The sequence below is a fragment of the Canis lupus genome, chromosome 12 (genome assembly GCF_048164855.1).
Source record: "Canis lupus baileyi chromosome 12, mCanLup2.hap1, whole genome shotgun sequence".
Classification (NCBI taxonomy): domain Eukaryota; kingdom Metazoa; phylum Chordata; class Mammalia; order Carnivora; family Canidae; genus Canis; species Canis lupus.
The window spans coordinates 11,332,135-11,435,093 of record NC_132849.1 but is presented as its reverse complement, the minus strand read 5'-3'; the positions used below and the strand labels follow the sequence as shown (position 1 = coordinate 11,435,093).

Below are 102,959 nucleotides of genomic sequence, written 5' to 3'. Positions count from 1 at the left end.
AGTAAAATAAGGGATATTGTAGTCCATGTGGTGAATTAGCACAGTGTCTCTGCACCTTCCTTAGGACCTTGGCCTTCAAACTTTCTTGATCATGACCCATAATAAGAAATGTTTATATATATATATATATATATATATATATATATATATATATATATATTCTCTTTCTCTCACCCTTATATATATAATGTTTAAAATATTTTATATATCTGTGTATATATGTTTATGTATATATTTTTATGTATTTTATTTTATTTATATTGCATGTATTTTATGTATATATTTTATAATATATATATAAAAGAATATGTGTTGTTTTGGGATGCCTGGCTTAGTCGGTAGAGCATACAACTCTTGATCTCAGGGTTGGAAGTTCAAGTTCCACATTGGATGGAAAAGATACTTAAAAAAAAGAATAAATATTGTTTCATAGAAGTTCCATATATGTAGTATATAGTTTTATATATATTTTTTTGGGGGGGGGGTACCAAATTACTTTATTTGAAGGAATGATACAAATGAAAGAAATAGATGTTTTGGTACAACTTATAGAAAAGTATACATAAAACTTTAATGAAACAATATTCTTGCTAGGCACACTGATAACCTATATTCTGTTTTGTTTTTTTTTTTTAAGATTTTTTATTTATTCATGAAAGACACAGAGAGAAAGGCAGAGACATAGGCAGAGAGAAGCAGGCTGTCCGCGGAGAACCTGATGTAGGACTCAATCCTAGGACCCTGGGATCATGCCCTGAGCTGAAGGCAGATGCTCAACCACCACTGAGCCACCCAGGTGTCCCCTATTTCATTTTCTTAAATACCATTTGTGATTTCATAACCCACTAATAGGTTGCCACCTATAGTGTGAAATCCACTGTTTACTACTGTGTACTGCAGAGGCTTTAAAGCTAAAATGTACATTTCCCAAAGTCCCTTGCAACTAGGCTTCCATCCTGAGCCAAAGGCAGATGTTCAACCACTGAGCCATCCAGGCGTCCCAAGAACAAGATTTTTAACATAGAACCTGGCAAAATAATTCCAGTGTTTATATGGAAAGGTAAAGATACAAAAATATTTAGGACAATCGTAAAAAATAAGAGCAAGCAGAGGGATGTGACTCTCCAGATAATGAAACTTATAAATAATCTATAGTATTGGTGCAGCAATAGACAAGTAGAACAACTGAACATAAGAGAGATCCCAGAACAAGACCAAGCATATAAACAATTTGGCATTTTAAAAAGATGGTATCACAAATCAGTGGGAAAAGAGCAACCTATTCAATTATGAATGTGAGAACTACTGCGTTTCCATATCAAAGAAGATAAAATTAGGTCCTTTCTTTTTCACCATAACAAAAATAAATTCCGGGTGAATTAAAGACCTAAACAGAAAAAAGCAAAACTTTAAAACTATTAGAAAGGGATATAGGAGAGGGGTGCCTGGGTGGCTCAGTTCAGTTGAGCATCTGACTCTTGGTTTTAGCTGGGGTTGTGATCTCCAGGTCAGGAAATCGAATTCCACTTTGGGCTGTGTTCTTAGCACAGAGTCTGTCTGAGATTCTTTCCCCCTTCCTCTCCCGCCCCCTGGCACCTCCCATCACTCTTGTGTGCACATGTGCTCTCTCTCTCTCCTCCCTCCCTCTCTTTCTCTCTCTCTCAAATAAATATATAAATAAATAAAATCCCTTTTAAAAAAAGTTATATAGAAAAATATTCTTATGACCTTGTGAGATAGATGGATTTCCAAGACAAAAAGTGAAAATCACAAATCATTAAAAAAATTGATAGTTTGATTATATCTAAACTTAAATTTTCCTTCTATATGACTAAATATACCACAAAGTTCAAAGAAAAGCAATAATTTGGGAAAAAATATTTGCAACACTATTAAGAGATAAGAATTAATATTCAGAATGTATCAAGAGTAAGTACAGCAAATTACCAACATCAAGAATAAAACAATAGACATCACTAAGATCCTATAGGTGGTAAAACATTATAAACAATTTTATTCCATAAATTAAATAATTTAGATGAAATGGAGAAATATTTTGAAAGACGCAAACTGCTGAAGCTCACCCACGAAAAAAATATGTAACCTGAATACCCTTTGTCTTTGAAAGAAATTGAAGTCATGGTTACAAACCTTTCCACAAAGAAAGTTTGAGGCCCAGGTGGCTTTACTTGTGAATTCTACCAACTATTTAAAGGAGTAATGTTACCAATTCTACATAGTCTTTCAGAAAATAGAGGAGAGGGAACATCCACCTCATAGAAAGATCTAAAAAACTTACAAAAAAGCTACTACAACTGAAAAGTTGTGCAAGCTGGGGCTCCTGGGTGGCTCAGTTGGTTAAGCGTCCAACTCTTGCTTTTGGCTCAGGTCATGATCTCAGGGTTGTGAGATGGAGTGTCTTATCAGTCTCAGCACTCAGCAGAGAGTCTGCTAAAAATTCTCTCCTTCTCTGCCCCAGCCCCCATTCCGTAGCTCGCTCGCGTGCTCTCTCTCTCTCTCTCTCAAAAATCTAAAAGTTGTACAAGGAGGTGTAGATAGTTTAGCAAGGTGACAGGATGTGGTCCATATGTAAAAATCAGGTATTTCTATGTCCTAACAACAAACAATTGGAAATTAAAATGAAAATGTATGTAATTTCAGCAGATTACAAGCAAAGCCATAAGAATTTTATAATTAAATTGCCTGGGTGTAGTTCAGAACCTTGTCATTTACTAGATGTGTAATCTTAAGTAACATTTAAGATTTTTCTTTAAAAAAATGCATATCAGAAAAGTAATAGGAAGTTTACAAAAATGTTGTTAGGCAGTTCACAGATGAAAAGATGCTCCACTTTACTGGAGGGTCAGAGAAATGTAAATTGAAATGACATTAAGATATTGTTTAAAATCCATTAGATTGAGGGGGAAGGGATCCCTGGGTGGCGCAGCGGTTTGGCGCCTGCCTTTGGCCCAGGGCGTGATCCTGGAGACCCGGGATCAAATCCCACGTTGGGCTCCCTGCGTGGAGCCTGCTTCTCCCTCTGCCTGTGTCTCTGCCTCTCTCTCTCTCTCTCTCTCTCTCTCTCTCTCTGTGTGACTATCATGAATAAATAAATAAAATCTTAAAAAAAAGATTGAGGGGGAAGTTTAGGAAATTAAACTTCAAAAATATGAAGAAAAAAGAATTCGCTTATATCTAATAGAAGCATAAATTTATTCATCAACTGGATTGTTAATAGTGAGCAGGTTGGGCAGCCCCGGTGGTGCAGCCGGTTTAGCACTGCCTGCAGCCCAGGGCGTGATCCTGGAGACCCTGGATCAAGTCCCACATCGGGCTCCCTGCATGGAGCCCGCTTCTCCCTCTGCCTGTGTCTCTGCCTCTCTCTCTGTGTCTCTATGAATAAATAAATAAAATCTTTAAAAAAATAAATAAAATCTTTAAAAAAGAAAAAAAATAAAATATTTTAAAAAAAATAGGCAGGTTGAAAATGTGCATATTCTATGATACAGAAATTGTGCTTCTGTGTATTTATCATAGAATGGTTTTCAGATATTTTTGACTAACTCATTATAAGAAAAGTGTTTTACACTATGACACACATAGTACACACATCTGTGTACATAGCCATATACATAAAAAAATAAAGTTTTGTAAGATAATCCTTACCCTTTGTAGATGCATTGCTTTGTATTTTATAACATTTCACTTTAAAATGAAAAGAATGTTGATAAAGACACAGAAGAGTGATTTCATAATTCATAAGCAGGTCAAAACAGCTGGTAAAAGTAAAAAAAAAAAAAAACTTGGTAAGCTTAGTATTTGCCTTACTACTTGCCTGATGCATGTGTGCAAGGAGATGTGTATAAAAATTTCCATTTAGTTATAAGAAAACAATACAATTAAATACCTTCAGTAGGGGGATGTAAAATACCTGCAATTTTATGCTCAGGGAATGGAATGAATCAGGAGTTTTATATATTGAAGTCTCCACACTCTTGAACAAAATAATGTTGGTGAGTTTTTTCTAGACCAGAGTCATGTCATGATTAAATTCTTTAGTAAGCAACTGGAGTACTTGCTAATTGTAGAGATTCAAATATTTTTAAGCCATAGTTTCAGTCAAGATTGATACTCTGTGACAAGAAAATAGAGAAATCTCATTGTTATTCCCATTTATCCCTCTCTATAGGGTAAAAATTCTCTTGAAAAAGAGCTTTGCATCTTTGGAAACATTTAGACAACTTCTCAGCTGAGACCCTAGAGCTCTGTCATACAGAGCTTAGAAGAGATTACTTATTTATTGAAAAACGTCAAGGACAGATGTAGCCAAATTAGTATTAAAATAACTTCAGTCCAGACCCCACAGAACAATTGACTTTGAAGAGAATAGATTCTGATGGAATTGCTTTGCCTCAAAATATAATTTCAAGAAATGGAATGAAATAATTGTATAAAATGGGCAAAAAGTACTCAGCTCAGAGGAGAGTTTAATAAATGAATGATTTACCAAGATGTGGGCAGAGCTTCCAGAAACCACAGAAGAGGAGTCAGTATGCAGAAGAAAGGCCATTGATAACAGTGGACACAGGACAGCCTTCTGGGGCTCAGCGCAGGTGAGGAGTGGATCCAGAGAAGCAGACAGGAGTTACTCAACACTGGGAGGCACTTGAAAGTTGGCGAATATCTGTCACATCAGATCATTAGGGTTTTAAAATCATGGAGGAAGGATCCCTGGGTGGCGCAGCGCTTTGGCGCCTGCCTTTGGCCCAGGGCGCGATCCTGGAGACCTGGGATCGAATCCCACGTCAGGGCTCCCGGTGCATGGAGCCTGCTTCTCCCTCTGCCTGTGTCTCTGCCTCTCTCTCTCTCTCTGTGACTATCATAAATAAATAAAAATTAAAAAAAAAAATAAATAAATAAAAAATAAAATCATGGAGGTTAAGCTGTTCTTGCAGGTGGTGATACAACAGACTCATTTGCTTCCTAGAACCACTTTAATGATTATAGATGCATTTCATATTACCCGATGTTTCCTCTCCTGTTTGCTATTGCCGACGGCAAGCATCCATCTAATTTTGCAGCACGATCAAGTTATACGTTTATGGATATAAACGTTTATGGATACGTTTATGTAGAAAAAGAGGGACCGGAACATGTGTTACACTGCCTACAACTGGAGTGGGCTCTGCCACTCTTATATCCCCGACCCCCCCACCCCACCCCCCCGCCCACTAATTTCCTCAGTGAGCACTAAAGAAATACTGGTAATCTCAAGGGTGGCATCTCACCACATTGCTGATCCTTTTGGGGGCAATAAAGATTGTCATCAGCAAATAATTTAAAGCCTCATGTCTCCCCCAACCCCCGCACTAATCCTGATAACAAATAGAAAAACAGTGATCTGAAATGAACTGTTATGTCTATAACATGCCTGCCTCTAATGCAGCATAGATTGAAAAGCGTAATTCACAAGTTTATAAGGAAGAAAATTGGCAGAGAGCAGTAGTTCACTTTCAAGTAATCTTCCCAAATTACTTACTGTAATTAATTTTTCCATTATAGTTTCCTCTGAATAGACACTATAATGAAGGGAGAGGAGGAGAATGAAGAGTATTTTGCTTTTATGGGAAGAATGGCAACAGGAAAGACCAGTGGAAAGGAAATGCCAGTTCTACTAACCTTTCCATAAAGACTCCCAAGGTCCTTTTTGTTGCCATAAGTAATAGGGTGTCATGTTAGTTTCCTGTTGCTCTAACAAGTTACCGCAAACTTAGTGGCTTTAGATAACACAAGTATATTCTATGATAGTTCTGGAGGTCAGACTACAAAATAAGTCTTCAGGAACTAAAATGAAGATGTCAGCAGAGCTTGTTTCTTCTGAATTTTCCAGGGAGAACTCCATGCTTTGTCTCTTGCAGCTTGCAGAGGCCACAACAAACCTTGGGCCTGGCCTCATCACTGCAATCTCTGCTTCTGTGGCCATGGAGCCTACTACTTCTGATCTGCTTCTGCCTTAAAAGGGCCCACCTAGATAATTCAGGCTAATCTCCCCATATCAAGATCCTTACCTTAGTCACATCTGTAGAGTCTCTTTTGCCATAAAGGGTAACATTCACAGGTTCTGGGGATTAGAATGTGGATGTCTGGGGGCAACTATGTAGCTTATCACAGGTTTTAAGTGTGCGTTGTCAAGGGATCCCAAGTAGACAGGACTTGCTGGCTCAGTGTATGACTGTAAGTTTTCTAGAATAACCTCATCATTGCTGGAGAAACTAGACTCAGACCATGGCTAACACCTTCAAATGTACATTTATTGTTGACCTCACTGACCCCGTTGGCTAAGCCTGAAGTTTTTTACTTATTGTTTGAAAGAATGAACTGCTTACAAAAGTATTTAAATCTACTAAAACTTTCTTTATTTTATTTTTTTTCTACTAAAACTTTTTGAGTTTTATTTGTTGCTGTGTCTTATCAGTTTCCAGGAGTCTCTTATCAAAATCAATTCTATTGTTAGTTCTTTGTCATGTTTTATGTTTGTTATGTGCTCCTACTTTTGTTATGTGCTCTTAGGCATCCTATATTTTTTCCATTATAGTGCTTATTGTATAATTTAATAAATGGTGATGTCTTCTCTAGGCTGCTCATAGGCCATAAGCTCTATAAAAACAAGGCACATGACTTTCTTTTATTTTAACTAAACGCTCATTGTGCCAGCCCCTACATGTCCTAGGCATTCAAACATTTTTGAAGGTATACATGAATATCTCAACACTCCTCCACATCAACTCTATTGCTACACTGTATTCAAAAGCAAAAAAACTGTATCTTATTCGCTTAATAACTAAGAACTGACACAGTATTTGTGACGCAGTAGGAATTTAACATTTTAAACCAATGTCCAGACAGAAGACGGTCAAGATTAGCTTAACTGGTCTATCAAGTAATGTACTCCAAAGAGATCTTATTCCTCAAAATTAACTTGAGAAGGGGTTTAAGGATTACTTATCTGAGAAAGCTACTTGGAGGTAACCTGAAAGATCTTCATTCCACTTTAACCATCTTGCTACCTAACCTCACCATTTTGTACAAAATTAGAATTAGGACAAGAATACATTCAAGAGAGAAATAATCCCTTTTAACCAGGTCTGAGATGTCTATTGAAAATGGAAGTAAGCAAAGAAGGATTGATTATTAAATGATCTTTTTCACAAAATAAGAAATAAAAAGCATTGTTGAGGCTGTGGAGAAAAAGGAACTCCTGTGCATTGTTGGAAAAGCAAACTGGTATAGCCACTCTGGAAAACTGTATAGAGATTCTTCAAAAAATTAAAAACAGAAATGTTATATGATCCAGTAATTCCACTATTGAGAATTTTCCTAAAGAAAATGAAAATACTAACTGAAAAAGGTATATGCACCTCCATTTTTATTGGAGCATTATTTTTTAAAGATTTACTTATTTTAGAGAAAGAGAGACAGCAGGGGGAGGGGCAGAAGGAGAGAGAAAATTCTGAAACAGACTCCCCACTGAGGGCAGAGCCAGACGCAGGACACTGAGATAATGACCTGAGCCAAAATCATGAGTGGGCTGCTTAACCAACTGAGCCACCCAGGCACCCCTGAAGCATTTACAATAGCCAAGATATGGGAACAACCTAACTAGCCATCCATAGATGAATGGATAAAGAAGATGTGGTATATATATGGAATGGAACATTATTCAGTCATAAAAAAAGAATGAAATCTTGTCATTTGCAACAACTGGGATGTATGTAGAAGGTATTTTGATAAGTGAAGTAAGTCAGAGAAAAACAAATATAGGATTTTACTTATATATGGAATCTAGGAAACAAAAAACAAAAACAACCCCATAAATACATAGAACAAACTGATGATTGACAGAGGGGAAGGGGTAGCAGGGTGGGTAAAAGGGGAAAAGAGTGGGAAGGACAGGCTTTCAGTTATGGCAGGAATAAGGCATGGGGTTGTAAAGTGCAGCATAGAGAATATAGCCAATGGTATTGTAAAAAAAATAATAATAATCTTGTCCATGTACTTACAGACTTTTACCAAAATACCATTCATCCTACTGAGTTACAGAATAAATGGGTTTGGTGATTTCTTTTTAACTGAGACATTTCCCTGCCCCCAGAGAGAGGCAATGTATTATCTAAATTCCTAAATTAAGGAATTTTTGGCACAACCATCAATGTTGTAACATTCAGGTCTCCTAAAATAATTCATCTAATGGGAACATGTAAAAAGTTCAGAAATGGTGTCAGTTTGACTCCAGGCATTTGAGGGATCAGCATATTCAGAAAAAAATATTAGGAATTGGATCAATGTCTAGATTTTTGTTTCCTGGGTAACTGAGAAGCTGGCTCTTGTATGTTGACTAATATATAAGTCACCTTTGATTTATCAGGGGAATGCTTTGTCAGAGGAATGAATACATACCTGAAAACAACTGGAAGTAAACCCTAAGGGAGATGTTGAACAATAAATAATTGCCTTTATTTCTCCAGTCTGCCACATCCCAGAAGACGCTATTCATTAATTTATAAGTAGCTGCCCAAACATCTTCAAGCAGAGACAAATTTCTCACAGTGAAAGAATTTATTATCTTCCCAGTCCAGTCCACCTGGAGAAGGATGAGGCTTGATAAGGAGGTGGCTGATAAGGAGAAGGGGGAACAGATCTAGGGAGGCAGCTGAGAATTTGGGGAAAACGTTTTTCAAGGAGAGAAGTTTGTGTTGGTTTTGTCTTGTAGAACAAAGTGTTTGAGTTAAGCACAACAGTAGAATCAAGTTTAGGCGACAAGGTGTCATAAAATGGCATCTAGTGAGGAACGGACTGGCTACCTGGGCTTTGTGTGTCTCAGTTTCCTTTCAAGCATTTCAAACCATCTCAGATAGCTCCAAGTTTATCCTAGGATGCTGTGCACAGAACATCAAAAGATTTCCTTAACTAGTTTCTAGTATTTCAAAGATTATTTCAGGAGGAAAAAAAATCACATTTATTTATTCATGAAATATTTTGAGTATTTACTATGTGCTGCATTCTATTCTGGGTTTCCAAGTTAAAAGAGATAACACGTATTGAGCATCATTTTAAAAATTTATATTCCTTGGCACATCTAATCCTCAGAAAGAAAACTATGGAATATATGCTGTTGATTCCATTTTATGAATGAGAAAACAAGCTTAATTGGAATTAAGTAACTTTCCCATCATGCAACTCATCATTAGCAAAGCCTGGATCATCAGACTTCACTTCTTAAGTGACTGCTATACTGTGAATTCTTGCAGGTTCTTGATTTTAGCCAGGCTGTTCAATGATAATGTTATTGGCAGTGGGGATGGTAACTGCCACGCATCAAGTGCCCTGTGCCATGTCACCATGTTAAATGTACTTCTCAGAACGACTCCATTAGGGAGGCTTATAATCCCTCCTCTGTTGGTGAAAATAATAAATTTAGAGTCATTCAGTAACTTTCTCAAGGACACAGCTAGGTAGTGATGCTAGGTCTAGATCCCCTTTGTCTCTTGCCAAGGTCCATGCACTTAATTACCCCTTCTGGCCTGCCTCCTGTGAAAGAGGTAATTGAAGGAAAGGGGGACACATCTCCTTCAAAGACTGTTTCCAGACAAGTTTCCGGGCAAGAACAGTAATATGAGAAGAACAGACACTGGTGGAATCCTTATGAAATCAAGACGCAGACTTTGTATGTATGGGTATGTGTGTGTAGTTGATATACAATGTTACGTTAGTTTCAGGTATAAAACTTAGTGATTTGACAAGTTTACTCATTATATGCTGTGCTTACCACAAGTATAGCTACCATATGTCCCATTATATTGCTATTACAATATCACTGACTGAATTCCTTATGTTCTGCTTTTAATTCCTGTGATGTTCATTCCATAACTGGAGGTCTGCATCTCTTTCTCCCCTTTACCCATTTTGCCCAACCCTCTGTCAATCACCAGTTTGTTCTTTGTAGTTCTAATTGTTTTTTTGTTTATTCATTATTTTTAAATTTATTTTATTTACTTTTTATTTTTGAGAGAGAGAGAGAGAGCACGAGCAGGGAAGAGCAGAGAAGGGAGAGAGAGAGAATCCCAAGCAGGCTTCATGCTCAATGCAGAACTGGATGCAGGGCTCAATCTCCCAACCCTGAGATCATGACCTGAGTCAAAATCAAGAGTTGGATGCTTAACCAACTGAGCCACCCAGGAACCCTATTCATTATTTTTCTAGATCACATTTATGAGTGACATTATGGTATTTGTAGTGTGACTTATTTCACTTAACATAATACCCTCTAGGCTCATCCATGTCTCAAACGACAGGACCTCATCCTTCTTTATGGCTGTGTAATATTATACTGTATATATACAACACATTTTCTTTATTCATTTATCTACTGATGGACACTTAGTTTGATACCATATCTTGGCTATTGGAAATAATGCTGCAGTGAACATAGGGGTGCATATATCACTTTGAATTAGTAAATACCCAATAGTGAAATTATTGGATCATATAGTATTTCTCTGCTTAGTTTTGTGAGAACCTCCTTATTGTCTTCCATGGTGGCCGCACCAATGTACATTCTCACCAACAGTGCACAAGTGCTCCCTGTTCTCTATATCCTCACCAACACCTGTTGTTTCTTGTCTTCTTGATTCTAGACCAAGGCTCAGACATTTTGATTGGGCTCCTGCTGGCAGGCCATTTTAAGAGAGATTCTAATTAGTATATTTTAGAACCATTGAGATTTTTTTTTCTTCAGAATTAAATGAGTTGAGGAATTCATTTGTCAATAATATGAATTGGAAAGCTTGTCAAAATTCAGACTCCTTATTAATGGATCAAATCCAGTTATGATCTTGTAGAGGAGATGGAAAAGTTCTCCATGTCTCTAGGGTGCCCTTTGGGATTACTTTCATTATTCACTCTAGGGCTACTATTAACCTGCCATTCCACCAAGTACTTTCAAGAAAGATTGTGGCTTACTGTGTGCCAGTCACTATAATAGACTTGTCATTGTCAACAATCAATGAGGGTTGCTGAAGCAGTTAGCCTTCCCAGAGTCTTTGACCTACATGGGGTGTGGGAGGGGTTGCTTTACAGCAAAGGTGCTTTACAGCCTGCGGAGACATTATAGTCTCTGGGATCCAAGTTTGGGAAAGCTAGAAATAGAAATGGATTTCTTTTTTCAAAGAAGAGTTTCTTGAGAAGTAAGATCTATGGCTGAGACTTCTACTGGTGATTTCAAGGGAAGTCTAAGTCATATAGCTTCTAAGCTACCCCTCAATGTATGCCAATAATTAAAATTAATTAACAGACTAAACCCTGTCATCTGGGGAAGAGAAGCTTGCTGCTAATAGCAAAGGGAAACAAACATTTTCTCTTATAAATACATTTCCCCTTATCAGATTAGCCAGGATACAAAGCCCAGAGCAAACCAACCAGGCCTTCCCAACTGCCACCACTTTTTTCTCCCACATTTTTCATTAAACATTTTTATTTGATATTTAATAAATTTTAGCTTTGTAGTAGTTCAAAATATTCCCAAAAGATATTTCAAGTACTTTTTATAGTCTTCACAATATCACATGAATGTGGTTTTAGAATCAGGGGGACTTACTCTCATTTTCTTCTTTAACATGAAATGCTGATAATGCCATTTTTTATTATAAGTCTGTTATGCTGATTACTACACAATATGCATGTAAAATTCCAACTGCCAAGTAGGAGGGCTTCAATAAATGGTACCACTGAGGAACTGCCAAGGATTTTAAAACAAGGACTTAATACACACATTTTTAAAAAACAACAAAAAAAGGTGAACTCTCATAGTGCCATATTTTTTCCAAAAATGTCATTGATAAAAAATGTTTCAAGAAAACATATCTTCATCTGATCCACTTTATTTGCCAACTAATCATGTAGCTGAGGAGATAAAATTTTTGTAAAGCTATTTCCCTCTTCTTTATTGTACTTGAAGATCTGCATTTCCCATAGAAGAATGCCTGGAAGCTGCCTCCCTTTTCTCCCCCACCCATTTTTCTGGGGGAGGAGGTTGGGAGGAGGAAATAGCCTCCAGGTGGGGTGGGAGGGGTGGAAGGATTTTTTAAAAATCACTTCCTCTAGCCCTGCTCAACAGATCTTCGTTCTTCCCCTTTTGGACCCAGCTTGGAGGGGTAAGTGTGAGAGAGGTCATTGGGAAGGGTGTGTGTGTGTGTGTGTGTTGTTTCATCTAAACCTCTACCAGGGACCTGGGGAGATGAAGCCAGGATCCCTGGTTGCACCAAGATCTGGGCCACAGGGGAGAGAGAATGATCCTTGAGGATTCTTTGGATGTGCTCAGTGTTGTGCCCAAGATTGCGAATCCGAGAAACCACCAAGGAGCCGACACCGATGCAAACACAAGAGGGTTTATTTACAAGCTCGAGCTTGGGTCCAAGTATACCCGACACAGCGGAGCAGGGACTTGGACCCTGAAGTGGGTTTCAGCTTAGTTTTAAGGGCTGGTCTAGGGGACCTCCAGAAGGGGTGGAGGAATTTCTCAAGTTCTGTTTACCTTCTGATATGGGGCTTTCAAGAGCTTTGAGCTCTGCTCTCATTCTATTAGGGGCTTCCTGCCCCTGGCTTGGGCTCTGTTCTTATTCTAATATGGGGCTTTTCAGGGCGTTAAGCTGTAAGCTGTTTTCTTCCTGTAACTGAATAACGTAAACTTCAGCTCTTATTCACAGGGGCCTGGGATGGTTGTACTTGTGCTAACAATGAACTTAAAGTGGAATGGCCTTAATTTTCTTGGCCTCCACATTTCCCCCTCTCAGAGGAACCTAAGGAAGGACCCAATCCTGGGTCCAGGTTGCTCTCAGAGTGAGCCAGGGGGAATGATTAAACCAGGATTCCAACCAACCTTGTTGCTGTTCTCGCTCCCATTTTCATTTCAGTGGAGAAGCAACATCCTGCGCTTAAGGCAGCACATACCCCACCCCCACCCTTTGTTGTAAGAAGACTAAATCTAATCCCCTTCTATTTTGAAGGACAACCTCAGACTAGGGAGTCTTGGAGGTGGGAAATAAGTGAGAACGGTGCAGTCTTAGCTTTAGGGGATTGTCCTTGTCCAGTTGACTTTTCCATTCTGGAACAAAGTCCTTGAGAACGGCGTGTGGGTCAGCTGGCTGGACGGACGTAGGTGTAGTGGACCCAGGGAGTAATCCCGTCGACCTTGAGAGTGGTGGGAGTGGTCAGGATCACGATGTAAGGTCCCTTCTGGCGAGGTTGAAATGTCTGGTGTTTGTATCTCCACACGTACACCCAGTCACCTGGCCGATATCGATGGGGGCCCGGGGGTGGCCCAGTCTCGTAGAGGGCCTTCAGCTTAGGCCACACCTGCTCATGGGTTCGTTGTAACATTTGGAGGGAGAAAAGAAGTTGGTGATCATCAAATTCAGCAAGCACCTCAGGTTTTAAATTGGGGATAATAGGTGGAGGAAGACCAAACATGATCTCGTAGGGAGTCAGTCCCATCTTATATGGGGAATTCCTCACCCTATATAGGGCGAAGGGGAGGAGAGTCACCCAGTCCCCGCCAGTCTCCAGGGCTAATTTAGTTAAGATCTCCTTTAATGTTCTGTTCGTCCTCTCTACCTGTCCTGAGCTCTGGGGCCTATACACACAATGTAATTTCCAATCTGCCCCAAGTATTTGTGCCACTCCCTGAGACGAATCCTGGGCCGTTGTCTGATCCAATTTTAACAGGAAGACCATACCTCGGTAAGATGTCTTCCAGCAGTTTCTTGGTCACAGTCTGTGCCGTTTCATGTTTGGTGGGAAATGCCTCTGTCCATCCTGAAAAAGTATCTACAAACACTAGTAAATACCTGTATCCGTATTTTCCAGGTTTTACCTCAGTGAAGTCCACTTCCCAGTAGGCTCCTGGGCGGTCCCCTCGGAGCCGGGTGCCCAGGTAAGATCCATGGGCGGTGGCATTAGTTAACTGGCATGCGTGGCAGCTCACCACAATCTGCTCGATCTTTGCTCGAGAGTCTTTAATAGTGATCTTTGCATGTTGTATGAGGTCTTCCATCTTCCGTGTCCCCATGTGAGTGCTCCGATGCATTTGGGATAGGGCTCGCCGTCCTAGTTCCTCTGGCAGGATGGTGCTGGAGTCTGTGGCCCTCTCCCAGCCATGCAAGCACTGGGTCATAGGCAAGCATTTGATCCACTGTAAGTCCGCATCAGTATAGTTGGGGGTGTCAGGCAGGGTCGCAGGGTTGGTGCCCCTGATCAGGTCTCCATTTCCATGGTTACAGCTGCCCCCACATATCTGATTCCTTCTTGGATGAAACTGCTGCCGTCCATGTACCAGGTGGTGTCCGCGTTCGGCAGTGGCTGGTCCTGGAGATCAGCTCTGATTCCGTGCACCTGTGCCAAAATTTCTTGACAGTCATGCAGACGGGGGTCCCAGTCTGGGTTAGGGAGATGAGAGGCATGGGGTATTGGCAGCCCCTGACAGGGTCTGCCCCCGTCTTTAGTTCTATGTATGTGGCCAGTCGGTGCCGGGCCAGCCCAGTTCCCCCAGCTTCTGCCCATGCTTGGGGAAATTCCTGCAGCCAACGGTCAGTGTCAGTCATTGGGGCTGAGGGTGGAGAGAGATTTGTCTTCTAAACTCAGGACAAGCACCTGAATAGGGTGCCCGCCCTAGTTTAGGACTTTTGCCCCTTCGGGGTGGAAGCAAATTTGTGCCCCCATCTTGGTGAGCAAATCCCAACCTAACAACGGGTAGGGACACTCAGGGATGACCATGAAGGAGTGGGATACCCGGCCCGTGCCGAGAGCCACAGTTCTTCGGGTAGTCCATGAATACTGTTTGGTGCCCGTGGCCCCTTGCACCCATGAAGTCTTGTTTGCCAATTTCCCTTGGGGCTATAATAAAACCGAATGTTGTGCCCCAGGGTCCACTAGGAATTCAACAGGTTGCCCCTCCACTTTAAGAGTTACCCTGGGCTCGGGGAGGGGTACCGAACCCCGAATCCCCTAATCGTCCCAAGTTCTCCATTTGCAAGATCTTGGCAGGGGCCTTAGATCTTTTGTTAGGGCAGTTTTTCACCCAGTGGCCCTCTTCTTTGCAATAAGCACATTGGTTTTTGTTCAGCTTAGGGCACTCCCGACGGGGACCAGGGCCATCCTCCTTACCTGTCCCTGAAGCCAGCTTCTTGAGGTGCCTCTGTCTTTCCTGTGGGTCGTCTATGGTTGTGGCCAGCAGGATCTTGGCCAGGTTTCGGGTCTCCCAGTCACTTAGTTTGGTTTGTTGCTCTTCCGGACTCTTTCTATTATTACAGACTCTTTTGCTACTATTACTAAGTCCTGCAAGCTCTTCTCTCCTAGTCTCTCTACTCTTTGCAATTTCTTTTTAATGTCCGGAGCGGCCTGGTTTACAAAAGCCATGATAATTGCGGCCTTTGTTTCCGGGGCTTCTGGGTTCACAGCGATGTACTCTTTATGACTCTCTCTAAGAAGGCTGCTGGACTCTCATCCTTGCCCTGTCTCACATCATACACCTTGGCTAGATTGGTAGGCTCGCACGCGGCAGCCTGGAGACCTGCCCCTAGAGTCTGGCCGTGGACCCGAGTCTCTCCTTACCTTCAGCCGAGTTGTGCGCTTTGGGGGGTAAAAAGGGTTTTAGCCAAGGAGGGGAATTCTGGATCATGTCCTGCCAGGCCAGGATGTTGGGCACCAGGTCAGGGTGGCCGTCCGGTTTGTCCCTGAGGATCATGGCCTTAACCTGTAGGATAATAGGTAGGTGGGAAGTTCCTTCTTGGGGCCTTTCCACATCAAAGGTTGGCCATTCTGATATGCAAAAAATTTGAAATCTCCCTCTTCTTATGTAAACAGTTATGACAGTTAACAAAGACACAGTAACACAGACAAATGCACACAGTTAACAAGGACATAGTAACACAGACAAACGTTCCAGTGCGGCCGTGGAGACAAAACAGACACAGTAACCCGAAGGGCTGGCAGCCGGCCCTCCTTACAGATGAGGACCTCCTTCCTCCTTACAGACGAGGACCCCGTCCTCCAGGCGGGGGCAAGGGACGTCTCCTCAAGACCCCCGGTCGATGGCCCGCCAGCGCATCCGCCTAAGCCAATGCCGACCCAATACAGATTGGAATTCCTACAGGTAAAAGTACAGTTTAGAGCTCTCAGAAAATATGCGCGCAAAAGGTGGGAAAAGTTGAGTGCACTCACCACGCGTGAAACCCTCCGGATGGGGTCCTGGGGGTTTCTTGGATCCCGGACAAGCCCCCAAATGTTGTGCCCAAGATTGTGAATCCAAGAAACCACCGAGGAGCTGACACCGATGCAAACACAAGAGGGTTTATTTACAAGCTCGAGCTTGGGTCCAAGTATACCCGACACAGCGGAGCAGAGACTTGGACCCTGAAGTGGGTTTCAGCTTAGTTTTAAGGGCTGGTCTAGGGGACCTCCAGAAGGGGTGGAGGAATTTCTCAAGTTCTGTTTACCTTCTGATATGGGGCTTTCAAGAGCTTTGAGCTCTGCTCTCATTCTATTAGGGGCTTCCTGCCCCTGGCTTGGGCTCTGTTCTTATTCTAATATGGGGCTTTCCAGGGCATTAAGCTGTAAGCTGTTTTCTTCCTGTAACTGCATAACGTAAACTTCAGCTCTTATTCACAGGGGCCTGGGATGGTTGTACTTGTGCTAATGCTGAACTTAAAGTGGAATGGCCTTAATTTTCTCTGCCTCCACACTCAGGAAGAGTGTGCTCTGAGTAAGATCTGAATTTAAATCATAAAAACCAATTCACTTTTTGCTCCTTTTTAGGTTGTTTTTTTATCCATCCTGGTTGGTAGAATTCTTTGCTTATCATTTAAATTATAAAGCTTTGCTTGGGTGTGGGATGCCTGGGCGGCTCAGTGGCTTAAACGGCTACCTTTGGTGCAGGTTGTGATCCGGGGTTCTGGGATCCAGTCCCACATCAGGCTCCCTGTGGGGAGGGGAGCCTACTTCTCTCTCTGCCTGTGTTTCTGCCTCTCTCTTTGTGTCTCTCATGAATGAATAAATAAAATCTTAAAAAAAAAAAAAAAGGGTTGCTTGGGCATGTCTAAATAATCTTGGCTCTTCACTTACATTGTAGGGAACACACGAGTCTTTTATTCCCTCCCTGGATTCAGGTATTGTTTCACTGGATGAAGGCTTCCATTTTTTATTTAATTATTGATTCTGTTGTACTCTGATCTCTTCTGAAGGTACACCAGTTTTCTGCATTGGGTTTCCATCTTCTTTCCTTCATATCCATCACTTTCTCATCATTTTAATATTTTTGTCTTTCTTCTTTGCTATTATAGTAGAGATTTTTCAAACTTGTTCACATGATTAATTTGACTTTCAGGAACACAGATTCTTCTCTTTCTATTTTTAATTCTGTTTTAAATTCACTTCTGGTAATTGTTATATTTCTTATACTCCTTTAACTCAGTTTAGACAGATCCCTCTTTGTTGCTTTTGAAGATCATCATTCATTAATCAATTCTACATTTTCTTGAATTTTGTACACACCATGAAAACAGAAACTTTCTAAATCTTATTTCTTTTTTTATTTTATTTTTTTTAAATTTTTAAAAAATTTTTATTTATTTATGATAGTCACAGAGAGAGAGAGAGAGAGAGGCAGAGACATAGGCAGAGGGAGAAGCAGGCTCCATGCACCAGGAGCCCGATGTGGGATTCGATCCCGGGTTTCCAGGATCGCGCCCTGGGCCAAAGGCAGGCGCCAAACCGCTGCGCCACCCAGGGATCCCTTATTTATTTTTTTAAAAAAAGATTTTATTTATTCAGGAGAGACACACACAGAGAGAGAGGCAGACACAGGCAGAGGGAGAAGCATGCTCCATGCAGGGAGCCTGATGTGGGACTCGATCCCAGGACTCCAGAATCATGCCTTGGGCCAAAGGCAGGTGCTAAACTGCTGAGCCACCCAGGGATCTCCTAAATCTTCATAAAGAAGATTTATGTAAAAGATTTATAGTAAATCCTCCCATAAGTATTCTCATTCTCCATGTCTTGAATGATGCTTTTCCTTCATGTTTTTATATTGTATAATATTTGCACAATTCTTTGTTCATTTTTAGCTCACCAATGAACCAAAGGGTCAAATCTAGTCATGATGCTTTCCAGCAAATTCGTTGGATCCTTATTGGATCCCCTCACCTGGATAGTATTAGAATTTTGCTCCCTGGATTTTAACTTTGGGAGATGGCTAATCAAAGTTTACCTACTAATTCACTGTACCATGACTTTTGGGAGGGGTAACAAATGGAGCTGCATGGTATTCCAGCAAGGGAACTTTGTCTCCTCCAGGCCGGGTGAAGGCTCTGAACCAGGGTCTGGTTTGATGAATTTCATTTTCTGCTTATCTTGACTGCCATCACAGTTGGTCATGTGGCTATATTTAGATTCCTTGTAGGATATTCTCTTGGCTTTAAAAGGATCAGTGTCTGGTTTGGCTTCCTCTCATCTAGGGGCTTCCAAAGCAATAGCTGGGAACTGGGAACCAGAGAGGTGAAGCCTCTCTCCTTTGCTCAGTATCCTACTTTCTCCTTCCAAATTAGGGAATATTAAAAGGTTTTGGAAGAACCTATACTTACCTACTATACTATAACATATCGAGCCTTACCCTATCAATGCAGGGAATTGGTTCTTGGTGTCTTCCCATTGGTGTCTATCTGTAGTTTTTGACATATCAATAGTATCACTCCTTAGTTTCAATGTGAATCTGAAAACAAACATATTTTCTTTTCTCATTGGCCATTTCAGTTGATTTGGGGGTGAACGTAGAGGAGTGATTTTGATGCCTGGGCTTATTTTGCCATTTGATTGGAAGTGGGCTGTCCTTCAGGGTCCTTAAAACTTAATTATCTCTGTTCTGCTATCACCTTTCTTACTACCATCAGGGGGATTTATTTATAGATACAGATGTTATTTTACTCACAAACTTAAAAACTCTCCATTGTTCCCCATTATCTATAGGACAAAATTCATTTGCGTCTTCACGTTAGGCTCAGCCATTACCTGAACACTACTGACTTCTAGGGTCTCAAATCTTCTCACTTTCCTCCTTTCTCCAGCAACAACAAACTGCTTCCAGTCTCTTAAGTACCTTATATTGCAAATATATGCACATAAATTTTCTTAAAATATTGACTTAAGCCAACTTTCTGCTAGGCATTATGCTGGACCCTGGGAAAACAGTCTTTCTGAGAAATTCTACCTTCAAGGATCTTATAAGATTGATTGAGGAGGAAGACAAATGTATCATTAATTACAATCCAGTTTTGATAACTAGTGTCCTGTAGGTTAGTAGGAAGCATACAGAGAATGCTTTAGGAAAATTGTTATGTTTCCAGATTTTATTTTTTGATTGAGATACAATTCACATGCCATAAATTCCACTCTTTAAAAATGTAGGATTCAGAAGGGGTTTTTTAAAGCATATTCACGAAGTATGTAATCATCACCACTAATTCCAGAATATTTTCATCACCCTTAAAAGAAACATTGTACCCATTATCAATCACTCCCCATTCCTGCCTGCCCCATCCACTGCCAATTACTAATTTACTTTCTGTCTGTATGGATTTGCTTAATTATAGATACTCCATGACTCCTTTTGTATCTGGCTTCTTTCCCCTAGTGGGTTTTCAAGGTTCTTTCATATTGGAGCATGTATGTGACAGCATTTAATTCATTTTCATTGCCAAATAATATTCCACTTTGCCATTGCCAATTTTTATCCATTAAAAATAATATACCACATTTTATTTATTCATTTATCAGTCAGTGAATAATTGGGTTGTTTGTCCTTGTTGGCTATTATGAATAATGCAGCTATGAGCATTCATGGACAAATTTTTATGTGAACATTAAGTTTTCACTTATCTTGGATATATATATAGGAATGGAATTGTGGGATATATGACAACTTTAAATTTTTAAAAGATTTTATTTATTTATTTGATGGAGCACAAGCAAGGGGAGCAACAGGCAGAGGGAAAGGGAGAAACAGGCTCCCCCCAGAGTAGGGAGCCAATGTGGGGATTGATCCCAGGACCCTAATATTGTGACCTAAGCTGAAGGCAGATACTAATCGACAGAGCCATCCAGGCACCCCTCTAACTCTACATTTTTGAAGTACTGCCTGGGTGGTTTTGTCAGAAGAGCATGTGACTTGTCCTCAGGGTTTTGAGTTTGAGTCCCATGTTGGGGGTAGACATTACTAAAATTTAAAAATAAATAAATACATTTTTTAGGTATTGCAAAATTGTTTCCAAGTGTGGTTGCACCATGTCACACTCCCACCAGCAGTGTATGAGAGTTCTATCTTCACATCCTACTTGTTATTGTCTGTCTTTTTCATTAAAGCCATCCTAGTAGATATGAAAAAGCATCTCATTGTGGTCTTGATTTGCATATTCCTATTGATTAATAATGTTGAGCATCTTTTCATGTGCTTATTGACTTATTTGTATGTCTTTGTTGAAATGTATATTCAGATCCTTTGCCTATTTATTTTTTATTTATTTTATTTTTTTAAAGATTCTATTTATTTATTCATGAGAGACAGAGAGAGAGAGAGAGAGAGAGAGAGAGAGGCAGAGACACAGGCAGAGGAAGAAGCAGGCTCCATGCAGGGAGCCCGACATGGGACTTGACCTTGGGTCTCCAGGATCAGGCCTGGGCTGAAGGCAGCGCTAAACCACTGAGCCACCTGGGCTGCCCTGCCTATTTCTTAGATGTCCTTTTTCCAGTAGTCTTTCCTGCCTTGTCGAATATTAGTTGACCATAGAGTTGAAGGCCCATTTCTGGATCCTCTATTCTGTTCCATTGATCTGTGTGTCTGTTTTTGTGCCAGGACCACACTGTCTTGATGATCACAGCTCTGTAGTACAACTTGAAATCCGGCATTGTGATGCCCCCAGCTCTGGTTTTCTTTTTCAATATTCCCCTGGCTATTCGGGGTCTTTTCTGATTCCACACAAATCTTAAGATGATTTGTTCCAACTCTCTGAAAAATCCCACTTCGTCATGGTGAATAATCTTCTTAATGTACTATTGGATCCTATTGGCTAGTATCTTGTTGAGAATTTTTGCATCTGTGTTCATCAGGGATATTGGTCTATAATTCTCCTTTTTGGTGGGGTCTTTGTCTGGTTTTGGAATTAAGGTGATGCTGGCCTCATAGAACGAATTTGGAAGTACTCCATCCCTTTCTATCTTTCGAAACAGCTTTAGTAGAATAGGTATGGTTTCTTCTTTAAACGTTTGATAGAATTACCCTGGGAAGCCATCTGGCCCTGGACTTTTGTGTTGTGGAAGGTTTTTGATGACTGCTTCAATTTCCTCCCTGGTTATCAGCCTGTTCAGGTTTTCTATATCTTCCTGTTCCAGTTTTGGCAGTTTGCAGTTTTCCAGAAATGCGTCCATTTCTTCTAGATTTCCTACTTTATTGGCATATAGCTGCTCATAATATGTTTTTAAAATCGTTTGTATTTTCTTGGTATTGGTTGTGATCTCTCCTTTTTCAGTCGTGATTTTATTAATTTGAGTCTTTTCTCTTTTGCTTTTAATAAGGCTGGCTAATGGTTTATCTATCTTATTAATTTTTTCAAAGAACAAACTCCTGGTTTTGTTGATCTGTTCCACAGTTCTTCTGGTCTCTATTTCATTGAGTTCTGCTTGAATCTTTATTAGCTCTTCTTCTGCTTGGTATAGGCTTTATTTGCTGTTCTTTCTCCAGTACCTTTAGGTGCAAGGTTAGCTTGTGTATTTGAGTTTTTTCCAATTTTTTGAAGGATGCTTGTATTGTGATGTATTTCCCTCTTAGGACTGCTTTTACTTTATCCCAAAGATTTTGAACAGTTGTATCTTCATTCTCATTAGTTTCCATGAATCTTTTTAATTCTTCTCTAATTTCCTGGTTGACCCTTTCATCTTTTAGCAGGAAGCTCTTTAACCTCCACGTATTTGAGTTTCTTCCAAATTTCTTCTTGTGATTGAGTTCAAATTTCAAAGCATTATGGTCTGAAAATATGCAGGGGACAATCCCAGTCTTTTGGTATTGGTTGAGACCTGATTTGTGACCCAGTATGTGGTCTATTCTGAAGAAAATTCCATGTGCACTTGAGAAGAATGTGTATTCACTTGCGTTTGGATGTAAAGTTCTGTAAATATCTGTGAAATTCATCAGCTCCAGTGTATCATTTAAAGCTCATGTTTCTTTGGAGATGTTGTGCTTAGAAGATCTGTCATTTGCAGAAGTGCTGTGTTGAGGTCTCCCAGTATTAGTGTATTATTATCTAAGTATGTTTTTACTTTGGTTATTAATTAATTGATATACTTGGCAGCTCTCACATTAGGGGCATAAATATTCATGATTGTTAGATCCTCTTGTTGGATAGATCCTTTAAGTATTATATAGTGTCCCTCTTTATCTCTTACTACAGTCTTTGGGATAAGCTTTAATTTATCTGATATGAGGATTGCTACCCGCCCCCCCTCCAGCTTTCTTTTGATGATCATTTGAATGGTAAATGGTTCTCCAGCCTTTCATTTTCAGGCTGTAGGTGTCCTTAGGTCTAAAATGAGTCTCTTGTAGACAGCAAATTGATGGATCTTGCTTTTGTATCCAGTATGAAACCCTGTGTCTTTTGATGGGATCATTAAGCCCATTCACATTCAGAGTTACTATTGAAAGATATGAAATTTAGTGTCATCATAATACCTATCCAGTCCCTTTTTTGTGGATTGTTTACTTGGACTTCCTCTTTCTTTTCCAGAATCCTTATTAATATTCTTGCAGAGCTTTGGTAGTCACATATTCTTTCAGTGTCTGCCTATCTTGGAAGCTCTTTATCTCTCCTTCTATTCTGAATGAGAACCTTGCTGGATATAGTATTCTTGGCTTCAGGTTCTTCTCATTTAGTGCCCTGAATATATCCTGCTAGCCCTTTCTGGCCTGCCAGGTCTCTGTGGAGAGGTCTGCTGTTAATCTGATATTTCTCCCAGATAAGTTAGGGATCTCTTGTCTTTCGCTAGCTTAAGGATTTTCTCTTTATCTTTGGAATTTGCAAGTTTCACTATTAAATGTCGAGGTGTTGAATGGTTTTTATTGATTTTAGGGGGGACCTCTCTATCTCCTGGATCTGAATACCTGTTTCCCTCCCCATATTAGGGAAGTTCTCAGCTATGATTTGTTCAAATATGCTTTCTGGTCCTCTGTCCCTCTCGGCATCCTCTGGAACCCCAATTAAACATAGATTTTTCCTTCTGAGGCTGTCATTTATTTCCCTTAACCTTTCCTCATGGTCTTTTAATTGTTTTTCTCTTTTTTCCCTCTGCTTCCTTCCTTTCTATCTACTTGTCTTCTATGTCACTCACTCTTTCTTCTACCTCATTGACCCTCGTCATTAGGACCTCCAGTTTGGATTGCATCTCATTTAATTGATTTTTTATTTCAGCCTGATTAGATCTAAATTCTGCAGTCATGAAGTCTCTTGAATCCTTTATGCTTTTTTCCAGAGCCACCAGTAGCTTTATAATTGTGCTTCTGAATTGGATTTCTGACATTGAATTGTAATCCAAATTCTGTAACTCTGTGGCAGAGAGTACTGTTTCTGATTCTTTATTTTGTGGTGAGTTCTTCTTTCTAGTCATTTTGATCAGTGCAGAGTGGCTAAAAAGGAGTTGTACTTGTTAGAAGCACAAACTCTTCTCTCTGTAGCATTCCAGCTGTTCTCTCTTTAAATCTCAGGTCGAATTCACAGGTTTTTCAGGATGATTTGAAAGTTATCTAGGTAAGTTGGTGGGGACAGTTGACTTGGGGACCCTACTCCTCCACCATCTTGCCCCACCCCTGTGTTTTCCTTTTCCTTTTAGCACATCATATATGTCATTCCACTACTTCCTGGCCTCCATGGTTTCTGATGAGAAATCAGTAGTTAATTTTATTGAGAATCTTTTGTATATGATTCATCACACTCTTCTCTTGAGTTTTTCAAGATTCTTTGTCTTTCAACAGTTTATGATGTGTGTAGGTGTGAACCTCTGAGTTTTTGCTACTTGGAATTTATTAGGCTTCTTGGATATGTAGAATAATATTTCATCACATTTAGGAATTCCTCAAATATTCTTCCTGCCCTCTCTTCTCTCCTCTTCTTCTGGGATTCCTATAATGAGTTTGTTGGTATACTTAATTATTTCCCACAAGTCCCTGAGGTTCTGTTGATTTTTATTCTTTTTTTACTTCCATTCATCAGGCTGGAAAATTGCAACTGACCTATCTTAAAGTTTGCTGATTCTTTCTTCTTTCTGTTCAAATCTGATATTGATCTCATTTAGTGAATTTTTTCATTTGTTATTATACATTTAAACTCCCGAATTTCCACTTGGTTCCTTTTTTTTTATTTTTTAAGATTTTATTTTATTTATTCATAGAAAGAGAGAGAGAGAGAGGCAGAGACACAGGCAGAGGGAGAAGCAGGCACCACACAGAGAGCCTGACGTGGGACTTGATCCTGGGTCTCCAGGATCACGCCCTGGGCTGCAGGAGGCGCTAAACCACTGCGCCACTGGGGCTGCCCTCCACTTGGTTCCTTTACATAAATTCTCTTTATTGATATTCTCTATTTGATGAGAAATTGTTTGTATACTTTCCTTTAGTTCTTTAGAAGTGGTTCCCTTAGTTCTCTCAACATATTTAAGATCGTGGTCTTAAAGTATTTGTCCAGTAAATCCAATGTCTAGGCTCCCTCATGGACAGTTTCTATTAATTGCTTTTTGGTGTGTGTGTATGCTGCATCATTTCTTTTTTCTTTGAATGTTTCATAATTTTTTGTTGAAAACTAGACATCTTAAATATATAACATGACAAATGTGTAAATCAGCTTCCTCCCTTCCCTGGTTGTTGTTGTTTCTACTTATTATGGTTATTTTGTTTATTTACTGATTTTTCTGGCCTAATTCTTTAGTCTGTGTTCTATGTTATATGTGGCCCTTGAAGTCTCTGCTCATTTAGCTCAGTGGTTAGCCAGTGATTAGACAGAGATTTCCTTAACCACCTGGAACCAATATGATTCCCAGTCTTTGTTAGGGGACTCTGTTGTGTGTTGGAGGTATGCCTTCAACAAACAGCCCAGCAGCCTATAACTTTGCCTTAGCTTTAACATCCTGCGGTGGAAAGCCTCAAGTCACCCAGAGTTGAGAGCATAGAGCCTTTGCAAGTCTGTTCTGAGCATTTTCACAGTCCATGGGAATGTGCACAATCCTGTGTGTAGGCATAGCCTTTCAGATTTCCAGAAATACATAGAAGCTTTCCAAAGCCTTTATGAACGAACATCTCATTCCCCAGCTCTTCTTTTTAAGTTCTTGGTTGGTCCATTGTTTGCCGCAAATATTATTCATCTCTTCAGGTAGCCACAAAGTTAAACAATTGATTATAATTGTTTTGACAAATGTACTTAGGAACAAGTCTGTTTGTACTGGAAAAATCCAGAGTCAGGTCAAATATAGACAGCAAATGAGGTCAGGTATAGACAGCAAGGACAGGAACTAGTAGCCTGATGAAATAATAATTCTCTGGGAATGAGGCTTTGGAGGAACTCCACCCGTGTTCTGTTTCCTCTGGTGGCTACCAGCCTGCTAGTCTTCACCATGAGTCTGGGCTATTGATTTTCAAGGCTACTATTGAGTTGGTGGGTGAAATAGAGGAAAAGTTAAAACAGCACAGAATTCTTTCTTCTTACCAAATTCAGCAGTTTTTCTACCATAAATCCTGCCCAGATTGCTGCAAGGCTTTGATTAATTTACTGTTTTCCGAGAAAGTTGATTCTGTCCACGGATGCCAATTTTCTCATTATTTTTATGGAGGAGAGAATTTTATTTTTATTTTTATTTATTTATGATAGTCACACACACACAGAGAGAGAGAGAGAGAGGCAGAGACACAGGCAGAGGGAGAAGCAGGCCCCATGCACCGGGAGCCCGACATGGGATTCGATCCCGGGTCTCCAGGATCGTGCCCTGGGCCAAAGGCAGGCGCTAAACCGCTGCGCCACCCAGGGATCCTGGAGGAGAGAATTTTTGAAGGTCTTTACTCTGCCGTTTTCACTGACATCACTTGCTTCCATGCTTTTGAAGCTGCATTTTCTTTTCATAAGTATTTTTCTCTTCCTAAACCTTCATGAATCATTTTCACCTTTAAGGGTCAGTCTAAATGTTCCTTCTTCAATGAAGTTTTTCCCTAACCTGCTGGGCAACATTGCTTTTATTTACTTTAGCAACATTAATGGTCTTGTATCCATTTATCACTGTTGTACTCATTATCATCCTGTGTTACAATTCAGTGTTTGTGTTTCTCTCATCATTAAAATAAGTCCTTTTCATTTCTCTTCCATGAGTTTGCTACTTTTCATTGTGGTGCCATGTTTAACATAAAGAAGAATGTTGTCAGTGTTCTACAGCTTAACCTAAATGAACGCAGCTATTGTAAAGACTTTACTTAAGACTCTGAGGTAGGAAATGCAGAATTTACTTATCAAGAGATTAAAATGAAGTTATTGATAGATCCTCAAATCACAAATTTGTCACTTAATGTATTTTTCTGTCTACTTTACTTATCAGTCTTTCAAGAAGTAGTTGGATTTTATGCAATTCAGAGTTATAAACTATGAAGAATAATTGCTTTGTCCCCAGCTTGTGAAGAAAAATGTTATAATTTCCCAGTAATTACAGCCATAATTTGCTATATCTTTAACTCATCTCAATTAACCTGAAATATTTATAATAGATATTTTCGTTTAGGAAACTTCCAGAGATTGTTAATCAAAAGAAGTTATGGTGAACTATACTAGGCACTCAAGCTGGGGTACAAAAATTGCAGATGTGGTTGATCTATATGCTGTTTCCTTTATGTCCTTGTTGATAGGGCTTTTGTATGATTTATTTGTTGTCTGATGTCATTCAACATTTCCCTTTATCTTAGATCACTGTAGTCTCATTTAATGATTGAGGTATAGTTAGATTGAGCTGGAAAGCTGAGGATTTATATAATCTTTCTGTTAATTGGATATTGAAGAGGAAACCAGAATCTAAGCAGCTCATGGTACCGAGAGTCCAAGAGTCCTTGGATGTCTCCAGTGCTGATGACTGGCCACTTGATATTGTAATAAGGCAAGAATTTACAGAGAAACAAGATGACTATTTGAAATAAAACCACATGAGCTGGGGATAAAGGCTTAGTCTTTACTTGCTGGTTGTTCTGGTTGTTTGTGACTGATGGGGGTTGTCATGGTAATGGGAGAGAAGGAATTGGGAGGCTTCTACTAAGTGCAAACGATGGTGGGACAGGATTGAGTGTGAAAGAGCACATACCCATCTCAATGTAATTCTGAGAATTTGCCATGTTAGTTGAGGCCTCAAGGAAAAGGGTTAGCTAGGCAATGAATCAAGGGGAACTGGATCCAGCAGAGGGTATTATCTGAGCTACAAGTAACACATCATTTTAAAAAAGTCATAATGTGAATATTTTTTCTGATTATATAAATGATGTGTGCTTATAGAAAATATATTTTATATGGGAAAGTATTAAAAAATTACCTGAAATCTCACTTCCTTGAGATAACTACTATGATAATATATGTTGTTTTATCTGGTAAACTGCAGCTGAAAGCTTCTTTCTTTTTTTGTTTCTTCCCAACCTGTCTCTGCCTTCTCCCCCTCTTTCCCCCACTTGTGAGCCATTTTATCCCATCTCTTAACTAATAACTGTATCTGCGTGTTTCCATACTTTTTCAGGTTATTATACATATCATAATACATTATATATTATATAGTAACCTGGAAAAATATGTATGTGTGTGTGTGTGTGTATATAAGGTACATACATACATATATATGAGGGTAGTGTGTATACACACACACACACACACATATATATCAGCATCTGAGGTTAATGTATATATATACATTGGTTTGGGGTAGGTTCCAAGCATCTATGTTTTTCAGAAGCTCCACAGATGATTTAGCTAATGTCGAGAACCACTAAATCCTAATCATTTTCAAATAGTTGCACATTGTCATATGATGTGGATGGTCATATTTTATTCAACTACCATCGATAGGCAGTCCTTTTGTCTCCATCATAAATAATGCTATAATATACATTCTTGGACTTATATTCTAGGTCACTTGTAGAATGGAAATAATGATAGCACTTACCTTTGCTGGGTTGTCATGTAGATAAAGTGGCTTAATATTTGTAAAATATTTAAAATAGTACCTGACATGAAATGTGTTTAATATATGTCAACTATTAATATTGATGGCATCATCATTGTTACTTGTATCTGGTATTTTTTTATATATGATTATTTTGGGGGGTTGAATTCTGAAGAGTGAGATTTCTGGGACATATTTTAAAAATTTTGATATATATTGTCAGAAAACTTTCCAAAATATAATAATGATTCATACTTATACTGACAGTGTTTCAAAAACATTTTTTAAAGATTTTATTTATTTATTCATGAGAGACAAAGAGAGAGAGTCAGACATAAGCAGAGGGAGAAGTAGGTTCGCTTCAGGGAGCCTGATGTGGGACTTGATCCCAGGACCCCGGGATCACGACCTGAGCCAAAGGCAGACCCTCAACCACTGAGCCACCCAGGTGTCCCACTGACAATGTCAGAAGCATTGTTCCCCCAAATCCTTGTCAGCAACAGAATTTTCTACTCTTTTTAGCATTTGCTGGTCAGATAGGTAAAAAGTGATATTTCTTCTTTAATTCCTTACTTTATTTTACATTTCCTGCACTATAAGATGAGCTTAGCATCTTTCCTATTTTATTGGACATTTTGATTTGGTGGTGGTGGTGATGATGGGGTGTGTGTGTGTGTGTGTGTGTGTATGAGAGAGAGAGAGCGCGAGAGAGATTCTCCTCTTATTTTTTCCCCTATGTTTTCTATTGGAATATTTGTCTGTTTCTATTCATTTGTAAGAGCTCTTTGTTGACACATATAGTGACTTTTTTTCTTCATTTACTTTGTGAATATTTTATCCCAAACTATTATCTACCTTTTTAGTTTTTGTGGTGCCTTTGTTCACATAATCCGTTTTAATGTTTGTATCATCAAATATATCTGTATTTCCTTTTTCTTTTTTTAAAAAAGATTTTCTTTATTTATCCATGAGACACACACACACACACACACACACACACACACAGAGAGAGGTAGACATAGGCAGAGGGAGAAGCAGGCTTCATGCAGGGAGCCCGATGTGGTACTCGATCCCAGGACCCCAGAATCATGTGCTGAGCCAAAGGAGGACACTTAACTGCTGAGCCACCCAGGTGTCCCTGTATTTTCTTATATAGCTTCTGGGTTTCTTGATTGAAACCTAATTTCCTAGATTTTACATGTATTATCTTAAAATTCATTTCAAGATTTAAGAAATTTGAGTTTATTTTACCTTAAAAATATGGTGTGAGGTAGGATGAAGAAAACTTAATTTTATTCAGGGTAGAGAACCAGTTTTTATACCAGCATTTATTAAACAAGGCATCCTTTCTAGCTTAGTGCTTTTAGAGAAATAAGATAATTGGGGCTAAAAGTCTTTGGGAGAGGATTACTGAGAAATGAGAGTTGAGAAGTAGTCAGGAATCAGGACACAAGATGGTAGGCATAAAAAAGGACTTTGGAACTTACCACAAAAATGCAATTCCAGGGGTGCCTGGGTGGCTCAGTTAGTTGAGCATCTGACTGTTGATTTCAGCTTAGATCATGATCTCGGGGTCATGGGATTGAGCCCCCTGCCAGGCTCTGCATTTGGCACAGAGTCTGCTTGTCCCTTTCCCTCTTCTTCCCCCTCCACTCAACTGTGCTCTCTGCCTCTCTCTCTCTCTCTCTGTCTCTCAAATAAATAAATACAATCTTTAAAAAATATATTGAAAAAATGTAATTCCATTTAAGAGTTTGAGCAGGAGAGTGATATGAACTAATGGGTATTTTAAGATTACTTTTTAAGATTTTTAAGATTACTTTTTAAGATTACCAGGAGTCTCACATCTCTTTGGGGCTTATATATATAAAATAAAAATTGGTTTCCACCACTTCTGTATAAAAAACAAAACAAAAACAAAAACAAGACTGCTCACCCCAGTGTGGAAATGGTGGTGAGGTACAAGCAAGGAAGTAGAAGGATGATTTATACTGAATAGTCCAGGGAAGATGTAATGATGATATAGAGAAGCAGTGGCACTGGTGGTAGACCCAGGAGCTTTCTTGGAAGCAAGCAGAGTTGAAGGGAAGATTGAATGTGGAAGATGAAGTATGGGAAAGAGTCAAAGATGACTTCAACTTGGGGATGATGGTGGTTCTTTTTTTCTGATATCCATAAAACTGGACGAAGAAAAGATTTGAGAGGAATATCAAGAATTTAGTATGAAAGAGATGAAAACAATCATAAAGTAACATTATGTAAAGTCTGTGGCAGTAAATTTGAAAATTTAGAGGAAATGGATGATTTTTGAGTCACATGTAAACTTCCAACACTGACTCTAGGAAGGGTAGAAAAATTAAACATAGTATCTTTGAGAAATGTTTAAAAATGGAGATTTTTCACTTTTAAAAGGGCCAGACCAGGCCAGAATGCTTTGGCAGCTAAGTTGTATCTGAGCTTTGAAGGAAAGACATTTATTATATTATTTAAGCTGTTCTAGACTACTGAAAAAGATAGGTGAATTGCAGCATTGTTTCCAGGCAGAAACCTCAAACCTTCCAGGCAAAGAATGCCCATCAGAAGTGGAGTAAATCGTGGCGCATTTATACAATGGACTACTATATAGCTATTTAAAGAGTCCATTCTATCTATAGCAGCAAACATAGTAGGGCAAGAGTGAGGAGTGATTTATACACTACATTGTTAGGGGCAAGATGTAGAGGAGTATATATAATATTATCCTATTTTTGTAAAAAGAAACAGCAAAACAAAACCTAAGTGATATATGTATACAAATATAGAGGCAAGGTAGAGTTCTTATTTTTTCTTTTATATTTCAAATGGTTTCACTATTATTTTCATGATAGAAGATGAAAACTAATGAGTTAGGTTTTAGATATGTTGATTTTGAGAAATCCTCAAGATATCTAGAAGAAAATGCCAAATGGTCAAGATACTGTAAGGCCTGGTGTTTGGAAGAGAGGCATGAACTGGAGGTTATCAGTGGGAGTCATGGAAGTGGGATATTTGAAGTCATGGGAATGGGTAGGACTGCTAAATAGGTATGTAAAGTAAGTGAAAAATAAAACACAAGACCACTAGAAGGAATTCTGGCAAAGAGATGTACAGTGAAAGAGGAAGCACCAATGAAAGAGACCAAGATGGAGCAACCAGAAATGACACAAGGCAAACAAGTGTTTCTGGGATAGAAGATGTTGAGTGGTGTGGGGTTCAGATGGACCTCACTCTGGTAGAAGTGGTCTTCATGGATATCACAGAAACCCATAAAAGAAATAATCTCTCTCCCCACCCCCACCATTTTCTTTTCACCACCACAATATTATTGACAACCAATTGTTGAACATCCTTTGAAGCTTCTTTCTAGGATAGCATAAGGATAGGATTTATAAGTACTATTGACTCAAAAAAACAAACTTCCTTGAGTAAGTTCTCGTGCTTGAACACCATCAAATGGGATTGGAGGAAACTGAGGCCAATCTATGGAGAAGCCAATGCCTCAGACAAGGCTTTGAAAACAGAGGTGTCATTGAGGAGCTGAATCAAGCAAATTTGTAAGAAAGGCCTATGTTTGTGGTAGACAATACCCAAGACCTCTTAGAGCAGCCATTCAGCCAAAGTGCTAGAGAGTTTAAGTATCACTCAGATCTCTCCTCTTCTTCCTAACCCTACTGCTCTTACCCTGGTTCACTGCCTAGTGGGATCACTTCTGAACTAGTACCCCGTGTGTGGCTTCTCAGGGTCTGCACCTAATTTTAGGTTGTGTACTGCATAAAGATACCTGAGTGAGGGATGAGTGGGGCTGAAATCTAATGTGCTCTACTTGCCAACCCATAAAACTTTGCGTGGACTGCTTCTCTGTGGAATGTCTTGCTCACACAGGGATGGTCAGCTCATCAAACATTAGCCTTATAGGATTGAGAAAGGGGCCACCCTTCTCTGATTTGCACACTGGATGTTGAAATGTCTAGTATCAGTTCTGAGTCCCATGACAGCAGTGAACCAGATACAATCTCTGCCTCTAAGGTTGACAGGCTAGTTGAGATGGAAAATCCCATAGACAACTAGCTGCAAAGTAAGTTACTTTAAAGAACAATCTCTATCATATCAGCATATTGTTCAAAATCCTTCAAAGACTCTCTACTGCCTATAAGGAAACATCAAAATATCTTAGCTTTCAATCCAGTGTCCTGGATAATGTCTCCAAACTAGTCAGGCATCCTCCAGGTGGACTGTTCTGTCCCTGACAGTGTCTCTGTGCCTGTGTCCTGGCTTAAGATACTCTCTCCCACCTACCTCCCATAGCATTTACTTCCTTAGTATGCACTCAGTGTGCTCTCAGCTTTCCTCTCCATGATTCCCTACAGCAATTTATCTGTGCCAGCTGGGGCATGACCTATCAGTACAGGACTGATGATACCATTCTTTATACGTTGGTTTTGACTCTCTAACTTTACCTAATGAAGGAATCTATGGAATCAGTAGGATCTTTGCATTGTTGGCACCCAGCACAGAACTCATACTAAGCAGGAGGGCAATGAGTTTGGTTATGCATTCTGAAGATTCTTTTGAAATTCCCCCAAATACTTGCAAATATTTCTGTCAAATACTTGCCCCTGAAATTGTATAGCTACCTTGAAAAGATAGACATGTACTGCAAAATGATTTATGAATGTTCTCTTACTGCCTCTGACCTACATATATTTTTGTTTTCTTCTGTTTATATCTTTCCTGCCTCAGCATGATACATCTTAATAAAGAAAACCAGCACAGATATATATGCTTTACAGTTGTGCTAATAATATTTTCCTACTTTCAAACATTTGTAAAATTCAATCTGTTTGCTAATTATGCAGAATAATATTGGCAAAACTAGAAAGCAAATATAAGGGAAGCATCAAGAAATGAAGTTTTTACTTTGTTTTATTTTAAATAGAATTCATAGCATATGCACCTTTTGCTGATTATAAATAGCATATGCTCATTATAGAAAATGTATAAAAATGCATACATAAAAGCACATAATTATTCCATTATTCCAAAATAAAAACTGTTACCTTCATTTTGTATTTTTCTTCCCCTTCCTCCTTCTTCTTACATACTCTTAAAAATCTCTAGTATATCTAGCTATTAAAAAGTATCATTCAGAAAGATTACTGTGCAAGGCAATAATAGGACATTTACATATCCAGAATGACCTTCTTGACCTTTCTCTCATAATATTGGACTTAATTATTTCAATCTGACTTGTTAGCTGTCTGATTTTGATGTTTCAAACCATGACTAAAAAATAAATAAATAAATAAATAAAAATAAAACCATGACTAGCATTTTAATAATTAGCAGTATATGAGCTCTAATAACAAGAGTTCAAAACAGACAATACTGCATATCTGATCTCTGATTCCACATGTAAGGAACTTGGAAGTCACCACTTCATCCTAACAAGTAAAATATTGAACAGACCAACAAAATCAACAACTCTTCTTGGATTAGTAAGAGGGAGATGCCACAGGGCAGGCCACTGCCCTCTGAACTGAGGAGACAGACAGGTGAATATACAGAGTCCCAGCTTACCAAAGCAGAAATGTGGGGAAAGAAACCTTCCTGGGAATGAGCAGCAGAGCAGGGAAACCTGAACTATGGTTGGCACATTGCTGGAGGCTCAGTGTAGACAACTTTGAGATAAAAACTCCAGGGACTCAGTCATGAGGGCCTCCACGATTTTGTGAGATTTACCTCTAGGTTCTTGACCAGATCCTTACAGTAATCACTAGAAAAAAATGTCCTCATGCTTCCTGCAGGGTAGAGGGAGGAGCCATTTTTAAATATACCAGAGCAATCTGTTCTTTTTAATAAGGCTGTCTTTAGCAAAAACACATTAACCAAAGCCTAACCTGCTGGGGTATTATCAAGAACTGACCTGGAAGCAAAGAAATACCCAACTCAATTAAGCTTTAGCTCTCCGTGGGAAAGAAATAAGATACCCAACTCTAGCCTATTTTAGCCATACTGTCCCACTTCAAGAGGGAAGGAAAAACTGAGAAACACTAATGAAGTCCACAGTCCAGAGGCACAGGCTCACTAAAAGTCTGCAACCTAATCATAGGACTAGAGAAAGCTTCCCTTCCCCCTGGACCTCAGTACCACCTTACTAGAGGCCTTTTTACAGCAGTTCCTTTTACCCAGAACGTCCAGCTGTCAAGAAAAAATTTACAAGGCATATGAAAAGACAAAAATCACAGTCAGAATCAGACATTATAGGGATATTGGAAGTATCAGATAGGAAAATTCAAACAACTATGGTTAATATGTGAAGGGCTCTCATGGATAAAGCACACCACATACAAGAACAGATAAGCATTGTAGGCAGAAAGATGGAAATCCTAAGAAGGAACCAAAAAGAAGTGCTGGAGATAAAGACCACTGAAAGGGAAATGCCTTTGGTGTGCTCATGAAAGACTGGACACCCTGAAGAAAGAATCTGAGCTGCAGGCTAACTCAATAGAAATCTCCAAACTGAAAAGCAAAGAGAACAAAGATTGTAAACAAACAAACAGAACGAAACATCTAAGGACTGTGGGACAACCACAAAGAGTGTAACATACATGTGATGAGAATGCCAGAAGAACCACAGAAATAAGCAGAAGAGTTATTTGAAACAGTAATGACCAAGACTTCCCAAATGAAATGGCAGATACCACACTACAGATTCAAGAAGCTCAGAGAACACCAAGTCAGCTCAGTGCCAAATGCCAAACAAAACAAAACAACAAAAACAAAACAAAAACTAAATCTAGATATATCGTATTTAAATTACAGAAAATCAAAGACAATGAAAAAAATCCTGAAAGAAGGGAAAAAACACCTTTAGAGAACAAAGGTAAAAATAATCTCCAACTTTTCCTAAATGATGCAAATAGAAAGAGGGTGGAGTAAAATATTGAAAACATTGACAGAATAAAAATTACCAATATAGTATTATGTACCCTGTGAAATTATCCTTCACAGGTGAAGGAGAAAGGAAGACTTGATAAAGACCAACAAAAATTGAGAGTCTACTTGTTGCTAAGTAGAAAGAAATGTTAAAAGAAGTTCTTTAGAGAATGAAAATAACATAGGTCAGAAGGTTGGATCTATATAAAGAAGAGCATTGAAAGAGGTAATTTTTTTTTCCTTTTTTTTTCTAAATTTTTATTTAAAGTCCAGTTAGCTAACATACATTGTAGTTTTTAGTGTACAATTTAGCGATTCAGCACTTCTACACATCACCCAGTACTCATTATGACAAGTGCACTACTTAGTCCCCATTACCTATTACATTCATCCCCCCACCCACCTCCCCTCTGGTGACCATCAGTGTCTTCTCTATAATTAAGAGTCTGTTTCTTGGTTTGTCTTTTTCTCCCCCATGATTAGTTGCTTTGCTTCTTCGTATGAGTGAAATTCTACATTTGAGTGAAATCATATGGCATTTGTCTTTCTCAGACTGACTTACTTCACTTAACATAATATTCTCTAGCTCCATATGTGTTAGTTGCAAATATCAAGATTTTATTCTTTTTAATGGCTGAATAATATTCCATTGTGTGTGTGTGTATATATATATCTGTATATATGAATCTGTAGAGTATTATATATATGTATATATATAATACATCATCTTTATCTATATATTAATCAATGGATATTTGGGCTGTTTCCATGATTTGGCTATTGTTAATAATGCTGCTATAAACATGGGGGGTGTATGTGTCCCTTTGAATTCATAGTTTTGTATTCTTCAGGTGAATAACTAGTAGTGTATTTGTTGGGTTGTAGGATAGTTCTATATTTAACCTTTTGAGGCTCCTCCATACTATTTTTCACAGTGGCTGCACCAGTTTGCATTCCTACCAAGAAGGTTCCCCTTCCTCCACATCCTCACCAACACCTATTTTTTCTTGTGTTGTTGATTTTAGCTATTCTGACAGGTGTGAAGTAATAATATATCATTGTGGTTTTGATTTGCATTTCCTTTATGGTAAGTGATAACGAACATCTTCTTATGTGCCTGTTGGCCATCTGTACATCTTCTTTGGAGACATATATGTTTATGTCTTCTCCCCATATTTTAATTGGATTATTTGTTTTGGGGTGTTCAGTTTTATAAGTTCTCGTATATTTTGGATATTAATCCTTTCCAGGTATGTCATTTGCAGATATCTTCTCCCATTCCAAAGGTTGCCTATTAGTTTTGTTGACCATTTCCTTTGTTGTGCAGAAGCTTTTTATTTTGATGTAGTCCCAATAGTTTAACTTTTGTTTCCCTTGCCTCAGGACACCTACATAGAAAAAAGTTGCTAAAATTGATGTCAGAGAAATTACTGCCTTACTTTCTTCAAGGACTTTTACGGTTTCAGGTCTCACATTTAGGTCTTTAGTTCATTTTGAGTTTATTTTTATATATGGTGAAAGGGAATGGTCCAGTTTCATTCTTTTGCATGATGCGGTCCAGTTTTGCCAACACCATTTGCTGAGGAGACTGTCTTTTAACCATTAGATGTTCTTTCCTGCTTTGTCGAAGATTAATTGACCATATAATTGTGGGTTCATGTCTGGGTTTCCTATTCTGTTCTGTTGATCTATGTGTCTTTTTTGTGCCATCAACCATACTGTTTTGATCACTACAGCTTTGTAATGTGACTTGAAGTGTGGAATTGTGATGTCTCCAGCTTTGCTTTCTTTTTAAGATTGCTTTGATAATTCAGGGTCTTTTGTGATTCCCCACACATTCTTAAATTGTTTTTTTCTAGTTCTGTGAAAGATGCTGTTGGTATTTCAATACGGATTGCATTAAACATGTAGATTTGCTTTGGGTAGTATAGACATTTTAACAACATTTGTAAAAACTTTTATTTTTTTATTCTTAATTGAGCTAACAGAAAGTGATTTGTTCAAAGTGATAGCAATGATGTATTCAATTATGTATGCTTATGTGTATTCTATGTGTATGTACTACTTATATATTCTTATATGCAAGTAAAATGAATGATAGCAATGAGACCAGGGATAGATGGGATGGGAGGAAGGAGTTAGGATTATTTTGTAATTATAAGTTATTCATACCACCCATAAAGTGGTATAGTGTTATTTGAAAGTAGACTTGGATTAGTTTTAAGTATATATTGCAAACCCTAGGTCGACAACTAAAAAAATTTAAAAATTATCTATGGTAGCACTTTTTTGTGAAAAGATCTATGAATTTTAACACATAGATTTATGAGAACCCCACCAAAATTGGGATACAGAACAGTTCCACCAACCCAAAAGCTCCCTCAGTTATCTGCTTGTAGTCACATCTTCACTTCACCCCCAAACACCCAGACAACCACTGAGCTATTCTCCACCATTATAGCTTAGTCTTTTTTGATAATTTTTTAAGATGCCAAGTAAATGGAATCATACAATATGTAACCTTTTGACATTGGGTTCTTTCACTCAGCATTGTGTATTTAAGATTCACCCACATTGTGTTTATCAGTAGTTTGTTGCTTTTTATTGTTGCATAGTAGTCTTGCATGCTAGTTCCACAGTTTATTTATCCATTCATCTGTTGAAGAGCTTTGGGGTGGTATCCAGCTTTTGACTATTACAAATAAAGCTGCTGCAAATGTTTGTGACAAGTTTTTTATATAAACCAAGTTTTCATTTCTCTAGGCTATAAACCTCACAGTGGGATTATTTGGGGGTCAGACTTATATTTAACTTTATGATGAATCACCATGTCATTTTCCAGAGTTGCTGTACCATTTCACATTCCCAGTAGAAATGTATTGTGTTTTAGTTGCCCCATATACTTGTCAGCACTTGGTATTGTCAGTGTTTTAGCCATTCAAGTAAGTATGTAAGCAATGGTATCTTACCGTGTTTTTAATTTGCATTCTTCTGATGGTTAGTGATTTTGCCCATCTTTTCATGTGCTTATTTCCCATCCTCGTATCCTCTTTGGTGAATTGTCTATTTCAGTTCTTTCCCCAATTTTTAATTGTGTTATTTGTTTCTTGCTGTTAAGTTTGAGAGTTCTTTGTATATTCTGGATACAGGTCCATTATGGAGTAGATAATTTTCAGATATATTCTCCTAGTCCTTAGCTTGTCTCTTCATTCTCATAACAGTATCTTTGGAAGAATGAACATTTTTAATTTGATGAAGTCCAGTTTATCAGTTGGGGGTTTTTTATGGATCATCAGTTTGGTGTTATTTCTAAGACCTTAAAGAGGTGACCCAGTCACTAGGATTTATCCTGTGTTTCCTTCTTAAACTTTTATTGTTTTATGTTTTTCATTTAGACCTGTGATCTATTTTGAGTTAATCTTTATGTAAGGTATGAACTTTATATTAAGGTTTCTTTCTCCTTATGGATGACTTATTGTTCCAATATCCATTTGTTGAAAAGAATATCTCCTCCACTGAACTGTGTTTACACTTTGTCAAAGATCAAATGGCTGTACTGGTGTAAGTCTATTTCTGGAATTTCTATTTTGTTCCATTGATCTCTGTGTCTGCATCTTCTATCTGGATATCTTTTAACTAAAAAATAAAAACCAAAAACAAAACCAGAAATATTTGTAATGTAATGAGCAATAGAGGGTGGGTGGGGGAGAAAGCAGTCCACTGTGTGACCAAGAACTAGCAGCAATTGATCCCTCCTATCCCCTATGTCCTGCTACCTCCTAACTCAGGCATGACAGAAACTGAGATACACACCTGATAAAGTTACCAGTTAACTTCATGGTGTAACCAGTTAATAAAACCAAATGTCTTCTTCCTTCAACACTTCCCTTACTCTCAGTGTGTTCTCTGTTGTGTCAACTGAAAAACATGCCAGCCTCACGTGACTCAGCCCAGAGAGAAGGAAGCTGTACACTGACTTAAGGAAAAATTTCTGATGAAAATACAGAGCTCCACTTACCAGGCAGGGAGATATGAAAATGGAAACATCCTTTACTATTTAATTTGAAAATAGATCATCATCTAAGCCATAACAGGAGTTTTATTACATCAACAACTGGTCTCTGTTGAAAATAAGTTTCTGGGTTGCCTTTCAGCATGGGCCCTTTGAATGAGGAAAATCCAGAATGACATTCCAGTGTACAGAAATATAGATGGGTGGACACATGGAGAGAGGAAAACATTTCTAGATAGTCTCCTTTCCTTTCCTCGAGCCCAAACTGGAATCATTTAGTGTATACTATTTTGTAACTAAAATAGGTTGTCTTTGCTGTATAAAAACCTGGAGTTGACAGCACTAATTATTCCTCACTATTTCCTTTGATCATGGGTGATACAAGTGATAGAGTCATTGATGTTAAGTAAACATATGTTTTCTCCCTTCAGGCTGATATTGGAAGACTTCTCCTCTTTCTGGATGTATTATGATAATAATTGCAGCTAAGAAGTAATGTACTTTTTATTGACATGGCCAGATGGAGCCGTTACTTTTACAAAGACACATGGGTGTTTGGATTCCAAGATCCACATGGCATCTTCTAATTATTGGGCAGTTTTTCAGCAGTCCTGAGACTTTTAGGCTATAAATAGTAGCTTCTTTCAGTTGCAAACATCTTATCCTGTTGCTCGGCTCTTTCTGAGTTGAAGTCAGCTTTTTTTTTTTTTTTAAGAGTTTATTTATTTATTCATGAGAGACACAGAGAGAGAGGCAGAGACATAGGCAGAGGTAGAGGCAGGCTCCCTTTGGGGAGCCCGATGCGGGACTCGATCCCAGGACCTCAGCCAAAGGCAAGACGCTCAACCACTGAGACACGCAGGCGTCCCTGAAATCAGCTTTTATTTTTTTTTTTTTTTTTTTTTTTTTTTTAAAGATTTTATTTATTTATTCATGATAGTCACAGAGAGAGAGAGAGGCTCAGAGACACAGGCAGAGGGAGAAGCAGGCTCCGTGCACCGGGAGCCCGACGTGGGATTCGATCCCGGGTCTCTAGGATCGCGCCCTGGGCCAAAGGCAGGCGCCAAACCGCTGCGCCACCCAGGGATCCCTGAAATCAGCTTTTAAAAGGAACATTATCTGATCCCCTGTTTTTGTTAATGGTGCTCCCAAGTGAACCAATGAACATTTATTCATTATTTACCTTCCACTTTTCTCACTTTATCTTAGGCCTATAGGTAGGATGAGATTAGACTGAAGAATGAGAAAAGGGGCCACCCTCATTTATTCAGGTGTTTGCTCATTCATTCATTCTGCAGATATTTATTGAGCACCCACTCTATGTAGGTGTAAGTACTTTCCCTTTGAGGAGCATACAATACAACATGTGATAGATACAAGTAAACCAGCAAGTGGTCTAGGAGCATTACATAGAGTCCCCTACTCAGCCTTAAGAATTAGAGAAGGTCTGTATATGAGTTGGCCTAGTGAAGAGGGAAGGTGGTAGAAGGGAGTACCCAAGCAGAGAGGATTGCCTATGTAAGGTCCAGAGAAGATGTCAATGACCTTTCAGAGGACTTCAATAATATTAGTATTACAGGAATATAGAGTACAAGGGTGGGTTTTGTATTGTCCAGTATTTGATAGTACAGTGTTGTTTAATACACACACACTCCCTAGAGTATCCTCCCTAGATAGGGAATATATTCTTGAGTCCACCATAGACCCCACCCCTTTCCATTGTTCTGCTCTATACTGATTTATTTTACTACCTGCCCAACCTATGCAGGTGTTTGAATTGGGGCTCTTCTACCTCTGGACCTACACAAAGATCAAATTCAGATGATCTCAGTTGCCATTTCTGGTATAACAGGAAAGGAGACTAGCTTTCTGATGGGACTCCAAGGACCAACCCAATGAAAGATCCTACCCATGAGATAAGACCAGGACAGTTAGTCAGATACATTAAAAGAAGGGTTCCCCCCGCCCCCTAGGGAAGAAAATGAAGTGTGAAAACAAATATTTATTGAAATCCTATCATGTGACAGGTACTATGCTAAGTTCTTTTATTTCAGGCCTTTTTATAAAAGATGATGGTAATTTAAAAGGTCATACGTTCATATATGAAATTAAACTTACACTTTATAAAGTGATCTTTTAAAAAATATTTTATTTATTTATTTGCCAGAAAGATAGAGCCAGAAAGCACAAGAAGGGGGAATGGCAGAGGGAGAGAGAGAGAAGGAGCCCCAATTCAGAGCTCTATTCCAGGACTCTGGAATCATGACCTGAGCCGAAAGCAGGGACTTAACAGGCTGAACTACCCAGGTGCCCTATAAAGTGATCTTGTGTATCTCCAAATATCTTATATTTGAGAATATCATTTCATCTATAATGCAATCAAATTTTCACCACTATTGAACGTCAATTATGTGTTAGGTACTGGACCATAGTGGGGATACAGAACAGATAGAGTCACCGCCTTCTTCACTGCTGGGGGCTTCCTCAGAGCATGGACAATTGTCTCTATCTGGTCCTCGGAGCTGTCAGCTTTGAGTCACCGTAGGATTAAAGGAAGTTTTTGAAAAATACATCAGAGTTTGTAATCTTGGTGAACTGTAACAAATTTGTGTATTTAAGATTGATTTGGATCAAGCCAACCCTTCTTGGAATGAAAATTGCAGCCATTAGGTAAATCAATAGCAAACACTTCTGTTGGTAAATCAGGAGTGACATTGTCTTCCTAGGACTTTCCTATTGTTGGTTTAGGGTTTTGAATACCTTGCTAAACTGACTTTAAAAAATAACTCCTTGGTCCTCACAATAGAAATTGAGCCAAAGCTGGTTTGCATGTTCATACTTGCATTTGGCATGAGTCATGAGAAATGAGGATATTTATTTCCCAAGAAAGGAGGAGAATCTGAGTTAACTTTGAATCTTTCTCTGTGGCCCAGCATAGTGCCTTAGGCAGACTGTTGCTCAATAAATATTTGCTAATCCAAAAGCCACTTAGCCAGAGATCTCTATCTACAAAGAAGGGTCCTCTTTGCCAATCTGTCAGAGTGTCTGCACTGTTGAACTGCCCTATATATTGGAAGCTTTGCCATGGAAAACTCTATCAGAGAGTAAGGAACAGGTTGTGCTTATATAACCCCTTGTTTGCCAGGTATGACGTCCAGGTAAAATGAGGCTGGAACACAGACTTCTTCCTTCTCCCAGGCTCTACAGTTGGCCTACTGGTTGTTCTCCTGGTTCACATCTGGGAAGCATCACTGAGCCCTAGTGAGAGAAATGCAGTTTCAACATTCTGATTTGTGGCCACGCTGGAGCAAGTAGGGCAGCCACAGGTAGAGAACGATGCAAATATGTGCATCTGGTTGATAGGCATCTGGGGAAAAATTAGAACCGTAAGAGAGGCCCACCAGAGGACAGGGGATCCCAAGTTAATGATTGTAATGAAGCAGAAGTAAAGACAAAAACAAGAGCTCATGGGAGAAACCAGGAGGACTTTGATGAAGCCGAAAAGAAGGTGGAGAGGAAATCCTGAGTTGTCGGAAATTCAGAGAGGCAGCCTCATGTTCTGTTTGTGAAAAACTGACGAGTGGTTAGGTCAAGAGAAGATTCTGAAATGTTTGGGAGCATCTGATATCAAATGAAGGAAACTCTGAATTACAAAGAGAAGAAAATGGAAAATCAAGGCAGTTTTGTGGAAGGGTAGCTTTACAATATTTACATAGAATATTTCAATATACGACAATATTGCACAAAAGGGACCTATAGAAGCTGGCGTGAACGCTGGGATTAATGAGGTGGGTGGAGCAGGGAGCTCTGGTGTGGCTCAGATGAGGCTTTTAGTCCGGGCAGAGCGGGGAGATATGCAAATACTGTGGTTACAGAGAGCTGAGTGGCCCGGGGAACCAACACCGTTGCTGAGCTCTCAGAGGTGGGTTTGGAAAGGCATTTACTCAGAGCATTGCCCAGAAGTGAGCTGGGCTCCCAGAAGCGCTGTAATTTCTTTAGATCATCTGATAGCAGTCTCTGATGTTTACCAGCGTCAGGGAGATCAGGCCATTGTGAATTTTTTTTTTTTTTTTTTTTTTTTTCTGTAATAAAACTAGCCCCAGCCAGCCAGACTGGGAATTTACTGCCTGAGCTGTTTTCCAACATGGTTTTGCTGGCAAAACCAGACAAGAGTGTTTCCTTGACTCTCAAGGGGCCTGTTTACACTGACTTTATTTTTACTGCCAGCTTTCAAGCAGGAAGAGGTAAATTATGTTTAAAGTTCAGCAGGTGAGGAGAAGGGTCCCTGGTCCTGCCCTTTCTGGATATGCCTGTGTGTGTGTGCATGTGTGTGTGTGTGTGTGTGTGCGCGCTTTTCCACATGCAAATTATTGTGCCCTGATTTGGTTGATGAGACCTGGACCTGCTTGTTTTCAGGCAGAATGACGGGTGCCTGACTGGTTGTTTGGCAGTTCCCTATTTGTTTATGGTAAAGAAGGTAAATCAATCTGCGGGATTTTCTGGATTGGAGGGCAAGGAATATTTACTGTCAACAGGATAAGAACAAGGAGATATAAGATACTGGGCTCCAGGATGCATCTAGCATTAAGACAAGAGCTTAAAAAGGTGGAGAAGAAGCCAACTACAGAGCGTTTCTATCTCAAATGGAGCTTTTAAATATTTGAATGGGAAATACAACTTGGAATATTGCCCTTCGGTCAAAGCACCCGACAATAGAGCTTAATCGAGTCCTATTAGGTTGGACTCCAATTCAGTTTCAATTCCATCAACTCTCCTTTTTAAATTCCTTTTTTAAAAAAAAATTTCCTGAAAGATGACAGTTGGATGCTCCCGATTTGGAAATGAGAGCTGGAGGGAAGAATTGGAAAGACCAGTCTCTGGTCCATGTATACATCCTCAAAGAAATTTAGCGCCGAGACTAACGTTCTTGGGAAACCAACCTGCAAGTACTGTCCTCCACTGACGGACAAACCAAGACGTTGCTGCTCCACTGGGGACTGACCAAGAAGTCATGAAATCCCCAACTGCAGGAGACTTGGAAGAATGCCTCCTGAATAAGGTAAGGACAAGTACTGCTCTCCCACGTTCCCACCTGGCTCCCTCCCACTCCACCAGCCTGGATTCAGAAGGGATGTCAGGCTGCTTCCAAAGATACATGAAATGCTCCTCAGGAACCCAAGACCATCACTCATAAGAGTGTTTAGGGACTTATCTTATTTTCGTCTTCTCTCTAAGGTTCTAAGTGCCAGAGGCACGTTGTGTATAGAAAGTTAAACGGGAACAGAAAGTTAGAATGTGGGTTGGAACTCTGGCTCTGCCCCTGATACTGGGTATTGTCACGAACAAGGCACTTAACCTGCCAGAGCTTCAGCTTTCTTCTCTGTAAAATGGGTGATAATAGGGCCTTAGAAAAAGAGTAAATGGGATTAAGAATGCCTTTCAGAAACTCTAAAACTGCTCGATTTAAAGATAGATATCATATTTATCACATCAATTAACAGTTAACTGAATTTCTTCTGTAGAGAGGCAGAGACTCTTGGAACATTACAACTTGAAGGCCCCTTAAATATGATCTCACTTAATTAAGGCTTTCCATTTACTGATGAAGCTATTAAGGCCCAGAGCCACCTGTAAAACTAAAAACTAAGGTTAGGGATTTGTCTAAGTTTTAGGGACACGCCTTCCCAAGTAAACAAAGTAGAGTTCATTATCACAGTGATAAATAAAGTTGATTTCTTAAGCAAACCACTTAGATAAATAGGGGACACTTACAATAATAAAAATTATAGCCAACAAAGTGACGTCCCGTATTTTCCCTTTTGGGGGCTATTCTAAAGGAATAAAGGGAGGCTGCCAGGCATTTTCCCCATGGACTTGTGTTTTCTGAAAGAAAAAAGTCCACGTTTTTCAGTCTGGCATCCAAGTAATACTTTATCTTTCCATGATGTTTCCCTGCATCTCCAATAGCAGAGATTCTTAACAGTGCTCTACACATTGAACCAGCCTGTGCACAGGTTTTCTTTGGCCTGCAGAATATTTTTAAATTGCTTCAAATTTGTTACAAGCATTTCAAAATAGTGGGATCTTGCACAGAAATCCAGAGTTTCATCTTCTCTGGAAAAAGGGAGGGATCCCTGGGTGGCTCAGCGGTTTGGCGCCTGCCTTTGGCCCAGGGCGTGATCCTGGAGACCCGGGATCGAGTCCCACATCGGGCTCCCGGTGCATGGAGCCTGCTTCTCCCTCTGCCTGTGTCTCTGCCTCTCTCTCTCTCACTGTGTGCCTATCATAAATAAATAAATTAAAAAAAAATTTAAAAAAAAAAAAAAAAAAGGGAAACATCAGAATACCTGACAGCCACAGGTCCCAGTTTCTTGCCTGGCAACTGTGGGCTGGGGCTGTTTGTTCAACAGAGAGTGTGCTCATGGGTTCTCTGGGAGCCACAGCACTCCTGGGTCTGACATCCACCCCCTTCCACCCTCCCTCTCATGTGTGTCCCCGCTCTGTCCCTGTATGTGGTAAGGCTGCCAATCCTGACTCACAAGTTCTAGGCCCTGAGGAGGTCTAAGTCCCAAGCTCCCCTTCTCTCCTCTACCAGGGGAGACAGCCTCTCTCCTCTCCATTTCCCTGGTTCATATTCATCCTTCAAACTCAGCTCAGAGCTTACTTTATCAAGAAAGATTTTCCTGACACCCTAGCACAGAATGTTTTGGCTTCCCTATGAACTCCCATCATAACTATTACTAACAATATTTATTTGGCAATCACTCGTATATTGACTCTTGACACCTTTCCTATTATTATCTCAAGTGACAATTTAAATATTGTTTTATTCTTTCTAAGTTTTTGGAGGGGATAATAATGTCTTGGATGTCATCATTGCCCTTGATATTCACACAGTATCTTTGTACATGTATGGTCAGAATATCTTTAGGATTCATTGAAGATAATACAAGAATAGTGAAAAAGGTGCTGGCAGGTTGAGGCCCGGGCAATATCTCATTTAATCTGTCAGCAACCATGCACCACGTGCACAGTCTCTCCATTTTTACAGAGGAGGAAATGGGCTCTTGTAGATTAAATAACTTGTCCAGAGTCACACAGCTGGATAGTGAAAGTGCTGAGGTGTCAGTAAGAAAATTCTGTTTTACTCCAAAGCCATATTTGCTCTACTAAACCCTCTGTATCTCCACAAACACACTGAGCACATGCTTTGTGCAAAACACTGTGCCCAACACACAAATCTGGGATGTGGCCTGCTAACTGAGAGGAAAAATGTAGTTTAGGGTATCTTTAAGGATGGCCCTATCCCGCCTGCAGATTTTGCACATAACTGAGGGCAAAAGGAGGATGTTCCTTGTGCAGACAGGAGAATGCTTACTATAACACATGGCCAACCACAAGGGCTACAACAGAGATTCCCACATGGTGCTAGGGGAGAGCAGAGGAGTGTTAGCTCTCATGCAGGAGGCGTTGCACAGCTAGAGGAGTGGAGACCAAGCTCCAGAGGGCACAGGGGGTTTGAACAGGTGGATGAGTATGGAAGAGGCTTTCCAGGCTGAGGGAACCCCATTCAAGCAGTCAGTGTGGGTTCATGCCCTGCAGCCTTGTCCCTGGGGAGGCAGAGCCGTGCAGTGGTTATGAACATGGGCTGCCAGGCATGGGCAGTGCCCAACACAGATCCCCATTGCGGGACTTACTGACTCTGGAGAGACCCAGAGCGAAGTACTTACACATTGTGAACTTGTGTTTCCTCCTGTGAAAAATGGGGATAATCATAGCACCCACCCTTCAGGATTGTTGGACAGCTTAAGGGAGCTAGCTCTCAGGAAGTGTCCCTCCTGTCTCAGCTCCATAGTGCAACTGTCGCTGTGGTTTCTGCGGAGTCATGCACAGTCTGCAGGGCCCTAGCATCTGGCTCAGGAAAGAATGGGTCTGAGAAGATGGAGATTGAAGGCTTCCTATCTCACCTGTATGTAGCACCTACATCTCCATCCTTTTAAGATCATTAACCCTGGAAGACAGAGATGGTGCTGGTCCTGTTTTTTTTTTTTTTTTTTTAAACTTGATTGAATTTCATGCAATTCCAGAATTAAATATCTGACTTCCTGATGTCTGGCAGGAAGTTCTCTGCTTTCCATCCCCAGGGACACTCATGGTGGGTGACAGTCTCACAGGGCACATGCTTATGATGTGGCCAGACCTGTGTGACATTCCTGACATGTTCCTTAGCACCGCCCCTCTACCTGTCTGGAGAAAGCAGGTCGGAATGCAAGTGAATCAGAATGGTGTTATTATAGGCAATAACCTTGAATTCTCACTCATTTACATTTGAAACAGTAAATTGTTCTGAACTTGAGCTATTAATAGTAGCAAAGAGGGTGGGGCAACAGCTGCTGGCTGCTGTGGCTGGGGAGGAGGAAAGTGGCCTGGGGCGGGGCTGTGTACGTGTGTATGGGCAGGTGCACTTGCCCCAGAGAGAAGGAGGCCCGCAGAAAATGCATGGCACCCTTCGTGGGGGCCTCTGATGACTCTGTTTGCAGAAACCCTGCTGCATTAGAGTACCTGAATCTGCACGCCAGGAAGTGTAGCATGACTTTCCGGGGTCAGTGCGACCCAAGGGAGAATGAGAGGACGGAACTACACATCCAGCATCATGTGTCCGACTAACTTCATCTGATGCATTTCTGCTCATGCTTTGTCCCATCCACAAATGCAGCCTTTTTTTTTTTTTTAAGATTTTATTTATTTATTCATGAGAGATACACAGAGAGAGGCAGAGACACAGGCAGAGGGAGAAGCAAGTTCCCTGCGGGGAGCCCGATGAGGGACTCGATCCCAAGATCATGACCTGAGCCAAAGGCAGACTCAACCATTGAGCCATCCAGATGTCCCCACAAATGAAGCCTTTTTTTTTTTTTTTTAATGAAGCCTTTTAAAAAGAAATGCACTCTTATGTTCACTGACCTAATCTGCAGCAGAGGGGGCATGTGAAACTCAGGCGGGCACTGAGGTCATGTTTGGACTGAATGTGCCTTGATTCCTTCTTCTTAAAGGACCCTGTTTCCCCCTTACATGTGTTTCAAAGCTACACTACAAAATGGGTCTGGTGTTGGGGTTGCCTCAAGGCTGCCGCTGGGTTCTTCCTGAGGTTGGATTGGCATGAAAGTTCTTCTGGGCTCCTGCCTGCCACGAGTCTCTGCGTGTGGTGGCACCTCCTTCTTTCCCCAACACCACTCCCCATAAAGCTGCCTCAGGCCCCATTCCCTGCTTTTCCACACCCTGAAATGGAATCTTTTTGCCCTACCTCTGCTAGGCTGTGGTCAGGAGGAGTGGAGGGAAGCCACCTGGGGTTTCTGGGTTGTGATTGACACCAAGGGCGTGACAAGTGGTCTGTGGGTCAGAGCCTGGGAAACCTTGAGCCTGAGTCCCTTCTGGGGCTGCTGAAGAGCACATACTCCACAAAGTGTGTAGAGGTAAGAACTGACTCCAGGTGGCGCCTGGGGGGGCTCAGGTCATGATCCCTGGGTCCTGGGATGAAGCCCTGCATCAGGCTCCCTGCTCTGTGGGGGCCTGCTTCTCCCTCTCCCTCTGCCTGCAGCTCCCCCTGCTTGTGCACGCTCTCTCTCTCTCTGCCCCCCTCTCTGTCAAACAAATAAAATCTCAAAACAAGAAAGAAAAGAAAAGAATTGGCTGCAGGAAGTATAGCCAGAGATATGTGAGGAAGGAGCAGCCCATCACCTGCAGGGAAGAGACTCCCAGTCGACTCCTTCCCAAGTGCTGGCATGGGCAGGGGGGTGGCCAAAGCAGGGCTCTTCCCCACAGCTCTGATTGAGCCCCACAGCCCATCCCCTACTATGTTGGCCTGAACAGAACAGTCAGTGATGCCCAAATAAATGAGACTTTGGATCTGTTATTTCATGAGCCTGGACTTCAATTCAAATAGAGGGCATGGGTAGGTTCAGGAAGAGGATAAAAGTAGGTATTGCTTCTGGAGCATCTACTTAAGGGTCCCGCTCAGTGGGACAGAAAGAGCAGTGAGGGAACCTGGACTTTAGGACTAGTTCTACTGCTGACTACCAGTGTCACATTAGGACAACCACCCATCGCTCTGGCCTCTGGTAAGGTGACACCAGACAAGATGGTTTCTGAGGTCTCTTCAAGCTCTAAGCCCCCGAGTCACAATTGCAGTGGTAGTAATGGATAAAGGAGATCTAAACCAGAATTTATGGCTCTCAGCCCAGAAAAGTATTCCCTTATTCTGATTTTTCACTTTCAGAAATCAAAACAGGTCATAAAGATGCATGGTGAGTGAGGGATTACAGGTGCCTTCTAGGGAGTGTGTGAACTGCCTCGTTCTGCCCAGTAAGAAAATGTCACCATCAAGTGAGGGCCATTTGTAGAAAAGATTCACAGTGGAGACTTTTTTCGATCAGCTACTCATCGTGTGTGTGTCCATGCACGTGCGCACACATTTTCTCTTGAGCTTTTATCAGTTAAAATTTATTTGACAGTGTCAGGGTCCCTGGGTGGTTTGGGCAGTTAAGCATCAACTCTTGGTTTTGGCTCAGGTCCTGAGACCAAGCCCCTTGTCCAACTCCTTGCTGGGTGTAGATCCTGTTTCAGATTCTCTCTCCCTCTCTCTCTTCCCCTTTGCTGAGTCGATTAGCTTATCGACTCAGCAAAATATATATGCATGTGGAGTTACCACCGTGTTACTGATATTCGAGTTCTATGAACTCAAATCAGTGGAGGAATCGTGGCTGAGCCTTAGCCCTCAACACAGGCTAAGAAATTAGCTATTTGAGAATATTATTTTCTGACTGCAGAGGTCTCTCCAGTTAGCCTTACATTACTTTCTCCCACTGTTCCTGGTTAGACCTCTGGCCCTGGAACTTGTCCTGTGTTCCCTAATCTACTAAGTGACTTTATCCATTCTCTTCCCCCAGCTGGGAACCATGGCCCGCCCCATGGAAACCTTCCCCGATTCCTTTATCCTCCTCCAGGTCTTGTGCAGCAAGGCCTAACCTTGGCACCTCCGTTGTTCCCCTTGGACGTTGAGGTATGGAGGACACCTTACAACTGAGCCCATCAATATGCTCCAGCTCCGTGGACCCCCCCACAGCTGAGTCTTGGGACTGTCTGGCAGTCATCCCACACATGCCTGAACAGCCTCTCTTCCTTAGAGATGTGATTTCCAAAGTCTGTCGCCCCGGAGTCCCCCATGTTTTTCTCTCCTCCTCACTCATAGTACAATGTCTTGTCTCCTACTCTGCAAAGAAAACAGTCCTCAGACAAGAAATCTCTCTGATTCCTGCACTCTGACTCTTTTATCTGTGTTTGCTCCTGTCCTTTTTTCCTTCTGATGCACCAAGGTGAATTGCTCAACAGGTTCCTGGATTTGCACGACTCCCTGGTGAGGAAACCCTTACTCAGTGGTTTTGCTCTCTGCTGCCTCTTCCTTCCCCACTGGTTCTTTTCTCTCAGCATTTAAACATGTTCAAACCTGTGTGTCATTTTGAAAAAAACCTGTTGGTGTTCCTGTTTTGTTTCTCCCCTTCTCTGGCCAGACTTCCTGGAGGAGTTGCTTACTCTTGCTCACCTCCCACTTACTCTTAACCCACTGCAATCTGGCTTTATGCCTGTCCCTTCCCTGAACACATTGATCCTGTTCTATTTGCCAAACGCTGTGGACATTTTGGGGGCCCTATCTCACTCAGCCACTTACTGTTGATTCTGTTCTTGAAATTTTTCTTCCATCGTTTTTAAGACCTCTTCCTGCTTCTCCCATTCTGCCGTTCTCCTACAAGGCAATCCCTTCCCCAGTAATAAAGGAAACCATTACAATCCTCCCTCTTGTGCTCCTCATACTAGATATCAGCCATTTGCTCTTTCTAGAATGACCTTCACATCCTTCCCTTTCTAGCTAACTCCTACTAATCTTTCAAGCTATAACTCCCCTACACTATGCTTCTAGGAAGGGCCCCCCTGCCTCCAGACTAGATGAAATTTCCCTTTTCTGTGTACCCATAGCATCCTGTACATACCTATACCCAGAACTAGATTGCCGTGACTTTAATTTCCAGTTTATTTGTCTTGCTCTGTCCTGTCAGCTGTAAACCTCTTGACAACATGTACACACAGAACCTGGCATAAATTGTTCAACAAAATTGATCGAATGGAGTTGAACCAGAACACAAAGAAGTCCTACCCTGCAGGAGACCCTTCATCATGGGCTGCTAAATGTATTCTCCTTTATTTCTGACAGAGCAAATAGTTTTCTCCGTCTGTGACCACCTTTTCTCTTCCATTTGGACACTTTGAAAGATGCAGAATCTTGCTAGTTTACAAATGCTCAAGAATGATGTCCTGGATCCCTTCTCCCATGATGAATATAGTGGGTGGACGTATGGAGAGTAGTGGGTGGCTGCTGGAGGCAAGAAGATGGTGTTAAAAGCCTATATAGACATGATCATCATATCTAAGGTCACATAAGATGCATGGATTTTGAAAGACTATTTCATGTATATCATGTATTTCCCATGAGATTGTAATCCCTTAAGATCAGGGCCCTTGTCTTGTGTTTCTTGTTACTCCTAGGCATCTGGAAGGTATTTGTTTTTCAAAAATGGGGATAGGTACCTTTAAAATATGTCTCAGGCTTATTAGGCCAGACTAGGCCACCTGCCCTGTTGTATACCCAGAGGCACCCTGCACTTCCCTATTATGGCCCTCATGCTTATATTCAGTACTTACACTTGTCTTCCCTACTCCAGTAAGCCGTGGCTATGTCTGTGTTATTCATTGCTGTGTCCCAGCATGTCACAGAGTACCTGGCACACAGAGGTGCTACATAAATGTGTATTAATGAATTCACTTGATATATGACACACCTTACTCCTGTGACAAACAGCATGTGTGCATATGCACATTTGTGTCCTACGTCCATCTATGGTTGTTGGTGGACAACCTTTCCAACCATGGTAGAAGGTATGAAGTCTCAGGTGACTAGAATAGCTGATGAGTTAGTTTAGAAAAACAGCTGGAATTCTCTTTGACTTGGAATTTTTTTCTTGACTTACGTATGGGTGCCTTAAACCACTTGAGAATACATAGAAACAGCCATTATACAAAACTCAGGAGGATATAAAGGTTCACAGTGGCCACTGCATTTAGATATATCAGATATTGCTTCCCATCAGTTCCTGGCCAGACTTAGCAGCCTTTCCAAGGGGGGAGCACTTGTCTTGGCAGGAGTCTGCAGGTGCCACCTCAGCAACAGAACGGAGGCCCTCCATTTCAGAAAACACTTACAGACTCTTCCCATTTCTTCTTCACTTGTATCTTTCTAACTCTCCTGAGCTTACTAAAGTTCCTACGTGTCCCCCACGAACACCTCTTTTCCCTAAACCTTGAGTAGCTGTAAAGGTATATAATGTTGGTGCTCAACTTTCTGGCAGTAATTCTGTTTCTCGGGAACTTGCAATGTGGAACCTGAAGGAACATAAGTGCGCGCCTTTCCTTGTGGGTCTAGTAGCAAAGAAAGGGTGAAGAGAGCCATCCTTTATGGACAAAAAAGCACAAAAATCACCTGTGACATGATTCCACATGTCAAACTGCTTAATCGTCATGGGATTTATCATATCTGATGTTAGGTTATACAAACACATACGCGTGTGTGCATGCATACGTATATGTGTTTATGCACGTACGTGTACACACACACACACACACACACACACACGTTTCCTGTCTATATGAGGACAAGTCTATCTTGTTTTGCTTTTTTCATGTTCACCATGTGCTCCAGCACTCACCATATTTCGGTACTAGATAAATGCTAGATGAATGTTTCTATATCCGAGGAGGACACCAAGCCACCAGCAAGTGCCATCACACCTTGGTGCATGTCCCCTGGGCTTCTTGGGAGGGCAGGCTCATCTGAACGGACTCCTGTGGTTGTCCACCACCGGGCCTGTCTGGTGATGTCCTTGTGCCAGATCCTGGGCCCTGCACCTGGGAGTGACCACCTATGCTGATCCCCTCACACCCAGGTGGGCTTGAGGCGCCAGCGGATCTCCCAGATTGTGGAGGAAGTGCAGAGGGTTGTCCACCATCTGACCACAGAAATCAGCCACCAAGACATTCGATTCCAGGCCGTGCCTTATTCTGACACATACAATGGGAACATTAAGGTAAGCAGGTCTCACTTGTTCTGTAAGCGCCACCCAGGGAGCCAGGGAGTGTGGGAGGGCAGGTCTCGGTGTGCCACAGGCAACACACCACCCAGAGTACCAATAATCCTTCATGTCCCGTAGGTCCTCTGAGTATTTACCACCTACACACTTGCTCTCTAGGTGCTGTGTCATGTGAGCCTCCACGTTCCTACTTTACGGATGATAGAATGGAGGCTTCGAGAAGTCAGATAACCCGAGCATGTCCCATTTGGCACTACAGCCAGAACTCAGCCCAGGGCTTCTGATTCTAAGCGTGTTGTGCCATATTAACCAAAGTTTAGTCAAGCACACATTCATTTAGGCAGCACCTGCTTAGTAGACTGGGGGCTGGGGAGAGGGAACTGGAGGCATTAGTGAGAAGATTGCTGAAAGCGAGAGTCTATGGGTTGCAGGTGGGGGAAGGAAGAAGTGGAAGAGGCCCTTAGAAACTGCAGGGGCAGCTTCGCAACCCCTGTCGTTGCTGCAGACAGGACTCTAAGCCACCAGGCCAAGCATGACAGCCAGCTTTCCTGCAGCCCTGCTGTGTGGGCCATGCTGTTCTTGCAGAAATGGCCTCCCTCACGCCTGCAAACAACCTTGTGGAGCAGACTTGACTCGTTGCCTCTCAGAGCTGAGGGAAGTAGGACTCTGGGTCATTCTAAGTTCCCATGCTCCTCTATCTCACTTTTTCTTCTGGCACACGAGAACCCCTTTCACTTGTATTAAATATATATTCATGCCCTATCTCTCACACATGATTACAAGCCCCTTGACTGCAAATATCATGCTTATTGAGCGCTCCATTGCTAGCACCCAGTGCATGGTGTGTGGCCCATGTAGACATTCAACTTCAGTGAATGAATGAATGAATGAATGAGTAAAAGAAATAGTCCCTGAACTGAAGACCCTTGCTGGTCTAGAACATTCCAAGGTCGTTGGGCATAAGGACCACCCACAAGATTCTGGGACCTGTGGATTTGGGGACAGAGCACAGATTTTGGGAAATTCACCCAGGGTGAAAATTCTAAAACTTAGATTGAATCCTGACATATGACAATATCGTTTGCCCACTTCTATCATTCTTCCAAACTGCATTAGACCAATAGAGACCAGTGACTAGGAGCAGAAACATAACATCACTTTTTTTAAAAAAGGATTTTTATTTATTTGAAAGATTGAGCAGAGTGAGAGAGAAAGAGCATGAGCAGGGATAAGGACAGAGGCAGAGGGAGAAGCAGACTCCCCACTGAGCAGGGAGCCGGAGGACATAGGGCTCCATCCCAGGACTCTGGGATCATGACTTGATCATGACCCGAAGGCAGATGCTTAAACGACTGAGCCACCCAGTGGCCCCACAACACCACTTTTCCTAGAATTATATCTGAGGAAATTTCCTTCTGTGGCCTCACTTAGAATTCATAGGTTAAAATATATCTCACATTTATATACATCACGTCCTGCATATTAAATTTTGAAAATAATTGGAGTGGGGCATATAAAAATTGTTTTTATCTTGGACCAAATTCACCAAGTATCAATTAAGCATCATTTATGTGACTATTAACATAACAGTCATACACTCAAATTTACAATTAAGTGAGTTCAAATAATGTATTGATTTTGAGTGCTAATGTTTAAATTTGTTCCCTTTTTTTAATCCCACCACCTTTCTGTTGGCACCAGAAGTCATGTGGATCCATTATCTAAAGCATCACACTGCTGTTCTCTGACAGTGAGGCAGAGTTTGGTGTTGACCCGTGAACTGGCCCTGAGCAAAAGTTAACCAAATACCATGGTCAGAACTTTCCATGAAAAGGAGGTGGCTCTTCCAGGGTATAGCTCACTGATGGGAAAAAGTGCAGTATGGTGTGGGCTGCCGTGTGATGTGGCCAAAGGTCAAGCCCCCCTGGGGCTGGCACATTGCTGTCCAATTTGTTCTATCCTTTGGACTGTTGGCCTGACCACTTTCAGCCTGGCCTCTACTTAACCTGTAGAAATGGAGTAGGGAGATGCTGATTGTGTGCTTTATTCCATTAAATTCAGAATCGTCTCAAAGGTTTATGTGGTCTCAGCAACTGCTTTTCGTTTCACCTGTGATTTTATAAGGACTGATCATCAATACTGGCCATGAGTCATCAGATCAGGCAAAAGAAAGGGAGATATTTTGCAGAATCCTTTCATCTCCCCCCATCCCTTCCCTTACCCAATCCAGATCACTCCTCCTTGACTAAGAGCCAGCCCAGCATCGGAAACAGCCACTGAAGAAGCCATCAGAGGGCTTAAGCCCACATTCGTGCTCTACCACTTACTGGCTGTGTGTCCCCAGGAGATCTCAGAGCCCCTCTGAGCCTTAGGTTCCTCATCTGGGAAATGTTAACAAAGCCCGCCTCACCATGTAGCTGGGAAGACCACCTAGTCTAATGCATGAGAATTGCAGTGCTTTGTATGTGTTGAGCTCCCTGTATACTATTTCCTTTCCCTGCTTTCTCTTCTCCCCCTAGACGTTAGGTGCCCTCTAGAGTCTCAGGTCAGGTTCACTCTTTCCCTTGCAGATTCCTTACACAAAGGACTCAGTGAATTTACTCATCTGCCTGAAGCATGACAGTGGTTAGTGGCAGAACAAAGATGGAATCCTCCTGCAACAGGCAGGCAGGTGCAGCTCTCTGTCCATCTCGGCGCATTGCTGAGGGTTGAGTAGTTCACTGAGCTCCCTGGTTCAACTGGTTGGCTCCCTGAGGATTTCTGTTACCTCCCGAGTCCATGAACTCACACTCCTCTCTACTTTCTTGATGCCAGGTGTTGGCCCCCAGCCAGTTCCTCGTCACTGTCCCAGTGAAGGGCCTGGCTGGGTACAGGGAGGCCAGGGAGCAGCGCTGGCGGTACTACACCCTGCAGGGCACCAGGCTTTCCTGCCCCTTGCAGGACCCGGAGGGCCTGCAGCAGTGGCTGGAGGTGGAGCAGTTTATGAAGAGCCTGTGGCAGTGGCACAAGGCAGATGTGAACATAGAGGGGGATATCGTGCCTGCCAAGGTCCTCCAGGTGTTCCGGAAGCTGGTAGAAAATGCAATTGGAACCTGTCATCTCTCAGGTGAGCTGATCAAGAAAAGTACAAGGACAATTTCTGGCATTCCCCTTTTGCTTTAAAAAACCTCTGCATAGGTGTCACCCCGAAGCTCATGCCCCTAAATTAAGATAATCCCCATGTGCTCCTTACATCTGTTCACTCCTCACAATATGAGTTAGCTCTTTTTTCTGCTTTGACACTGAAGAATAGGATCCATATAACATCCACTTGGATTTCCGTGGATTATTGCCCCAGCAGAGAAATGATGGGCTTTCGGTTATGCACCAGTTCCCAGATGTTAATTTAAAAACTTGGCTACATGTTTTAAAAAGCAAATTATTCACAAACTACAGATCTTTGGTATTAGCACATTCCTACAACACCCTCCAACTGACTGCAGTACCCTGGTGTATTGAGATGCCGCATTTGGAAACCACTGATTTGTGCCAAAACACAAAATTGAGAAGCCATAAAGAACCGATAAGTTTGATAATCCCAAAATCTTAAACCGTATACCAACATGTGGCATATGTGCACAGGCGGGCACACACACATTTTGTTCACACAGAATAAAAATGTGTATTTCATGCTGGGTAAAAAGTTGCAAATTTTCTTAATTATAAAAGAGTAGTTGTAAACCAGTAAGAGTAGGAGCCAGCCAATAGAAATAATGACCAGAAAAATGACTCACAGAAAAAGAATATAAACACGTAGTAGTAAAAAAGTGGGGAAAAAAATTCCATCTAACATATATTTCAAGCAATGTGCATTAAAACAACTAATAGATTGACAGAGATGAAAAAATGTGATCATGCTCAGTGTAGGGGTGAGTGTGGTACAAAAGGCCTTTTCAAGCATTGTTTTTGGAAGTATAAATTGGTGCCTACTTTTTAAAGGGCAGTCAGTCTGTTTTTATTTTTATAAAGTGCTTCAGTTGACAATTCACCAATTCCAGGTCTAGAAATATATTCCTACAGATTAGAAAGAAATATGCATAATGGTGTCCACTGCCATAGGGGCTGTGTGAAAGAAAGTAAGTAGACATAATATCAAAAACAAAGGGAAGTTGACAAAATAAATTGTACTACCTCTACCTCTACACAGAGTTGTAAAAAAATCCCTGCGCTGGATAATGAAGGGAAAAACCAGAGCACCGACCAAGAGGCAATCCCACGTGTGTAGAAAGAAAAGGATTTGAAAATGTACTTTTACTTGTCTGGACTGAGCTGTTCTGAAAGGTCCCATAATGGAATTAGCCCATGTTTAATGCGTTTTTTACCACATTAAGGATGCTTTCGTGGAAAATGTCATGCGCATAGCAACCCTGGAGAGTCAGAGTTATTTTTCTACCTGTTTTACGGATGAGAACACTGAGGTTGAGAGAGAGGAGCTATCATGCATGACCGAGGTTGAGGTCATGCATCGAGTGAGCTGAGCCAGGGCAGAAGCAGGGTGTGGGGGGCAGGCTGGTTCCAGCATGTGCTGACCTCTTCACTTCGAAACACTGGTAATAGTGAAAGTGCAAATGAGGGCTTGCAAACGGGCCAGGTTGATGAGATGCTTTCAGTAAACAATGCCAGGGTGCCAGACGTCGTCATGTTCCTGTCTGGGCAGCTCTGATGAGCTGCAGACAGTAAGCTCTTCATCGCACCCCAGCCAAGGAGAGGAATGTTTTCCTTTTGAATAGCTTAACGTGATTAATGAGCAAGCTTCCATTTTCTTCTCTGAGCAAACAAGAGAAAAAGAACAGATCCTGATTCAAGACAGCTCATCCTTTTTATCTGTAATGAAGGCAAACAAACAAAACTACTGCGTATCTTTTGAAAGAAGGGGGAACAGATTAGCAACGAATTCTAGTACAGGAACTGGAAGATGCTCCCAGATGCATTTATCTTCTCTCCCTCTCTTTGCCAGGTTGGAAGAGGCAGCGGGGCTTCTTTCCACTCATTCGAGCCTTTCAGCCAGTGGCTATGACACACTTTGAAGAATTCTATAATTGCAAGGGCTTGGGATGACAAATACACCTGAGGCTAGGCTAGCTTAATGGATAGTGGAAACAATGCCATCAGAGAGCCTGGGCGGCAGGGGAGGGACGGGTTAAGCCGAGCTCCACTAGAGGCCGGTGAATGAAGTCAGGGGACGGAGGCTGACAAGGTCAGGACATCTGAGCAGAATGGAGGGGGCACAGAAGAATGGCTGGATTTCATTTTTACTAGCAAATACTCCATCTTTTCTTTGTCTTCTCTGCCTCTTCCATTGAGCCTTCTGAAAAGAATCTATTACTTTAAAAGAAAAGGTGCCATAAAAGCATCGGGGGTGGGGGAGAAAGGGAAAAGCAACCGGCACCAACAATGAGGTTTTCTAGCAACATTTCTACCAATATTTACTCAGCTAATTGTCTAGTTTTGCCATAAACCCCCCACCTTTGGGGTGTTTCCGGCCTGTGAAAGTTGCCCCATCACCTGCAAGGAGCTGCTCACACCTGTGGCTCCCGGATTCCTCCTTAGGACCGTCCTTAGGACGTGGGCGCTGAGCCAGGCTTCCTCTTCTCATCACCTCTTTGTCGCTTCCCACCAGGTAAGGTCAGCATGCTCCCACACCACGCTGCAGCTGCAGTTTGGGTTGCCGTGGAAACGCCCACGTGTCAGGTGGAACTAGAGCTGGTCCCCGCAGTGGAGATCCCCACGGCCTGGTCTGAGAAAGCTCGGTGGCCTCCCTGTCTGAAGCGCTGGCCTTCCCGACAGAGAGTGGAGTGCATCAAGGTATCAGTGGGCCAGGGCCCAGCTCACAGCGTCACTGTCAACCAGCTTTGGAAGGAAAAATGAGGTTTCACCAGATCAGTGGTTCTCCAGGTGTGGTCCTCAGAATCTGCAGTGACCCCTGAGAGCCTGTCAGAGATGCAGAGTCCCAGGCCCTGCTCTGGATCCCCCGAGGGAGAGCTGGTGGGCAGGGCCCAGCAATCTGTTTTAACAAGCTCTCCAGGCTCAACTTGGAGAACCAGTGCCCGAGAGAAAGTGGGCACAGTCTTTCCAGTTCACTGTGTGCCAGGAAAGGGGTTTGCCCCGAGCCTCCTTCCACATCCCCACGCGGGAGGTACTGCCTGCCTGGTAGCAGGCTCCCCTCCTGCCGCAGAGCAGCGCATGGCTTCTGAGACGGCTCTACTCTGGCAAGCGTCATCCTTCTCAATGTTCCCCATGTTCTTCTCTTCCCCCAGTCGTTTGGGTTTGCCCTGTTGGCCTGTTCCAATTATCACTGGCAGCTGAGCTTCCTGCAGGCCGAGCAGGTGCTGCTGGAGCAGCTGGACGAGGACGGGGGTTGCCGCAGGAAGTGTCTTCAGGCCCTGAGGCAGGTGAAGGAGGATGTCTGGTGTCCGGGAAAGAGGCCTGTCATCACGTCCCACCATCTGCAGGTGAGCGGATGCGCCCTGGGTATGGGTAAGTGGTCTCTGCGTGCTCTGCAGGGCCTGGTCAGAGCCACTCACAAACGGGTGTGTGTGTGTGTGTGTGTCCATGCGACAGATTCTAGAGGGGGCCCTAGTGTCCATATTGGCTCTCCCATGAGTCCCCACTAACTGCTGAGATCTAGAACCCCAGGCCATAGGTGTGCCCACGACAGCCCTGCCCAGGCTGAATGGCGTCCTCCTCTTCCCTGTCCTGCTCCCCCTCTTTCCCTTTTGTCGTTTCCTCTTTTTCTTCTCTCTCCGTCCCTCCCCTCCTCTTCTTTCCCTCAACAAACCAACACGAATGCCCGAATGCCCGCTGTGTGCCAGAAACCCTGCTGAGGTTCAGCCCTGGTTATAACGCTGAGAAGCCTGGGGCCTGGGGAAATCTTGCAAATGGCTTGAGCCTCAGGTGAATTCATGTTCCCCCCGGTGTTAGGGCTCCCTGGGTCCCCACTCTAGCTGGGTGCGGCCACTGCTGCTCAGTGGGGGGGCAGGGAGGCCTACCCAGAAGTGGTGATCGTCCCATGAGCACAGCTGCAGACCTGAACTTCCGGGTCCCAAATCCTCAGGCAAAGATTTCCCCTCCCTTGGCAGCACCTGCTCCTCTTGCCCGAAACCCAAGAGTGTACATTCATGCCTGCCTTTACCACTCAGCTGGGGCCTGACACTGGCCCCAGCTCGCGCTGTATGTCCTGCCCCTGGAGGTACAGGTAGGCGAACGCAGGAGCGGTTCCTGATCCCTTGGAGCTTATGGTTTCACAGAGGAGACGGACAGTCAGATGGTCCCCCTGGTGCATATGGAATCACACGGTGTGGGGAGCCCCATGGAGGACAGGAGCGTCGTTCTGTGAGGACCCAGAGCAGCAGAATGTGACCTGGGCTGGGACATCTGGGGAGTCCCCCTGGGGAGGTGGCCTTCCATCACACCCTCAACTCCTCTTCTGCACATAGTGACCTGGACATTCCTGAAACATGCCGTGTGACACACACATGGAGGTTGCGAGGTGGCAGACATAGAGACAGCACAGGCCAAGCCTAGCTAGTGTCTGCCCGAGAGCTTCGCTCCTTCTCCCTGACCTTCTACACAGGTGAGCACAGGGCACCTGTCTGTGCGGTGCCTCCTTTGCAGGCTCCTGCTTGTACCCCTCTCATTCAGGGGACCATCATCTGCTGGCCCCGTATTACTCTTCCAGTTCCAATGTAAGCTATTTAGGGGCAACCACTACTGAACCCTTAGTATCTCTCCCAGTGCCGTGTATATAGTAGTTACTCAATAAATATTTGTTGAGCGAACGCTTTCCCGTCATATTCAACTTTGTTCCCCCCGGAGGCAGGAGGCTTTGCTTTGCTTTCTTCTCTTTCCTCGTAGCCTGCCCTCCTTGACCTGCCCGAGAATCTGTGAATGTCAATCTGCCTGTACTGGGGCCTTTCTCTAGAGTTTCAATATTCCCGACATGTGCTCACGCACGTTCCCCTAAAAACACCCACCTGTTCTGGACTGAGGGCATGTACTTCCTGAGACTCTAATTCATTCTGAGGGTTTGGCTTTTTGCTTGCGTGACTTTCTACAGGCTACACTAGGAAAAGTCAGAGTTGAGAAGCAAGTTCCATTCTACCTTGTATTGAACTTAATGATCGTAACCATTGACTTCATTGTCTTGCAATTAAGATGGATGGAAACATATTAAGTGATGTGAATATTTTAGACAAGATTGAATAGGGCCACCACAGGCCTCCCAGCCCTTGACTGCTGTCAAAACTGCGTTACACCCAAGGGTTTACTTTTATTCCGGTAACTTCTCAATCACTGGAGGGCTTTAGGGCAACTCCTTAAATGTACTCTGTTTCTGTTCTCCCTAACTCACCAACAAGGCATAGAATTGTGCATTCTCAAGAGTGGGTATTGTAAAAGGGGGGTTATGTGTTAGGACAGGACAGAGAGAAGTGGTACTAGCTGCCTGTTTTAGCCTTCCATCCTTGGTCCAAGGGCAGGATGCCCTCACATTTAGACACTGGGACGGACATGGCTGGTGACAATGTGGCATTAGATACCCTCCCGGATGATGTCTGGAGTGTAAGGGATCCTTGCCAAGCCTTCAGTCAGGGGAAAGTGGAAGAGATTGGGTTGCAAAACGGCATCAGGAAGGAGGTACCAGTCATCATCAGTCTGACACAGTCTGATGAGGTTCTCACGTCCTCCCCAAGTGCTCTCCCCCAAAGCAACTTCATGCGAACAAGAGTTCATCCTTCATTGGTTTATTTATTCTTAAAACTCACTCAAAGGCACAGGGGCTTGATTGTAAGAGGCTTAACCGCTTTGGTATGCTTAGGGAGATAAAACAGGAGAAATTAAAACACTTTTTTGTGTCTAGGTTCTCCTGATAGCGTGATATTATCTCCAACTCATTTACTTGGCACGATGTGATCTAAAAACATACTCCAGATCTTGCTGTGAACCTAAAACTGTTATTTTCTTCTTCTTCTTCTTCTTCTTTTTTTTTTTTTTAAGATTTTATTTATTTATTCATGAGAGACACACAAAGAGAGAGAGAGAGAGGCAGAGACACAGGCAGAGACACAGGCAGAGACACAGGCAGAGGGAGAAGCAGGCTCCATGCAGGGAGCCCGATGTGGGACTCAATCCCGGGTCTCCAGGATCAGGCCCTGGGCTGAAGGCGGTGCTAAACCACTGAGCCACCCGGGCTGCCCTGTTATTTTCTTCTTCTATAAGAAGACTATATTCTAAAAATGCTCAACATCTAAATCATAACATTAATTCTTTTACTTAGTCAATAAACATTTTTGACTACCTCTTGTGGACCAGCTCCTCAGCTGGGTGCTTAGTGACATGATAGTTATTAAAATAGGTATCGGCCTCTTCTTTCATGGAGTTTACAGCCCAGCGGGGGATTGCACAAATAAATACAGAGGTGACAACTCCTGTGATCACTGGTGTTCTGAGAAGTATATTGTGAAGAAAGTGTGTAATGGTATCATAGGGAAATTTGATCTGATGGATGAGTGTGTCCTGGACAAATTGGGGAAGGAAGTATGTTCCATGCACCAGAAGTCACCCTGTGGTAGAAGAGAGCATGATCCGGGGCCAGCGGGGCTGGAAGGAGAGAGCCAGGGAGGAATGAGGACAAGTCAAGGCTGGAGAGGAACGCAGGGACCAAACCTTATAAACCACACTGTGCAAAGGATTGTGGGTTTTGGTTAACCAGCCAGAAGAAGGCTTTAAGGTATTACAGACAAGAAGAAAGATTTATATTTCAAAAAGATCACATTGGCTGAGGCGTAGGTGGTGACAAGATGGTGACAAGAATGGGGGCGGAAGTCCAGGTGAGGTGGAAGAAGATAGTGGAGATGAACATATGTGTGTCAATTTGAGAACCACTTTGGGGGACTGGCGGGGCTTGATGACGCTGGTGAGGGAGGGGTGACTCCCAGCTCGTGACTTGCATGACTGACTGACCAAGCAGCTGGAGACACTACAGGTTTGTGGGGTGAGGGGCAGGCCGTGAGTTCAGTTGGGACACGTTGGTGGAGATAACTTTCAGATTTCCAAGAGATAGCAGGTGAGGAGGTCAGAGGAGAAGTCTGTCTTGGAGAAAGAAAATTGCGAGGGACTTCTGTGTGTGTGGTGGGGATTCATGCCACTGAGGAAGGAAATAAGTGAGCACAAAAGAAAAAGAGCAAGTGGAGCTGAGCCTCCAAAACCCTAGGATTGAGGCAGGTCAAGGGGATACCATACCAAGGAGTGGCTGCAGTGCCTGGAGAAATCCAGAGAGCACAGTGGCTTGGAAGCCAGTGAAGAAGCGCTCAAGAGGGAGGCTGTGAGTGGGAGAATTCGATGCTGCTGGAAAGTCAGGTGAGCCCAGGGCCAGGTGAGGCCTGTTGGATTTAACCATGTGGAGATTGTTGGACCTTACAGACAGCGGCTTCTGAGGCCTGAAGGCAAAAGAATCCACGTTGCAGTGGACTGAGGTCAGAATCAGGGGAGAGGAAATGACGACAGATAATTTGAGAAGCCTGCACTTGCAGAGAAGTTAGGAGGGAGATGGGTCCTGCGTCAGGGGGTAGGGCAGGAGAGCTTAGAACAAGTTCAAGAGCCTGCAAGAAAGAAGGGAGTCAGTCACAGACAGCTCTTGGAAGGAGGGACCCCCACCCCACCCCCGCCGCATGGGCTTCCCCCAGCCAGGTGATGTGGTCAAGCAGAGAAGAGAAGATGCCCGTGTAGGCAAAACTGTCTAGAACTGTCTGGTTTGCTGTCATGAGGGTTTCAATTTTCCCTGTAAAGGAGGAGCCGAGGGATCTGCCCAGGGTGGGGGGGGTCACAGATTCAAGGAGAGTGGTGGTCCCCAGACATGTCAGTGGCCAGAGAGACAATGAGCAAAGGAGCGCAGGAGACCAGTGGGACAAGGCCGAGAATCACGGCGGAACCTCCCTGCCCTGGGTGACTCCCTCCCTCCTTCCAAGGCCCTGTGAGCTCGGTGATGTGTCTGAAGATCCTCTCCTGTGGTGCCCGGTGCAATGTCTGATGCCACCTCTTCCTTCCACAGACGGTGCTTTTTTGGACTTGCGAGAAATATCCCCACTTGAAGGACTGGCAGGTCTTCGGCAAAGCCTTCCTGCGCCTGGTGAGGAAGCTGCACAAGTGCGTGAGCCAGCACTTCCTGAAGCACTACTTCGTGCGAAAGAGCAATCTTTTCCGGTCTGCCAACTGGGGCGAGCTGGATGCCGTGGCCCAGCAGCTGGCCCTCTTCCTGAAGAACCCCCAGATCAGCCTGCCCTGCGGCCTGGGAGGCTCTTGGACCCTTGCTCCCGGCTCGACCTCATCCTTCCCTGTAGGATCCTGCCCGGGAGAGAAGCAGCATATGGCCCAGGGCACCCTGAGCAGCAGCACTTAAGAGAGGAACACTGTCCCTCAAGATTTCTGGGCCAGGCCTCTCTGGAGCCAAGCAGGTATCTCAGCCCTCACGAGCTACCTCCCTCGGGGACAGCTGTCATCAGGCTTCCCCAAGCCACCAATTTTGAGTTGATGACAGCACTGAACGTATTACCTCCCACCCCCACCCCAGCTCAGGCCCTGATCGTCTGCCGCAGAGGGTGGAGACGGCCCGGAGGCCCAGAGCAGCGGTTCTCCAGCCCTCTGGCCACAGGCTTACCAGTGTTCCGTTTGTAAAATGCAACCGTGAGCATGCCTTTCCCGGAGCAGGGCTGGGAGCCTGTTATTCTTGGTTGGTAGCTGGTGTTTGCCTCCTGGAGCGGCCAACACCACATAATTAATTAAATGATGGCATCTGATGGGTTGCGTCGGTATGCCTGGGTTGACCCTGCGGCCCTCCAGCCCTCCCGGACTGTGGCTCGGGGCTTCTGCTTCTGTCTGCTTCCCTGGTGTTCTCGAAGTAGGGAGAGGGTGGTTTCGATGACCAGTGTGGGTCAAAGATGAAAGGGCATCTCCGTTTGCCAGTGACTCCCCTTTCCTTGTGCTCCGGGGCCAGGTATTCTTGGAATGGACTCCGAACAATGACCTACATGGAATGATCTGGTGTCACTCACCTCTCAATACCTGCCTTTGCTCACTTCACCCCCTCACTCACTCCCTCATAAATATGTGCTAGTTGGGCACCAGGGAATAGAGCCCAGAGCCAAATGGACAAAGGATGCACCCTTTGGGGGGTGGCGCCTAAAGGCGGAGACAGGCAGTGGACAACAGATAAACAGACACGGTTCTTACAGATGGTAGCAAGCGCCCTGAAGGAAAATAAACGGAATATTGCAAGAGAGCCCGAGAGAGTCCCTGGAAGGATGAAATTGCAAACAGCAGAGGGGGAAGGGAAGCGGGGTAAAGGCAGGCTTGGAGGGGCTGCCTGTAAGTCAGATCCTGTAGCCTTGAAAAGCTGGCAAGGAATTTATTTTATTCTAAAGTCAAAGGTGTGACATATGGCCTCTTCCAGAGCAGTAGGGTATTGTAATCTGATTTGCATTTTGTTTGTTTATTTATTTATGACTTGCATTTTAAATGCCCATTCTAGGGGCAGCATAAAGGGGGCCCCAAGCACCCATGCAAGAATCAAGGCACCGAAAGTCAGTAAGGCCCCATTTTGCATTTCACCAAAGTCCACAGGGCCACACATCCCGTGCAGCACAGTGACCAGTAACTCAGTGCTTAGGGTGGTCATCCATTTCTGCTGGCATTTATTTATGTCTCTCAACTTAAAGGAATCCTTTATTCCTTAGAACATTTTCCCCAAATATGTAACATTGAAATTTCTAAAAGCATGAACACTGACTTTTTAAAAGAACACATTTGAAAATGAAATATTTTTACAAAAATACTGTAACCAAATGGTGGGGGGCCCTGCCTGGGCTATCACATAGAAAATCATGGTTTTAAAATGTCAAAAAAAAAAAAAATCCGTTCAAACATAACGATAAGTTTATAATTTTTGAAAACATGAAATGAGCAAACCAATATTAAGTCATCAAAAGTTGCCTTCAAATATTCATATTCTCGGGCCTTTGGAAACATTTTTGAGAAGGTGGCAGATAATCTTTTTTTAATGACGAAAATAGCTGAAGCAAGTACAAATGCCAAGAAGTGAGAATTGACTGGACCATTGATTGGAAATGTGCGCGTGTGAATGGAGAGCAGCAGGACTGACATCTTCCCCAGATTCCAGCAGGTCTTTCCCTGTCTGTGTCTGGGTGTCCCTCTGCTGCACAGCAGAGGGCAGTGGGGGACCGCATGTAGAAAGAGCCTCTTTCCCACCCATACCCCTCAGAGCCCGGTAGGTGTCACCCTCCTCAGCCCATAATTTAAAACTGGCTTCTGGGGGAAGGGAACCTGATTCCAGCTGATGCTCAATCTCTGACCTTTCCTGCCATTTTAGGCGACTATTAAAGTCTTCTTGTGCTTGGACTTCAAAAGGGAGCCCATGAGAGAGTAGTGGATTCACTCTGTTTGCAGGGACAGAATGCCTGGCTCTGAAAAGTCTGATTCTGGTCAGTTATTATTTTGGTTTTGGTTTTTTTGTGTTTTAATTTTAATTCTCCAAAAGACTTTTGCTTTCATGTCCACTCTGGGCACAGGACTGTTGTACAGTGGAATGGTTGGTAGTCAGCCACTGTCACTGACCTGCTTGCCTTGGCGTCTCAGCTCCAACACAACTGATGCCCTGGCAAGGTGTTCACTCCTCTCGAGGTCTCCACGGTTAGGGGAGGAATCATATTCCCCGCTCCCCACCACTCCACATCCCCACACCCGCCCCCTCCCCAGGCCAAAATTCTCATGTGGAAGCCCTTATTGCCAGCACCTGACAATGTGACTGTATTTGGAAATGGGCCCTTTGAAGAGGTGACTAGGTTAAAATGAGGCCGTTAGGGTGGGCCCCGATCCACCCAGGACTGATGTTCCTACGGAGAAGGGGTGGAGGCATCTGGAGCAGGGGCGCAGGGAGGAAGGACCCTCTGTGAGCCAAGGAGTGAGGCCTCAGGAGAAGCCAGTACTGCCAGCACCTTGGTCTCAGGTTCTCATTCTCCAGAACCATGAGGAAACAATGTTCTGTTGCGTAAGCCACATGGTTTTGTGGTATTTTGTGATGGCGACCCTCGGAAACTAATTGAAAGGAATCCAGGCCTGATGAGAGAAGGACCACCTCACCACTCTGAGGAGGGGAATAAGCAGAATGATGGATGTCAAAAACTCCTCGTTTACTAATCTGGCACGTAGTAACCGTTGAATAAATGCTTAGTATTTAGACACCTACAGGTCATGGCCATTCCCCCACTTATGCCAATCCTGGTAACCACCCCCACCCCACATATAAATTCCTCATAAGTAGATTAGAAACCATCACCAGGAAAACATGCACAGAATTCCACCACCAATTCCACAGACCCATCTTGACCTTTGTTCCCCTTGCTGACTAGAGGCAGTTATCTCCAGGCTTCTCCTCGTGTGCCACCCAGCATCTCAGGAATGGCTTTCCATGCCCGTCTTATGCCCCACTTCCTCTTGTAAATGTCGCCCCCTCTTTTCCCCTTTCATGGTCCAGCTTCCTGAGCTAGTCTACATGTGGCCCCACTTCCTTGCCCTTCCCCTCTTCATTTTTTTTTTTTTTTTTTTTGGTGAAAGATATCATGTGTGAGAGTTGAAAGTACTTAAAGAATAATAAAACAGACACCAATATATTCACTATCCAGGTGAAAAATAGCATTTGGCCAGTACTTTAGAATTCTGGGTGCCGTTTTGTTCTCCAGCCCCCCCTCCCAAATTTTATGCTGCTTTTCTTTTCTTTTCTTTTTTTTTTTTTTTTTTTAAAGATTTTGTTTATTTATTCATGAGAGACACAGAAGGAGAGAGGCGCAGAAACAGGCAGAGGGAGAAAGTAGGCTGCATGCAGGGAGCCTGACATGGGAGTTGATCCTGGGTCTCCAGGATCACACCCTGGGCTGCAGGCGGCGCTGTACCACTGAGCCACCCAGGCTGCCCTTATGCTGCCTTTCTTTAGAGTTCGACTACTTATCATATTTCATTGAACCTTAGCCCCCAACAACTAGGAGACAAATCCTTATTTCATGTCTAAGAAAGAAAAAGTGCTGCTAAGTGTAATTGCACCACCGCTTATAAGATGCATTCCCCTATGTTCTGAAAGAGTAGACTGTGAGAAGTGTATTTTAGAATCAACAAAATGTGACCTGCATGCATCTGAATATCTTTTTAGTCTTGCTCGTTTTTGAGCTGTCTATACATGGAATCATACTCTACAAAGTCTTCTGATTAGCTTTTGTCCACGGTGTGCTTCTGAGACTCTCCCATGTGGGTGCAGGTGGCGGTGGTGTGTTCCATTACACTGCTGTGGAACATTCCACAGTGAGCTTATGCCACCACGCATATTTGCATTACTGCAACTGGGCATTTCGGTTGTTTCTAGTTTTAGTGATTTGAACTGTTTTTATGCACATTCTTAAATGTATCTTCTGATGCACTCGGGTCTTTTAAGGGTATATATATCAGTGAAATCTCAAGTTCAAAGAAATGTCAAGCTCAAAGTTCAAAGAAATATATGTTCAAAGGACACATATATGTATACAAACATATATACATATATATGTTTGCATTTGTGAGGCAGTGTCAACATATTTCTGAAGTGGTAGCACCAATTGAAATTCTCCCTTTTACCTTCAGTGGATTTTCAGTGACCTTCCCCATTATACTGGAGCTAATTTTCCCATTTTTTAAGGTCATGGAAGTGTGCGCCTATGTTTTCCTCTAAAATTGTATTGCTCTGCCTTTCACCAGAGTTAGGAAATACTGTTTTTCTATTCAATTCTAATAAAATTAGAATACTCTCTTTGCTTGGAAGTTTGGCAAGACTCGCCTAAAAAGTTGAGTGGGCCTCGTGTTTTCTTTGTTGCAAGATTTTAAGCTATTAATTTATTTACTTTTAGGGATAAACGGTATTCAGATTTTCTACTTCTTGAGCTTCTTGTTAATTTGTATTTTACTCAGAATTCATCTGTTTCATCTAAGTGTTCAAATTTACTGGGAAAAAATGCTCATAATACTTGATTTAAATTCAGACATGTTTGTACCCCTCTTTTTTTAAAAAAATGATTTATTTATTCATGAGAGACACAGAGAGAGACACAGGGAAAAGAAGGGATCCCAGGACCTTGGGATCACGCCCTGAGCCAAAGGCAGATGCTCCTCCTATTTCTTGATGAGACTTATCAAGTAATCATTGTTTGCTTAGTTCATCTTCATATGTTTTTCATTAATTTATGCTCATATCTTTCTTTCCCTCTACTTCTTTAGGTTTATTCTGATTTTTTTTTATAACTTCTTAAATGCTTAGCTCAGTATTCCTCAGTGCTTCTTCTTTTCTACGTATATGAATCCCCTTTTAATACCATTTTAGTGGAATCCCACAGGTTTTGTAAATTGCATTTTCATCTCATTTAGTTCTGTTTATTTTCTGATTTCTACCATGATTTCCTTGTTGACCCATGAGGTACTTAGAAGTTTTTAAAAAGTATTACTTTCAAACAAGTTGGGTTTCCTAGTTATGTTTTCATTACTAATTTCTAAATAGATTGCATTATAGTCAAAGACAGTGGTCTTGGGGTGCCTGGTTGGCTTAGTTGGGTAAGCATCAGCCTCTTGATTTAGGCTCAGGTCATGATCTCAGGGTCATAAGATAAAGCCCAGTGGGAATCAGGCTCCACACTCAGCTAGGAGTCTGCTTGCCCCTCTCCAGCCACTCCTTCCCCCAATTCTTTTTTTTTTTTTTAATTTTTATTTATTTATGATAGTCACACAGAGAGAGAGAGAGAGAGAGAGAGAGAGAGAGAGAGGCAGAGACATAGGCAGAAGGAGAAGCAGGCTCCATGCACCGGGAGCCCGACGTGGGATTCGATCCCGGGTCTCCAGGATCGCGCCCTGGGCCAAAGGCAGGCGCTAAACCGCTGCGCCACCCAGGGATCCCTCCTTCCCCCAATTCTTGCATGCTCTCCTATATATGCACATGCATATACTCTCTCTCTCTCTCAAATAATAAAACAATAAAATCTTTATTTTTTAAAAGATTTTATTTATTTATTCATGAGAGACATAAAGAGAGGCAGAGACATAGTCAGAGGAAGGAGCAGGCTCCATGCAGGGAGCCCAATGTGAGACTTGATCCCAGGACCCCGGGATCATGACCTGAGCCAAAGGCAGATGGTCAACCACTGAGCAACCCAGGCATCCCTCAAAAAAATCTTTTTGAAAGTCTTAAAAAAAAAAAAAAAAGAGACAGTGGTCTGAAGGTCCCAATCCTTTGATGCTGGTGGAGGTTAGCTTTTCACCTAGCGCTTCTGCATTGGTCAATGCACAGGATGCAGTGTGTGAGTTTAGATACAAGGTGCAAGGAATGTCAGTCAGATCATGCATTGCTCAAAGTTTGTATATATTTCAGGTTTCTTCTTGGCTGCATTTTCCAACATTTGTTAAGAGAGTCGTTTTAAAATTTCCCGTTATGAGTGTGGATTTTTTTATTTCTCCTTATAATGCTGACAACTTGTGCTTAATATACTTTTCAGATTATATTGTTAGGGGCATACAGGGCTAGAATGTTTATATCTTCCCAGTAAACTGAAGACTTTATCCTTATAAGGTGACTCTTTAACTATTGTAAACATTGATTTTTGTCTGATGTTAATATCAGGACACCACCACTTGATTTGCCCAACTTTATAATTTTCCATCAGTTAGCTTTCAACCTATTTGTATCTTTACATTGCTGATCACTTTGTCTATTATAAATGGCTGATTTCTTTAAAAAAAAATCCCATCTGACAATTGAAGTCTTTTGACTTCTAATGTTTAATCCATTTATATCTATTCTGATGACTAACACATTTGGATTTATTGCTTCTCCTGTACTTTCTCTGTGACCCATTTTCTAAACCTTCTTTTTCTCGCCCCACCATCTTGTCCTTTTAAGTACAAAATTGAGGTGTTTTTTTTCCCCTTTTTCAGTTTCTTTCCCCCCCTTACTAGTTCGTAAGGTCCATACGCTTTCTGTCCTTTTAATGGTTACCAAGGCTGTTTGTACATATAGACTAATTCTATAGGCTAAAGTCAAAAGTTAACCAATACCTTTTTTTCTCACAACAAGGACCGCAGGGGTTTGGCTTCTATCACTCCCTGTCCCTTGTTATCTGCTACTGTGACCCTGGATTTGGATTCTAGCCTGCTTGCCACTACCCACCACACACACACACACACACACACACACATGCATGCACACACACACACAGAATGTCTTTTGTCCCATGGTATCCCCAGTATGTGGCACACAGCAGATGACCAGTAACCCTGCAGGGCACAGACAAATGGAGCTTCCAGCAGCAATGGAGCTGGCTTCTCATGATGATTTTGGTTTGAGCATTTGGTGGAACAAATACGCCTGATTGCTTTAGAGCTCCAAGTATCCTGATGTGGTGTCTGATATCCTAGGGAGTCCCTGGTCTCTGTCCACCACTCATAATCTGGGTCCTCTCCATTTTTCAAATCATGTAACTCCTCTGATCCCAATCCTCCAGTCACTTCCCATCCCACTCATCCTGAACCTTTCTCCTCCTCCTCTCCTTTCTCACACCCACTTCCAGTCACATCTTGCTCTTCTAGAATATTCCAGGCATGACTCCACCTTAGGACGTTTTGCTTGTTGTTCCATCTGAAGACCTTCCCTAACCTCCTACTATGAACTAGTATCACTGGTCCATACTCCCTCCTTACCCCATTTTTGATATGTTCAACCTCCTGCTCATCTTTATTTCTCTGCATGGCATTCAGCACCACCTAGACATTCTTTCCTTTCTTCCTTTCTTCTTCCTGTCTGTCTGTCTGTCTATCTATCTATCTATCTATCTATCTATCTATCTATCTATCTACCATTTCCCACTAGAGTGAAATCTCTGACAAAGGGACTTCATTTATATTTTCAGGGTTATATTTTTACAACCCTGGACACATATTAAAATGACCAATAAATAATATATTGAATAAAAAATGTTTGCAGAACTCCTTCAGAAACTATCCATTCAGGTCTCAAGCTTCTTAGACATCTTTGTGACTTTTTTTTTCTCTCCTTCAAAATGATAGATCAGAATTCTCTCACTTGAAGACATGGTAGAGGTCTTCACATTTAGAGTGCAGCTACCTGGGGGTTCAGACAGGTTGAACTGTTTGGGCTCAGATCATAAACTTTGAGCTGGCTTATAACTGAAAGTCTAAAATGCTTTTTCCCCCCTTTTTTCCTTTCCTCCTCTTCTTTTTTATCTCCAGAAGGCCCTGAAACTTCTAAACTGCAAACCTAAGCAACATAGGGATTGAAATCCAAATCAGACTCTAGTGAGTCAAACATTTTTTGTAATTCTTCCTCATCTGTGTCCTGTGCTTTGACTTGTCACCCCTGCTCCCTCGCCTTTCCACCCTGGTCCACTGGCATGGTTGTCAGGGCATCAGCATGGACAGGACCCTTCTTGGACATGGGGACCTGTTTTTGTGGGATCTCTCTCTCCCTTTCCTGAAAAGAGAATTACAAGAGTACTGTTGCTTCTTTTCTCTGAATTCAGAATATGTTAGTGGGTTTAAAAGGCATGGGAAGTGCAAGACTTAGGGAAAGTAGTCATCACCACAGAGGTGATCCTGGTGACCAACTGGTGACCTATACAGACCTTCCTTGTATAAGTGAGAAGGGAGAGACCAGAAGAGAGGCAAGAAAATGATTTGCTCAAATTTACAAAGTTCCCAACTGAACTCTCAACTTCTCTTCTCCGGCCTGCCCCCACTCAATAAGTAGAGCATTGTCCAACCATTTGCTTCAACCATAACCCACGCGTTATCCTGGAGCCTCTGTTTCCATCACCCCACATCTTCGGTCCACCAGTGAATCCTCTTGGCTGTCCTTTCCAAATATAGTCTGAGTATACATCCCCATGCCCTCCACACTGCTCCCACTGAAGGCCAAGGCACCCCCTCCCCTTTCTAGAGTGCTACAGGGTCTTCCTTACAGGGACTTCCTCACTGGGTTCCTTGCTCCCACTTCTGCCCCCTACCCCACCCAACCCAAGTCTTTCCCACAAGACCCGGTCGTCTCTTTGACATACAAATCAAATTGTGTTTCCCTGTTCCAACCCTTTGGTAGCTTCTGATCCCTCTTGGAAAAAAAAAAAAATCGAAACTCCCCATTGCAGCCCACACAGCCCATATGATCTGCCTCCTGCCCTTCTCTCTGCCCTTGCTTGCCACCTCTCACCTTCACTCCATTTGGGCCACAGGATGCTACCTTCCTTGCCTTGTTTCAAACACAAGCTCGTTCCTGCCCCAGGCCTTTGCACCTGCTTGCCCCTCTGTTCAGAAATCCCTTGGTCCACATGCTGACATCGCCAGCTCTTCCCTGACCAGTCTAACAGGTAGCACCCCTTTGCTCTGTGCCCTCACCCTGCTTGACTCTCCCCATAGTGGGTTGCCTGTTCCTGATTAGAATGTAAGCTTCTCATGGACAGAGTCGTCTTGTTCACTGCTGTATCTCTCGCACCTGGAACTGTGCCTGGTGCATAGCTTGTGAATATTTGTTATATAAATGGCTAGATGAAGGGATGAATGAATGATTTTGCTGCATCATTTGCTTCACTTCATGGCAGGGCCTGGACCTGAACTGAGGCCTTCTGATGCTCGGGCCACGTTCTTCTCCCTATGAAGTCACATTCTGGAAGGTTAAGGAATCACATCCTTGGCTTTAGAGAAAGAAAAGTTGCCTTTGGGTTCTGGATGCCTTTCTTCTGGGAAGGGCCTGGCCCTCACAGTATAGAGCACAGTGTGATGCAGAGTGCAAGGCACGCTCATGCTGCAGGGAAGCCAGCTCCATATGTCTGCCTCCCTGGCCGCTCCCAAGGGGAACACTGATGCATACTTGTTATAGCCAGCGTTTGCTGGACATAGCCAGCTCAGCCAGGTTCCAGCACAGGCATTTTGTGGACTGTGTGAGCAACACACACACACACACACACACACACACATGCACGCGCTCTTTGCATTTAAACAAAACACATCAGAAAGGGGTTCAAGCCTTCACCCTCCCTTCCTGCCAAGCATGGGGACAGACAGTAGTGCTCTTGGCCGAAAGTCTCTGTCCCATTCTCTTTTAGTCCAGACCACTCATTTCCTTTCATTCAACCAGCATTATATTTTGGCCGTATGACTTTCTTTTGTGAGCTTTCATCATCTGTTCTCAGGCTCTGTAACCTATGAATCTTCTGGCAAGACCTAACCTTTGAAGGCCAAATACAGAAGACCCAGTGAGCAGTGCCCCTCTAAGAATGGCATTGTAAATGAACAAAACACATTCACAGCGCAGGCCAGAACTCGCGAATATCATGTAGAATGTCACCTCCCTCTTCAGGGCACAGAGGGTTAGTAGGTGGAGCACTCAACCCAAGCAACAGTGTAGTTTCAGACCCGAGAGAGCAGGTGAGCAAGCCACCTGCCCCGGCCTAAGAAATCCACGGTTTGGGCCATTTGGTGGCCAGGGGTCAATGAGATCTGGGTCCTGGGCTCCTGTGCCGCTGGGACCACGACAGGCCTCAGGCCCCGCGCTGTCATATTGCCTTCCCCTCCCCTCTCCTGTTCCCATCCCAGAGGTTCTTTGCCCACAACGCAGAGCTAGATCGAAGGGCATCAGGACAGTCGTCTGCCCTTGACTCTCTCTGTCCAGGGGCTACCACTGGGGACTCGCGGCCTCGGTGGCCCGGACACAGTCTCTAGAAGGAGTGAGGAGGCTCCCCATGGGAGCGGCATGGGGTCCACCCCTCACCCTGCAGAGGACGGGAAGGCCTGGCGCTTCTTGGGAGGCAGAGGCCCACAGCCTCGCTCGGCGCCGTGGGACTAGACATCGCCAGGGGGCGCCCGCGGCTGCTCCTGCACACCCCGGGGACCCGCGAGGCCACCTGCACGGCCCCGCAGCGCCCGCCCGCCAGCCTCTCCCACCCCCCACCCCCCCACCCCCCGGGGAGCTCCGGGGGCTCGCGGGCACCTGGAGAGGCCCTCCTGACCCACCGGGCTGACCGCGGGCTCCCGGGGGCCCCCTTTTCTCTCCGCACCCGAGGGGGCCAGGCCACCCCACAGCCCGTGGCGCAGCCGCAGCGCATCGGCAGCCGCATCCGCGCACGGCCCGGCTCCCGCGCCTCCCCCGCAGGAGTGGGGGCTGCGGGGGGGGAAGGCAGCCGCGGGGGGAGGAGGGGGGTGGGGAGGAGCAGGGTTAAGAGGGAGGGGGCTCCAGGGAAGGGAGGGCAAGGACGCCGGGTGTGCTGCTGCCGTGCGCTGCCTGCCCCCCACCAACCCTTTGGGAGGTGGGCATCGTAAACCCGTTTTGTTGATGAGCATCTGGAGGCTCAGAGAGAAAAGGGAGTCAGTTCCCTCAAGTTCACCCCGCTGGGTGCGGCCAGGGCCGCGTTCTGTGCCTTTGTCCTCTTGAACGCCTCCCGGTGCAGGCGACAGGAGAGCCGCACGGAGGCAGAGCACGCCAGGCCTTCCTGCCCCGGGAGCCCGGGAGCCCTCGGGGGCCAAGGGAGAGCCGGCTGGCAAGGAGCACCCACCCCTCCGCCCTCGCCGGGGTTCACTCCTCACGTGGACCTGGGTCGCCGTCCCCGTCCCCGAGGGAAAGGGAATGGGTGGAGCGCCGGGCTGGGGGAAGGAGCTGTCTTAGAATTTGCCCCAAGCTAACATTTTCCAGTTGCACCTTTGAACGCTGTAAAAAAAAAATCCTCAAAACTCACTTTCACAGGAGTTAATCATTCATTCTCACCCCAGGCCAGATGACCTTTGGCATGTAGTTGGGGTTTTGTTTGCTCTTCTTAAAAGCCCTAGAGTTTGCACCTGGACCAATGTCATGTAGGTGAGGGAGAAAGGAATTTGGGGTGCAGTACAAGCCTTCCTTTTCTTTCCTCCACCTCCTGGGGGCTTGGAAATTTGAGAAGTTCTGGATTCAGACATCTGTGGCTGCGGCCCTCATAAGATGCGGCATGCAGGAGACCCAAGGACACAAAAGCGTACCAAAAACAAAAAAAATAGAATCCAAGCCACCCCCATCATCCTGTACCTGATTCCTTTAGGACTGTGCTCTCATCTGGGTGGCAGCTAAGTTCACCAACAGAGATCATTCTCTTTATTTCATTACCATAGTAGCCTAATCAGATTTCCACATAGAGAGAGGCAAGTTAGGAACTTTTCAATCGGAATATTCCAATCGCCTAAAAGTTAACTGACTTCCTCTAAGAATTAGGGAAGGCCAGTTGGCTGTGTGACCTTGGGCAAGTCACCCAACCTCTCTGGGCTTCCGAGGAGGAATGAGTTCCAAGGTCCCTTCCAAGGCCAATGCTCTGCAGCCTGTAGTCCCACAGCCCAGCTCCACTGGCTTTTTTTTTTTTTTTTTTTTTAAGATTTTATTTATTTATTTGAGAGAGAGAGAGAGAGAGGGAGAGCATGAGCAGGATGGAGAGGCAGAGGGAGAGGGAGAAGCAGGCTCCTTGCTCAGGGGGGAACCTGATGACATGGGACTCGATCCCAGGACTCTGGGAGGATGACCTGAGCCGAAGGCAGACTCTCAATGGACTGAGCCACCCAGGTACCCCTCCACTGGCTACTTTTCACCCGAGGTTTGTCAGGCCACACCCATCTCTCTGACATTCCAACAGCTGGCTGGAGATTCTTACCAGGTATCCCATTGGCACCCAAGTGTAAGATGCCCCAAGCAAACAACTGTCCCCTCCTCTGAGCCTAACTCCTCTTCCTGGTACCCAGGTGCCCCCTCAATATCGTCTTTGATTCCCTCTGTCCTTCAATCTCCACACTCATCGGGTTTCTGAGAGCGGAACCTTCTGATTGTGAAATGCCCTCTTTCCTTAGTCCCCCAACTTCTGCCCAGTTCTGATCCTTGTCACCTCTCACTGGACTCTTGCTGCCGCCTCGAATATTCCCAACAGCCTCCCCCGTGTCACTCCCGCTCCGACCTTTACCAGGTCTGCCACGCTAATCCACAGCTCTGGCCAGCCTCTCCCCGCTACGGACACTCGAATGGTCTCCTGTGGCCAGCCGAACAAACAGCTGCCATCCGGACTCTGCGTGAGGCCCAACCTCACTTCCCTCCCACACGGACCTTACATACCTTCCTTTTCAGCTGAACTCAGCGTCCCTGGCACTGCCCCAGCTGTTCTTGTCCCACACTCTTCACGTTCTGTCTGGAATACGCCTTACCTCCTAAAATGCCTACCTCTTCATCAAGGCCTGGTGCAAATGCTAGTTTCTCCTTGAAACCTTCTGGGAGACCCCCATTAAGGATCAATTTCTCACTTATGCGTTTGGTCAACAGGTATTGGGCACCAACCATGTGCCAGGTGCTCTTCTGGGTACTGGGAATTCAGTGGTGAGTAGAGATGGATGTGTTCTTACTCACAGGGAGCTTGCCGTTGATGGCGACAGGATGTCTGCAAACACACGAGGATAGTATAGATTCTGATGGGTACAACAGAGGAACTCTTGGATCCCATTGGCTTTGTTACCATCTACTATGACATGCCTATCTGTGATTAAATACAACCTCGTAAAGCTCCTAGAGGAAAATTCCGACTCATTTATCTTAGTAACTTCCACGATGCCTAACACCATGACTTGTGTGTGGCAGTGACCCGGTATGTGTTTGTGAGAGGAGGGGAACGAAGACCTGGGTTTGGAAAACATTAAACACTCCTGGGCAGCAGTGGAACACCTACTAATGTCTTTACTTGTGAAATTCAGAATGGAAGTAAAAGGAAGTTCTCATCTCGAGTGTGTCCCTCTTGCAATGCCTAGAGATGGGGTTCAGTTTGAGAACCTTGCTCCAGATACAAGAGGCGACAGAGGACACAGAAGGGCACTGCGCAGACAGACCAGGGAGTTAGTCCCTGCTCTGCCAAATAATTATTGAGAGAATTGGAGCATGTTCTTTAATCTCTCCGAGCCTTAATTTCCTCATCTGTAGAATGGGAATCATAAAACCTGCCTTATGGAATTCAAAAACCAGGTGAGATACCATGTGCGAAATTGCTTCTTAAACTGAAACAAAGCACCCTGTAACCATAAAATGGACTTGGGATTACCCCCCAGGTCCTTTTCCTGGCTTTGTTTGGGGAACCCTAAGACAGGCTATCTGCTCCCCAAAGAAGAAAGCTGCTGGACAGAGGGATATTTTAAAATATTATTTAAAAATCTACCATTCTGGATCTTTAAGGACGAAAACCAGGGTAACCTTAGGCTGCCTGAAAAGCAACTGAGTCTTTCTTACTCTTCCTTAAATATGTTCTCTGGGATTGCCCCTCTTCCAACCAATAAGGTTTGTTGCGGCAAGCACAGGAGACACACAATTGCCTTCCCTAAAAACCATGCACTGATGCCTCATGCTCCCAGACAAAATAAAATGAAGTCATTTCTTGCCCTTTGCCATGATTTGCTAGTGCCAGCACGTGACATGTGGCTTGCCTACAGTCTCTATTCACCAAACATAGATTGCAAAGGCCCTGCAGACTTCTCCCTTGGCCCACTGCTCCTTTCCAGCATAGACTCAGACTCGGTTTTACATCTTCTGTGCCTTCCAAATTTCACTCATCCCTGCAGCCCCCATGCCAGACTTACTCCAGTGGGGTTGGAATGGTAGGGAATGACTCAGCCTCAGGATGCTGTAGCCAGAATCAAGCTTTTGAGGCAGAATAGCACTCCAACAAGATGTAAATTCAGCCGGGTAAGGTCTGCACTGATGACCACTGGGAGATAGACTTTCCCCTTACTCGTCCAAATTTTCCTGGTAGGTTCCAGAGTTTTGGCAAAAGTTCCTGCAGCATCTTGAACTGTTCCTCCATTTAAAAATTAAGCCCCTTGGGGGATGCCTGGGTGGCTCAGTGGTTGAGCACCTGCCTTTGGCCCAGGGCCTGATCCTGGAGACCCGGGATCGAGTCCCACGTCGGGCTCCCTGCATGGAGCCTGCTTCTCCCTCTACCTGTGTCTCTGCCTCTCTCTGTGTGTGTGTCTCTCATGAATAAATAAAATCTTTAAAAATAAATAAATAAAAATTAAGCCCCCTAAAAAGGGCTCTTGACCATCAAGATCTACTCTGATGAAGAGGGGATATAAGCAATTACGTGGACACACACACTCCTTCAGACACTTGGTAAATATTAACTGAATTGAAAGGAGGGGAGAGATAGACAAGTAGATAACAACCTGTCATTTGCGCATTTCTCATGAGTGTGTTCCTGGCACAGCCCTCGCTCTTCTTGACCACTCCAATGGGTTAGGGCCCCAGGGGGCATCTCCCCCAGTTCCTGCTCTTTCCTCCTCTCTTAACACATATGTGCTTCTTGGGGTTGAACGGGGATGGGGAGTAGAGGGGTATCTCAGATATCTGTCTTACACTTGGAGGAAATTGGAGAAAATGGAATGGAACATTCTAGCAGTCTTCATTCTTGCTCCTCCACTGCACCTGTTCTTGGCAGAATGCCTTGCCCTTCGGGGATTACAGAAGAAAAGATCATCACAAAAGGAAAAAGAAACCATCTGGAGAGCCAGAGGAGAGCTCCCTGGAACCCTGCTGACACGGACTTTCCACCTGTGGCTTGGCTTGCTCCTTAGTATGTGTGAAGACATTCTCCCCTCTGAGACTCAGTTTCCCCATCTGTCCGATGACACCAATAACGCACATCTCATGTGATTGTTGGTGAGAACTTTGTGTGAAATGTATCTGAAAGCACTTTGGCCAAGGTATACTACAAATGCTAGTGACCATCACCAGAGAGCTAACACACACGCAAAACACACCCATTTTTAAGCTTTATTTTAGAAATTGACATACGGTAAAATTGCCTGGTGTGTGTGTGTGTCTGTGTGTGTACAGTTCTGTACATTGTAACACATGTACAGATTTGTGTAGCCGTCACTGCAGTGAGAATATGGAAGAGCATCATTGCCTCATCCATTCATTGAAGGACGTTTAGTCATGAAGTATTACTGTTTTCATATATTGTTGGATTCAATTTACTAATATTTTGTTGAGGATTTTTGTATCTATGTTCATGAGGGGTATGGATCTGACATTTTCTGTTGTCACTGTGTGGCTTTGGTCTTAGGATAATGATGGCTGCTAAAACAAGCTGGGGAGTGCTCCTCCTTATAATTTGTTCTTACTTCTTGAAATGTTTGTGAGCCTTCACTAGTGCGACCATGTGGGCCTGAAGATTTATCTTTTAAAAGGTTTTTTAGCTATGAATTCAATGTCTTTAATCATTATAAGACTATTCAGATAACCTTTGGCATCATGACTGAATTGGTAATTGGTGGTTCCTGAGAAATTAGTCCATTTCATCTATGTTGTCAGATTTGTGTGTGTAGACTTGTTCACAGTAATTCTCTTAACACCTCATTAATGTCTATGGCACCTGTGGTGATGGCTCTCATTCCTAGTATCAGTGATTTACGGTTTTTCTCCTCTTTTTATTAGATGTTTATCAAATTTGTTGCTCTTTTCAAAGAACCATCTTTTGGCTTCATTGATTTCCTCTATTGTTCTGTTTATCATTTCATTGATATCTTGTACTTTTCCCTTGTTTTTTTTTTTCAGTTTGGTTTTCTTTTTCTGTTTTTTTTTTTTTTTTTTTTTTTTGGCTTGCTTTGTCTTGATTTTGCTCTTCTTGTTCAAGTTTCTTAAGGCATAAGTTTAAACAAATAATCTGACACCTTTCTTTTCTAATATAAGTGTTAACGTTTTCTTCTAAGCCCTGCTTTAGGTACATCCCATAAATTTTGATATTTTATGCCTTTATTTTCATTGAGTTGAAAATATTTTCTAATTTTCCTTGAGACTTTCTGACTAATGGATTATTTTTAAATGTTTTGTTTAATCTCCAAGTGTTTAGAGATTTCCCCACATATGCTTTTATAACCATTAGACCTGGGGAAGCTGCAGAAATCTAAAGAAGCCATTGTTTTAGAAAAATGAAATAATTTATTGAGCACCTCATGTGTGCAAAGCACTAGGCTGGGTGTTGTCTGGAGTATACGATGAGATTTCGATCCAGCCTCCTTCGAAGAACTGATGGTTCAGGAGAAAAGCCAAGACATTCTTGCAAAACAAATGAGATGCATGGTGGTCAGTGATAAAGCTTCTACACGGTGCAGAGAAGGGCTGCCATGGGGGTCAGTCTCTTCTGGCCTAGGTGATCAAGGTCAAGGGTGTCAACTGGGCTTTGAGAATAGGTAGGCTTTCCATAGTGAAGATCTTAGGGTAGCACCATGTTGGTAAGAGGGAATGTTCCCTGGCTGTGGCAGTAGATTTTCCCACAATACCCCACTGAGCCTGCTATGACTTGGCGCACTGGGCCTGCTTATTTCACATATGTTTGGGGAGTGAACTAATCTGACTGGACTGAACTCTTCCAGAAATTGAGAGAAATTTCTCCTACAGCCTGTAGAGAAACAAGTAGTGTTTTCTGGGCCAACAAGAGGGAAGACGGGGTGACAAAAATAAAGCTAACATCGAAAGAGTATTTTGCTTCCTTCATATCCTGCCACCTCACAGATGTGGCCTGTCCTTCTGCCTTGTCAGAGCTTGAGCTGAACTTGGAAGTTAAGGCAGACTCTGACAGGCCCTGGAGCATGCTGCTGTGTCCAGAATCAGCTCTGGAATTTGGGCCTCTTAGGCCTATGGAGGCCAGGAGAATGTTAGCGTTATTGAAGCCAAAGGAGAGTGGAATGGCAGGTGGTAGGAGAGAAATATTTGCCCCTGTCCTGAGTGTTTGGGCTCACTGTGTCAAGGAACAGAGGGGGACGTGTGAGGTAAAAACAGCTCCCATCCTCTTGAGCCACAGGACAGCTCAACCACAGAGAAAGAATTCCAGGGGATCCATAACCATGTCTTCTTCATTCTTCCTTCTTTCTCATTTTTCTTCACAACCTGATTTCCAGGGTCTGCTTTCAGCACACAAGAAAACAGACAAAAAGCAATGCTTCTTGAGATTTTGGAATTTGCATTTTTCCTGTCAATTTACTTTGCACTTGCATATTTTGGTTTTTACTGAAGACTGATTGTGCATATGTTGGTGATTTAACAAGAAGGAAATATGTTTTAAGTCTCCTAGCAAAGATGAAAATAACTAGATTTAATTTTATAGACAAAGATTTTTTAAGAAAATGGTTGATTTCTCATTGAATTTTGGGGGGCAAGTTACACAAACTCTCTAGGGGGGGCCCACAATATGGGGAAGATAAGACAGCAGTTTTAGCACCTAGCACAGCTGGGCAGATGTAGACACCATGGTATGGAGATGGACTGCATGAAGAAATGAAAGACATTACAAAATCCCACTGCAGAATTTCCAAACGCTGCTATGAAATTGGAACTAATTTTGGTACCTTTCCAGTTGGCCCCAAAATGAAACAATGAAACGTCTATATGACCTCTTTTCTCATTCAAATAACTAGTTTGTTCTAAAGAGGAATAATTTTAAGACAGAAGAATAATCTTTAGGAAGAACCAGATTCTGATTTATGCAAAAACAAAGCATCCTAAGGGATTTTATATTTTTCATGGCTCTTTGCAGCTCATAAAAGACTTTAACATGCCACATCTCTTTCAGATTACCAGAATCACCCCCAGAAAAAAGGCTGGGCAGGGATCAATCACTCTGGCCTTATAACTGGGGCAGTAAAGATTCCAAGAGAGTGAAGAAATTCATGGCTTATAGGGACTAGAAGCAGTTTCAACCTTCTGTGTCCATTTCTAAATAAGGTCTCTTTGGCCTAGGATACTATGGTCAAAGCAATTCAAAAGGAAGTTTGAACCCTTTTGTACTAATCGGTGCATTTTCCTAAAGTACCTACAGGTATTTGAGTAATGGTTTTAAACTGCTATTTGATTCATTTTCATGATGAGAGAGTGTGAGGTTTTACCTAAGTTATTTCAATAGCAACGTATGCATAAACTCCAGATGTATAATGGGGATGAAGTGAGGGAGAAAAGGGGGGAGTCAAGTGGGCAGCTCTACAGGCTGCTCTGGGCTTAACTGGCTTTGGCCACTCACCAAGCCTCCTGCATGGTGCCTGTGGCTTGGTGATACCTTTTCAATGAAGCCTGCCAGCACACGGCTTCATGCCCCCATGCAAACAGAGCCGGGGACAGGCTTGCAGATGGATGTGGCCTGCTCAGGACAGATTCTGAACCATTTTAAGGGATCCCTGCCTCCATTCAGGCTCCTCGAGTGAGCTTCCAGCTCTTCATGGCTGGCCCTGCTCTGGGGCGGAGACTGCAGAAGATCCTTTCTGCTGTAGCAGATCTTGAAGCACCACAGCCCTCCATCAAGCCTCAGCAGCAGGGATGGGCAAGGTTAACAGACACAGAGGCCCAGGTATGTTGTGCACGAAGACTCCCAATGCCAGGAGTCCCATGAAGAATCAGAGAGAGTCCTTGCCTCAAGGCTTATATTCTCTCTTTTCCTGTCCTTACTACCTAAATAATTGGCTCTGAGAAGGATTTGGTTCTCTACTGGCCTTTTTTTCCTAAGATTTTTTATTTATTCATAAGAAACAGAGAGAGAGGCAGAGACACAGGCAGAGGCAGAGGGAGAAGCAGGCTCCATGCAGGGAGCCTGACGTGGGACTCGATTCCAGGATCCCAGGATCACACCCTGAGCGGAAGGCAGACTCTCAACCACAGAGCCACCCAGGGATCCCTCTACTGTCTTTTTTTTTCCGGTAGATTCTTGAGGCAGTTTCATTTGCTACGGAAAGCAGTGAGAGAGGGAAGCATCAAATGGCCAGCCTGTGCTCCTCAGGGAGTAGCTCTGTGGGACTGCCCTGAGCATTGCCAGATGCTTACCATCCCCACCTTCTGGGCACTGAGTATTGCTAACGTGCTATTTTGAAATGTCAGTATGGTTCTCACATGAAAATCACTGAATTAGTTTGACTAGTAATATTTTTGTTTAGAAATAGCTTACCTAGGGACAGTGGGGCTGGCAAACTGCAAGCCCCAGGTACAGTTTGGCGCACACCCGGGTTTTGTATGATTCTCAAGCTAAGAATGATTTTCATATTTTTAAAAAAGGGTTGGGAGGAAGAGGAGAGGAAGCCTGTATCTCTTCTCCGGACCTTTACAGGCATAGGTCACAATTTCACAAGCAGTGACCAAGTACTGCCAGGTGCTGGTGGTACGATGCTGGAGAAGACCTCACTGTTGCCCCGAGGGGCAAGAGTCATGTGTGGGAGAAAATAAATGCACCACACGGCAAGTGCAGTGTGCAGAGAGATGGGGCCCCATACATGCTGCTGTGGAAGCACCAAAGAGGGGCCCTTAGCTCAGCCTTGGGGGCTTAGGGAGTGTACATAAGGGGAGGTTTCCAAGAACAGGTGACAGGTAAAATTAACCTAGAAAGAGAAGTGGGTATTAGCCAGGAGAAGGATGTGGAGAAGTGGGGAGGGGGAGGTAGAAAATACAGCCCAGGCAGGGAGACAGAGGCAGAGAGAGGGAGATGTGGGCACAGGGGCTGTTAGCAGGGCACAGGGTAGAGAGTGCTAGGAGCTGACCCTGGAGAGGATCCCAGGGCCACTCAAAGGCCCTTGTGTCTCACAGCTAGATAGATGCTTGCACTTTACCGGCTTCAAATGCTGGCCCCATCACTTGGTCGTTGGGTGGCCCTAGGCAAACCTTCCTGGGTCTCAGCTTCCCTACCTGTAACCTGTGGCAGAGGGGAAGACCTGTCTCAGCCGAGAACGCCGAATGACACAGTACCTACAATGACAAATGACACAGTACCTACAAAGCACGCAGAACCCTGGCGGCTGGGAATTCACACTCGGCAAACGCGGGTAATTGTAGCCGCGGGGGGCCGGGCCCTGAGAAGCTGTGAGCACCTGCCGTGAGCCTGTCTCTGACTTGTCCGGTGGCTACGGTCCGAGACCGTGGCCCTTGCAGAAATCCAGGCAAGAGGTGCTCGGACTCCGGGGTTCCCCGGTGCCAGTTGCTGGCGCTCAGGAAAAGGCCATGGTCCATCCCCTCCGGGCTGACCGCACCCAGGCGTCCACTCTGAGCATGGCTGTTTGCATGGGAGCGCCATGGGACGGGGGCATGAAGAACTCAGTTCGGGAGCCGTTGTTCAGAGCTTCCCTCTTCCTCCTAAAAGGGAAATATCAAATCTGGCTTAAGAGCTGGAGAAAGGTAGTGAGCCTTCCCCGGACTCAACTCACACTTGATCCCCGACGACTTCTCTTTGCTTCAGCGAATCTCAAGTCATCGGGTGTCTGCAATTCTTTGGGCTCATGCAGTCCTTCAGTGGGTCTCTGTCTCCTCCGACGAAGAACACCTCTCCCTGCAGTCTGGAGCTGAACACCTAGAGGCGGGAAGGCTGTCACTCATGAGCTGTGCCCATGTGGGGTTCCTGGCCTCTGAACACCACAGGGAGGTCTTGCACTGGACAGAAGAGCAGTCACTTCCTGCCCTTCCTTGTGTCCCCCTCTGAGGCTTCTGTGCTTCCAAGCTGGTGGTGGCCTTCTCTCTCTAAGGGTCGCCATGTGGCAGTGAGCCTGCTGCGGGGGGGCAATGAGGACACAGTCCTGCCGCTGAGTGGGGCGGGGACTGCCCTAGATGCCCGTGGCCCAGGTTCTGGGATCCCCACTGCAGGAGCAGGCTGGTGCTGGCAGCGGGCCACCTCGGCCACCCTAGCCCAGGGCCCATGCAAGCTGGACCCTGACTATGCAACCTCTAAGTGCTCTCGGCTCCTTTGAAAAGGAGAACATTATCTTCGATATTATTATACAGTAATGAGAAAATGTTCCTGTGTTCTGCGGCTTTCTGGCTGAGCACACCGTGCCCCATGAGGAAATATGCTCTTATGCATTTTCCCTCCGTAATATTAAAGTGGACAGCACAGAGGCTCGGGCCTGTGGTCGTTTCCAGACTATTTGCCTCTCCCTGCCCACCCCCTCTGCTCCTCAGCCATCCTGGTGCCTGCCCCCGGGGCCTCAGGCCTTCTCACCTGACTACCCAGGTTCTGGGGAGCTCTGTGCTGTTTAAGAGCTTCACTGAAATGTGTCCGTTTGATTCTTACAACAGCCCTAGGAGGTAGGGATTACCGCTGCTGTCATGTCACAGTTGAGGAAACCTAGCCTAGAGAGGTTCAGTCACTTGCCCAGGGTCACACAGTAACTGGCAGAGCCCAGATTCAAACCCGGCCATCTGGCTCCATAATTTGAGCTAATAACCCGCCCTATTCAGCCTCCAGCTCTGGTGCTATTTCCGTGTGGATCTACGTACGGAACAAACTGGGGGAGGCATGAAGCTTGGCATCTGAGCCCCTGGAGGCGGTAAATCTGAGGAGTGCTGTTGACCAGCACTGACTTCATGGAAGCTTTAGGCCAAAGTAGACAAAACTTCCCTTTCTCTCTAAGGATGTTCCTGGAGCTTCTCAGGTAACCCCAGAGTCTGAGTGTCTCAAATCCCTCTGGGAAGCCTAGCACCTGCCGAGCAGTTCTTCCCAGAGCAGCCTTGGGCTGAGCGGCTGGCTGTGGGGACCGGGGCCAGCTGTGTGGGTGCGGGCAGCAGCGGGCCATGCTGATACATCTTGGGGTCTGCTAGGCTGTATCTGTTGGGTCTGGACTGGTCTCAGTGTCAGCAGACAAATGTCTATCTCACGAGGAGGGGGGTGCTTCAGTGGTTGCTACGTTTGTGTCTTTATTTTGCCCTAGTACATGCCTGTGTCAGGGCTTATGTCTAAATCTGGGTATGTACTGATATGAGCATGAAGTGTGTTAAAGTTCGTGCGTGTGAAAGGGAGGCTGGAAGTATACAGCTGTGTATCCCTGTGTGTGTGTGTGTGGGGGGGGATACACCCTCCTGGTGACTCTCAGTGCAGTTGTGGCTCATAGCCACCTTGACACACCCCCTTTGCTGCTTTAAAGCAATGTTCCAAGGTGATCCAGGCCCTGCCTTGCACAGGGAGGCAGCTTAGTTCTTTGTGGGCTTGATTTTGCTTCCCCAGGAAACAACCCCTCCTGTTTCCATGGTACTTTCCACTGACCCTGCTCTGCTCTGGCCAGGGCTCTGGACTGCCCCCCGCCCCACCCCACCCCGGGCCACATCAGAGGGAGCTGGCAAACATGTGGTTCGGGGCAGCTTTTAAGCCAAAGAAAGGATAGTGCCCGAGCAGTCCGTGGTCCATGTGCATGAATTTCAGCGTCTCATCCCCCATCTGTTGACCAGAGCCTCTCCTCCCACCCAGCTGGGCACAGCTCCTGGGTGAGTGCCCTGCCCTCCCCAGTCATTCTGATTGGTTCACAGTGGGGAGTGAGTGGCATCACTGAGCCACCTCCAGCTGCCCCTCTGGGTCTCCAGAGATTTCCTTCGTAGCCTCCACACACCACCCTGCAAAGCTGGGGGGACCTGGGAACTGGGGGCCATTAAAACCTGTGACTAGAGATGGGTTCTATAGCCTGGCAGGCAGAGCAGCTCTTGGCCGGGCTCCAGAGTGTGATGCAAAGTCCATGCCTCTGCAGGGGCTCTCACAGTGCCCCACGCCTGCCAGGCTGTGGCCACCTTTGGGACTGTTCCCTGGCCCATAGGGTTTAGGCGGTGGGCCTCCGAGTTAGGACTCTGCTGTGTAGAGAACAATCAGAAAGCTCTGTGACTTCACAGAAATTGCTTTGACCCCTCTTGTGACTGTTTTTTAATCTGTAAAATGGGGATAATGATAGGGTTATGGTAAGAATTAAATGAGTTACTGTAGTGAAGTGTTTAGAACGGTACTGGCATGTCGGAAGCACTTACTAATTGTTATTATGAGACCATCCCAAAGGTCAATCTGGTCTTTTTGCAAGGTCTGCTAGGGGTGGGGTGGTGCTGGGATGGGATGGGAGTAAGTAGGGAGACTTGTCTAGGCTCAGAGGAAGAAGGGAGGGGCAATGCCCTTCACCCCTGAAAGGACTCCCAGTGTCCTAGCATTACTGAATGCATCCAGGATGTTTGGTGGAGGCAGCCTGTCGAGGCAGGTGAAGGCGGCCGGCACAGCAAGACCTGTTCTCCAAGGACAGAAGCTGCCTCTCCCTGCTTGCCTCTTATCTTTGAAGTCTTTCCTTAACCGGCAGTAGGACAGAGAGACCCCTCTATAATTTGTCTCTGGTGATAAGGCCAGGGGACATTGGCTCTAAAAATAAACCTTCATAAGATTTTAGGTAAACACTTTCCACAATAATTCAGATCACGATTCTTTTTTCATTCCTAGAGCAATGTGACCTATAGTGGAGCCTATTCCCGCAGAGGAAATGTCAAAGGCTTCCAGAGTGCCAGGCTGAATTTGGATAAGGCTCCACTCTGCTCTGGGGCCCAGGCTTGCCAGAACGATCTGCAGTCTCAGTGTGAGAGGCCCCCTCCAGCCCCACCCATCACAGTACCCCACATTCCTACCCCCCGCCCCCCGTCCCCCCACTGCCCCAGCTGGGCCCAGTGAAAACCTGAGCTTTTTGGAAGGTTTCTGTACCCAGAGGCAGGCAGGGATGGCGTCTTAGTTACATTTCTTTTTCCCCAACATGTGGCTCTCGGAGATGGTGTCGGGGGACTGCGAGCCCGCCCAGTTTACGGAGGCCGGGCCCAGCCCAGCCTGGGCGCACAGGGCAGGCCCCGGCCGCGGGGCTCAGCGGCATAGGCGGGCTGACGGGGCCCTGCCCGGGGCCTGCTGCTGCGCTGGGCTCGCAAGCTCCTTCTCTAGGCAGAGCGACAGTGGGTCGGCGGGTGCTGGGGTCGCTGTCAACGGCACCGGCCTTCCCCGGGGGGTCCACACCCGGGGGCTGGAAGAGGTGGGGACAGGAGAAGGTAGCTGGCGGGGAGGAAGTGGGGGGAATTGCGCGTGGGGGGTGGGGAGAAAAAGGAGGAGGAGGAGGGGGAGGAGGAGCCAGGGCTGGGGCGAGGAGAGGAACGACACAGGCGCGCCCAGCTGGCGACCCCCGCGCTCCTTGGGCCCCACCACGCGGGGGCCGGTGGCGCGCGCTGTCCCCGGCTCGGGCACCCGGAGAGCAGGTGCAGGGGCGGCGGCGGCAGGGGCTGGGGCAGAAGGGGACAACCCGCGTGGCCGGAGCCCGCGCCGGGGACCCGGGGAGGGGGGAAGGGGCGGGGCGGGGCGGGGCCGGGGCCGGGGCGCGCGCCCCTCCCTCCTGCGCCGCCGCTTGCAGCCGCGGGCTCGCCCGCCGCGCCGCCCCGGGGCGATGCTGTCCCCTTTTCCTTCCTGCTGCGGGGCTGGAGGCCGAGCGTCTCCGCCAGAACCAGACACTAGTGTTCTCTCGCCTCTGCCTCGGGTCTGGGATTTGAGGATGGAGAAGGTGCACGGTCTCATAATTAATTAATGTAGGTGGCTGTCACTGTGGTCACAGCTGGCCCCCGGCAGAGCAGAGCCCAGGAAATCCGGCCCGTGGGAAGGGAAATAATAACCACAACCCAGATGGGCCGCTTCCTGGGCCTGCTGCTAAGTGGTGGACCCAGGGGGGCGCTGGCCAGGTCTCTCAGGCCCCCACTGGGCACCCCCGACGGGGGAACACCAGCCACTTGCTAAACACTTGTTATGTTGCTTCACTTTATCCCCAGAGGCACCTCCAAATTAGCTAGTATTAGCTCCATTTTACAGATCAGAAAACTACAATTCAAACAAGTTAGGTAACTTGCCTGCAGTCACACTGCCAGCAGCAGGAAAAGCTCACATTTGAACCCGGATCTCTCTCTGACTTTGCCACGTTTTCCTGTGTACCAGGCAGCCCCCCTTGATCCTTTTGCCTTCCTACATCCGCAGTTTCCTCCTCACCCTCTGTCTCTATCCCATCCCCAGCTCTGCCTCACTGCCCTCTCTACCTCACTTCTGCATTATAAGGTGTTCTCTGAGAAGGATCAGAGACTAGTTCGCACCGAGGTTTCACTGACTGTAACAGCCTGGAGTGTCCTCCCTTCCCAAGATTTGCCTTTTAAGTAGACTCCAAGCCTCAGGTTAAAGACAGATTCTTAAAGGAATTGATCCAAGTGACAGCCAGGAATGTGGAGCGGTATGGTGGGGGGCAGCTGGCTCTGCAGGTACCCCTGCAGGAGGTAGGCAGGACTCATTCCATCTGTGGCCCTGGCCTTAGGAGGTGGGTCTGGGAAAGATGAGTGACGGTGCCTTAGTTGAGAACCTGCTGCAGCCTAGCACGGTCAGCCACACACTTCACAAATGTCACCCCCTTGCTTCCTCACCACCTGAGAGGTTGGTTGCTACTTCCCATCTCACAGAGAAGGAAACCCGGGTCTCCAAGAGTTAATAACTTGCTTAAGAAAGTGCTGCGAGTCAGCGGAGTGGGAATTCAAACCCGTTCATTCCTTAAGTGCACTTTTATTATTTTGCTGTGTGCAGGGATATGGAGAAGAGATACAATCCTTCTTCTCTCACCGCTTCTGTTCCCAAGTAAGCGAATAGATGGGAATGAATTGGTACAGTAAGGTGTTGTGTGATAGTCTGATAGTAGCCCAATGGGGCGCTGTGGGTGGGTCACAAACACTAAATAGAAGGTAGTCCTACCGCCGGGGGTGGGGGAGGGGTATGTGGTGGCAAAGTGGAAGGAGTCAGGGAAAAAAAGGAAATTGTCTTAAAACAGATCTATGGAACCAGGCCTTTTTCTTCTCTCCCCTGTGCTGCCTTTGGAAGCTCTGTGGCATGGGGGAGGGGCACCCAGAGGCCTCAGATGGCACCTCTTTCAATGTCCCTTGACCACTCCCTCCCACCCATCCCCACCCCGGGCCACCTGACTTCACTGCGGCATTCTGAGGATTATTAGATCACTATGAAGGCCTTGTATTTCTGGTGGATTTGGGCAGCCTAACTGTACAGGAATCATCCTTTTTTTTTTTTTTTTTTTGCTTTCCCAGTTCAACAGAGGATGATTTTAAAATATGCTCCACTTGAAGAACAAGGATTTTGGAAAAAAAAAATGTGGGAGCTTGAGGTAAAAATGGAAAATAGATGAAACCCAAAGTATTTCCAAGGTGTCTTTCTCTGTGTTTCTGTTTTGCAGGTTTTAAAAGCAGAATCAAAGTGTCAAGCAGAGGGAAATTTCTCTGATGCAGCATTTACATAAGAAACACGTTCAGAAAAAGAGGCTGTGATTCTGAAGGTGTCCTTATTATACTGCACTAAAAATCTCCCTTGGGATCGGAGGAGGTTTAAATTAGTCCAGGAGAGGAGAAAATCATATCCCCCCCTCCCCCCTTTTCCAATGGCAGATCTCTCCCCAAACTGAAAATTTTCCCCAAGGAAATGGTCCCACTGTGTTCAGGGAGCAGACAAAGCCCTCTTTGTGTGAGGGCTCCACCTTTCTGAGCCCTCAGGGCAATTCGCTGGCTCCTCCTATATCCATTTAACAAGTCCTGACATTGCACTTGGTGCTACATCATGGGCCTTGAGCACAGCTCTCAAGGAGGTTCTTGTTAGGAGTTGTGCATTTTGCTCTAGAAATGTATCCATGGGCCATGTAATTGACTCAAGAAATATAAGTCAGTGGGAACAGCTCAAAGTGTCATGCACTCTTACAAGCCCATGTTATGTATGTATGTGTATATATTTTCTCCAAGATCTATCAAATATTTGCTTGCTAAACTACATAGAATTTCATATACAAGAGTAATGCTATGTACAAGATGTTCCGGTTACCCATTGCTACATAACACACTCCCCTAAACTTGGTGACCTAAGTAGCAACCATTTTATTATGTATCATGATTTTGTAGATCAGGAATGAGACAGGGCTCAGCTGGGTGATTCTCTTGCTCCAGGTGGCATCAGCTGGGATCACTCAGTGGTCATCAGCTAGTGGTGAGGCTGATCTAGAGGGTCCCAAACCATTTTACTCTCATCCGTAGCTCCTTGGCAGGGATGGCTGTCGGGTCATGTCTCTCTCCATGGAGGCAGAAGGCCTCTCCACATAGCAAGATGGCAGGATTTCTCATAATAGTTCAGGTGTCTGACACCAAGTGTGCATAAAGTCAAGATGGCCAGGGCCTGGTGAAGGCCTTCTTTGGGGCCTCAATGTTCTAAATTTCTTCCTCACCTTCTTTCACCTTACCTCACCCCAATCCTGCCTCTCATTTACTGTGCCCAAAATTATCACAGTTTGATTCCTACTGCAGTGAAGGTATGATGTGGCCCAGAGACACAGGGAGACCTCATTGCTCTGTGGGAAGAAGGCCAAAGAACTTGTGTCCATCTCTGACCCAGTGTCCGATGACAACCAGTATCCACAGACTTATTTTTCCAGGAATAATAATAGACTATAAGGAACCGTCAATCCAAGAATTGGGAGGTGCCTTAAAGATAATCTAGTTCAACCTCCTGATTTTACAGATAAGCAAGGCTAGAAGATATCTAACCACCTGGCTCTCAAGCCTGATTGCAAAGGCTAGCCTCAACCACGGGTGTTCTGATCCCAGATTCCAGAAGATATTGACTGGGTGCCTACTAGTTTCACAGTGCAGCACTTAACAGTGGCAAAAGAGGTGCAAAATTGAGGGTTATGCAGTTCTGGGTGTCCAGGAGTTCACAATTCAGCAGATGGTAAGAGTCAAGAAAGGTAGAGAAAATAAGACTTGCAAATAACGTGCCATGAACATCTACCAAAGGATAAATCTCATCCAGCAAGGGGGTTTAGGAAGGGATTTCTGAAGACCTGGATTGATATGGGCCTTTAAGGGTGGATGAAACTTTTGATGGCAGTATAGCAGCATAGCTCCAGCCAGAGCACTTCATGAGCAGAAGGAGCCAGAGTAGCCAGGGATGAGGGTGAGTGTTGCATCGTCCCCCGCTCTCACCCAGTCAGCCTGGACAGCCCGAGTGCACACTCTTCCCATAGACATCCAGCGCTGCAACCAGGCTGTGCTGGTTCACTCAGATGCTTTACTGTCCTATTGAGCAGGATTAGCTTTTCTGTTCTAAACCAAGTGTTCACAACACTGCACATTAGTATCTCCATGGATGCCTTTAGAATATCCCAATGCCTGGTCTACCCTAGAATGAAAAAGTTCAGATTCTCTGGGAGGGGACCCAGATCTTGATTTTTTTTTGACTCCCCACATGATTTCAATGTGCTAGAGCAGTGTTCCTCAAATGCTAGTGCACATCAGAATCATATGGAGGGCTTATCAAAACACAGATTACTGGGTCCCACCCCCGGAATGTCTGGTTTAGAAACCAGAAAACCAGACATTCTGGGAATGGGGCCCAAGAATTAGCATCTCTAACGTGCCCCCACGTGATGCCCTCTTTGCTAGTCCCTGCATCACACTCTGAGACCCACTGCTCCAGACAATTGATCTAACTAGTTACACATCGAATCCGCCCCTTCAGAAATCCTGTCACTGAAAGCAGAACTCAGGTTTGCAGATTGTGTAGCCTAAAGCCCTGCTGTGCAGAGTGTGGTCCATCCCTGGGCCAGCATTTGTAGCACCTGGGGGCTTGTTAGTAATGTAGACTCTCATGCCACAGCCCAGACTCCAGGAATCAAAATCTTTTAATGAGATTGTCCAGCTGATTTGAAGGTGCAGTCGTTTGAGAAGCTCTGCTCTTTAGCTAAGTGCTGAGTGCTAATTCCTCATGGATGTCTGAATCTTGATAGTGTCACAAGATGAGTAGACAGCTTTAGGCACAGTGGCTATAATGACTTACCTGAGACGGGGTGGTGACACATGGGTAGCACAGGAATCACCGAGCTTTTCAATACAGAAACAATGAATTGGAAAATAGCAGCTAGATAACAGACTTCAACAGGTATTGTGTATATTTTTGGTTTTGTTTTGTAGACTTCCACAATTTATTTAGCATTTTTACCATCTCCATCTATTCTACATCTATTAAAAAGTGTTTAAATAGCCAACTAAGGCACAAATAAAGGGAAATGAATCACTTAATTCTCAGGAGTACCCAGTACTTTAAATTTCTTTTCTTCACACCTACCAATGGGTGGCCCCAAGCCATTTGCACAGCATTTGGCCCAGTTCCAGACAGTATGAAGCTGCTGTTCTGAATTCAGGTATTGATTAGCTCTTTCACACTGCTCTGGTACCCACTCAAAACTAAATGCTCCTAACTGCCTTTTTTTTTTCTTGCCTCAGGGTTTTATTGTTGGTCTCTCTCTCTCTCTCTTTTTTTTTTCCCTCTTCACCATGTAGAGAGTAAGGATCCATTCAGCAAAATCCATTTCTCCCAGTGTGTTTGGAAGTCGCCTTACTCTAAACCTGCTATACTGATGCATTGTCATTGGCAAGATAATGAAAGTCTTCCTATCCTATTGCGGTGTTCCAGACCTCTTGCCTTATCTTTTTATCTGATTAGTTCAATTTAATCCTACTCAGTGGGTGGGTGAAGCAGGGTTCAGGCTGCCACCCTGCTTCATTTCCAGTGGGGTCCCTCTGCCTCCTTTTGCCAATCTCATGATCTGTTGGATTGTTCCAAAACCTGAAGGGTGGTCTTTCATAGGAGAGAAAATTGGGGCGCCGGGGTGGGTCAGTTGTTAAACATCTGCCTTTGGCTCAAGTCATGATCCTGGAGTCCCAGGATCGAGCCCTGCATTGGGTGCCCTGCTCAGTGGGGACTCTGCTTCTCCCTCTGACCCTTCCCATCTCATGCTCTCTCTCTCTCTCAAATAAATAAATAAAATGTTTATCTTTTAAAAAACATTTATTTATTTATTCATGAGAGAGAGAGAGGCAGAGACACAGGCAGAGAGAGAAGCAGGCTCATTGCAGGGAACCTGATGTGGAACTCGATCCCCGGACCCAGGATCACGCCCTGAGCCAAAGGCAGATGCTCAACCGCTGAGCCACCCAGGTGCCCCAATAAATAAAATCCTTAAACAAAAGAAGAAGAAGAAGAAGAAGAAGAAGGAGTGAAAAATCACCTGGGAGGTCACTTTTGGTCTACATAGCAGTGCAGGCATGTATTAAATGCTACACTGGCAGGGCTCCAAGCAAGACAGTTCCTCATGGAAATTCTTCTGTTTGCACAGGTTGCTGTATTTTTCTATTTTCTATTTATTTATTTTTAAATGTATTTTTTTTGTACTTGTATTTTTCTATTTTTAACCAACCCCCCCCCCCCCCACACACACACACACACATTGTCTGGGGATGAGAAACAAGTTTAGGCTCATATGAAAGAAGAAATTCACATCAATGCCGATAAAAGAATGAGGCCTCCTCATAGAATGATCAATTCTCTTGTCCAAGTACAGGTGGTTATAGTATGACTAGACACAGTTGTCCAAATGATCCTGGTCTGGCTGATCAAGTTCTTTAAACTGAGGGTATTATCTTGTGAGAGGAAAGGAAAGCATGAACTATGCTGGGTAGGTTGCTTTGTGGTACCTACAGGCCAGCTTTGAGAAAAACGATGAACAAAAATGGATGGTTGTGGGGCACCTGGGTGGCTGAGTCGGGTAAGCATCTGCCTTTGGCTCAGGTCATGATCCCAGGGTTCCGGGATAGAGCCCCACATCAGGTTTCCTGCTTAGTGGGGAGTCTGCTTCTCCCTCTGCTCCTCCCCTCTGCTTGTGCTCTCTCTCTCTCTTTCTCTCTCTCTCTCAAATAAATAATTTAGAAAAAATGAGTGGTTGTGAACTTGATCCATCAGGGAGGCGTTATCTGCACTGCAAAAAGAATTTGCCACAGAATTTGAAGGGCCCAGGACTTGGAGAATGTGAGAGATGGAGCTCCTTTGAAGGAGGCTGGCTGGCTGAATGTCTCAGGTTGACAGTACCCACAGAGGGGCACTATCCAGAGTCTGCTTCTTGGCCTTGCAGATCCAGAATCTCAGTCTGGAAATACAGAGTTGACAGGGCTCCGTGGGACTGACTACCACTAACTAATCTAACTCATGAGAGTCCAAAGTATAACTTAGTTGCCAATTTGTCGGTTTACTGAGGGGTCTCCCCTTTCCATTAATTAATTAGTCAAATTTTGAGTGCTTGTTACACATTCAAATTCCCTGCCTTCATGCTGCGTACATTCTAGGGGGAGAGATATGTGGTAAACACATATCTAGTGTATCAGGTGGTAATCATGTGCAACAAGAAAATGACAGTATTTTAAGTGGAAGATAAAGCACTGGGGATGGAAAGGGGGTTCTATGGGGGGAGGGGGGGACCCCTGGCAGAGTCACAGCATATGTAAAGGTGAGCATGTACTTGATGTGTTCAGGGAATTGCCAGGAGGCCAGACTACCTGCAGAGACGTGGGGGGCGGGGAAGCGACATCTGAGAAGTATCTAGGCCCAGATCCCTTGCAGGCCTTTGTAAGGATTTTGCTTTGCTCTAAGTGAGGTTTTGAGCTGAAGAATGACATAATCTGATTTACATTTTAATGGCATCACTCTGGCTGGCTCAGTTGAAAATAGATGTGGGGGGTGGGGGGGCAGGGTAGGGAGGAGGCCAGGGAGGAAGTGAGGAGACTAGTTAAGACGCTTTTGTAACAGTGGAGGCAGGAAATGAGATTGGCTTGGACCAGACTCCACAGCAGCAGAAACTGTGATCAGAGGTCAGATCCTGGATACCTTCTGAAGTAGGCCCGCTGGTATTTGCTGATGGTTTGCTTTGGGTGTGTGAGAGCAAAGAGGAGAAGCAAGGATGCCTCCAAGCTCTTGGCGTGAGGAACTGGGGAGCCAAGTCTCCATTTGCTGTGAACAGTAAGAAAAACCTAGTGCACGCGTGTGCTGTGTTGCTGGGGAAGAAGCAGCAGCCTGGTTTGGGAGATGTTAATTTTGACGTGCCCGTTATATATCTGGAGCTGCATGCCATGGGCTGCATGTGTCTGGAATTCGGTGGAGAGATCCAGGCTGGAGATAGAAATTTGGGAGTCACAGCATGTAGGTGGCATTTCAAATCCTGCCACTGGCGGAAACTCCAAAAGTGAGAGTGTGCACAGAGATCCTGAGCTCTGGGGCTCTGCAACCAATAGAGGTCAGTGAAATGAAAGCACTCTGCAAAAGAGGCTGATAAGGAACAGCCTGAGAGAAGGGAGGGGATCCAAGAGAGATCAGTGGCCCAAAGCCAATAGAGGGTATTCTGAGGGAGGAGTGACAAGCTGTGTCAGATGCTGCTAATGAGCTCAATAACATGGGAGCAGACATCACTCCCGGAAGCAGACACCAGGAAGTCATTGGCTCACCTTGACAGGAGCGATTTCAGTAGAGGGGTGGCAATCAAAGTTGGGTTGGATGGGGTTCAAGAGAGAAGGGAAGTGAGAGGGGCAAGCTATAGAGATTTCAAGAGTTCTGCCAAAAAGGGAAATAGAATTGAGTTGGTGGCTGAGGAGGGATTGGGGTCAAGGGAGTTTTTGTGGGTTTTGTTTTTTGTTTTGCTTTAGGATGGAAAATATCAGAGGGTGCCTGAGTGGTTCAGTCAGTTAAGCTTCTGCCTTTAGCTCAGGTCATGATCCCAGGGTCCTGGGATGGAGTCCCTTGTTGGGTTCCCTGCACAGCAGTGAGCCTGTTTGTCCCTCTACTTGCTGCTCCCCTTGCTTGTGCTCTCTCTCTCTCTGTCAAATAAATGAATAAAATCTTAAAAAAGAAAGAAAGAAAGAAAGAAAGAAAGAAAGAAAGAAAGAAAGAAAGAAAGAAAGAAAGAAAGAAACCAGAGCAAGTCTGCTGATGAGGGGCACCCTGGCTGGTTAAGAGGAGATAAGGTCCAGTACACAGTAGGATCGGCCTTCAATCTGAGAACGGCAGTTCATCCATAGTAGCAAGAGGGAAACTGAAGGGTATAATGTTCTTTGGGATGATGGGAGTGGGTGGACTTCTGTTTTCAGTGAAGTAGGCGGCCTGGTGTCAGCTGAGACTGAGGAGGAAGTTGGACGAGGTTTACAATGTCTGAGAAGAGAGAAGAGGCCCATGGGGTGGTCTAGAACCATACGATGGTCAGTGATCTAGAGCAGTGGTTCCCAAAGTGTGAGCCCCAGCAGGATGCACAGCGTCAGGGGCATCTGAGAACTCGCCAGAGATTCTCAGGCCCCACTCCAGGCCTCCTGGGTCAGGAACTCTGGCGCCAAGTCTGGCAGTCTGTGTTCTGACAAGCCTCCAGGGGACTCTGATGCACACTTAGGGCCAGGAAGCACTGGGGTAGGAATAAATATATTGTGTGTTGCCGGGCAGCAGTAAGAGCCTTCCTGAGGATAGTGGTGGTGGATTTATTTTTTATTTTTATTTTTTAATTTTTTATTTATTTGTGATAGTCACAGAGAGAGAGAGAGAGAGAATGAGGCAGAGACATAGGCAGAGGGAGAAGCAGGCTCCATGCACCGGGAGCCCGATGTGGGATTCGATCCCGGGTCTCCAGGATCGTGCCCTGGGCCAAAGGCAGGCGCCAAACCGCTGCGCCACCCAGGGATCCCTGTGGTGGTGGATTTAGAGTGAAGCCAGTGAGGACGATTCAGCAGAGCCCGTGCGGAGACTGCTGTCCCCCTTCCAGCGATTCCACTAGGAACGGACACGTCGCCTGTTCCAGCTAATGTGGCGGATGGAAAAGTCTGCAGAGAAGGGCTTTTAGCAGTGACGCCCTCCGTCTTAAAAAATGGGTTCCAGGAAGATGCAATTTCTTTTTTGCTTCAGGGTTTTGTGGTGCCGAGATATGGCAGTGTCTTCCCGCCCAGGAAAACAGCCTGAGGACCAGGCCAAGAGGAGGGCAGAGTGGAAGGGAAGGCGCCAGATTCCTGACGATGCTGTTCAGGCACTGCACCAGACCTCTGGACAAACTTCGCCACCTCTGGACTGACTGACTGACATGGAATGTACCAGACTCATGCTCTGTCACCACATCCTCATCGATAAAATAGGAAAACTGGTAGTAATAGCCACCACCCATGAGGGTTCTAAAGAGCAAGGGAAGGTCACGCTGTTGAAAATAGCTTCCATTATCATAAAACACCACACAAATGTCAATCACTAATGTTATTTCCATTAGCACTCTTGTACTGTGGCTCCAATTTTATGCATTTTATTTCATATACACTTTTTTTAAAAAAGATTTTATTTATTTATTCATGAGAGAGACACACACACAGAGGCAGAGACACAGGCAGAGGGAGAGGCAGGCTCCCTGCAGGGGGCCAGATGTGGAACTCGATCCCAGGACTCTGGGATCACGTCCTGGGCCTAATGAAGGCAGACGCTGAACCTCTGAGCCACCCAGGCACCCTCATATACACTTTTCTACAAAGTGAGTGACGGTGATGGTGAAGGCAACAATGCTTTTACCTTAAGCAGCCAGTCCTAAGTGGGAATCCTTTGTCTCAGGACACCAGCCAGCCAGTGCACCTCACAGGCAGAGGCTCTCACCAGAGGGACTTTGAGGTTCAGCTGGGGGTAAAACAGGCCCCAAAGTACTTGCAAAAGAGCAAATTCCGCAGCCCAAAGCACTGCAGCTCCTCGCCCCACTGATATATCTCCCCCTTTTTGAAATCCCATAGCCCATTTCAAGTCTCCCTCTAAGATTACAAATTTCATTCTGAGTGCACCCCTCCCAAACAAGCAAAAGCACCCCCTTGCCATAGCAGGTCTTCCTTCCTGGATGAAGCATGCATACCCTCTTCCCCCTCCATGTTGCTCCCCACTGGAGCTCATTTCCCCAGTGGACCTCCTCTTCTCCCTCCTTGCCAGTCAGTGTCTATGGGGCTTTGCCTTGGCTCTCACATGTCCCTGTGATTCAATAGAAAGAGGAGTTTCTTTTACTTCCTTAGTTATCTTTAAGGCTCTCCTTCTAAGCTCAGCTTAGCCCTACCATCACCTTGGGCTCAGCTCATAGATCCCATTGGATCAGCACCATGTGTGCGCTGGGCATGGAGGCAGAGAGCCCTTTGGCCTGTATAACTTTTAAGGGTAGCCTTTCTCTCTTGAACTGGGCTGAGGGATCCACTAGTTCTGCACCAGACACGTTGACATGGAGGTTGCTGGCATCTTGAACATGATTTTACTACTCACCATGTTGTTACTGCTTCGTGCTCAGGGCCGACTGTTGCTGGCCCTGGCTCTGCCTCCTGCGAGGAGCCTCTGACCAAAGGTGGCCCCAGGAGAGACTTGGGCAGTTTCCCTGGGGAAAGAGACATTTTACATCTGTGTGAGGCAGGGAGAGCAGTAAGAGGGAGAAACCAGATTGCATGCAGTACCCACAATAAAATGGTAATAGTGAAACAATAAAACAATCCACTAAAGGAACAGCAGATGCAGCTGTGCACAGAGGGTGGGTGACCCATGGACTGTTGGAGAACTGGCGCAAGGGACTTCAGACTATCGTGACTAGATCTCCCTACACCCGCTTGCAAACAGCCAGTAGAATAGGCTGGTGTAAGGCAGCCCATACCCCAAGTACTGATAGGGACCACTGGGTGTGCCTCAAGGAACCAGCTCACTCTCCTGCAAAATTGTGCCCTCGCTGGAATCATGAATGGATAGGAGTCCTTGTAGGGGTCACATTCCTTCAAACTGGAATCTCTTTGAAAATCTCTTTGCCAGAATGGATCTGGCATCTCTAAGAACAGAGGACTAGGTTCTTAACCTATGTGCTCTTCTACTAGTCCTCAGGCCTCACAAGAACAGAGCTGTATTTTATTCATCTGTGTACCCTCAGAGATGAGCCCAGAGTTTGGCAGGTGTCTGTTGCCATGGAAGGTTCGTTGAGCTGAAGGCCTAGACCAGGGGTGGGCGAATGGTCTCCATTGCAGATCTATTTCAACTTCGAAAGCAGCCACAGATAATTATGTAAACAAAGGGATGAGGTGATGTTCTGATAAAACTTTATTGGATGGATGTGGACACTTGAGTTTCATACAATTATCTCATGTCATGAAATACTCTTTTGGTTTTTTTCCACCATTTAAAAATGTAAAAGCCAAAAAAAAAAAAAAAAGTAAAAGTCGTTCTTAGCCTGTTGGCTGCACAAAAACAGATAGCAGGCCAGATTTGGCTCATGGGTTTTAGTTTACTGACTCCTGGTCTAACATATCAAAACAGTTGATACGTTAAGAGCCTCCACTTGCTGTTTCCAGTGGGGGGCTCTTTACAGCTGTTGGGAGGGGCATGGCTCAACAGCTGGATCACCCCACTCCTCCCTGGTGCACTTGTATACACACACACCACACACACACACACACACACACACACACACACACACACAGATCTAACAAGGCCACTGTTCCGGACACCAGGGTGTGGGGTGGGTCTCCAGGTTGCCACAGTAATTGCAGATACACTTTCAAAACTGCTGCTTCTTGGTAAGAGTAAGATGTGTAGACTGTCAACGACTCGAACCTGATTTATCCTTCTGCCCAACCCCCTTGCCACCACCCAGCACACAGAGATCAGGGTGGGAGACCATAATTAGTGTGACACTGAGAGAGAAAGAGAGAGACTGAGTAGCAAGGAAAGATGACAGTGGTCAAGAAAATAATTCCTAATATTAGCAATGCTTCCTCTCAAAGCTTTACATTTTTTGGTGCATTTTAATCTTTCAGGCTCTTTCACATGCTTTGGTTCATGTGTTCCTTGCCAACTCATAAGGAGTAATTCACCCCACGGAGGAAACTAGAGGCTAGAGAGCTTGGGGGATTGATTTGCTCACTGTCATGTGCTGTCCGTGCAAGAGCCGAGACTCAGTTTATTTGTTCATTTATTCCATAAACAAGTTTTGAGGGTAGTAAATGTCATACAACGTGCCAGGCAAGAGAAATTAGAGATGAATAAGACTTGGCTCTTGCCCTCAGGGTATGTCCCTCCAGTTGCTCAAGGCTCCCCTGAGAAACTGACTCCCCTGGCGCTCTCCGTAAGGATGATTTTCAGCGCCAGCTTTTCTGGACTATACCTGGATCTTCAGTCATGGCAAACATCCTATGGGACAAATGCCATAGGCTGAGCACCCTCCTTCACCTCCATCTGCTCACACCAGCACCAGGTCTAGAAAAGATGGACCCTAAGCCCCAGGAGATGCTCCTTTTGTCCAGGGGATGCTCCTTCATGGGGATCAAGTCTAGAATGGGATTTGGTGGCAGGGGCTGTTGGGGAGCCCCAGGGAATCGCCAGACACACCCATGCACATTTGAATCTCTCATTCCAGAGGCAGAATTGCTGGGGAAGGTTTCTCATGCTGAGTGAGAATTTCCCTCTGCTTCCTTGTAAAGTGAGAAAAGCTTCCAGGTTATTTTTGGCAAGAAGCCCCAGGTTATTGTGACCCTGAGCAAGTCATCTAACCTCTTTGAATTTCCATTTCTACATCTGAGGGTATAAGAGGAGACATGCCCTGTCTACCCCACTGGGTGCAAACATTCCAAGAACTGGCCACGAAGACGTGGAAGCACT

General features: G+C 44.3%; 1 protein-coding gene and 2 long non-coding RNA genes across 8 annotated transcripts in view; 2 read left to right on the top strand and 1 right to left on the bottom strand.

Moving 5' to 3' along the window:
* The first annotated feature begins 12,135 nt into the window (after positions 1 to 12,135).
* Positions 12,136 to 65,788, top strand: MAB21L3 (mab-21 like 3). 3 transcript variants are annotated; one of them, XM_072769644.1, is made up of 8 exons: positions 12,136 to 12,209; positions 13,921 to 13,987; positions 16,086 to 16,204; positions 53,332 to 53,472; positions 56,290 to 56,581; positions 59,135 to 59,319; positions 59,772 to 59,966; positions 64,562 to 65,788. In XM_072769644.1, exons 3-8 carry the CDS (start codon positions 16,172 to 16,174, stop codon positions 64,907 to 64,909), a joined length of 1,194 nt encoding a protein of 397 aa, XP_072625745.1. In that variant the 5' UTR covers positions 12,136 to 12,209; positions 13,921 to 13,987; positions 16,086 to 16,171; the 3' UTR covers positions 64,910 to 65,788. The 3 variants fall into 3 exon arrangements, with proteins under 3 accessions (XP_072625745.1, XP_072625744.1, XP_072625746.1); XM_072769643.1 differs by lacking the exons at positions 12,136 to 12,209; positions 13,921 to 13,987; positions 16,086 to 16,204 and adding exons at positions 43,343 to 43,549; positions 44,094 to 44,339; XM_072769645.1 differs by lacking the exons at positions 12,136 to 12,209; positions 13,921 to 13,987; positions 16,086 to 16,204; positions 53,332 to 53,472 and adding an exon at positions 43,868 to 44,339.
* Positions 65,789 to 76,967: 11,179 nt separating this feature from the next.
* LOC140601104 (uncharacterized) lies at positions 76,968 to 86,336 on the bottom strand. Its single transcript, XR_012004161.1, has 2 exons — positions 85,816 to 86,336; positions 76,968 to 85,744 (listed from the first exon to the last, which is right to left on the bottom strand). It is a non-coding gene; the product is annotated as an uncharacterized lncRNA (long non-coding RNA).
* A 10,722-nt stretch (positions 86,337 to 97,058) lies between these two features.
* Positions 97,059 to 102,959, top strand: part of LOC140600644 (uncharacterized) — a 17,756-nt gene continuing 11,855 nt past the window's right edge. For 2 of the 4 annotated variants that reach the window (XR_012003823.1, XR_012003822.1), the window contains exon 1: positions 97,059 to 97,301. This is a non-coding gene — a long non-coding RNA (uncharacterized lncRNA). Of the gene's footprint in view, positions 97,576 to 102,959 lie in introns of all 4 variants that reach the window. The other 2 variants (XR_012003821.1, XR_012003820.1) reach the window with 1 other exon arrangement.

What these genes read in the sequence shown, in the direction of transcription:
- MAB21L3 (XM_072769643.1), top strand. Translation starts at nt 44,292, where the DNA reads ATGAAATCCCCAACTGCAGGAGACTTGGAAGAATGCCTCCTGAATAAG. An exon ending in CATACAATGGGAACATTAAG is followed by an intron (nt 53,473 to 56,289) that starts GTAAGCAGGTCT and finishes TCTTGATGCCAG; the next exon opens with GTGTTGGCCCCCAGCCAGTT. An exon ending in AGAGAGTGGAGTGCATCAAG is followed by an intron (nt 59,320 to 59,771) that starts GTATCAGTGGGC and finishes CTCTTCCCCCAG; the next exon opens with TCGTTTGGGTTTGCCCTGTT.